At 42.9% G+C, this 144179-nt stretch overlaps 2 protein-coding genes across 4 annotated transcripts; one reads left to right on the plus strand and one right to left on the minus strand.

The window, feature by feature from the left end:
- Positions 1-14845: 14845 nt before the first annotated feature.
- On the minus strand, positions 14846-85304 carry Galnt1 (polypeptide N-acetylgalactosaminyltransferase 1). 3 transcript variants are annotated; one of them, XM_052201481.1, is made up of 13 exons: positions 85259-85304; positions 56940-56994; positions 51197-51438; positions 46957-47131; positions 40049-40215; positions 35907-36114; positions 33278-33448; positions 31428-31545; positions 28962-29142; positions 27883-28022; positions 21229-21327; positions 20247-20381; positions 14846-16953 (listed from the first exon to the last, which is right to left on the minus strand). In XM_052201481.1, exons 3-13 carry the CDS (start codon positions 51333-51335, stop codon positions 16807-16809), a joined length of 1680 nt encoding a protein of 559 aa, XP_052057441.1. In that variant the 5' UTR covers positions 51336-51438; positions 56940-56994; positions 85259-85304; the 3' UTR covers positions 14846-16806. The 3 variants fall into 3 exon arrangements, with proteins under 3 accessions (XP_052057441.1, XP_052057439.1, XP_052057440.1); XM_052201479.1 differs by lacking the exon at positions 85259-85304 and adding an exon at positions 84713-84783; XM_052201480.1 differs by lacking the exon at positions 85259-85304 and adding an exon at positions 84343-84438.
- On the plus strand, positions 56939-86165 carry LOC127698152 (translation initiation factor IF-2-like). The gene is made up of 2 exons (XM_052201482.1): positions 56939-56994; positions 84713-86165. The coding sequence occupies exons 1-2, from the start codon at positions 56981-56983 to the stop codon at positions 85458-85460; spliced, it is 762 nt and encodes a 253-aa protein (XP_052057442.1). The 5' UTR covers positions 56939-56980; the 3' UTR covers positions 85461-86165.
- The last annotated feature ends 58014 nt before the right edge of the window (positions 86166-144179 follow it).

Raw genomic sequence — 144179 nt, forward strand, 5'->3', positions numbered from 1 at the left:
CCGTGAGTGACTACAAAGCCACCAAAGCCACGGAACCTGGGCGCCAGCCAGGGCTTCCCACCCGTGGGATGGGCAGGTGCGCGTCTGCGGCCATGTGGTCACCGACCACCTGCTGTCGGCTCTATTCAGCTGGGAATTCTTTTCCTTCTGAGTGTTTCAGTCTTTACATTTTACTCTTTGGAAATTCCATACGTGTATATAACAAATCCTGGTCAAGTCCACCACCACCTGAGCCTCCACGTTCTCCTTCCTAACCTACTTATTTATCTGTTTTAACCCAGGGTCCCCCCAGGGCACTTGGTGAACAGATGGTCCTATGACCATTCTCTGCGGCACTGGAGCCAAATTTCCACCCTAGCCCAGGCTAGCCTGGAACTCACTATGTAGCCCAGGCTAGAACTCACAGTCCTTCCTTCTCAGACTCCTGAATGCCTGAATTATAGCCATGACGCAAAAGAAATGATGTAAAAGAAGTATGGCTTAAAGAAAAACTGTGACCTAAAGCTCTTGCTTTGGTCATCCTCTGAGAGTGCAAGTCAATATGAACAAGCCAGATGTGAGGGGGGAAAGGGAGGGAGAGGGAGGGGAGGTAGAGGGAAGGGAGGGAGAAGGAAGGGAGGGAGAGGGAAGGGAGGGAGAGGGAAGGGAGGGAGAGGGAAGGGAGGAAGGGTCTACTTGTAGCACCTGAGCACTTTGGAGATAATCCTCCAAGCATTTCTGAGAACAGCATAAGTCTGCTTCCTTTCTTCCTTTCCTTCTTCTTCTTTAAAAAGAAAAAAAAATCCGGGAAACATCAACACAGGCAAGCCTCAGTATCACATGTGAAAGTGGCACGTTCCTGAACATGCTAAGTTTAACAATGCCTATTACTTGTTTAAAACAAAAAACCTGCATGGGAATATAACAGGGTGGAGAATTTAGTAACATCAATGCTGAGGCAGCTCCAGTGACATTAGGTGAGGGTTAAGAAGAGAGGCGCTTATTCAGGAAGAAGGTAAGCACACTCAGGTGTAAGTCTGGTCTCGCCAGGGGAGGGTCACCGCCTTGGTATTAGTGGCATGAGACATTTTGGTGACTCTCTAGTTACATTTTTAAAGGTTGCTAAGAAACATTGTTTTTCTTTTCTCTAGATAAATGATATTATCATAGCGTGTCTCTGGAGAGTCCATGGATGGACTCATAATCTGATAATATACACCAGGAGCCTTTAGAGGTGACAGAGTTGTCCCTTCCCTGTAAATAGGGGTCCTGGTGGTGTTCCCAGAGAGCTGCAGGGTGTGGTGGGAAGGAGAAGGCCCTGTGCAGCTGGAATTTGTTTCTCAGCTGGGGAAGCTTCGATCAGAACCCAGGTAAGGGGCTCCTTCTCCTCATTCTCCCACAGACAGACAGATCTGGTCTGTCTCCACAGCCTCAGTAGTGAGACAATGAGTTATGTACCCTGTGGAGTCATCTAGTTTTAGGGTAGCAACAGAAAATTGCTCTTAGCTTTGAACATGACCTCTGCTGAAAAGGTGGCTCTGCTTGAGGTAGAAGATAGTTGGAGAGCCGTTTGGAAATCCATTTAAATCAAAATTGCTAGTGTAGGTTTTAGATGTAGATTTTCCTTCCCATTGACTAGAGCATCCTTTGGGTTCACCTTTCATAAAATGCTAACCAGTATTCAGTTTATATCCTCAAGAGTCAGTTCTTTAAGAGACACGTCAGTATCTCCAGGCTCTCTGACACACCAGATCTGGGGCAGGGCCCTGAGAGTGGGATCTCTAACATGTCCGTGGCTCATGCTCTGAGAAGTCTGAATGGTCTGAGGGTATCCTTGAGTGCTGTGGGCTCTGTCGGGAAGGAAATTCTCCCACACTGATGGAAGGACAAGCCCACTCAGACCACCTCCTAGAGGCCACTGTCCAGGTCCCCACAGAGATTCTATTCTAGTCTTAGTGACTCCAAGTGGCCCAGCTGGGGGAAGCAGAAGAGCAGAGCTGTTGAGACTGGGGACACACAGCCTCAAAATACAGCCATAGGAGACCAGACTGTGCCACCTCAAAATATAGTGCTATGGTGTATTTTGAGTGGGTTATTCTGAGAACTGCAGACACCGAGTAATTCTGAAAAGCTGCGCGTTCCTCAAGAGATTTTGACTTGTCTGAAGTCAGCTACTTCAGGAAAGCAGTGTGCCAGAAGAGAGCCAAGCCCTATCGACAGAACAAAGCAATCTTTGTCCCCAATCCCCTACCCTTCCTCCCCTTTCCCATAATTCTTCACGTGGTGCCCTCTGCACGTGCCCATATCCAGTCCTGGTCTTGGGAAGCTGCCATCATCCAGACCCTCTTTTGACCCTCTTTTTTTATTTGGTGGGGTGGGGGACTCTCAAGCTTAAATACACCAGAAATTTTTGTTATTGTGTCTTATGTCAATTTAACTTTTAGTCCAAGGAGTCTAGACGGTGGAGTCGTGCCACTTCCCCCACCACGGCTGCAGCCCTTCCTCAGCATCCACAATGTGCAAGCTGACCTGGATCGTGTGTTCTTTCAACTCAAACAGCCACCACTTGTCCCGGTAAAGCAGGGACTTCCCCTTGGTGACTGGATGGCTAATGACAGAAGGCCTCAGGTGGGCTGAGAAATGATGGTCCATGGCTGGGACTTCTGGGATCTAGGGCACTTGTGCTAAGTGCTGTACCTACCGCCGTAGGAAGCTGTGGACCACTTTGAAACATAGGGCAAACAGACCTGCAGATAGAATCTTCCATCCCCAAAGTCCCCTTTTGGGTCTTCCCCATGCATCATGTAGCACAGCCCCCACTCCCTCTGTGAGGCTGCAGCACTTCAATTGCTTTCATTAAAGAATAGCTTTGCTTCTGAAGAGCTTGGCCTTTCTTTTATATTCAATCTCGACTTAATAGTGGTAACCAACAACGGTCTAACTGGATTTACGACAATTTAGCTCAACAAACATGGTGTCATGCTTTTAATCCCAGTACCTGGGAATCAGAATGAGGCAGATCTCTGTGAGTTTGAGGTTAGCCTGGTTTACATAGCTCCAGGACAGCCAGATCTTCAGAGAGACCCTGTTGTTGAAGTTTGATCTTTTGATTGTATTGTAAAGATAAATACCGGCCCGCAAGGCCTGGTTGCTCCCAGGAACAAGATAATCCGAACATACAATGTAACCTTGTTCCTCAATTTTAAACTATTGGTTAAATAAAGATGCTGACAGCCAATTGCTGGGCAGAAGAGATGTAGGCAGGGCACCAAGGCAAGTAAAGTCATAATATTGAAGGAGAACCTACAATCACCATTTTATTAAACCAGCATAATAATCCTAATTACACTCTAAATATTTGTCCTTATACCTGCAGATAAGTGTAGTCTTCATCCCTCATCAAGGAGATTTATCTTTGCAACACCAAGAGACCATTACAGACAACCACAGCTGAAGAAAATGTAGACTTTTGGAGTTCAGTCCCAATGGACTCCATCAAGATTTTCCAGGACCTTGGCCCACGGGAGAGGCAGGATGTATCATGGCAGAACCTAATCCTCACATTAGCCTACTTAACCATTCCCTTCCTGCCCCAGCCTGAGATCCAGGTGACAGGATGTCCCAAAACTATTACCTTAACAGTGACTACTTTGTTAATAGGGACTCCACGGAGTGTCAAATGGCTGAGGTCTCTTGCATTTGCCTTGCCAGAGAGCCGCCATCTTTGGTCCCTCTCTAGGGAAATACTTAGGTCTTTTTTAACCTGATGCTTGGACTCAAGGGTCCTCATCTTCTGGAGCTGAGACAGTGGGTTTCATGCATTCTGTTTATCTTTATTTCTGGCTGAGATCCAAGTGAGCCTCACTGGCGCCTGCGAGTTAGGGAAGGAGGACCTCCTTGTCTTGGTGTGGGGTAGGCATTATGGATTCCTAAAAGCACTCAAGCATTTCAAAAACACTATTAGTGTTAACAGGAAGTCATTTTAAGAACATGTTTTCGTGTATATTTTTTTGTAAGTAAGCAAAAAGGCAATTTGACTGCCTAACTGACAACTGTTGGACTCTCTGCTGCTGCCCTGCTGCCTTAAGAAAAAGAACTCCTGGTAAACTAGCCATGGGATCCCTTCTCCCAGGCCGAGGACCATTGTGAACACTCTGCAGCTGTTCTGGGGATTCTCCACGGTGACCAGAGTGTGTGCCTGGCTCCTGAGGGTGTGACCCCAGCTGGGATAATTTCAAGCATCCCATAGTGGACTTGTCTGCAGCCATGTCCACCCAGGCCAGAAGAGCACTGCGCCTGGTGACCCAGCAGGACTGTTGTGATCTGTGGGTACAAGAGAGACAAAGCCATGCTTGGTGAAAGCACACCCCTTCATCAGCCTGAAGATCTACTGAGATTGGTGCAAACACCCCTGGCTATGTAAGCAGGCTGAATGCATCTCTTGGAGACCCAGCTGGGAGACAGTCTGTGTTGCTGCTGCTGCTGTGGGTGGTGGCACACACACACACACACACACACACACACACACACACACACACACACACACACGTCGGTTGGTCTGTCTGTCTGTCTGTCTGTCTGTCTGTCTGTCTGTGTAGTGGAGGCCAGAGGTATCCACGTCTATTATTCTTCCTTTAAGACATGGTCTATCACAGAACCCAAAGGTCACTGTTTTGCCTAGACTGGCTGGCCACTGAGCTCCCAGAGTCTGCCTTTCTCCTGTACTAAGGTTATAGACCTATGCTACAGCCCCTGGTTATTATGTAAGTGCTAGAGGTTTGAACTCAGCAAGCCATTTCCCCAGACCTTGGTGGTCAAACAACCCTTAGGTCAACTGGGATGACCTAAGACCATCAGAAAACACAGATATTTACATTATGATTCATAACTGTAGCAAATTACAGTTATGAATATATTCATAGCTGGGAATATTTTTAAGGTTGGGAATCACGGCGCCATGAGGGATGTATGAAAGCATCACACACAGCATTAGGATGGCGGAGAGCCCAGGCTTTGAAGGCGTCTCTTGAGCACTGTTTTCTTGCTTGCTTTTGGTCCCCATTAGAGAGCAGGCTGAGCTGGCAACAGTGAGAAAGAGGTCTTGGCTGTGTCAGCAGAGCAACTGAGGGCCAAGCCACCTCAGAGGTGGGCACGGGCCTTGCAGCTGTGCAGCTTGTTAAGCCCTGGAACTGGGTGCATCCTTCTTCTCAGGGCTGATGGGGGGGGGGGGGGGCAGGTGTGAGCTGAACTCTAAGGAGCCAGACACAGAGGCAAACTGTGAGCATTCCCATCTCTGCCACCTCTTTATGCAAGGAGTCCATTCTAATCACCAGGGGGGCCTCAAGTGAATGAAGGAGGCAGAAGAGAAAGAAGGGGAGGAGGAGGAAGAAGAGGAGGAGAAAGAGGAGGAGGAGAAGGAGGAGGAGGAGGAGGAGGAGGAGGAGGAGGAGGAGGAGGAGGAGGAATAAAACATCAGATAATAAAATGTGAGCTCCTGAGCTACTGGTCATTGCTAGCTCTGAAAGGATAGAAAATAATACAGCCTAACTCTAGTGACCCCCAAGAAGTTAGAAACTAGGTAAAAGGTCACATTCCAGAGCCTGCCCTTTGTTTAGACCTAGCAAAAAGGCCTTGAATAGGTGATCCTGGCCCCATAAGGTAACTGGAAATGGGCTAAGCTTATCTTGCTTCTGTTAATTGCTTACGCCATTATCCCTATGCAAGAATTCACGCAGCTACAGACATTCAAGAAAATAGGAAACTAATTGGTTCACTGAGTGCGGGCTCCGATAATTTAAATTGATTGGCTCACATTTCGCAGGCTCTCCATGCTAAGAAATGATTGGTTTGTGAGTTGCGGGCTTTGTCATAAACTTACAAAAGCTGTCGCAATTCGGCACTCGTGGTCCACAGTCCTCTAACCCTGCGCGGTGTACGGCTGTGGAACCCAGAATTCTGGAATAAAGAAACCCTCATGTTATTGCATCGAGACAGTTTCTCACGAGTGATTTGGGTGTCGCCTTCCAGGGCGAGGGGTGCTCAGGCACCCTTGGGTTTTGGGAGTCTTACAGCTCTAAAGACAGAAACAGAAGAGGACACAGGCAGCCTCTGGAAGCCAGAAAGGCTAAGAAGTGAAGACACCCCCCCAAAAAAGAAAACCCAAAACCCCAGAACTCTGCATGGCTGACACCTTACTTCTAGCCCAGGTTAGACTCCTAGCCCACAGAACTGTTGTGTGCTTGTGCTATTTAAAACTGTTGTGTTAACCTGCTATACTGGCCATAGAAAATGAAGAGATGGTAAAGGGAAGGCCATGAGCACAGAGGGGCTCCTAGCAGAGCTCGGAACACCTAACAGTCATTGTCCCCCAGCCTGGGGCACTGCCATATTAGCAAGTATTCAATGCAAGGGCTCCGGGTCAGATGGACCAGGACACTCCTCCCGACCTGCCCTGCTAACTCTTAGATCTTCTAAGAGAACTAACAGGAAGGCTCTAAAGGTGGCGACGCTGGGAACACAAGAACAATGTGGTGGGGAATCCTCTGGGGATTTTCTGTTCTGGGTTGAAGCTGCCTTGAGCGTGTGGGCCGGCTGCTAAAGAAGTGTGCCGGTGAGTACAGCTCAGGAACTAGAGGCAGCTGAAAAACCACAGTATGGGTGTGTGTGTGTGTGTGTGTGTACTCTACCCTGTCTATAAAGGTCAAGTGGGTGGGGAGCCTGGGCTTTTCCTCCTCGCCTGAGAATAACAGGTCACACTCCCATCTTCATGCAGGGAGGTGAGAGAAGTCACACAGCTATCTCAACTTCGATTTGGACGCAGCAGGAATGCAGGCCCTCCTCTGGGGGCATCTGTGGAGGCTGAGCAAGGACACATCTATACCCACAGGTACAGAGCGAGGGAGTCATGCTAACAGCTGGCTGAACGAAGATCCAGAGTCTCTACCTAAGCCTGAGTTACATGGAGTACGTCTTGGCTGTGACCAAATACCCTGCCTGCAATCACAGCTTAAGGGACAGGGGTCCATTGGGCTTTGGCTCACACATTGAAGACGCAGTAGGAGAGGTAGGCATGGCAACAGTGCTACACTCACAGGACACAGAGTGACAAAGACCCACTCTGACATAGCCCATACTCTGTGACACGGATTTGATGACATCACTCATAAAACCACTTCAGCAGGCAACTATGAGCGCCCTTAAAACAAGTGAGGAAGTAAAGAACGGGCTTAGCAAACTCCAGAAAGTAGGTGGGAGACGAAGGAGATTCAAGGAGGAGGATCGGGATATCTGAACTAAAAGCTGAAGAACGGTATTCATAAAGCTCACTGAATGGGCTCAGCGGCACACTGGAGAGGAAATGGCCAGCGAGGAAGAACTCAGAGCAACAGAAATCATCTGAACTCCACGGAGCCTCAGGAGAGTCTCGGCCACGACAGCAGAGCAGCACCGTGCAATGCAGCTATACGAGGAGATCTTATGGGCCGAAAAATTGTTCAAGGGAAAAATGGCTGACAATACCTCACATTTAGCAAAAGAGACAATCCCATAGACTGCAGGAGCTGAGCGAACCTCACTCTAAAGAAGCTAAAACCAAAACAAGACAGCACCCCAACCAAACAAAAAAACTCCATCAAGGCACATCAAAATAAAACATTTCAAAAACACACAAGTAAAAACAAATTCTCATAGGCAAAAGAAAAATGACATCTTGTCTATAAAGGAAAAACGATTCAAAGGATAGCAAACTTCCCATCTGAAACCAGAGGCCAGAGGAAATGGCCCAACATTTTTCAAGTGACAAAAGAAAGAACTGTCAATTCAGAATTCTGTGCCCAATGAAGATATGCCTTAGGAATGCAGGGTGGATAAATGTTTATTCAGACTGAAGGAAACGAAGGGAATTTGTGGCTCCTATAACTACTCTATTAGAACCACCATAAGAAGTTACTGGCACACAAAGAAAACAAGGAACGAATGGACCGTGGCATTCCCCTGCCCCCCACACCTGACTTCATATAAAAATTACCTCAAAGCCAGGCAAGTGGCACCCAACTGTAGTTCCAGGCCTGGCAAGGGTGCATGAGAACCACTCGAGCCCAGATGTTCAAAGCCAGCAGGCCAAGGCTGCAGAATCCCACCACAAAAGGCATCGCAAACAACAGCCAAAGGCCAGAATTTAAAAACCCTCTAGGAGAGCCGAAGGCGAATCATTTGACTGTGGTCACAGGTTAAGGCCTTTGTAAGCATGGCATGAAGATAGTGAAAACAAAGGCTGGGAGGTAGCTTAGCACTTTAAGAGACCTGGCTGCTCTTCCAGAGAGTCCAGGCTCGATTCCTAGCACCTTCCTGGTGGCTCAGGACTGTCTATAACTACAGTACCTGGAGCGCCCTCTTCTGGCCTCTGTAGGGCACGCAAATGGTGCAAGGTCTTACATGTAGGTAAAACATCCATATGCTATATGTATATCTATTCCATACATATTATATATAGATATATATGTACATAGTATATGCTTATTTATTTATTTATTTATTTATTTATTTATTTAACAGTCATATGAAATGGGACATTGTACCATCACATCGAAATGAAATATTCAGAGGAGGCAACTCTATTTAGGGAGAAATTCGTTTAGTGGTTTCCTAGGAGAGAAGAGAAAAACTCAGATCAGGGTGTGAGAGCTAATGGGACGGAGCTTCTTTCTGCAGTAATGAAATATTCTAAAGCTGAGAGAACAATTCATTGTATGTAATTGTGTGAACATACAAAAGAATGTTATTAAAAAAGTAAAACTCCAGGACTGGAGAGACGGCTCGGTGGTTGAGAGCACTGGCTATTCTTCCAGAGGTCTAAGTTCAGTTTCCAGCACCCACACTGAGAGGCTCACAACCACTGTAAGCCGTGCTTCCGGGCATCTGGTGCTTTCTTCTGGTCTGTGTATGCACCCACACTCACATGGACAAGTGTGTAAACGCATGCTCAGTACACACAAACAGACTGATATTTTTAAAAATAAAGCTGAAAATACAAAATGTTATCACAAATGGCAGTCTAGAACTAGAAAGGAGGAAAGAGACTTTACAAGCAGAGGAAGCTGCCTGGTGGTGGTGGCTTTAAGGCCAGCCTGGGCTACATAGAAAAACCCTGTCTTCAAAAACGTAAAAAACAAAACCCAAACCTAACCTAACGAAACCAAACCAAACAAAAACAAAAACAAGACAAAACAAAAAGAGCAAAAGAAACCACAAAACAAACCTGTCAGGCTTAAACCGAAGTTTGGTGATTAAATTTAAATTTGATGATTAAATTCACTGTAAATGACTCAAACGCAGTAAGGAAGATGACTGGCTTGTTAAATTTCAAACTCTTCTAATTTATATGAGAAATTTGCTTCTTGATATGCTCTGTGAAGGCTGAGAGTAGATGATGGGAGATGATACACCATGCAGACACTAACTGAACCAAAGGTTCGACTGTATTATCAAATAATCAGACTTCAGGGACCAGCGGGTGTTGTCCGGGAGCTAAGTATCTTGGCACATGACTATACTTGGGAGGCTGAGGCAGGAGGGCTACAGTGTGAGATCCTGTGTAAATACAAAGACTTCAGGACAGAAAAAGTTTCCAGAGACAGATAAACCATGAGGAAAGAAAAGAGGGTCAATGGCGTCACTGTGCACACAGCACAGGCTCACACGCAGCTGTACCACACGTGAGTACACCACACAACAGACCTGTAGGATCTCTGAAGCAAACCTGACAGACTTGGACACAAACCAGAAGACTCGTCATCCTTCCTTCCACAAGCCACAGAGCAGCGAGACTGAACATTAACAAGGAAAGAAGACTCCAGCACCATCCAAGAGCCTGTACTGACATTTCTGCAATGCTCTACACAACAGCTCAAGTGCATAGACTTTCTGAGTGCTATGGAACATTAGCCACGATAGAGCAAACAAACCTCAACAGATTGAAAGGAATTAAAATCACACAGACTTGCTGTGTAACCATGACGGGTTCAAAGTTGAAATCGATATAGAAAAACAAGTGGGGAAAATCTCCAAATATTTGAAACTAGGTGGCACTTTTGTAAATAATCTGTGGAATGGGGGATATATGAAGGACAACTGAAGAACCGAGGATGCGTGACACGCTGAGGAGGACCGGAAGCAACACAGCAAGACACAAGAGGAAGCCAGCACTGAGGGGAAGTCACAGCAACTAGAGCCTTGCAGGAATGAGGGACAGCAATCGTGTAAACACTCACCTTAGAGAACCAGAGCAAAGCAAGCCCAGAGCAGAAACAATAACTAGAAATCAACAGAACTGAAAGCTGAAAAACAAAAGAAAATCAGTGAAATCAAAACAGATCCATTGACAAGATCGCTAGCACTACTGCCTTTCCAGTCAGCTAACAAACGCAGCAACATCAGGACGGAAGCACAGACCATTTACCCACTCTGCAGAAATAAAAATGATTGCACGGGAGTACTACAAACCCCAAAGACAAAACTTCAGCAACTTAGGTAAAGTGGACCAGTTCCTCAGAGAGGACAACTACCAAACACATTGACCGTGAAATGGAAAAATTTAATTTCCCTGTAATTACTTAGGGAAAACACCGTCAAGAAAGTTCCAGAGGGAGACCCTGTTGGGGCAGTGGGAGGCAGAGAGATAGTTCCAGGTTCAGAATTCTATTAAATGTCTGAAGAGTTCTAAATTATTTCTGTTCAATCTGAAAATAGAAAAGGAGTGAACGTTGTCATTTTATGAAGTCAGCATTAACCAGCTTACAGACCATGAAAATAATAACACAATAAACCACAGACCAGAATCCCTTGTGAGCCACGGGGCAATCTAAAATAAAAACACTGATCTGTATGACGATAAAAACGTAACATGGAAATGGAGAGAAAACCAAGGCAGTTCTGAGACACTTAACCACATGGTAGTAATCCCAGCCCAGGAAGGTAGAGAAAAATTCTACACCAGGTTTAAATGGGGTTTATTTCAGGGATACAAGGCTGATTCGCTATCTGAAAGCCAGTCAGTGTAGTCTCCCACTGTATTAGCTTCATATAGCTGCTGTAACAAACTACAGCACCTTAAAACAGACAGCCCACTCAGCAATTAGGAGCCCTTCCTGCTCTTGCAGAGGACGTTGGTTCCCAACATTCACGTCAGGCTCACAACAGCCTGTAACGCTAACTCCAGGAGAGCCAATGATTTCTTCTGGCCTGTCTATGGGCAATCTAATTATCTTCCAGTTGTGGAGAGCATAAATCTACAATGAGCTTTCGAGAGAGAAATCAATAGGGCTGTGTTCCTTCCTGGAGGTTTTAAAGGATAATTTGTTTTCTTTCCTTTTCCCGGTTCTTAGGGCTACTTGTGCTCTTTGGCTGGTTGTCCCTTTCACCTTCAAAGACACGGCAGGCACTTGAATCATGTCTCTCTGAGAGATGCTATCACCTACTCCTTCCACGGTTAAGGATACCTGATTACACGGGAGCTGCCCAACACAAAATAACTTCCCCATTCTAAATCGCTTACTAACACCCTTACTTCAATCTGAACTCCAATCCACCGCTCCAGGGACCAGAGTGCGTCCGCAGGGATTGTCATTACTCCGGCTGCCAGGTCACACTCTTAGATCTCCACAAGATCCATCAGCATCTCTCAAGCAAGGTCCCTCTGTCCCAGATGCCCCAAAATCTCAGTCCATCTCACCAGCCCCAAGTCTCCAGATGACTCTGCTCAAATCAGACATGGGTGAAAATGTTCAAGGGCAAGATTATCTACCTAGGCACCGACTACCGAGACTGTTTTGGGTTTCTCCAGAGCGCTAGGCTGGAACATGTGTGAAGCCATTTCATGCCCTTGTGTGGGTGCTGGGAACCAGACCCATGTCTACTGGAAGAGCATCAAGTGTTCTTAACTACTGAGCCATATCCCCTCCCCCCCTTTAAACCTAGTCTTCTCCTGCCTCAACCCCAGCAGCTCTAGCAGGACAAGGAGTTCAGCGTTCTGAATGGCAGGAGACAGTTGATAAATGACAGTCGCCCTCAAACAGAAGGAACACATTGTTGGCTTGGTATTTTTGCCTCTCCTTTCTGTTTTGTGTCCTCCAGGCTGCACTTCCTGAACAGTCATAAAATAATGGAGATTACAGGCATCCTCGTTTTGTTCTTGATTCAAATAGCAAGGTCTCTAGGGGCTGAGGTTAAATATAATGCTGGCTGTGGTCTCAAGAAAAATCCAGAGTAGTCTGAGAAGGCATGTCAACGAATGCTTTTCTCATGATTTGTTTTATCAAATGTCCCCTGTACCATGGCTACTTGACTTCAAGTCCTGTGCTGTCTCTGAAGCCAGACTGATGACTTCTCTCACGATGACCTGTTCACCTATCAGTTCCAATGGCAGTTATGAAGAGACTGTGTCTCTTTCCGTCCCCACAACCCCCTCAGAACACACAGTCCAATGCTGAGGATCAGAGCTGAGAACAGAAGGGAAAGTCGTCTCTCATCTCTTCCCCAATCCCTGTTTTTCCCATGGAGGTCACAGGCAACCTCAGTTCTCCTGCCATCTACCTTGTTGGCCAGGAGCTCACTAGCTGCTGGCTGGTGAGTTCTTCGCCTCCCCAGTGTTGGAGTCACAGATGCGTGCCACCACATCTGGTATATTTTATCTTTAAAACATGGTTTCTGGGGGGTCAAACTCAGGCTCTTAGGCAGGGCAAGCACTTTCACTGCTGGAGCTATTTTCTCAGCTCAGAAGTGGCAAGTTCTTGATGCTAGTGAGGCAAGAAGTTGGGCTGGAGGCTGCCGATTGAGAGATGATCCCAGCAGCGGAACAGGGCTGGGCTGGGGGAACTCCGCCTGCTGCAACCAGCCCCTCCCTTTACCCCTCTTGACATACAGGAGGATGGAATTTGTCACCTGATGGAGAGGAAGGCTACTGCTCAACTTAGCTGTGGGCTTATTGAGGTTCCAATACATCCTTGTTAATGCAAGTTTAATATTTTCAAAAGTTAGTTTTCGGGTTTTTCCTGCCTAATCATTTTAAATGTGCATAAAGTAGTTATGACTGGCAGAAGTAAATGGAAACAACTAGCTGATAAACATGATTCAGTTCAATCATTTTTAAATGGTTGGTGAAGAGATGGCTCAGTGGTTAAGAACACTTGCTGTTTCTTCCAGAGACCCAAGTTGGTCCCCAGGACTCACGGTCAGGCAGCTCACAGTAAACGGTAACTACAGCTGTAGGTGGCTCAATGCCTTTGTCCTTGGCATTCACACACGCACGCACGCACGCAGCACGTACGCACACAGGCACACAGACACCTACACAGCTAAACTAATCTTAAAGATATGAATGCTGACCTTTTTTTCTCCCTGGAAATCACTGTGTGGACCAACTGCCTTCGAACTCACAGGGATCCAGATGCTGGGATTTAAGGTGTGTGCCAGAGGGCCACCTACCATTCATTCAACGCCATTTTACAAGTGAGCAAGTCTCCTGCGTCTAGCTGGCTATCCACACTGCTGCTGTCCTATCTGGCAAATCATCACCAACCCCCAAGCCACACGTGTCCCCTGAAGGAGCTTTACGACTTTAGGTCATACTGTTAGAACTTTAACATATGCTTATAATGTAGGATAAAGGTCCTCGAGGACACTGGCCTTCCCATCTCCTAAGTGAATGATAAATCTCAAAATGAGGTAGTGGTCCCACATTTTGTGTGTGCATGGGTATTTTGCTTACATGTATGTCTTTGCAACATATGTATGTCTGGTGCCTGCAGTGACAAGAAGAGGGCTGGAACTGTGGTTACAGACAGTTGAGAGATCATGTGTGCTGAGAATTGAACCTGGTCTTCTGGAAGTGCAGCCAATATTCATAGCCACTGAGCCAACTCTCTAGCCACCTCCAGTTTATTTAAAAAACTGTCTTAGCTATTTTTTCTTTTCCTTTCCATGTAAAGGTAGGACAATCTTTCATGTGTATATGTGCAGATGCCCATTTGTGCAGGTGCCCACAGAGGCCAGAAGAGGGCACTGGATCCCTTGGAACTGCAGTTATGGTATTGTGAGCTGCCTGTCGTGGGTGCTGGGAACTGAAGTTGTGTCCTCTGGACAAACAGCAGGTGCTCTGCTAACCAAGTTCCTCTATCTGTAGGAACTCTTTGAGTTCTACAGAAATACCATTAGACTCTACTACTGCAGCTTCCAGTTTATGTGCTCTTCTGCATTTATTAACATCGTTTCCATTGGCTTATGGTATTAGCGTAAAAGCGCCATGTCTGCAGTTGGGTTAGCATGAATACTCTTAACCACTTACCATCTCTCCAGCTCTTACTTTGTAAACCTATGATACCATTTCTGTTCCAGCAAGAAAATCTGTTTTCCAGATAAAAGAACAAGGGAATTGAGGACCTGGCTGGACAGTGAACGAAACACCATTAATCAAGAAACCCAACAAGGACTGAGAAACATTCAGACATCCTGTGACTGATGAGGGGTGAAAGGAGATTTGAATTATCTTAGCCAGGTTTGGTAGTTCATGCCTTTAATCTCAGTACTCGGATAAAGGCTGAGGCAGGAGGACTGCTGTGAGTCTGACACTAGTATGTGCTGTAGAGTAAGAGCCTGTCTTAAAAAATAAAAAACATCTTTCATTGTTACACTTCTGAATACTTCCCTGGCCAAAACCAGCCCAATCTCATTCTTCAGTTTTCTCCTCATTCCCTTTCTTCTCAGTTAATTCCAAGAGAGACGACGTCTGCTTGACCCACAAACAGCTATGATGAAAGGATCCAGTTTATCTTCAGTAAAACCAACGGAATGCACAACTACTCAGAGTACTGTATATTTTCAAAGTATTTAGGAATATTTTAATTAGAAAAATAAAGGCAATAAGATTATCTAATAGGTTCTAAAAGTACCCATGAATTAAGTCACTCACATCCCCCCACTTAAAAAGTGAGACACATTTTTATATCACAACGCTGTTAAACTTTTACAATAAGGAATAAAACCATGTTGTTAGGGTACAAAATTCTGAAATTCTGAGCATGAAAATAATTTATTAGACATCTGACTTTTCAAACATTGGGCCCATTGGAGACAGAATTAACATATCTCACAGAGGAGAAAAGTATTCCAGACAACGCCTGTTTCCTTTCAGGTTTCACGGGGAGTCTCTGCACCCTGGGGAAGCCTTACCCTAAAGCATCCATGTGTTCGATGCTGATTGGATGGGTGATGAGAAAGGGCGTGTACATAGCAGTAATGTCCCTGCTGCGCGGACTCCAGGAACATTCCTAAGCACAAGAAGCAGCACTTCCTGCAGCAAGGCTTTGATAATTAAAAAAAAAAGGAATACAATTAAATATCTCCTGACAGACAGGAAGCAGAACATATGCATTTTGGCCAATGGGTTGCTATGGAAAATGTCAATGAGATTTCTGCAAAATCAAAAAGTTAACAGCAAATTTTAATATGTGATTTCGTTACTAAAAACCAGAGTAAGGAAAATCAAATAACAAAATGGAATTGAGGGAGGAAATGAAGGACTGTAATGTGGAATCATAGCTGCACTTTTTTGGCTAACTCATTAAAAAAATGCCAATTAAACATTTTCAGTCAATTTTTATTTTTTAAAAAAAGCAGCAAATCAACATCACAACTCAAGACTGACCTAAATGTGCATCTGACAGTGAAGCACACCTGTAAGAGGAGTGGGAAAGGTTTTCAAAAAACCCTCCAAATATATCATCTCCAATTGCCAGATAAACAGCACTCCTTGTAAGCCTTTGCTAAGTGACTCGCAGGGGTCGGAGAGGTTATTGCTGTGGAAACAAACCTGCAATACAGTAGCATGAGTCTTGGTATCAAGCACAATTAGCTCAACAGAGTGAAGTTGAAAACATGGTAAGAAACTGTGGAGGAGGGAGGGTGGGGTGAGGCAGTCTGTAAGCCAATCTGACCCAAGAACAACAGAGAGAGATCTATAATTTTCCAATTGAGACCAGGCATAGTAAATCTCCATTTTTTTTAAAAGAATGGCAATTAAAACTTATAATCCAACAGCCCACAAACCAAATAATAATATTGTAAAAAGAAATAAAAACTATGTTCAGAGAGCTCCACCCGCCCACTGTCTCATTCTGAGCACCCCAAGGAAAATAGAAGCATCCATGACTATCACAGATGAAAACAACATGAACGTCACTGGAATCAGTTTTTCCCCACTGAGGTATAAAATCTATATAGAAATCTCATACTATACTATAACAAATTGTCCTTCTCATAATTCATTTTAATTTCCTTTAAACCCTGTTTGACATAATTTTTATTGTTGTAAAAATGTTTTCATGATTCTGAACCTGGTTCCAGTTCTTTTCCACTTACTTTTCTATCAATATTTAATATTCCAGCTACTGATTCTAATCAGGAAATCTCTTCTTCACAAGGCACATTCAGCAGAAAGGGCTGACGTGCATGCAAGCTGTAGAAAGTGCATCTATCCCGAGAGCACGTGCGCGCCTGTTTTGGGATCTGAAGGCTTTGCCACTGTTCTTGATGAAGACGCTTCCATCTTGTAAACATCAGTGTGCACAGTCTCACTACTTTGCAATCTCGTGTCCTGGGACAGGAAGGCTGGTTCACAGCACGTGAAAAGCTACGAGTCTGAGTTTTAATGGCTGACAAACCTTAACATCCCACAGAAGAGGAAACGCTTTCCTTCTTTGCTACTTGAGAATGTGGCAGAAATGTAGCTGAGGTAGCCCAGTCAGTCCTTCTTTCTTTGTTGTTGTAAAGTTGCTCTCAGAATATTTCTGGAAGGGTGACATTTCGAAGAAGCCACTGCTGGGACCGGCTTCCAGTGCAGTCTCTAATGCTGGGCACCTGGCTGTCCTCTTCTGTGGCTTTATCCAGGCACTGATTGCTGTTCACATGCTGCAGGGTTAATTTCTGAAAGTGGCAGAGGGAAGCACACAGCTTGACGAGAATGTGGAAAAAAGCAAACCCCAGCACCGCTCTGTTCTTGGAGACAGCGTGGCACTACTTATCCCTGGGAGGCCTAGAACCTGCTATATAGACCAGGCTGGCCTTGAACTCCCAGAAATCCACCTGCCTAGGCCTCCCAAGTGCTAGGATTAAAATTATGCACCGCTGCCACTACCACCCCTATCCCTACCACACTTTATAGTTTCCTTAAAGTAAAAAGAAAACTCCAGGCCAGGCTAGTGACTACTAACCTAGCTTCCTCTAACATATTTCCAAACGACTGTTTCCATTATTCGTCATCTCTCTGTGATAAGGCTATTTAACCCTATGATTCTAAACCGTAAGCTTTTAGAAACATGGGTCCTTATACAGACTCAATGCACAAGCATGCTAGGTGCTAAGAGGCAGTACAATCAGCTATAAGCTCAGCTCAAATGCAGACGCCATCCTTACGGTGAAGGGAGGTGCTGTGGCACACAGAAGCACAGGAACCTAGACTGGGTTGCTGGCTTAGACAATTTGGACTTTCTCACTTTTAAAATAAATATTACCACACAGCCCATACTTTAAGAGGCTCTGTGAGACCGTAACAACAGAGCTGGATTATGTGGTGCCTCACTCACAAGAGGCTGTAAATAACCAGGGTGGGAGATAGCTATCTGCCTCAATGTTTGCGGTTTAGATTTGATATTTTCAAACTGATTTTTAGGGTAATTTCTAAAGAGTAAATTCATGGTGATCACAATCCACGATGAATCTGTTCTAGACCAAAGACCAACATGGACGGATACAGGGCACACCCACTAAGTGGTGCCCAACAGGTCAAGTGACTGTAACCATAACAAACACACGTTTATCTGATTTTTTACCTACATCTTCATTTTAATGTGATCTTTTTCTCTCTCTGTAAGATCTCACTTAAAATTTTATATTCTATTTTACTCTTGAGTGTATGGGTGTTTTGCTCATATGTATGCTATATGTATGGCTGGTGCCCCTTAGAACTGAACCTCTGTGTGGGTGACAGGAAATAAGTGTAGGTCCTCTGAAAGAACAGCCAGTGCTCTTAAACTCTGAGCCAGCCGCCAGCCTCTACCCCGTCATTTTCATAATGCCTCCTATAATGGCTTTGCTAACTTAGAAGATAACAGAAACCAGTGACGGCACCCATTTCTTTACTTGTAGCTCTGCACTAGCCGGTGCTGGGTCCGATGAGACCTGGCGATGGACTGCAGACGGTGCCAGCGCACTGACCTGAGGGTCTGTCTCAGGACTTTAATTGTGGGCGCTGACTATGCTACCTTTCCTACAGCAGGTGGGTGTGGCTTCCCGCTGAAAGTGTGACCGTCTAGCCGCTAGGAAGCCAGGTCCTACATGCATATCACAGTTCAGTCTTCAGCTTCAGTTGAGACAAAACCAGTGCATACCCTACAAAGGGGTCTCCTTCCTCAGGCTCGAGGTCAGTACTACTAAAGCAGAAGGAAACCAAGCACAACAAACCCCTGATTGGGCAGTTGGTTTTCATTCAATTTCTAAAAGCACACATTTCATTTACTTAGGTTCTTCTTTTTCTTTCTTTCTTTTTTTTTTAGAGGAGGCTTTGCTGTACAACCCAGGCCTCCACGGCCTTTGAGTGCAGCTTTCTAGACCATTAACTGTCCCATGCTCAGTGTTCAAGTTCCCTCCCCACTCCCAGACTAAATGGCCTTGGAAGAAGGCAAGCCTCCCGGAGACCCGGGTGCTGGTGGAGAAGCCTGCTCTAGACAAGGCTCCTCCAGCTGCTGGCAGAGGTGCCAAGTTCCAAGGCTCCAGCGCTGTATGCTGTGTCATCACAGGACTCAGCAGAGGACCTACAGTACAATCTCCAGAGAGAACACGACTCGGGCGGGCATTGGGCAGGCAAGAGGTACACTTCACCTACCTCCTGCCTCCAGTCTCTAATGTAATGGGTCTTGATGTACACTGTATTCAGAAGAGACAGCACAAGCAGCAAAGGCAAGGAGCTTACTGTTTACTATAAATGTTATACAGTATATAATATAGATAAGATTTAAATATGCACAAAAATGCAAATTTAATTAAAACAGTAGGGTACTAAACAAAGGGTCTTGGATCAAGAATTAAGAATCCCAGGTCTGATTTATACCATCTTTCTTATTGATTTACCATTGTGAGACTAGGGACAATTAACTTCTACCCATAAAACTGCATCCTGATTGAGGCTTCTGCTGTGGACTCCTGACACACGCTCCCCTCTTCCCTGGCTGCTGCGCTGTGGAGACGGAAGCAGGGGCTCCGCTGGTCTCTCCCCTCCAGATCCCCTATGGAATCCGCTCGCTCCGGCTCCAGGCTAGCATGCGGCTTGCCACCCTTCCCTTTGCAGCTACTAATTCAGAAAGGTTCCCTAGTAAATGTAGCAACACTCTCCTTTGTCTTGGAGTCGGCTTCTGTGAGAAATCAGCCCAAGACATTAGTTTTATCTCAGGGAACAAACTTCACAACATGATCTGGAAGTTTTAAAACTTTCCTATGTACAACTAGTTCTTAAATACTCGAAACCATGTCTAGCTTCCTACATTTATAAATGAACATTCACTTTTCAAATATTCACTGTGGCAGGGTGTAGACCATTCCCAAACTCTGTGTCTTGGCTGCCTCACACTGTAAAGACAAGAAACTCAAGCAACTGCTTTCCCTGTCTTCCTTATATCCTTGGCTTCTCTATGGGTCGAATCTATAATTCCCAAAAAAAGTACAACAGTTTAATAAGCGCTTTCTAGGAAAATTTATTTTCCTGAAAAAGAGTAACGGATCTGATAGTAAACAGCCCATCCTCCTTTCCTTCAGAGCTGAAATCACAGTTATTTTAGGCATCAGTGACCCTAATCCACACCTGAAACTTTTTACCTACGGTTATATAAGAAAAGTATCATCTAGACACTGAAGTAGGTTATTACCTAACTAATATTCTGTTATATTCCAACAATCTGAAGATAAGGAACTTCTTTATTAAAAACATCTGTTGGTTCTCACAATGGCTGTGCCCCTGGTGTTACTGTAAGGAAACAGAGCTACAGGAGTGGGGCAGTTACACCCACAGTGACAACAGCACACATCTAGAAACAGAGAGAACACCTGGACCACTTGAGACAGCCACATGAGCAGTATTAGTTACTAGTAAGACATTAGCTACTAACTGTAGGTGTGCCCAGTGACATGCCACAGCATCTATTCCCACAGGCAGCTGGCTGACTCACCACTGGGTCGTACTCCCAGAGCTGGTTGCCTTTTAGGTGGTGGCATTTGAGCATGGTAACCGGGCCATTAAGTTTAGAAACGTCCAAGCAAAGGTCATCTGTTCTAATTTCTTTGTTGGCAGTGTAAGAGAAAACCTGAAAAGCAAACATGAACCTACATAAGCTTAACAGTAAAAAGAGAGCACTCAGCATTTTAGATGCCAACACTTCTACATTTTGCAGCCATGAGACAATGAAAACATCAGAATTAGCTTCAACAGACACAGAGGAGCATATGAGCATAGAGATACCTAAACTCAAACTTAAATTTTCCCTGGGCTATACTGAAATAAAGTGAACTATTTCAAGACACAATTTTTTGTACATTGTTAAAGTAATGGAACGTTTCAGAAAAGCTATACTAATTTTACACAGAGGAAAATAAAAACCACCTTAGATCTCTGTAGGCTGAGTATATTAAGTCATGTTTTGTCTTTTTCTAAAAAGAACAAAATAAATTTTGTGCTCAGCAATGTTAAGCAGTTGTCATAGAGGCCTTTAAAAAGGTTTTATTAAAAAACCATTAGAAACTGGGTGTGGCCGAACACACCGTTAGTTCCAATACTCTGGGAGGCAGAGGCAGGCAGATCTCTGTGAGTTCAAGGCCAACATGGTCTAAAGAATGAGTTCCAGGTCAGCTAGAGCTACATGGAAAAACCCTGTCTGAGGGTAGGGGGTGGTGAGAAGAAATCCTTACAAGAGGTACACAGATCTCAGGTTCAAGGCCATCCTAGTCTGTAGTGAATGTTGTAAACTAGTCAAGGCTACACAGTGAGACTTACCTAAAAAATAAAATATATATCAATCATTATATTGAAAGTAACCTTCACGTAACACTCATTATTATTTTCCCATGAAAATGTTTTCTGAATAATGTTATGGGGTTAAAAGAGCAAAACAAACCAAACTAAAAGTTGTTTTGAAAGTTTACTAACATACTCACCTGATTACCTCCCATACCATGGCAATTAAAAATTCCAACCTTTTCATTCTCTTTTCTAGCCATGTTATCTAGACATTGATTTGTTTCCACATTTCGTATCTGTGGGACAATGAGGACATCAGGAGTTAGAGTACTGAAGCTTAGCTAGAGGCGAAGTACATACAGATACACTGAAGTCAGTCCTTCATTATTTCTTTAGTGACATTATATCTTGAGTATAAATACCAGCTATCTAAGTGGACTTAGGACCCACTCAATAGGAAGGAATTCATACTTGGTACAGTAAAGACCTAGCCATTCACATGTAACTGGTAAAGTCACAGACCCTAAGGGAGAATCTACAACTGCCATTTTCCTAAGCCAGTATAGTTTCTATCTGGGTAGCTCTCAGTCCTCATTAAAGAAGCTTCTTTTTGAAGCAGATGGAGACCAGAAAGCCACAACTAGTCTAAATACCAAGGATAGATTAGGCTGTTCAGCCCCAAGTAATATAACCCCTGTAAAGGCTCAGGGAACATCATGAAATGAGCAGAAAGACTGTACTAGTCAGAGGACCAGGGTTTCTGCTTCAAGATAATATCTTCTATATATGACAGGGAAGTTGTACCAATGAAATCTCAACAATATGGCTACCTAAACATGACCTGCATAACACCAGCTGACATCCCAATGAAGATGGGGGAAATAACACAGGTCCTACTTCTAGTTAAAGAACTGTAAGAAATTAATGCAGTTTAGAGAGTGAGAATCGGGACAAGACCCTGATAGGTTATCCAATCCCAAATACTCAGTCCTAAACACGTGAATATATGAGCAATACTAAATGGACTCAAGTAGGGTACGTGTGTATGTGTGTTTATGTATTTATGTATGTACATAATACATATACATATGTGTGTATAATGATAATTAAAGAGTAAGAGGTTCATAATTTGAGGGAGTTATGGGGGACACAGGAGGAGCTGTGGGGAGAGAGAGGGGTGGAAATGATACAAATATAGTACTTAATACTATGAAGAGTTTTTAAATTTTAAGTTAAAACTGTTCTAACGTTATTTCTTTCACTCTTTGAGTAATAAAGCAATTCAAGGACATAAGATGCTGCTCTGAAAACATCTCAGGAGACTATTATTATTTTCTGGCCAAAAGAGCTTTGGAGACTGGCTAGTGGAAGCAGCCACATCATGGGGCAGTGCAAATTTCCTTTTCCCATTAGACAGGTATCCATTCCACAAAGGTCGTTTTACTTAGTCATCAGAAAAGGAGCATCTCAAGATTGGTAAGGCACTCAGACTGGTGTTTAACAGATAATAGATGCTAAGTAAATGTTAGAACTGCCCAAATCATCGACTGCTCTGCCCCACTAGCTAAACAAGGAAAGATCAGGCTGTATCTCTCTGCGGCTCCTTACAATACTCATGGATTAACTGTTAGCTATTATGATGAAATATTTATTTTGGTTCCAAATCCTACAGTACAAGTTCTGGAAGGCAGACTTGGTTGAAGACATCCTAACAATATTGCCCCAGAAATAAGATTTATCATCTGGGTGTGACATGGTACAAAAGACCACAGGCTGCATTTCTGAGACGATGTCCAGAAGACCAGATAGTAATGTCTATGTCACTTAGGACGCTAGCAGGCTAGAGGGTAAGAAGCCAACTTGCCTTGGCAACCATCTGCCACGAGTTGGACAGATATCACCTTTAATTTGCACAAGCCCCAGCCCGGCTAATAACGTCTTGGTACTGTCCACACCTGGGTCAGTCCAAAGAAAGAAAAGCTTCCCATTCATCAATCTAAAGGCGTGGCTGCTCTAAACCCTCGAGAAGCATGGCACTCAACCTAGATTGTTCTCACTGAAAGGGGACAATGTGCAGGAAAAGGGGTGAGGTAGGAGGCTCATGGTTTTACTCACCTGCATCAGCCCCCTCTGTGCTCACCTACAGCCTAAGTTTCTCTATGCCCTCTTTCCCCAAGACCACCACTAACAGCCCGTCTTACTCTCAACCAATAATCTGTATTCACCTGAAGTCATTACAAGAGGACTTCTCAAGCATCAACACAAAATCCCACCACTATCATCTGACCTGCACGTGATCCCATTTCTGCTTTCTATTCTGTCCCAAGAGATGAACTGCCTATGTTCCATCCTTTACATTAAATCTTCCTCTCTGTTCTGAATCTCTCTCCTATCAATGTAAATGCATGATGCCTACACTGGGTCTTTCTCATGGAACATACAACTTATCACCATAGCCAGTTCCTAGCAGACAGCCCAGAGGGTTAAGAACATTCTTACTGTTGTGAAACAGATCTTCAGTACTTTGCAGCCTACAAATCTGAACCACTTTAGCCACTAAACAAAGCATCTTTTCTACCTCGTTTATGGTAGCCTCTGCTTTCTTTTTCCATGCATACAACTATTGTAAGTACTTTACAGAAGTAGAATATACATAATTTTTGTCACCAACCTACTTCATTTAAGCAAAATATCTTCAAGGTTCATTTATGAGGTGATATACAACAGGATGTCCATTTTTTTTTGAAGGCTGGATAATTTGCCATTGTATATACATGCAACTTTTTGCTTACAATTCATATGTCTGGAAATCTGAATTGCCCGGGGCCATGTAGGTTTGTCAACAGTGCTGCCATGGAACAGGGATGTCCTAAGATCCTGCACACCTGGAGGTAAGGTCACGACATCACACGATGATGGCTGTCTGTGACTTGAACGCTGATCAAGAGCACTATCACGGAGTCCAATCCCAGGAACGTAGTGTTAACTTTCTGGGGAACTCTCTTAGTGTTTTCCTGAGCATGTACATCATTTTATACAATTTTATACATTTTATACCAAGGGCGCACAGAGGTCCTGACTCTCCCAAATCTCTGCCTATACTTGCTGCTATTTTTGACAGAAATTATCTTAAAGTGTGGGAGGCTGGCTTGGTCAAATTTTCTTTTTTAGGTCATTTTCATCAGCACAGGCTTCTTTCTTTTTAAAGTAGCAAACCCACTTAGATATTTATTCAATATTGGAATTTAAGTCTGAATCAATCGTGACCACCAACCCTTAGGCAACAAAGACTGCTCATCACTGTTCAGGCTTGAAGGCCAGCATCTCAGTGAGGTTCTGACAGAGCCTGTTCTATTAAAAGGATCTTCTCAGGAGACACGGAGCGTAGTACCCACAGGTGCATCTCATAAAGTTTTTGATACATTATAAACAGTACTTAGAAAAGTATACCACAACCTTGTCAGTATTCATTTTGAAATGCAGTCTTCCCTTTCTCGTTGCTATTTGTCACTGCATAAAGCTGGCTAACTGACCAGGAACGTCAGAGATTCTCCTGTCTTTGCCTCCTATCTCACCACAGAAGCACTGGGGTTATAGAGACATACACCTGTATTCAGTCTTAATTGTGTTCATGGGATCTGAACTCAGGTCCTTGTGTTTGTGACTCAAACACCATGCCCACTGAGCCACCTCCCTAGTGTCCCCTTATGGTTTTATTACCTGCCTACTTGCTTTCTTCTAGACAAGTGACTTCCTACTGTTTCTGGAATATGGCGAATATACACTTCTTAGGCACCTTTGCACGTCTTCCTCCCTTGCTCTGAAACTTTTACCTCAGGTGTGTATATGGCTTAGTTAGTAACTTTCTTCAGGTTTCTGCCCACAAATTACCTTAGGGGTACCTTCCTCAACAGCCATACATAACACAGGATGAGTTCCTGCTCCCCAGTCAGCCTCTGTCTCATCTGCTCTAGCCACTATCTATATACCCTGTAGTTTTCATTAATTTTCCCCAAGTGTAAGATCAACAAGAGTGGGATTTTCGCCTTATTTTACGCCATGTAGGCACTCAAATAGTTGTTAAATGAATAAAAATTAGTGAAGAAATCCCAACTTACAGAGATGGGGTTACATATTCTGAGTGTCAAGGAGACTGAAGTCCAAGACATGGCTGTGGCTCTTGGCACCCATGTGCACTTATGATTTACAAAAGGAAATCTGTCCTGTTGACCTCTATTACAAAATCGATGGATTTCCCATCTACTTGGGTTCGTAACTCTTTTCTATGTGAGTTTTGTAATACAAGTGCATAAAGATCTGCAGCAAACTACAGATGGCCTATGTTCCATTGCTACTGCAGACAGCACAGACCTATTTCTTGATATATGGATCCAATGGAAACTGTACGTTTTCAGAGGAGGAGGAGGGAAAGCCCAGTATCTACATTAACAAATAAAAGGGAGGAAGGAAGTAACACAAGGCCAGCTTTACCAACTGGAGGACAATGCTTCCAGGACGCTGCAACCCCTGGTGGGCTAAGGAGCTCAGCAGTGACTGCTCTAACTGCACACCCCAGGGGCTGGGGTACATACTGTCAGTTAGTGAGCACTCGGGTCTCTAGGACAACTGCTCAACCCTAGTGCCACAGTATGAAAGTGACCCAACACGATAATAAAGCAGGGCATGGAAACAGGCTGGACTTATCCTAGACGCACGCAAGTGTTCCATCCCAACAGAGACAGTCAATGCCTACGCTCCTCAAAGACCCTTCCCTTTGCCTTCTCTGACATCTTTCTGAGATTCTAACTTCTAAGAGTGTCTAAGAAGAAAATAATGCCAAATTCCAATCAAAGAAGTTTATTAGAAGGAGGAGGAAGGGAAGGAATGGCCAACTATAGTACGACAAGGTAGAAGTCCTACGTCCCCTGGAAAAGACAGACAGGCAGACAATAAAGAAGGGCCAGTAACCAGTAAACATTCAGCAAGTAGTGCGCACATACTGCTATCTATCAAAGGAGACTCCTGAAGACAGCAACTTGTAAACTCATAAACAACTATTAAAAAACAACCTTTATCCCACAGATCAGTAAAAACAAATTCCTTTAACATTCTTTCATACATTTGTTCCTACATTATTGTTGTAAGCACCTAAACTGATGCTGAATCAATCTACCCTGGCTGTTGAACATTACCACCGTGAGCAATAGGATATTGGGAAGTTAGAAGATCATTAGGAAAAGACAGTTCAAGTCTTTACTGTTCAATAGGCTAGAATATTCTATTCCTGTGACAGAGTAGTCCAATGTTTTTGCTTCAAAAATTTGGGGTGGGAGTAGTCAAATTACAAGTGGTAAAGTACTCATGTAGTAATTCAGAATCTCTAGGGTGACCATGGAAACAGAGACATGACTAGCTCTAAGAAGAAGTCAACAGACGAGAATACAAAAAAGAAAAAAAGTTCCTTCTTGGAATGAAGGGAGAAAAAGTGCTACTAAACATATATGGAAGATGGTTGTTTTTCTTCCAAGAGGTGAAATAACTCAGACTTGTAGGAGAATTCTAACTTAGAGAATGAATTTTTAAACAATGATTTTAAAAGACCCAAAGTCTAGTCTAAGAAAACTCAAACTGATTTTTGGGGGAGGGGTATCTCTATTATATAGTTCAAATCCACAGAGACCTGCCGCCACCTCTGCCTCAGTGCTCAGATGTCACTACACCTGGCTCCAATCTGAATTCTTAAACACAGAACAGAGGTCTGGCTAGATGCTAATAAATAAATAGCTGACATATTATAAACAAGATACCAGAAACTGTTTACTGTCAAGGTCACTATAACAGACAGCAGCATCTTCTTCATACTAGATCCTTTAGCAGAGGCATGCACTGGGATTAAAAAGTACAACTAATTTGCAAATTTGTCTTATTTATAAGCATTAATAAGCCAGTTATTTCAAGAAAAACAATGCTGAATTCTAAGAGACGCAACATAGGGCGTCAGGAGATACACATCTTTCCCCCATTTCCATGTTAAACTGCGAAACTAAAATTCCCAAAGGAAAATAAACATGTACCCCAAATATATGTACAGAAAAGTGTTCTAACCCTCCTCGTCAAGTTACCTTCACTCTGAAATGTCTCAGACTTTGATCTGGATTAACTCAAGGGTATTAGCTTTAAAAGGTGCAGGTTTCAAGTAAATGGCTTAGCTTGTTAAAATACGTACAATGATAACACTGTGAAATTTAATTTAAAAAAGATATTTATTTTAATTTATATGTGTTTTACCAGCATGTATATATGTATACCATGGATATGCCTAGTCCCCTCAGGAGCTAGAAAAAGACAATGGATTCCCTGTAACTGGAGTTGCACATAAATGATTCCGGATTGCCACCCCAGTCTTCTGCAAGACCAACAAGTGCTCTTAACTGCTGAGCAATCTTTCCAGTCTCAAGCATTCTTGGGACTGGAAACATAACGTGATAAAAACATTGTAAAATTTTCCTGGGAAAGTATCTCAGTGGTAAACAACTGCTTAGCACATGAAAGTTCTTGGATTCACTTCCTAGTACTAGGAGGGAGGAGAAGACAAAAATTTTAATTTATGTGTGTTTTACCAGCATGTATATATGTGTACCATGGAAATGCCTAGTACTCTCAGGGGCCAGAAGAGGACACTGGATCCTCCCCGTAACTGGAGATACAAGATTTCACCTTATGAGATAAACTATTTCTTACCCATACTTTAATAACGAAGGTACTTTAAGAACCCTAGAGAAGTTTTTGAACTTCTTAAAGACATAACGACTATACAGAATATATATGTATACGCATATACTTGGTTTTACCTCTCCCAATGAGAAGTAGTGACGAGGAATTTGAGAATCAGGGTAAATATTTTCTAGGTACCAAGAGAAAGGTTTGCATTGTAGTTTATGTCTCAGACCAAGTCTTGATGATATATCTCCATAATCTACCTTTGTAACACCTGTTGAAAGAAATAATTGACTGATTTATTAGAGCTCTGTTCGGTAACACATATCTGCTTATATGCTCATTCTCATAAAGCAGCTGAATGGGAAATGGGGGTTATTAGGTGATATGTGAACTCCAAGTGGTACGCCATGGACCCACCTCCCAGAGTAGAAAGCAATAATAAAACATGTATTTTAATTTTTTTCAAAGAAAAAACATCATGTGAGAATGCAACACATACTAATATTAAGCAACAATAAACTACATAGGGATCAAAAAACTTTAATGTACATTATGGTAAGAAAAATTTCAATTAGGATCTGTTTTGTGTAAATACTAAACAGCACAACTCTTTCCAGTTGTACTAACCCTAACCCTATATAACTCTTATATAACTCACTGAACTATGTTCACATCCATCCAAGTCTTGAAGTATTGTAACTAAACACCAAGGTAGAATAGTAACACTTTCAGACAGGCTTACTGCGGAGGAGGAGGAGAAAACAGTTAAACACAAGAACCCACTTATTCTGTAGAAAGCCCTCGAGGAAGGCTATGGGCTCTGCACTGGCTTTACGGCATGCGATGGTTTCATAAACGCCCTGCACAGCAGCAGGAGGCCTGCTTATGGAGGCTGCTCACAGCACACTTGTGAGGTGGCACTGTCTTATGGGGCAAAGGCTGTGGCTCTGCTGGGAGCACCGCCTGCAACAACAGTCCTGGGCCAGTGAGATGGCTCAGTGGATAAAGGTTCTTGCTAACAAAGCTTGGAGACCTGAGTTCAATCCCTGGCACCCATGTGGTAGAAAGAGAGAGATCAACTCCCACAAGTTAAATGTGAAGTTCTCACATGGGCTAGGGCACAAGTGCCACCCTGCTCAGATTAAAAAAAAATTACAAACATACAGAAAGAAAAGTATATTCTTGTCCATATCATTCAATATCCACTAACCTGGAGAAATGATATAGAAGAAATTCTTGAATTCATCCATCCACACTTCTGCAAGCCGCCTGTTGTTCTTGTTGATAATCTGCCCTGTCCCTCCTGGAAATGTGTAAGGTGTAGCTTTCCGAAACACATGACCAACATGGGAGCAAGTCACAATTTCCAAAGTTCCTCCACACTGCCAAATCTGAAAAGAGCAGGACATGGCTTAGTGACTACCTAGCAGAGGCTCCTGTAGTATTCACACGTATTTTTCTTTTCAATGGAAAGGGCTTTGGCTTTTATTTATAACCATGAATGGAAAAAGCTGTAGTTGTAAATTTTCCCTAAAATATCTACAAATTACAAAATCTGAATTAAAGTGCAAAGCAGACTATTTTGGGCATGTAGTGTAAAATTCAGAGCACAAGACTGGCTATGGTGGTCTATGCTGCATTTAATACCAACACTCAGGAAGTAGAAACAATGGATCTCTGGGAGTTAAGGCCAGCATGGTCTATTTAGAGAGTTGCAGGCCAGCCAATATTACGCGGTGAAACCATATCAAAAAGAAACAACAAAGTTCAGGGCTCAGAGATTCTGCTCTGGTATATAACCAATACGCTCTAGGATCAAGTGTTTTACAACATTTTGGTCAACACCAGATTAACTGCAGAACAGACAGGCTGTGAAGGAGACGCAGAGGAGTGGGATGTGTGGCGGCTCTTCTCCACATGCAGAAGCTGCTGCTCAGTACCACAAATCCAGACTGCCGACCACACCCAGCCCTCGTCAGCAAGGACACACTATTTCAGGAAATGCTCAAATGTGTTTGATGTGGCTTATGATTTAACAGCACACTACACACACCCATGATCACGGAGCACTCAAATCTTTTCTATTTCTGCCTTTCCAAACATGTGCCACTAATAACACATCATAGAACAGACACCATGATCTCTTCAACAACACAAAGACAGCGCATGTACTACTCTTATTTGTTCAATCGATGAACACATGGAACAAAGAGAAAATCAAGAACAGACTTATATTCTTGATTCAATGCAATTGTTTCAAAATATATTTTTGTACCATAAAGAAAAATATCATATTAAACTCATGATTAAAACTCGCATTTTGAAAAAGCTTCGCCTCTGTTAAATATTCAGTGTGTGTACTCTCAGGTTTTCTCAGGATTATGCTGTGAATTAGAGCTGGATGGGACAGGATTCCCCTGAAGCTGTCAAGCCTCTCCTTTACAAGCAGGCAAAGTCTTTGGTACAAGCGCTTCCTGCCTCCCCTACAGCACCCTCAGTTTTTGTCTCTTCTGTAATATGCTACGTGTTAGACGCTATTGGCAGCATACATTACCATCTAACATGCTGACAGCAGAGAGTCCAGAATGAAGGTCAACTGGGTTGAATGAACTGAAGAGTAAGTCCAGAATGCTTTACCCTTTTCTCCTTTTTGTGGTGGGTGTGTGTACATACATGTGTGTGGTGGTCCCAGGTTAATGTTGGGTGTCTTTACAAATCACTCTCTATGTTATTTTGGGGGGACTGAAACTAGGAGTTCACTGACCAGCTATGGATTCTACTGTCCCCACGCCCCAGCACTGGGATCACAGCTTGTACTGGTTCTCATGACCAACCTTTAAAAAGAATTAAGCAATTAATTTATTTGGTGTGTGTATGTCAGAGAACAACTTGTAAGCGTCAGTTCTCTCCTTCTGTCACGCTGACTCAGACTGCAGGAAGGCTTTACCCACTGAGCCACCTCAGCAGATGACACCCAGCTTTTTAAGGTGGGATCTGGGAATGGAACTCAGATCTCCTTGTGTATATGGCAAACACTTTACTGACTGAACCATCTCCATAACTGCTACCCGCCTTTTATTGAAAAATATAAAACCGATAAGGTAACCAGATTTAATAAGAGAACAATTTTCAAGTAGATAAGAAGTATATAATACAATAAAATTGTTTTTACAGTTACACATCAAAGCAGCCTGTTTAAATTACAAATTGTTTTTATTTAGTTACTTGTGCCTGAATTACTTCCTTAAAATAACAGAAATTGCGTGGTGGCGCACGCCTGTAATCCCAGCACTCTGGGAGGCAGAGGCAGGCGGATTTCTGAATTCGAGGCCAGCCTGGTCTACAGAGTGAGTTCCAGGACAGCCAGGGCCATACAGAGAAACTCTGTCTCAAAAAAAACAAAACCAAAAACAAAACAACAACAACAAAAATAACAGAAATTGAGACCTGAAGGATTATGCATAGGTTTAACAGCTAGATTATTAAAGATAACTGGATTTGTTGCTGAAATTGGTTTTTAAAATCTTCCATAATGTCAAACTTTTTATAGTCTGAAGGTTCTGGAGTCAGATTAAAATTTTATCACTAAATTTTATTTCTTATATAAACAACAAAAATAATGAACACATATTTGTGGTTAAGTAAAAGATTTTATTTTTTGTCAAAGGGAACTTACCCTAAATGAAATTTCTAGGTTTTCTCCTCCCCAAATATCCATTCCAGCATCATATGTTCCAATTTCCTGAAAGTAATCTCTGTCTATTGAAAAAAGGCCTCCGGCCATTGTAGGTGTTCTGAAATTCAATCATAATACTATGCCATTAATTTTAATAATTTAAGATTTATAATCAGTGTTTTGATAAAAGTACTATACTTCTATAATTGTTTATAACTACAGAACAGTGCTCACTCTTACCCTCTTCAGCAGTGTTTATGCCCGTGGGGTTCTGTGTCAGACTCTGTTTAAGCCCTAAGCACGCTTCCTGTCCCCACCACCTTTCTTGATTTTTGGTACTGATGGACTTCCTATCTCATAGTCCTTAAATTGAATGTATTTCTCATACTCTCCATCTGACTAGGTACTTGACTCCAAAATCTTACCAAGTAAAAAGGTAGTTGACTCTTTTATTCAACTAGAATTGGTTAGGGTTAAAATGCCAAGTTCTAACAGGTGGCAAATACTGCAAAAATGGTAGGTTAAAACAAAGAGACCTTTCCTAGATTTATAAAAATCTTAAAGGAAAGGAGAGGATGCAGTGCAGAGTACCATCAACATTCTCCTTCTAAAGGGACTGCCCTTCTGACCACCTACGCTGACGACCCACAGCATGTCGACTGCCAGAGACAAGCCCAGGTGTGCACAGGGGGGTGTGGGTGTGGAGGTAGAAGCATGGAGAATTAAGCAGAGGAATGATAATGAAGGAGGATTTAAATAAATGAGTATCCTCGGTTTCAGTTAATCACGGATTTCCATGAAGGATGAATGTGAAAGGGGGGAAAACAGACTCCAGAGGGAGAAAACACAAGTTCTTGGCTCCAGAGATAAGGCTCCTAAGGTCAGAAGTCATCGACACGCACTATTCCAGGCCCTCTCGGGCAGCAGCATTGTCTCTCCAGTGAAAGCTATAATTTACAAAGCTTTCAAATTTCTAAGAGTCCTTGATTTAACACTGAACTGTACTAAGAGCTTCCTGGTACTGGTAAGAACACAGGCTGGAAAAGAATAGAGTGGAAAAAGAAATCTCTTTGACTTCTCCAGAAGTGGATATGAATTTAAGGAAGAACAGACCAGAGAAACTCTGAACAGGAGAAAGTGGTAGTCCATTACTACAAAGTGGCAGGATGCACCTGGAGTGAGTCCTAGGGCTTCTGTCTGTGGAGTTGAGGCTCAGGCCCTGTCCTTACCAGCGTGCTTTCTATCCCTTCCTGAATAAAGCCACACGTGATCAAGTATAGTAATAAACACACACAGTGGGAATGCCATTACACCCCGGGAGTCCCAGCCGCTTCTCACGTCCATCTTGCTCCCTAGTACTGACGCACTATCTTAGACTCCTTACACTGAATGCATTTTTCAGAATCTCCATTTAGCATTGTGAGGACCAAGCTTTTCTAAGCTTATAGTCAGTAAGTACCACCCGGATGGCACATTAGTAAAATGTTACAGTGCAAGACACAACTTTGAGCTAGTATTTAACATAAGGACACAACTGATTGAGAAGTAGCTTGATTTAAACAGACTAAACTTAGAAATCTGCAATGTTTTCATACAGAAAAGAAGAATATATGTATGTTATCATCACTTATCACATGTACTAGGAGTTTACAGAATGAAAATAACTTTTAGTTACAGAATGACTGTTTAACTGTTAACTGGAGGGAGAAAAAAATCCTTCTTTTAAAAAATGTGAAATACGATTCTTGACTACATACAAAGTATACAATTGCTTTGCTTCTCAAAGAATACTCCATGATAAAGTGTCACAACTCTGCAATATACAATAAAGAAAACGTCTGACAAATTACCTGACAGGAAGAGTCCGGTCACCTTTCCTTCTGTCCATTTCTCGCTGGGGAACAGGGTACCAACGAAAATTCAGCTTCCAATTGAATCCACCATAGGTCATGTCAGAGCCTGCCATGTACTCGAAAGTATCATCACTGATCACATCAATGATAGGACACACCACTGTTCTCCTGAGGTCATAAAAGCAAATTTAAAATCTTCAACTGTACCTACTTACTATAACAACTATACAACTAAACAATGGTAAAGTTTATTCATGCTATAATCTCTACCAAGCCAGTATCAAAATCATTTGTTAGCTGAGAACCTTCGGTCTTTTTTGCATTTCTTCTTTTATACACACTCTTTACTATCTGCCACATGAAAATATTTAAGGTATTTCAAAAATTAATTTTTAGTGATACACACTTAATCCTTTTTAGGCAAAATTTTCCTTTATAGAAACTCTTATCATTTCTATTTTCAGTTTTTGTTAGTGGGGAAGTGAGTACATGATCTGCTTTCAGGACAATGGCCAGTACTGATGTTACTTAATTAATGGCAACACTCCTGTGTTCTAGTCATGTTATACACTTGTACACATATTTCTCCCTATAGCTTTAACATAGTGCTATTAACTTTGAAGTTGATTTCTTATATTTTTTTAATTGAATTACATCTAAAAAAAATAATAGCTCAGGACATAAAAACAATCACAAATGACAACAGCTCTTTGGAAGGAAAAATGTCCCAAATACAGTCTTTAGTAGATATAATTTATAGACTGTCATATCAAATCACATTTTCTTGGTGTTTAAAAAAATCTCTTCCATGAGCTGGTGAAATGGCTCAGAGGGTAAACGAATTTGATCACTGGCATTCAATGCTAGGATCTACATGTAGAAAGAGAAACCCACTTCCGAGCGTTGTCCCTTGACTTCTCCCTGAGCACCGTAACTTTTCATAGTATGGGTCTGAGGCAGCAGGATGCCCAGTAGCTAATAGTGCCAGCTTCCCAACACATTGATCTGAGTCTGATCACCGTATTCATGGTGGAAGGAGAAAACGAATGCTGGCAAGCTGTCCTCTGGCCACACACTTAAAACTTTAAAACTTAAAGCATAGGTCTTCATTTTTTTAAATTAAAATTACTGCAGCCTCATAAAAATAGTCCATTTTCCTACTTTTTCTATATCCTGCTTGAACAATGTGGTGGGAGCTGTCCCCATCTTCCACACCCAAGGTAAAGCAGTGAGCTTTCCTCTGCTGTGTGTGATGTGTTCTTCTCCTCTCCCTGCACAGACTCCCGCCCCTCAGCTTTACCCGGTGTCTGCTGTTAGGACCCACAGCGTCCCTCCCATGAGTTACTCCCAGCGTGAACCGTTATCAAAGGACTGACAGTGCCCAGAGTTCATTACAGAGACCACAAATACCAGCTGCCTGAGTGAACCGACAGCTGGTTTGCTCACTTTGTGATGTACATTTTTTCCCCTTTATGACAACTCCGTAGTGCATTTCAAAAAATCTGTTTTATCTAGCACTTTATCCGTTGGAAACTATTTAGGATATATAATCTACCACGCAGCCCCAAATATAAGTTATTTCGTTGTTTTAGTCAACTTTCTTCCATACATCACACACTGCTTTCTCTGTATAGGGAGGCCCAGGATCATGTTTCTAAAGTTTGTTATCTTTATGCAAGTATTTCCTTAAACCTTTTACTTACAGAAAAATATTTAGAGATTCTATTCTTTTGATTCTTCAGGGCGATGGTCTTTTTGTTACACTGCTGGGTGTCTTCTGACCCAACGCTGGTTTGTTCTGTGTCTGAGCACAGACAGCTGATGCCGCCATTTGATAATTAATGAACAGGACAAATGAAGGGCCCTACCCCTCCATTCTCCACGGGGCTTGGAAAAGTCTACTCTATGAAATCTCACCCTTAAAGCTGATGTCAACAGCCTCCAGGTCAAATTGCCACAGCAATGGAAACTGACTACAGGTGAAGTTTACTAACGTTACTTCTTTCCTGATCCTCAGGAACAAGACAGAATCAAACAAGTCTTTGTGGAAGTGTGTAACACGAAACTTGACTGCTACAGACGGAACAAGACTTAATCAGACAAGTCTTTGTGGAAGTGTGTAACATGAAACCTGACCACCACAGACACACTGCAGGGATGCTCACTCTATATTAATAGAGTTACAGTTAATCATTCCAAACACGCTGAGAATTACAAGATACAATGTACTCTCTTCAGCCTGTGCTACAAGATGAGAGCTACAGTCCCTGTGAAGACTTCAACAAAGCTGAGATAATTGGTCTCCTCTGAAAGCAGGACAAGCAAACGTTCCCTGAGTTCACTGTCTACCTGTTCCAGACCCATTTGGTCAAGAGAGCACAGAGTCATTATTCTATAAAATGCTACCTAATTCATCCTCATTAGGAGAGTTTGCAAATGTGTTAACTGTCAGACTTTAAGAAAGTGGTCTTATCTGCATCTTGTTTGAAGCACTCTTGACGGCATTTTAAAAGGCAATTTGAAAGGATGGTATTTTTGTGCTTATTTAAAAACAGAGAATTTGCAATGTTCCACACAATTTAAGATAAAAGGACTAAGAACCAATCCACAAGTTCCCGACAATTACCTGTCATGTTTGATCCGGGCTAACAGAGGCTCCAGCCACCCTGCTGTACACTCACAGTGAGCATCTAAGAAGGTGATCACTTGGCCTTTGGACACAGCAGCTCCTTTTAATCTAGCTCTGATCAACCCAGAGCGTTGTTCCATTCGAATTACATGAACTGGCACTTTAAGTTTTTTCACATAACTCTCTAGAGGTCTTTTCAGAAAGTCTGAAAATATAACAAAACATGAATTACATAAGTTGGCATTATCCAAATATAAAGCAATTTTGATTTGCAGCACTCTTTCAACATGTACATATTGACAGAGCACTAGGTGAGATTCCTGTCCCATCAACACCGTTTCCTAAAGGAAGCTAATGTCAAGAAGGTAAGAACTAGCTGCCTCTATCTCCACCTGAGCGCTCGCCAAGGCAGTGTCTGAGGCTCAGCTGTCGCCTTGGACGGGCACGTCACCATGCGTCATCTACCAGGCCTCACGAGTCTTCCTAATCGTGCTAAAGACTCTGCAGCAGAAGCAAAGAGACTGAGGCAGGCGTGGGGTATACACTTGGAATCCAGCATGGTGGGACACACTTGGATCCCAATATCTGGAAGGCAGGAGCAGCAGGATTTTGAGTTTGAGGTCAGTGTAGGTTACACAAGAAATTTTAAGATCTTGTCCCCCAAATTAAAATGCCAATACACCCCAACTCTCTCTCTCTCTCTCTCTCTCTCTCTCTCTCTCTCTCTCTCTCTCTCTCTCTCTCTCTCTCACACACACACACACACACACACACACACACACACACAGTATGTACATGAAAGAAAAGAAAACATTCAATCTAGAGAACAGAGAAAAGAAATACTATATGTCACAACTATTAGTTTTTAAAATTGTGAGATTTCTTCCAAGACAGAAACAGTGTGTCTCACTGATCACCATAGTTTCTAACTAGACTGAGAAGGAGACAGAAAGTAAAAATCTCATAAGATAAATGCTAGACAGAAACTGAAAGGTAAAGAAAGATCTTTGTCAGACAAGTGTGAATTACAAACTATTGATGGTGATGGGACCCCCCCACACACACACAGTATGTACATGAAAGAAAAGAAAATATTCAATCTAGAGAACAGAGAAAAGAAATACTATATGTCACAACTATTAGTTTTTAAAATTGTGAGATTTCTTCCAAGACAGAAACAGTGTGTCTCACTGATCACCATAGTTTCTAACTAGACTGAGAAGGAGACAGAAAGTAAAAATCTCATAAGATAAATGCTAGACAGAAACTGAAAGGTAAAGAAAGATCTTTGTCAGACAAGTGTGAATTACAAACTATTGATGGTGATGGGACCTGGGACCATGTCTTTCTAACTAATGTGAGTTATAGATATGTATCCTCTAACTAGGTATAACAGGGCCCCAGACCTAAGTAGCCCCCAGATGTTAGCACAACTGACTCCATGATGGAAGTACCATTCAGGTTGTAAAACTAAGCACTCAACTCACAGAAATCGTGGTGTGTGATTAAGAAGCTATTTAAATACTGAAAGCAGAGATCCAAAGTGTTCCTTATAAGATGATTCAGTTTGGTAATATACTAGTAAAATCATCAAAACTCCAAAACTCTCCAAAAATGCAGATTACTAATCAGATTACTAATCTTTTTCTGGTTAACTTACTTCCTAATATTTGTGCTAAAAATAGTGCTTCAAAATAGCACTATGATTTCATGGACGAAGTCAGAAAGTGAGAAGAATATAACCAGATTCTGAGTAAAAAGGTGTGAACAATGCCAATCTGAGAAAAATACTTTTTTGTGTTGGCAATGAGTGGGTTTTGAGTATTCCACACAATGTTACAATGATCTGTAAGACTGTGTTGTTACACATACTTTAGGAATGAATATTTAGCTCAGGATATTTAAATGAAGCTGATCAAGGTGACGTTTGTTATGGCCAGACTGGCCTGACTTTAAACCCATCCATCATCTATCATGGGACAGAGCACTGTACAAGTGCTGGCCAGGCGAAGTGGGGATACCTGTACTCCTGAGACTTGGGGGATGGGGCAGAGGTGTAAGGATCTTAAGTTTGAGGCCAGAGTGGCCTGGGCTTTACAGCAGGACTCTGTCTCAAGAAGCAAGCAAAGCTAGCAACAACCCAACAAGCAAACAGAATATAAAGGAATGAATTATACACAGGAAATGTGGAACATGTAATTGGTACAAATGTGAATCAGCATTTAGTCTACATGTCCATATGTTACCTAGAACTGGACAGAATCACCTGTGATAATTCTAGGCATGCTCATCTTAAATCGATCAATGTTGATTGTATGATTATCAATGTCTCCCAGTAAGTTTTTTTCAAAATAGTTTTAAAAATAAGCCTTAAAAACCAAAGCAATCTAATACTAAAGTTCTACATTTCTAAAAGCTATTAAAACTGTCTTGTCTATGAACAACAACAACAAGTTTTTAATGCATGATTCTGTAGCACTATAACAAAATCCCTTGGCATTTCTGACATCTTTGTGACTTTTATACAATGGACACTAAGAAATGTGTGTCATCAGTCCATACATAATTTGACAAGAATTGAGTTCTTGGAAGGTAACTGGTGAGTAGAAGGCCCTCCTCTTCCTCAGATATCCTGCCTTCTGCTGTCCTGTGAATAGACCCCTAAGCATCCCTGCCACACAGCATGACGCTGTCAGTCTTGTCACTTGCTGGTATTGCTAAAACTTGTCTTGTACATTAATGCACACACTAATATTTTGCAGTACTTTAATTGTTTATAATTTCTGACTTCAAAGGTTTCTGAGGAAAGGTAGATTTATCTCACATTTTTGTGTTTTCATTGGCAATATTCTAAGCACTCACAAAAAGTGCTCTAAGATTCAACTGGAAATACGCACTTCCATTTCTTACAACAAGGTAAAAATTAGTTCTAATGAGGCTGCTGAGATGGCAAAATTGGGAAAATGTGCTTGTCTCTAAGATGATAACCTGAGTTTGATTCCTGGGACCCACAGGGTGGAAAAGAGAACATACTCACATCCACCTGTATACCTTAGCATGTAGGCTGGATGTGCATGAGTGAGTGAGTGTGTGTGTGTGTGTGTGTGTGTGTGTGTGTGTCCCAAAACAAATAATTACACATACTAAATTAAAATGAAATAGCCACAATGGAGGCATCGTCACTCTGCTGGCTACCAGTGCCTTCCCCTTACTAATGCCATTAGATACAGGCAATCTGGGGGAAATATACTGTGTGTTTTGGGCACAGAAAGTCTACAGCAGAGCCCTGCACAGCTCTTAGATCCTTTCCTGGCTCCTTCCCCTCTTCATTTAGCAAAGAGTCCTACGGGGCCACTAAGGATGGTAGTTTTTCATTCCACAGAAATGTAGACTGAAAGCTTTCATTTCCATTGGACTTGTTCATACAGATTAGAGTTCTACCAAATACACCTTACCTTACAGTGTATTAGATGAGCTGTGGGAAAAAAATAAATCAATTAAGTAATACTGGGTTTCTGATTTTAAAGTTCTATCTTTTCTACAGCATCTACAACATAAAATCTCCGAGAGTGCAGAGTCAAAAATGGTGATCCAAGTTACTTTTCATTAGTGTGCCTTTTCCTAAGAGTGTCTCATGAAACAGATTAGGATATTCTAAATCTGTGAAAAATCCTGATATTCCCAGAAGGGTATCTAGGCAAGAGATGTGACAGATGTATGTGAGAACACAGTCAGACTATACACCACATTTTAATTGTGCTTAATTATTTTATGCACCTAACTACAGATCATTCCTGAAATTTAAAAAGGAAGGAAATAAGAAGCCTAAGAAGAATCCAGAGAACTCTAGCGTGAACTCCATCTTGCTGTCAAAAGTTCTTCCTACCACTCAGAACTAAATCTCTCCCCTCATGAACAGAATTGTAGCTTTCCACAGAGAAAATTCTGACAAAATTGTGTGGGTTTTTCCTGTTCAACATCAACATCACATTTTAAAGCATTATGAGTTTAAATGGCAAGAATTTTTAGATAAGTTGGAATTTTTAACCTACAATTATTAGGTTAAAGTTATAGCAATAGTTTGCAAGCTGTGAGTAATCAAAGGTCTGACACCACTGGCCTTACAATGCAGGGTTTACCTCTTTCACTGGCGTCATCTACAAGAACAATCTCTTCTATCATGTGCCTTGGAGAGCGGTTAATGACACTGTGGACTGTGCGAAGAAGTGTGCTCCATGCCTCGTTGTGGAAAACAATCACCACGCTCGTTGTAGGAAGGTTATCTGGATACACCTTTGTTTTACACCTAAAGACAAAGAAAATGCCTTTATAACAGAGACCTTAAGACACTACAGAAAATGAATCTGTAGAAAAGTTGACAGAACAGCAAAGGTTTGTGCTAATGGTGAGACTGTAGGTGGTTTTCCATTTAGGTTTGGATTAATGCTGCATGCATAATAAGTAACACTGATGTAGAGAAGAAAAATTATTTTAAAGATTTACCCATATTCTTAGAATAATCTCTCCTGATGCAGACTTTTGGTTTGCTTCATTTTATTTATTTTCATGTTTGTTTGTTTGTTTGTTTTTTGAAACTGGGTCTCACTATGCAGCCTTAGCTAACCTGAGACCTGATATGCAGACTAAGGTCCATAGGAACTCACAGAGATCTTCCTGCCTCTGACTCCTAAGTACTGGGATTTAAAGGTGTGCACCACACGTGGCTAGGTTAATTCATTTTAGTGAAGAATGAAATAAAAGCTATACTATCAATCTCAAATTGCACATTAAGAACCAACTGGCGGGCTCAGCAGTGAAGAGCACCGACTGCTCTTCCAAAGGGCCTGAATTCAAATCCTAACAACCACATGGTAGCTCACAACCATCCATAATGAGATCTGATGCCCTCTTCTGGTGTGTCTGAATACAGCTACAGTTTACTTACATATAATAAATCTTTGGGCCAGAGCAAGTGGGGCTAGAGAGAGCAGAGGCCCTGAGTTCAATTCCTAGCAACCACATGATGGCTCACAACCATCTACACAGCTACAACGTACTCATATACATAAAATAAATAAATAAATCTTTAAAAGAAAAAAAAAAGAACAAATTGGCTTAAAAAAAACACCAGAATCAAATAACCTTAACAAAAGTGTAACCTTCACAAACTAAAAACAATAAAATAAAACAACAGATGCATGTACTAAGTACCTACCATGTACCCTGTTCTTAATCTTGGTAGTCACTCTGTAAAGCAGACACTGGAAGCACTCGTCACAGGTGAGTGAGGCCTCTCGGTTATTATAAAAGGAGAGCCAGCTCTCTCTGCTTCCTCTGCTTTCCTGTCTTAGCACATGATTTATCCCTCTCACACCTACTCCAGCCATGGAATAAACTTTGTACCTTCAAAAACACTAAAATAAATCCCTTAGGCAGCCTTGGTGGTAGCATTATTCCTATCATCGTCATTTTTAACCGAGAGAGGACTGATGTGAACTGTATGTGTGGGTGTGCTGTGCACATCTGCAATGTGCACATGAACTAAACAAAGAAGGGTGAGCAAAAAAGCCACGTCTGTAACTGAGCAGCACCACACCCCGCTAAGACTGCCCCAGTGGTAGACTGGACTGTCACTATCAGGGTATCATTTACAAGTTGGTCCAAAGACCAAACTGGAATCAGTGGTGAACCAGCAGTGTCTGAAAAATGCCCAACACTTAAGTAAAATATGAATGTTTAGATCAAAACTGTATTATACAGATATGAATAAGCATGTAAATAACTAAATCCACACCTTGACCATTACAACATATTCAGATGCTATGCTTAGTGAATAAAAACAAAATGTCCAGCTCCAAAGCATCAGCTCGAAGCTGAAATTTCTATCAGCTCAAACTGTGTCACAGGAAAGGAGGGAACAAAATAAAAACAGTACTAAACAGAAAGCTAGACTAGGTCAGATTTCCTGAACCCTTGGCTGTGTCCACTTTTGTCCTACTTGTGCTCTGCCCTTGGGTGAGTCAATGTAGCTCACAGAGACCCACCCGGGCTGGATGGTCACCCTCACATGGGTCCTCCTCACATTCTAGGCGCCAGCAGCTTTCCTAGATGACACCTTCAAACTCACATCTCAGATTTCTAAAACCACTCTTGCCCTCCTCAGTTACAATTGGTTTCCAATATCACAAAACAAATAATGCCACCAACACACACATATTGGTTTCCAATATCACAAAACAAATAATGCCACCAACACACACACACACACACTCCTGTTAGTATTTAGACTCTAAAATCATGCTTTTTCCTCTAGAGAGGGCTTAAATGGTCTGTTCTTGTCTATCCACCTTCTCACCTACTGACAGCTAAAGCCTTTGCTTTTAACACTTTTTAAAGCGTTCTCCACCAACACACACTGTTCTCTCTCCCCTCTCTCCTCCCTACATGCCCCGCTCCATCAGAGCTGCCTTATATCAGATGCACTGCTATACAGTGCTTCACATCTCACTTGTCCCCAAGTTCATTATGGAATATGGCAAACACAGAGTACACAAAACAAATTTCTTGGGCTCAATTCCCAGAACTGCAAAACCAAAACACACCCAATATGTGAGCGGAATGAGCTAGCAGAGAGCAAACCCAATATGTGAGCACGGAACTACGACTGAGAACTCATCGTCTCCTCTGTCCCAAAAGGAAAAACTTTGGTGGTTCTAAAGGAGTCGTATTTGGTTTGTTTTGACTTGTTCACAAATATTATTCTCTCTATATTATATGATTATTTGGCTATTTATTATGTTGGTGAGGTTTATATTCGGGATGACACGTGACTTCTGTTCATTTCTACTATAAAGTATCCTATTCTATTTATTTCCTGTTGTCGTTGAGTCTCACTGTATAGCCCCAACTGGCTTGGAACTCACTATGTAGACCAGGCTGACCTTGAACTCACAGGGATCCTTCTGCCTCTGCTTTCTGAAAGTTGTCATTAAAGGCAAACACCGCCATGACAGACCTTCTATTTTACTAACAGAAGTTTGAGATTTAAAATCTTGGAACCAATACAAATTTACTACTATAAACATTTTACCTTTGTCTCCTGTTGCACGCATACATACACACACACCCACATGTACGTACATATGTGTGTGTGTGTGTGTGTGTGTATGTATGTATGTATGTATGTATGTATGTAAGTATCAATGAGTGAAACTGTTAGGCCATGAAGGATATAAATGCTGATTTTAGCATGAATGGATACATTTTCAATATGGCTATACCAAATTACTTTCCAGTAGTATATGACAGTATCAAATGATTTGACACTGAGTTGGTTTTTTAAAACATTATTAACAATATTATATCATATCCTCAGTTATTTGAATAATCCCTTCTGTAAAATGATATTTAAATCTCTCACCCCCACCGCCCTAAGACAAGGCTCCTCTGGGTAGCCTTGATTGGCTTGGAATTCATTTTGTAGACCAAGCTGGCCTTGAACTTAGAGATCTGCCTGCCTTCACTTGGCTCAAATCTCATGGTTTTTTTACTGGGTTATTTTTTCTTTTTGATATGTAGGAGCTGTACTTCTGGATTTGAGCACTTTACTAGTTATGTCACAAATAGTCTTTTTAGCAACAACTTGATTGAATATATCCCCCCCCCCTATTTAATAAGCAGAAAGTGTTTAAGGGGGCTGGTTGTCTATCAGTGGTAGAGCACTTGGCTTAGCATGATCACTTTCTTGGGTTTGATCCCTATCTAATCTATCAATTCCCCTCCCCTTTTTGTGTTTGAATCTTATGATCTGTTTAAGAAATCTTTTTCCAGGGGCTGGAGAGATGGTTCAGAAACACTGGTTGTTCTTCCAGAGGTCTTGAGTTCAATTCCCAGCAACTACATGGTGGCTCACAACCATCTATGAGATCTGGTGCCCTCTTCTGACCCGCAGGCATATATGTAGGTAGAACACTGTATACATAATAAAATAAATCTTAAAAAAACAAAACAACAACAACAACAACAAAAAAGCGGGTGCTGGAAAGATGGCTCAGCTGCTCTTTCAGAAGTCCTGAGTTCAATTCCCAGCAACCACATGGTGGCTCACAACCATCTGTAATGGGATCTGATGTCCTCTTGTGGTATGTCTGAAGACAGTGACAGTGTACTCATATACATTAAATGAGTAAATAAATTTAGAAACATCTTTTCCAAGTTTAAAGAGATATCGTATGCAATAATTTACGGCTCTGCCTTTGTATTCGTATTTATGATACACAGAATACAAACTGTTCTTTATGCTGGAAGCAAAAGTACAGTTTCTCTTTTGTCCTTAAGCACGGGAGATTCACTCAATGGCATTTGTTGCTTAAAAGATCATCCTTTCAGGGCTATCAGGGTTACACAGTGACCTCTTAGTCATCAACTAAGTGTTTTTGTATGAATGAGAGGTGAGATAAACTCCCAATTTTGTTCCTCTGATCTGTTATTCTTATAAGAATTTCACAATATCTTGATAACTACAGCTTTTAAAGAAATCTTGATAATTCCACAACAATGCCTGGCTCTTGCAGTTTTTTGTACTTCAAGTGACACAATCAACAATCAGCTAAAGGCAGTGGTGGTGCACGCCTTTAATCCCAGCACTTGGGACACAGAGTAGGCAGATTTCTGAGTTTAAGGCCAGTCTGGTCTACACAGTGAGTTCTAGGCCAGCCAGGGCTACACAGAGAAACCCTGTCGTGAAAAACAAAACAAAACAAAACAACCCCACCAATCAGCTAATCAAATTACACACACACCCCACATATATCCACACAATTATGACTATAACTACCCTAAATTAACAAACCTGAGTGAATCAACATCTTTATAGTATTGATCCTGAACACAGTATTTTCTTCATTTATTTATTTCTCTCAATAGTACTTTAGAATTTCCTTCAAGGAGTAGATTCCTCCCCAACACACACACACAAACACACACACATACTTATTATGTTCTAATATCTAAAAAGATATTTCAAAAATATCTTCTAGATTTTGCCTAAAAACAACATATATTAATATCTCTTCCATAGAAATATAGACCCCCCCTAACTACCTTACTGAACACATATGGATTATAATCCTCTACCTATAATCCATTTGAGGATAAAAGGCTGAGAAGAAGGCTGAAGCAGAGTCTATGTACCTGGGGTTTTCCTCAGCCTCCCAACCTTTCTGCCTCAGGCTGCTCAGCGCTGACCGTAGCGCACACCTGGCGGACCTCCAGGGAACTGGTGGGACACTGACAGGAAGTAAAGACGTGAGCACTCTACGTGTCCCTGATCTTCCATAGTTAAGTACAGCTATGTTGTGGGGTTTACCTGCTGCACTGCTTTCAAGTTCCTAAGCACATCAGGGCAGCAACAAATTTTATCAAATACTTTCTCATATTTAAAGAAATAGCCACACAACTTATACTGTTGTGTTTTTCAATGACTTTAAAAGGACTTAATCATGGTTCTAAGTGTGGCAGTTTGGCTTGAGTGCATAGGCTAAGGCTCTTTGTTTATTATGTCATCTAATTTTACTGATCACTGTGATTTCATGATGTACACTGGTATGTTCCTTCTTTTTCCTAGTCAAAGCTTGGCTTTGTTTCTTCCTTAGATATACATAAAATGTAATTCATTGACAAGACTGTGCAGAACTATAAGTCTGTTACTGTTTATAGATGTCTCTGTATAAAGGCCTTAGGTAATTTACGGATTTAACAGTGATACTACTTCATAATTTCTGCTCTTGTATCAGTTATTGTAGTGAGAGTTTTGGTTTCTTTAAAAACCCAACTGTGTTTATGTGAACACGGTTTTTGTTTTAATCCCAGGTGTGGGCTATGGGCCGCTTCAGGTCCTCCAAGGCAGCAGACCCTTGCCCCTCTAACCTTCTCTCTATTCTACCTGGTGTTGGGGTATTAGAGGGAATAATGATTGGGAGGTAGAGATAAAAGAACCCAAACAAACTAGACAAAAAAAGCCAACAAGTTATATTTTGTAGGACCTGGTAATTTAAATTTTCTAGGTTTTCTTTGGTTGTTTTTTGTTTTTATGTTTTTGAAACAGAGTCTCATAGAACTCACTGTGTATACCAATCTAGCCTTGAACTCAGAGATATTCCTGTCAAGGGATGCAATTAAAGGCATCGAAGTCTTTGATCTAAAATATTAAATATGCCTATAATATCTACTTATAAAGGCACATAACATCTACACTATTACAGATTTTTCTTTTACTATTTGTTTTTGTGATTGTGTGTGTGTGTGTGTGTGTATGTGTGTGTGTGTAATGTGCATGTGAGTGCAAGTGCCCTCGGAAGCTGGAAAAGGGAGTTAGATCCTCTTAAAGCTGGAAATATAAACGATTGTGAGCTGCCCACGAGAGGTGCTTGGAGTGCAACCTGGGTCCTCCACAGGAGCAGAGCATGCCCTTCGCTCCTGAGCCACTTCTTCCCCGCTCTCCTTCTACAGAATTTTTAGAATGCAATTTGGTGCTGCTGTGTCCAGGCACAGTGTTTCTAGCAGAGGTCTAAACTCTCTTGTCCTCCATAACAGAGAAAGTATTTCATCTCAGTTTATAAAGGGGTCAAAACAGTGGTGTCTCTGGAAGTGGGAGAAATAACTGGAAAAGTAAATAAAAGAACTTTATTTATTTGGTTTAGTTGATGTTACACAGCTGTGTATATACATATAAAAATTCAGTAAATTATACATGTGGGACTACATGTAGGACTGCCTCAAGTTACATGTACCTAAAATCTTTCTGCAAAAGGCTGAATATATGAATATTTTTGAAAGTGTTTAGAATCCACTACTAATTAATTGAGAGAAGTAATCACTTTCCTAGCTCCTGAGTCAGCAGAACAGTAATATCTGGGGCGTTCCTTCATCAGCACTCAACTTAGGCTCCACGGAGAACTGAACAACGTCCGTGACAGAGCTGCCAGCACTGCGGCGAAGCACTTGTTGGGGACAGACCAGCCTCCACACAGGCACACTGTGTACTTACCCCTCTAGCCTCACATCTGGTAAGGATCTGTTGAACGCAATCATCTCACTTGCCATTAGGTTGAACTGATTGATTTTAAACATCTCTTTCATCTTCTCTTGGTCCTCTTTAGGAATGACGACTGGTTTCCCCATTTCTCCAGGACCTTCATGAGGCTTCTGCACTAGCTCTAGAACTAAGAAGAAAGAAGAAGCTTAGCTGAAAACCATTTCACAACAACTAATGGATGCTGCTGAGTAACAACCTTCAAGTGAAAACTGCCCTCACCCAGCAGAGCAGCCTCCACTGGGCTGTCCTGCCTGTCCGACTGCCCGTGCTGAGGAAGTGACTGAGCTCTCAGCCGTACTCTGTTCAGCTAGTGCTAAGTAGCTTTGCAGAAGTTTGAGAGGACCCTCCAGTCTTCCTAGACTACAGCAGTCCTCCCTGACTCTCCTGGAATGGAAGCTAACATCCACGCCTACCTCCTCCTTGGCACCCCTCCCTCCCATCTGAGGGCGGCCACTCCCCCCACCTGTGCCTTGGTCTCTTTTGCCCTCATGCTGTTGTTGTTCAGGCAGGCCGCCTCCTCCGATATCCACCCCACACCCCTGTATCTTTTTTTTTTTTTCAAAGATTTATTTATTTATTATATGTAAGTACACTGTAGCTGTCTCCAGAAGAGGGCATCAGATCTCGTTAAGGATGGTTGTGAGCCACCATGTGGTTGCTGGGATATGAACTTAGGACCTTTTGAAGAGCAGTCAGTGCTCTTAACCCCTGAGCCATCTCTCCAGCCCGCCCTGTATCTTTATCACAGGAAACTACATCCACCTTTTAAAGGCAAGTAAAACAGCTTCCCTTTCCTTTCTAAAAGCATTATTCTTATAACTTTAAGTCTCTAAAAGCCAAACCTATGTTGAAGATTCAATGCTGTCTGACTGAATGGACTATGGGGAGTTGGAATGCTGCAGGTCCAGAGTCATTGGCTATCTTTGGTCACTTTTTGACTATCTGGTATCTTTGAGATGTAATCTTTGCAGAGCACTCCCACTTTGCTGTAACCTGCCTGCCAATGACTCTGCTAAGTGTGCTGGCCCTAAGCTCCGCTGGTTCTGTGACTAAGAGAAGCTCATGTCACCACTCTCACAGTGAATCATGTCAACTGGGACAACACCAATCCATGCTCTTGGGCAGGGTCATTTACATTTGACTCAGAACAAACTATCATCTCTCCACTGCCACATCTTTGTCTTCCCAGGGCTTCCAAGTCTCTCATTAGTCACTATCTCTTATGAATACTAAACTTTATGCAGCCCAGTAGACCATGACAGACTGAACATCTACAGAAGCTTGGTAGAGATATGCAGGCATTTTATGCTCAAACAAAGCATAGGTGCAGATGAAAATGCTCTACTCCACACTCTGCCCTGACCATGGCGCACTGGCCTCGGCCCGGCTAGGACAGTGAGTTACCTTTCTTGCTGCCACAGCGGCAGAAAGCTAGCATGTTTCTCCAAAGTAATGCTCTCCCACTGCTGACATCCTTCTCAATTCGACCCCAGACACCCTCACCTCACAAAACTACTTCCTCCATCTCCCCCTTAGGATCTGACTCAAATCCAGCTCTCCTCAGAGCCCATGAATCAGATCACCTTTTCCTCAGTTCTGTGTTCAGTTTTTATTCCATAAGCAAAGCATTATCACCTTGTTTCATGCTGTTATTTCCAACCCATTTCTCCATTACTTGTATTTTCGAACAAAAGTTGCTCCTTTTCTATGTTGTCTATGTCACTAGTGTTTCAAAACCATATTAACCTTAGGATCTTCAAAAGCAGCCCTTTTCTTGTGATTTCAGTCCTCTACTGCCCTACATGCTGATACTTTCCTGTTCCCCTTTTTACCAAATTCCTTCTGTCTCAATGTCCATCCACACAGATGTGCAGACATTTAACATGAACTGCCCGCTTCCTTCAAGCTGCAGCGTGCTAAAGAAGCCACACGTCTGTTTTTTAACAGTACACCCAATCACCGCCTTCCATGGTTACACTCTCTGAAAGGGCACTTACAAGGGTCATCAGAAACCTTATTCCCAAACACCATAAACAACTCATCTTGCCAAACATGGTGGAACACACCTACTATCCTAAAAGACCAAAGAAGAAGAAAATGGGGGGAAAAACCGGTGTTGTGTGTTGAAGTGTGAGGGGGGAAGGGAGGAAAGCACACTGCATCTCAGTACCACTGCACGAAACCTAGTCCTAACCTTCCAAGACCCAGAGGCTCATCCAGGCTGCTCCTCCAGTGGGGAGTCTGCCTCAGCAATCTGTTTAACCAAGGAGGCATGAGGGTCAACGTCAACTTTTCTTTCAAACTTTCATGACAGGCTCCAACCCATATCTCTTCTAGTCAGGTCTCTTCTAGCACACACCCACCAATTCACGCAAAGGTCCCAGTCCTGTTAGATGACTTGACACCTTGTCTGAAATCCTGAGGGTGTGCCACTGCCTGCAGAGGAGACACACCTGCAGCATGCCAGACCCCCTTCAGCCTGCGGTGGAGGCACACGCTCGTCTTTGACAAGTTCTTTAAAGGGAGAAATTCTTCTTAGATGGATTTATTTTATTTTATATGTATGAGTGCTTTTCATATACATTATGTGTCAAATTCACTGGAACTGGAGTTATAGATGGCTGTGAGCCACTGTGTGGATGCAGAGAACTGAACCCAGGTCCCCGCAGGAGCTCCTAACTGCTAAATCTCTCGAGCTCAAAACTTCTCTGTTCTTGTTCAGCACCTATCAGGGCTTTAAACACATTCTCCAGTTGAGTTTTCCTGTGCTACAGAGTCTCTATTTTTCTCTTGCTTTTAAGCTTCTGCATTCCAGACAGAAACCATAAGCTCCAACTCTAACTGACAATACATTAAAGTGGGGTGAAGGAAAGAAAAGACACTCTGGGAAAAGAACACCAGTTTCAGGCTGGAGAGATGGCTTAGCAATTAAGAGCACTGACTGCTCTTCCAGAGATCCTCAGTTCAATTCCAAAAAACTACATGATGGCTCACAACCATCCGTAATGGTATCTGATGCCCTTTTCTGGTGTCGGGAGACAATGTAGTCATATAAAATAAATACATCTTAAAAAAACAAACAAACAGCAATTTCTTACCAGTGAGTGGTAATACTTACCCTCTGGTCTAAAAGGAACAGGGTAAGCTCTACTACCAGTTAAGAAGGCAGTGCTTTGTTTCTCAGTAACATTATGTAGTAGAAGAACCGTAAAAGTAGTATTTTGTGAACTTATAAGTAAATTGATGGGGCTAGACTAGGTATTGCTAACATCCTGTTACAGCAACTAAGCAGAGCTGGCTATGTAAACCTACCTATAAAATTAGAATTAAACAGGCACAGTTCCTAACACAAATAAATAGCTTTTAGATCACAAATTTTGGAGAACCAAGTATCTTCTTCCTTATAAAAATTAAGAGTCAAAGAAAATTAATACTGGAAGAATAACTACCTATCATTTCTTCAAAGAATAAAATGCCAAGCCAGGCCTGGTGGTGCATACCTTTAGTCCCAGCACTTGGGGGGCAGAAGCAGGCAGATCTCTAAGTTTGGGGACAGCCTGGTCTACAGACATAGTTCTAGGACAGAGAAACTCTTATCTCAAAAACCAAAACAACAGCAAACAAACAAAAAGAACTGAGAGTACTGAACAACTCTTTCACAGGAGTCATGGAAGACCACTGGAAAACACATATTTATATTATGATTCATAACTACTAAAATTATAGTTATGAAGTAGCAATGAAGATAATTTTACAGTTGGAGGTCACCACAACAGGAGGACTGTATTCAAAGGCTGCAGCACGAGACAGCTCCGAGGGACGGCTCTGAGGTGAGTCAGGCAGGAGACTTGGCACCTGTTAGCCAAGCTCTAATGCCCCACTCTGTACCCTGGCATCGGACCAGCCCCCAGGACAAGTCTGGCAGTTCCAACTGTGAGATTCCTTGTCATTTGGTAAGAACTAAAATGAACAAGTCAATGACACTGACACTCTTAACATTCAACTGCTGTTAGAAATATAATCACCACATAGGAACTTAGGGATTACTATTCATCTTAAAATTTAAATCTATATATAAATTTAAGTTTTATATGAAATATAAAATGTTAAATATACAGCTATAAATCTAAATGTGAAGTCCATTAGAAATGACCAATATCCTTAAGAAGACAGCTGTATAAAGAGCACTCACCGTCTCCAGCAGGAAGCCCTCTCTCCTTCTTCTCTTCACATTTGTTGCATTCACTGAAGTAAAGCAGCAGGAACATATCCAAGAGTACCCAAACCAAGGAGGTGGCCAGAACCACCTTGCAATATGCAAATTTTCTCATGGCACTTTAAGTCAAATGTAAAATTTTAAAATATATATATATAAATATACAAATATCATGAAAATTATTCCAATCTGGTTTCATCAGAAATCACAGTCATATCCTATAAAGAGAAAAGGGGGGGAAAACCTCTTAAATTCAATACCTAAGAAATGGATCATATGATAAATTTTACATTATAAATATTAAGATAGAAATTAATTTCATTAACAATAAAGTCCATTATCATATAAATACCTCTTACAGAACCATACTCAATAGAAAAAAGGGTAAATGGGTATAAACAGGCCTTTAACGAAGATAAATCTAAATAACCAATAAAAATGTGTAAAACTGTGCTTATCTTCTTGTAACTGGATCTACACACTGAAACAGCAGTAAGCCTCCATCTCAGTTGCATCAAGCATGGGTCCTGACTTCCTATCTCTCCAACAGTTCTACTGAATTCTAAGACAAAAGCCACAACAATAATCAGCCCACCATCTCCAGCCAACAGTGATCCCAGTGTGAAGATCCAGTTCTCCTTGAGCTGGTAATACATAGCCTTTCAGGCTAATTCCTGTCCTCTTTTCCCCCACCAAATCCTATGCACAAACCACAAGTCACTACTCATCTAGAAAACATTCCCAGAATGCACTGCAGGAAAGGGAAGGAATTCTAGGACTCACTCCTAAACTCTGATGTCCTAAGTTTGTAGTTTCTACTTCCCACTCTTCTACATTCTGGCACTCTTACATTGTCATCAGAAAGTAACAGGGCTACTCTGAGTAAAATTGTTTCTAACAAGGCAGTTATTTACCTTGGAGAGCCCTGGAGCAGCCTGGGAATTGGGTCACTGAATAACTAACACAAAAGCCAGTGTTGCTGCTGACTAGGGACAGAAACAAATCAAGTGTATTCAATCAAGAAAACTGAGGGAACACCTTGTCCATGCCCCCCCACCCCGCCCTGCACTGAAAGTCATGTGAGCAGTGCTGCAGAAGCAGGCTGACAGGTGCTGGGCAGCTGCTTACAAGGCTGCTCTTACAAGATGAAGGCTCCAAACAATCCAGCACAGGTGAGTTCATTTATGAAACACCTAGAGTAACTCTTTACCAAGTTGCTAGACAACAGTCAGAGAGTCACCCAAAGAGATACTAAATGATACTTGTAACATAAATTACTTCTGCTCTCTGGGGACTTGGATCTCCTGCAAATGGTCTTTCATCAGAACAGCATTTTTTTGATGGCAAGGTGAGAGAAAACACGGGTGCTACAGACCTTTTCTGCCTCAAAATCATGTCTATTCATCTGATTGTGTCATATGCAGTAAGTAGTTACTATAAAAAAGCATGAGCTAGGTAGTGGTGGTGCACATCTGTAATCCCGGCACTTGGGAGGCAGAGGAAGGCAGATTTCTGAGTTCGAGGCCAGCTTGGTCTACAAAGTGAGTTCCAGGACAGCCAGGGCTACACAGAGAAACCTGTCTTGAAAAACGGAGAGAGGGGCAAGAGGGGCAAGAGGGGAAGGAAGGAAGGAAGGAAGGAAGGAAGGAAGGAAGGAAGGAAGGAAGGAAGGAAGGAAGGAAGGAAGGAAGGAAGGAAGGAAGGAAGGAAAGAAAGAAAAGAAAAGAAAAGAAAAGAAAAGAAAAGAAAAGAAAAGAAAAGAAAAGAAAAGAAAAGAAAAGAAAAGAGAAACACAAACCAAGGTTCTTACCACGGAAGCTGGGTATGTAAACTTGTATTTGAGCCATTTCACATGGAAAACTGTCTGGCAAAGAATCTGACTGCTGAAGTAGTGGTAGAAGGTGGGTGGATGGGTGGCAAAACCAAGACATTAACAAAACAGGGTCTCATATAGACCAATAGAACCTAAACCTCCTAGAGAGCCAGGAATGACCTTAAACTTTACTCCTCCTGCCTCCAACACCCCAGTGCTGGGATTGTAAGTGGGCATAATAGGTTTATGCAGAGCTAGGAATCAAACACAGAATCTCATGCGTCCTAGACAAGACCTTTATCAACTAAGTACTTCCCCAGACCTATTTTTAAGACCTAATGATCATTACACTAATATTGTCAGTTCATTGATATCAAAAAACCAGTCTTTGAGACTTCACATTGAGACATCTAAGGAGAAAACATGTCTATCTTAACAACCTGTATGCAATTTTTTAAAAGTATCTTTGAACATCCTTCATATAAAATGCTTTGGAAACTAACTGTTCCAGATTTTAGAGCTTTTTCATATTTTGTAATATTTGCACAGACTTAATTTTTTAAGCTTCACAATACTAAATCTGAAATGTTCCAAAATCTAAAAATGTTGAGTATATCATCTACATTTAATGTTTCCAATTTGAGAGCATTATAGATTTATACACATACACAATATACACAATATACACACACATACACACAAACACACACACACATATGAGAGAAACACTACTCAGAATTTAAAAAAAAAAAAATCACTGTTGTGATCACTGAACTATTTCCCTGAAATAGTTCTAGGGAATAGTTATTATCCTGGTTTAGAGGTCTGGAGAACAAAGCTCACTTGAAATACTGGTAGAGACTCTTAACAGAGCTTACCAGATCAAGAGTGTCTATGTGGGGCATGCAATGTTGAGTATATTGACTAGTATACCAGTTTTTGAAGGTGATAAACTGATTTTGGCTTCTAACGGTATCTTGAAATTTTATATTTCTACTTATAAAATTATATATGCTAAATATAAAGAACTCTTCAGGGAGGCTGGAGCAATGGCTCAGCGGTTAGGGGAACTCGCTGCTCTTCCAGAGGTCCTGAGTTCAATTTGCAGCAATGACAATGGTGGCTCACAGCCATCTATAATGGGATCTGATGCCCTCTTCTGGCATGCAGGTGTACATAGAGATACAATACTCACATGTACTCACAGACATACAAATAAATAAATCTTAAAAAACAAAAACAAAAACCTTCTTCAAACAGTGCAAGGTAAAATCTCAGGACCACCGTAAACCATGGCTATATTCTGCTATTAGTGCTGAAGTGTTTCTGTGGTCACTCAGGATGGATGGACCTCACTTAAACACTTGTTTCTGTTATCCTGAGCACTTTGGGGTGACCAGATCTCAACAGGGGTACAAGAGAACTTACTTAGGGCCGTGATTAGCACATTGCTGGCAAATAGGAAGAAAGCAGCCTTTAAATGAATACAGTACCATTCCAATCATTTACTTACGGATACTGAAATTCAATGTCATATTACAAATCATTTTTATTTAACAATCTATTTAAAACTGTGAAACCTCTCCTTTGCTCTTGAGTCATCATCACGAGAATCCCAGATCTCCAACACAGAGAAACACATGTTTTCATAAGTTTGGTGTATTTACATTAGAACACTGTTGAGAGGAGTTTTTAATTTTGACAATCTTCATGTGTAATCACTATCTTTTGTAACTACATATCTGGTCTGTTTTCTGAGAAGAGATACCACCATTTAATCCAGGCTAGCCTCCAACTGCAGACCCTCCTGCCTCATCACCCAGGTCCCCATCTATGCAGGACCACACCAAACTTTGTATTTGGTGTTCTACCATCTCTGCCATAACTGGTGATCACTTCATTTCTTTTCTCATATACCTACTGAAATCCCGCCCAATACTCTATTAGGTAATTTGTCTTCTTATTTCTGGGAAATTGTTTATATAGTGTTGTGTCAGTTATAAGCTCTACCTGTAATTTTTTTTCTACTTCATCGTTTACCTTTCATAAAGAATATCACTTATGGTTCAAAAAAGTAGCATTTCTCATATCTTAAGAAATACTTATATCTGGAAATCATTACTAGTAATGTTTTTGTATCAAACTTAAAATGTTTTACCTTTCCTGTATATGTAGGGAGCCATATGTCTCTCAAAAGGATAAATTGTCTTAGTCCTACTTAAATAACAAATCATCTTTTTCTAAAGGCATAAAATATTCACAATTGCCTCAGTCCTACTTAAATAACAAGTCATCTTTTTCTAAGGGCATGGAATATTCACCCTGTTGTAAACTAAGTTTTTGAATCTCTGTGTTCCGTTCTACTGACCTATCTCTTCATATGTAAAACTGCTATCTGAATTATAATAACTAGCTTATTCTTAATATATAGTGGTAAAATAAAAAAAGAGGTCTCATTTTAACTATTAAAAAATGTTGGCACATGCCTTTAATCCCAGCAATCAGGAGGCAGAGGCAGGAGGATCTGCATTCAAAGCCAGCCTGGTCTACAGATGGAGTTCCTGGACAGCCAGGGTTACCTACACACACTCAACCCCCACTCTCAGAAATATTACATTTTTATGTAGAAGGATGTGTCACAGTCAGAGGACAACTTGCTGGAGTCTGTTCTTTTTACCAGGTGGAACTATTCTAAGTTCAGAAAATAAAATAAGTTGTCTTTGAGGACCTGGACAGCTGGGCAGTGGTGACACACGCCTGTAATCCCAGCACTTGGGAGGCAGAGGCAGGCGGATTTCTGAATTCTGAATTCGAGGCCAACCTGGTCTACAGAGTGAGTTCCAGGACAGCCAAGGCTATACAGAGAAACCTTGTCTAGAAAACAAAACAAAACAAAACAAAACAAAAAAAGAGGACCTGGGCAAACAGTGGGGACTGAACTCAGGTCATCAGACTTAGGAGTCAGTCACCTTTCACTCTTTCTGTTTTTGAGATAGGGTATATGTAGTCCCAGTTATCCTAGGACTTGCTATGTTCTCCAAGCCAATCAGAAGATCTAGGGGTGGTCTTAGGAATCCAGATACAACTTACCAATTAAAACAAGGAAAAATTTAAGTTCATTACTAAGCCTTAGTTCATTACTAAGTACTAAACATTACTACTAATGTTTAAGTTCAAATTTCAGTTCTAACACTAACTAGTTATGTGGCCTTTAAAAGGTCAATTTATTTTATTTGCAACCTAACAACCAAAACACACATAGTCTCACTGTTTCTTTAAAAGAAAAGTACACTCATCTCACAGTTCAACTGCAATAATGTGCACTCAGTAAATAGTAAGAAGTATTTCTAATGGTGTGTTCTTAGATGAAGCAATCAGGCTCTGTCATATATGCACTGATGCGAGGGAAAAGGCATCTGCAGTAGAGAAGCTCAGGACAAACGTTACTCCAGTATCTGCAACACCAGTACTGCAAATGACTCCCCAGTCACAGGAGAAGATCCTAAGTTTAGTTCTAGGCTAAAGGTTCTTACCTGAACCTAGTCTCTGTTTAGTTTTCAAATTGACATAGTAATGAGAAATAAATATAAACGTACTTATAAAGTAGTACTAAGACTATACTTTGCTGTATTTCTCAAATTTTATTAAAATAGTAACTTAGTACAAAATCATCCTAGTGCTGAGTATGGTGACATCAATCCCAGCTTGGGAATGAGGGGGAAGTGGATTTCTGTTGAGTTTGAGGTTAGCCAGGACCAGATAGTGTAATACTGTCTAAATAAAAACTAAAACAACAAGCTCTTCTAATACATGAACATAAGGCATAAAATCCAAAGGATATACGTTTCAAAATTCATGGAGAACTATAATTTTCAAATCATTAATTCCCAATTATTATCAACTTACCCCAGAGTGGCTTTTCAAATGAATTCATATCATAAATCCACATGTCTCAAATCATCTGTTGAAAAATAAATTTGCTAAAATCAGTGTATTTCAAAGTTAGCTCTTCCCTCCTCCCGTACCTTCACTACCGTGCAGACTGCAGGCAGCTGCCCACTTGAATGCAAGGGCCGCTGATTTTTCAGCTACTTCCCCAAAGATAAATATAACATAAGGGACATAGGCACGCCAGTTATATTTTAAGAACAAGTGAGTTAATTAATAAAATGTTACTAACCAAAAACTCAAAGGAAATAGTATACATTATCTTTTCTCCTCCTAGAAAATGATGGCATCAACTCTTCAGAAGAGAAGGCAGAGACAGGCAGACAGCATCTGCAGTGGATGTCTTTTACTTCTCATTCCACACCCAACATCCTTCACCTTATCATACTCTGGTGGAATTCTTGTGATAATTCTCTACTAGGCCAACTATTCCTGACTGGCCTAGGTCAACCACAGCCACTGTATTTATCTTACAAAAGTACAAAACTAAATCATGATCAATGGAACCTGTAGGGAAATCTGTCAGAAAGCATTTGGGGAAAGTTCTCTCTTGAAGGAAAAAAGGATGCTAAAGAAAAAAAATGGTGCCTTTCTCTCTCTAGCTACTCTTGGAATCAACATACACTTCAAGTCCAGAAGCTCTCTTGAATCTTTAAGGAAAGCCTTTATCATGCTGAGGACTGCAAAGTGAAACCGTGGAAAGCAATGAGATCTGGATGCAGCATGAAGTCAGACCAACCTTGAAACTTCCCTCCATGTATATGAACCTCTCTATGTGAGAGGATGACCTTTCAGTGCCGAGATATTGTGTTCCTACAATCAACACCCTACCCTAAGCATCCTGCAAGCTACAATTATTGATTCAGATTAGAATGTATCCTGTGAAGGAAAAAAATTAGTGTAAACAGTAGAGAACTCATCTAGCAGTAGAATTTCAACATAAATTTAACAACTACAAACTAGAATCTGCTGTGACATACCCATCTTAGAAATGGTATTATAGTCATGTGCCATTTAACAGGAGTGTGTTCTGAGAAACATGTCATGAGATAAGTTCATTACTTTGTGAACGTAAAAGTGTTACTTATATAAACCTAGCAGCAAAGCCTACTACAAATCTAGGTTCTATGGTATATATCATTTATATCTGTTCTACCTTTGTCTGAAATCCTGTTATGTAGTACATGGCTATAGCTAGTCAACTGAAAATCATATATCCATATGTTCAAACTCTGTTAATTACCTACAAGATACTATGCTAACAGAAAACACTAAAACATAAAAAAATTTAGGCTCTGATTAGTATGAATGTGTTCTTACCAAAGAATGTATGTTAGGAACTTAATCCAAAATTTGAATGTTAATATTATCTGAGTCCATAAAGAACAGGGAGGGACTCCCATGATGAGATGTCTTTAAAGAAGAGAGACCTCGGCTGAAATATACATTGACTTTTTTTTTTTTTTTTTTTTTTTTTTTGAGATAGGGTTTCATTATGTAGCCTTGATTGGCCTAGAATTCACTGTAGACCAGGCTAGTCTCAACTTCATAGAGATCACCTGCCTGTGCTTCCCTAGTGCTAGGATTAAAGGCAAGCTCCAGCCCCCACCCCACCCCCTGCCTGCTATGCATACTGGCTTTCACCAAGTGATACTCCTCCACCTTGTTGTAACACAACAAACAAGTCATCAGATGCTGACTACTCAATACTGGACTCCTTAGCCTCCAAAACTAAGACAATACATGGCTTTTATTTATGGTTCATTTTCAAAAATTCTGTGGTAGGAACACAACATGGATCCCACCATAACAAGTCTAATCTTTAGATAAGATGATGGAACACACCATAATTTACAAAGTGATTTCATGTCTTTGCAAAAAGTTTCAAAGGTATGGTAAGATGGAGATTTTTAAGGAAAAAACTGGTGAGGAGAAAGGCCAATTTGTTTTATATTAGGAAAAAAGCAAAAAATATATTTACACAAACTGAGCTAAAACACAGAAGCAGAAAAACACAGAATTTGGAGCTCACAATTCAGCTGTACATAGTGAACAGGAATGCTTGGCTACACTCTAAGGAAAGTAAAAAGCAAAACTCAGGGTAAGTTATTAATCTGTTCTGTCACTTTTAGCTCTTCAACACGGATGCCTAAATGTTAAAAATAAGACTTTATGTTAGGTTTCCTCTAACCAAAACCTACGATATTAGAAAACAACTTCAAACATCATTCTGGAGAGCAGTTTCTGGGACGTAAAGGACCCAGAAGGAACTTCCCCAGACCAGAGGTCCACAATATTTTCTAGTCAACATAGTTACTCAGCTTATTGTCATATGAACTGCAAAAAATTCAAGGCCTGTATTCTGTCTAACATCATTATTACAGTATCTGGCAATTCTTGGCACAAGATAGAGAAAACATCTCAATAATTAGAATAAAAATACTAGACAACACACTTGAGAAGAAACGTAGCTGAAAATAAAATGTAAGGTCTTGATGTTTATATGCAGGACAGATATTTAATTAATGTTGGGCTTTTTGTTCAAATATCACACTGAAAACAAGTAAAAAGAGATTGTTAGAACATCTAAATGGAGAGGTAGGGACAGCAGGAACAGCTCTCTGCCAGCAATCCCTCTGGACTTTCTTAGTGATCCTCTCCTATGTTAAAATTTACAGCTCTGAACTCTGCCATGCATCTCAATGCTTTGAGTTTAGAAGGAGTGTGGCCCAGAATTAGAGGGAATATTCAACAAACAGCTTTACAAACAAGAAAAGGAAAGGGAAGAGAAGGGAGGGGAGAAGAGGGAAGAGAAGGGGAGGGGAAAGGAGGGAGAACAAAAAAACAAAACCCAAAGATGAAAAAGAAAAAAGGAACATCAATTCAAACGGTAACTAGGAATGGGATTTAAAAATCACAGAAATCATGGCAACATAGAAATTATAAAATAAAATGACAGATATTAAACCAAACATAAGTAAGTCAATATTAAGATAAAAAGACAAAATGTGTACATTAAAAAGGAAGAGTTGGCATGTGGACAAAATCACAAGGTCCTGTTAGTAAAAGCATAGTAGATGTGTACGTGTACATACAAAGTGCAAACTTACATAAGCTAATCTGCCATGAGCTCTTATGGTCTCTGGATGGAGCCAACAGGAAGAAACAGGAATGGCAGCCCTTGGAGGGACTATATACTAGGTGAGCCACAAGGCACAGAAGAGTGACTATTCCTTCTACTACTTTTTCATTCAACCATTAACTGTATTGTTGCAGTTAAAAGACTAACCAAAGACCAGGAGAAAATTTCATAAAACAGCTCAAGAATTTTAGTATTAGAACACATAAAAACTCCTCCAAATGAAGCAAGCAGGTAGAGTTGGAAACTTACCTTTGTGGTAAACACTTGGCTAGGATGGCAAGGCCCTGGGTTCGATCCCCAGCACCAACAGAGGAAGAATGAATAATGAAAGCAGGAGAAACATAATGATGAGAAGTGAAGAAAGGAATTGGCGATACCTAGTAAGGCTAAAGAAAGCCCCACCATAGTCCTTCATAATCCAACTGCAGGCTCACAGTATTGTCTATAATGGCCAAGAAAAGAGTGACAACCTGAAGGTACATCAAGAGGAAAGTGGGGTGGGGGTGGGGGCCTGAGAGACGGCTCCAGAAGACTTAGCTTGGTTCCAACTCACAACCATCTGCAAGTCCACCTTCAGAGAATCTGGACTCCTTCTGGCCTCCAAAGGTGTACACATGCACACACATGTGCAAATTAAATAAAACTATTTCTAAACGAAAATGAATAAACGACCTATATAACAAGATACTTACAGCAGATAAAACGAATAAACTAGAACTGTGTCTATGTGTTAATGTGAGTACAAGGAAGAAGAGGCGTCATTTTCAGTACAGGTACAGCTTATTCCATTAGTTAACTTTAACAAGTAAAAGCAAGACACTTTGCTTATGGGCCCCAAGCTATATTATACATATAGAATTACATACCAAATGAATATTAGTGACTATTACTAGGGAGGAAAGAAGGACTTCAAAAATATTGGGATGTTTTTAATAAAAAAGAATCTAAATTTTGGGACACTAGCATGTCCACTCAGTGAACACTTTCCTGTTCTTCCATGCCCATCAAACTGCTACGTAAGTACAAGTGGCAAATTTATCCCTTTACCTGCCTTGCAGGCTATGGTGGCTGGTAAGACAAAAATCAGAACTCATTATCTGGGGCTATGGAAGATACTGACTGTACTGGAGGACAGCCCCTGTGACCCTGATTCCTGTAGTGATCCCTGTTGCCTGAGACATGAACACAATTGAAAGAACTGAACAAAAAGGGTTTTCTTAGCAATCATGAGATAATATTAAGAAAAAAGATACAAGTTGAAAATGACAAACTGCCATTAATGTATCAATTTATTGGTAATTTTAGGTAATCGTCTAGGGTATATTTTGATTCTTTCATTTTTGTGGAATTAACAAGTTAATTCCAAATCTATTTGCAAGCAGGTCAAGAGTGGCCAATATATTCAGAAGCAAATGCTCACTGTATGAGAGTTGTAAGCCTGTGTATGCAGCTTAGTGACAACACTGTGAAAATCCTAGGTTTGATTCTTGTGGTAGTTGTGGTAGTTTGAATATACTTGGCCTAGGAAGTGGCACTATTAGGAGGTGTGGCCTTGTTAGAGTATGGCTTTGTTGGAGGAACGTGTCACTGTGGGGGTAGGCTTGGAGACCCTCCTCCTAGTTACCTGGAAACAGTCTGCTCCTGGCTTCCTTTGGATGAAGATGTAGAACTGTCAACTGCCACACTTCCTGCCATGACGATAAGGGACTGAACGTTGGAACCTATTTAAAGATATTACCCTGCCTACTATGGTTGGATCTTAAACAGCCCCATAACACCCCACACTTTAAATCTTGACAACATCCTAAAGATACATATTCTCTTTTAAATACGTAATTGGATGGATTTTTAGCTATTCTGAGAAATTACCAAATTTCTACTATATGTTGCTAGTTTAGAGCAACAAAACTGACTTTATTGTTGTATCGCATATAAAGCAAGCTAGTAAACTACAAATCTGAAAAATTCTCTAGACTCTTGACTCTTCTATGAAAACACCTATATTGACTCTAACAGATGATAACTGTTTCTTTTAGTCTGGAAGCTTTTATCGCCCAGGGTCTTCAAGAGAAATGTACTGAAATTATAAAGAAAAAGGAAGTGTCAGCTGTTTGCTGCGGCTGACATCTAAAGGAACACTATGAGTGTCTGGCTATCAAGTATGATACTTGCTGTAGGCCTTTCACAGATGCCTGTGATGGCTTGAATGAAAATGACTGCCAAAGACTCATACATGTGAACACTGGTCAGAAGTTGGTAGGATTATTTAGGAAGGATTAGGGATTCTCTTGTTTGAGGAGGTAAATCACTAGGGTGAGCATTGAGGTTTCAAAAGCCCACACTGGTCCCAGTGAGTATCCCTCCCCCACCTCCTGCTTCCAGATAAGGGTGTAAGTTCTCAGCTACAGCATCAGCACCATGTCTGCCTGATACCATAGCCCCTACAAAGATGGTCCTGGATTCTCCCTGTGAAGCTGCAAGCTCGGAATAAACTCCTTCCTCTGTGAGTTGCATTGCTCTAGATGCTTTGTCGCAACAGTAGAAAATGGGAGGCACATCTTTAACCTTTGATCCGGGCCCTGCCTCCACTGGAGGCCTCTCTGGAAGAAGGAAGGGTTCACTTTTTCCCTCTTCACCTGCTAGCACTTACTTTGCTAGCACATTACTGAAGTCTACTTCAGATTGCAGCTTAGACAGAAGTTGGTACCAAGGACTAGGGTATTGCTGTGAGAGGCCTGACCATGCTTTTCTTTGGAGGAATGTGGATTTTGGGACTTTGGAAAGCAGTAGAATGCTTTCAGTAGGGCTTAATGGACCATACTAGTAAAAGCATGGAAGACAATGATGCTGAGGGTGATTAGAACTGTGGGGCCTGGCTCAAGAGGTTGTAGAGAAGAATTTTAGTATGTGGCCTAGAGACTATTCTTGTGATATTTTGGTGAAGAAAGTAGCTGCCTTTTACCCTTGTCTGAAAAGTCTACCTGAGGCTAAAGTGAAGCTATTTAGATTAATTGCATTGACAAAGGAAATCTCAAAATAGCCTAGCATAGACTCTGTCCTGTGGTTCACTTTTCTGAAAAGCTTTTTGAACAGACGTAGCAAACTTAGAAAGGAAAAATACAAAATGTATGGTTCAAAGATTAAAGGGACACCAGGAAGTAAAATAGAGCTAAATCCTGTGTTCAAGAATATTAAAAAGAATTAAGGAAGTGGTGACCTCAGGGCAAGATCCCACCCAGCTAAACTTATTGTTTATGTGTTTGCAGTAGAACAGGGATAGCTATATCATGTTAGGCCTGGTTATTGTTTTCATTTGGACACGAGAAAATATGATTGTGTGTCAAATTAACAAGGGATGGATTGTGATGCCTATTCTTGGTTGTCAATTTAGCTATATATCTGTAATGAACTACAATCCAGAAATGGAGGGCATACCTGTGATCCAGATCTTGAGGCTGGAAGACACAGGCTTTTGATCCAGATCCTGAGGAATAGTGGTCATGCTTATAAAGAAAGATCTTGTGAAAAGGAATTAAAGAAAAGGTTATGTTCAAGCACGGTGGTACAACCCTTTAATCCCAGGAGAAAGATACAAGCAGATCTCTGAATTCAAGGCCAGCCTTGTATAGAGTTAAGTTCCAGGTAAAGAAAAGCTTAAGTTCAGGCATGGTGGCACACACCCTTAATTAATCCCAGCACTCAGGATACAGAGGTATGCAAATCTCTGAATTCAAACTTACTCTATAAAGCAAGTTCCAGAACAGCCAAGCTTAGGCAGTAAAGGAAATCACCAAAAACAGAAAGCTGATGAAGATGTAACTGAATAAGGGCCATGTTCTAGCCCCAGCAAGCAGCAGTACTCAAAGTTTTGGTAAGATGATTCTGACTTTAGAATCAAGACTGGAATTTCCCTACAAGACTAAGGAAAGTCACTGAGGACAGATGTATGTGCCTCGGATGTCTCTGCATGGAGGACAGAAAGGCCATTGTGTGAGGTGGCCATGGTTTCTCTTGAGCTAGCATCTGGACTTGTCCAGTTTAAGAGTCACCCTGGTGGCCTGGTTTTGAAGGTAAGAGGAAGGGGTTATGGAGAGCTGCTGAGGCTTGGCATTGTTGGAAGCTATTGGTGAAGGTACAGCCTCAGTGGCAGGTGAAGGTCCAGAACTGACTGGGTCATGCAAAGATGTTGAGGTTTGGCACCATGAAGAGAACCTATGACTGGCTGTCTTAGTTAGGGTTTCATTATTATGAAGAGACACCATGACCAAGGCATCTCTTATAAAGGACAGTATTTAATTGGGCCTGACTTACAGGTTCAGAGGTTCAGCAGTATCAAGGCAGACATAGTGCCAGAGAAGGAGATGGTAGTTCTGCACCTTGATCCAGAGGCAGCTAGGAGACTCTCTTCTGCAGGCAGCCAGGAGAAGACAGTCTTCTGCATTGGGTGCAGCTACAGACCTCAAAGTCCACCTGCACAGTGATACATTTTCCTCTAACAAGATCACACCTACTCCAACAAGACCATGTCTCCTAATAGTACCATTCCCTATGGGCCAAGCATTCAAACACATGCATCTAATGGGGGCCATACCTATTCTAATGACCACAAAGGCTACTGGTGGGAGTGCAGCCTAAATTCAGTGGAAGACCCCAGTGTTCTGAAGATGCCAGTACCATATGATAGCCACCAAAAATAGCAGCAGCAATGGACTGGAGTCAGCCAGAGCCTAGAGTACTACAGAGGGCAGAGCTGGAGAAATGATGCCAGCCCTTTGGAGGAGTACAGAAGATCATGTGTGGATCCTAGACAATGGAACAAGAGCTGTGAAGCTGAAGTTGTTCTAGAGATCCTAACATGTTAGAGATGCCAGAGTCGTGGGATACCTGTTAACAGGAAGTGGAACCAGCCCATGAGAAAGAAGTGTGTTGCAGTCAACAAAGCTGAAAGAAGTAGGACATCAGACATGGAGATGCAGGGTTTAGAGTTTGCCCAGCTAATTTTTTTGGTCTTGCTTTGGTCCAGTATTACCTCACTATGATGTTTTGGGATAATAATTCTAACGGCTGGCTATTCCTGGTTGTCAACTTGACTATATCTGGAATGAACTACAATCCAGAATTGGAGGGCTCACCTGTGATCCAGATCTTAAAGCTGTAAGACACAAGTTTCTGACCTGGATCTTGACATAGAGATCTTGAGGCATAGTGGCTATGAAAAGCTTAAGCCATAGCAAGTAAGTATACACCTTTAATTCCAGGAGACTAAAGCTAGGAGATCTCGGAATCCAAGGTCAGCCTGGGACAAAACAAGTCCCAGATCCAGGCATGATGGTACACACCTTTAATCTGGGCCACACCTTCTGCTGGAGACCTACATAAGGACACTGGAAGAAGGAAGATTCACTCTTTTTTGCCTGCTTGCATTTACTTGCCAGTATATCTGTTGGAATTTACTTCTTCAGAAGACCAGCTGAAACAACTAGTCTTGTGGGACTGAGCAACTTCTTGGACTTCCCATTCACAGTTGACCATCATTGGGGTAGTTGGGACTATAGACTATAAGTCATCACAACAAATTTACTTAATGTATAGAGACATTCCATAAGTTCCGTGACTCTAGAGAACCCCGATTAATATAATAATGTGTATCCTGTGATGTTGGAAGTATGTGGTCTGCTTTTGGATTTTTATCTTATAGCAGATTGTAGTAATTACAGCAATTAAGTGATTACATGAATCTCAGAAGAGACTTGAACTTTGAACTTTTAAACACTGTTGACACTATGATAGACTTTGGAAGTTGGACTGAATGAATTTTATATTATGTTATAGCTACACATTTATGGGGGCCAGGGAGTGGAATGTGGTGGTTTGAATAGTTTGGCCCCCAAAGATTCATGTGTTTCAATGTATAAGGAGTGGCAATATTAGGAGGTGTGACCTTACTGGAGTAGGTGTGGCATTGTTGGAGGAAGTGTGCTGAGAGTTGGACTTTGAGGTCTTCTCCTATGCTCAGACTCATTGTGGACTACAGTCTCCTCCAGGCTGCCTTTGGATCAAGATGCAGAACTCTAAGCTCCTTCTCCAGCACCATGTCTGCCTGCATGCTGCCATGCTTCCTGCCATGATGATAATGGACTAAACCTCTGAAACTGTAAATCAGACCCAAGACCCAATTAAATGTTTGTCTTTATAAGAGTTGCCTTGGTCACTGGTATCTCTTCATGGCAATATAACCCTAAACTAAGATAGTCATTAAAATGATATCTTTTATCAGGTTAAAGAATTCCCTTTCTTTGTCTAAGTCTGTAATAGGTTTCTACCATAGAAAACTTCATAAATTAATTTTCTGTGTCTTTAAGGCACTGGCTTTCTTTTCTTAAATTGTTCATGTGCTGGGGACATAGATGAATGGCAGAGGACTGCCCAGTATAAGGCCTGGGCTCAATCAGGTACCAAAAGCAAGGGAAATAACATTTAAACTACTTGCATGAATAACTGTATTAGTATTCTTTTAAAATGTAGAAACAAACTTCCCTGCTAAGACCTTTTTCTTAAATGTAAGTATTTCCTTATACACCTATTGAATGCAGCTTATCTAATGTTGACAACCTGATCTAATGCAGACAGCCTGATCTAATGCTGACAGCCTGATATTATGGAGGCGTTTTCTCAATTGAAGTTTCCTTCTCTCTGATCGCTATACCTTATGTCAAGCTGACATAAAAATAGCCAACACAATGACCAAGACAACTTACAAAAGGAAGCATTTAACTAGAGGTTCACTTAGTTTTAGAGGGTTAGTCTCTGATCAACATGGCAGGGAAGAGAGCAGCAGTCAACCAGGCATGGTGCTGACACAGTAGCTGAGAGCTTATATCAGTTATCTGAGTAGGAGATAGGAAGGGCTTTTGTAATTTTAAAACCCAGTGACACTTCCTTCAACGAGGTCACACTTCCTAATTCTTCCCAAATAGTTGTACTAACTGGAAACCAAGCATTCAAACACATATGCCTACAGAAGCTATTCTTATTCCAAACACCACACACATACAGACAGATATAAACGCGTCTTTTAAAAATATGTATTAGCCAGGCGGTGGTGGTGCACGCCTGTAATCCCGGCAGGCAGATTTCTGAGTCAGAGGCCAGCCTGGTCTACAGAGTGAGTTCCAGGACAGTCAGGGCTACACAGAGAAACCCTGTCTCAAAAAAAAAAAAAAAAAAAAAAAAAAAAAAAAAAAGTATTTTTTTTCGGTGCCATATCTGACACAGTATATCAGTGAGGGAAGAGCCCAGGCCATTGTGGGTGGTGTCATCCCCAGTCCCTGCAGACTGAACTGTGGGTCTAGAGCCTCCCTCAGGTTCCTTCTACCAGATATGTTGTTAGAGGAACAAGACAAGTACTTACATACTCTTCTCTGCACCCTTCACTTCAACCCTACAACAGGTTTGCTGTTTCTTCCTAGCTTATTCATTGACTGATTTTAGGTAATTTCAGCTTCACACGAGGGTCCCGTGGATATTCTCGCTTTACTCAACCCTTACAGAACATCAGCAGAACAGCAAGTAAGGCTGCTAGGCTCAGTGCTCTGGACTCATGGTTTTCTTGCCAGGATGCTCTGAAAAGTCTATTTGCTTACATGTCAGTTCAACAATGAACTTTAAAAAAAATATTTAAAATACTCAGCCCAATATCTTTAATTTGCATTTATTTATTTTTATGTGAATGGTGTTTTGCCTGCAAGATATCATTTGTGTGTCGGTGTCTAAGGAGGCTAGAAGAGCCTTTGAAATCTGTTGGGACTAGAATTACAAAAAGTTGTGAGCTGACTTTCTGTCATGTATATGGGTACTGGATATTGAATACAGGTCCTGTGGAAGAACAGCCAATGTTTTTATTCCCTAAGCCATCTCTCTGACCCAACATTTTTAATCTTAAAAAAAAAAAAAAATAAGTCTTACATTTGCCACACTGCGCAAAAAAAGAAGCATCTATAAGCTCTGAACAGTCAGATCACTAAGTATCCCAAAAGAAATGTATCAAAACTATTTGAAAGCCAAAGGAAATTGGTTCATTTAACAAACAAACTTCTAGGCACTAAACTAAACAAAAATTCATATATTTCTGGATAAAAGCAGAACACCAAGTGATAACAATGAGATTGGACTATACTATAGAAGGCTGTAAAAACAACAGGAAGAAAGTATCAAGTGCTCAAACCAGAAAATGATCTCTCTCTGGTATTTGTATTGAGCCTGTAGACTCAATGGCAGGAAGTTTAAACATCAAGTGTGAGTCTCTAGGTTCAATCTCAAGAAGCATGTGAGAACACAAATACACACACACACACACACACACACACACACACACACACACGCAACTGATAGTGTAGGGACTATGATCCTAAACTAAGCAGCTACTACTGAAACATTTCCCCCTAACATACTACTGTTTTGTTCTGTTTTTTAAATTAAACATAAGATTTTAAGAACTACAGTAAGTTCTTCTTGGTATGAAGTAGAAGGGAGGGTGGCTCACAGAGATGCTACCACTGCATGGCTCCATCCACTTCAAAGAAACCGGGGCACATCTAAATACCAACACTTGGAGATGCTGTTCACAAAGCTGAGACATTTCCTATTCAAAGATATAAAGTAAATGAAATTTTAAAATAAATGACAAAATATATAATAGGATCAAAGTACTTAATACTTATTGAAATAATGGTTAAATGAACAGAAATATCTGTCATACTCTAAAGGTAATTAGAATTTAATTAGGCCACTATTAGTCAGTTCCTTTGAAGGGTTACCCTCATCCTGCAAGGCAACTTGTCCAATTTTCTCATTACTCTTTATGAGGATTGCTTATTAACTCTTTAAAAACCATGCTTCTTTTCTCCCTGTATAACATTAGAGTATAAAGGTACTAAATTAAACTTAAAGAGAAGGAAAGAAAGGGAAGGAGAGACAGAGGGAAGGAAGGAGAAAAAGAAGGGGAGGTACTCTGAGTGCTGGAGAGGAAGGTCAGATGTTAAGCGCAGACTGCTTTTCCTGAGAACTTAGGCTGGATTTGCAGCACCTGCATGGTAGCTCACAACCATCTATAACTCCAGTTTCAGGAGATTCAACACCTTCTGGCCTCATGCAGTCACTAGGCATGCATATGGTATACATATATGTAGACAAAACACCCATATACACACACAAAAAAATGTTTTCAAAGAAACAAAAAACAATGGAGAAAAACTGAAGAAGACATTCGATGACAATTTCTGGCTGCCATATAATCCATCCCCCACTCCCCAAAAAGACTCCAAACCCAAGATGGTATTCTGTAGCCCCCATTTTTTAATGCTTTTCTCTCTTTATCTTTTAAGTTTTGCTTCTTTTTCAAAATCTAAATAATTAAACTTTACACATTAATGCTTTTTTAATGACAACAAAGTAATAAAGGTACTTTGCCAGATAAAAACATCAAAGAACAGGATCTAAAGTACTGAGATCCTTTGAAAAAAGGCAAACTTATACGAAACTTCTACTCTGATTTCCTTTTTAAGACAAAAACATCACAAACACCTTCAGAGAGAAAAGATCAGACCAAGTTGAAGGTAAACTAAGGCAGGCACACTAGCATCCTAGCACAGCACCCTGAGTAACGCCATGGACACCATAAGGACACTCCTTCCCAGCTCTAGTCTTGCCCTCCCCAGATGCCATCCCTCCTCAGTCTCCAAACCATGAGCATCCCCTCATCCCTAAGTCTGTCTTCCCACACCTCCTCACTTGTATAAAACTTTCAGATGTGCACAGAGCAAGTTGCCTTCTAAATATCTGTTGGAGGGCTAAAGAAATGGCTTTGTGATTAATGAGTGGGTATTGCTGCTAGAGGTGGGTCCTCAGCACTCTTCAGCGGCTCACAGTGGCCTGGGACCCCAGCTCCACAGGATCTGATGCTTCTGGCCTCTTCTGACATCTGCATATGCTTGGGCATATCCTTGCCCTATAACTAAAAATACATCTTTTTAGCTGCGTGTGGTGCCACACACGTTTAATCCCAGAATTCAGGAGGAAAAGATAAGGAGATTTCTGAGTTTGAGGCCAGCCCGGCCTACATAGCAAGTTCTACAATTTTTGCCAAGGACATATAGCTAGACTTTATCTCTGAAGAAGGAAAAAAAAAAAACTTTAAAGAAAGGATATATTTTAGATATTTAATTAAAAAATAATTCTATAAACTTGTTGAAAATCACAGTAAATTTTCGAAACAAAATTACATAATTTGGCAGGCACATCTTTAATTCCAACACTTGGGAGGCAGAGGCAGGCAGATTTCTGAGCTCGAGGAAAGCCTGGTCTACAGAGTGAGTTCCAGGACAGCCAGGGCTACACAGAGAAACCCTGTCTCGAAAAACCAAAAGAAAGAAAGAAATTACATAATTTGGTTATAGGTTATATAGGGTCAATTTTTTCCTGTGAAAACAAACCAATGATCACTTGTTTAAAGAGTAAGAACTAATAAAATATCAATACTAATATTTCAATGCTATGGTATACTAAAAACCCACTAAAGCAAACAGTGCAAATTAAAGCACAGTAAAGGGAATAAAATTCCAACGGTATGCTCAAATGCCTCTCTGACCCTCATATTATATATATTCCTGGCCTGAGAGTTGTCAACTCTAATTTAGGCAAAGAATAAAGAGAAAGGACTAACTTCTCCTCATTCCCCAGTACATTTGCAAAAATACAGGGCAGTTTCCTTAAAGACCAGTTTTGTTTTCGTCTCATGAAACTGTAGTCCAAAGTTGAGAAATTAAAGTGGCAGATAAGGAGTGCCACGAAGGATCCTCTGGCTGCCAGGTCAGCACGTGACCGACCGACAGTTGGTTATTTTAACGTGCTCAGGAAAGGCTTCTCTGAAGCAGCGTATGTATGAGGAGATGAAGGAGGAAAGGAGCCAAGCACAGGAAGTTTCTGGGAAGGCCTCTGAGATAGATAACCCAGCTCTCGGCTCAAATACCCACTCCTGCTGCCCAAAGATCTCATAGTTTCTTTTCAATTGTTTATCCAGTGTATTCACCTCAGACTACAGTGCTGAAAGACAAGGCCTGATGTGAAATATACTATCTATAAATTAGTACAGCAGAACAAAATTGAGTATCATCTATCATCTAGCTGGTTCAATTTATTTCTATATCAGTAGTATCCAGTTTTACCTAAGTTTATTTAGCAGAAGAAAAGACTAATTGCTGCTAAATTTAACTTAAAAAATAGGAAAACCTGAATTAACAGGGATGTATACAGCAGGTGTTCAACAGCATATATGCTAGCAGGCTACTCTTCCATGCGTCCTACAGACAACAGGGCATATGTCCACATACACAGACACCATCCTCAACTGTCAAATCAGAGATCATCACCACTGCTACAAAGGCCTACTGCTTGTCTTCATTCTGTGATTCTCAGTAAACTAAACAGACAACTCTCAATTAAGTACACAGAGCCAATAAGTTCTGAATTTTAAGAACTTACAAGGAAATAAGAAGTAAGAAACAAACCAGCACATTCATCAGCGGGACAGACAGTAACTATGGGAAATTTTAGTTGTTAGATACTGCTCGTCAAAGTCTTTCTCTACTACTGAACTACACCTCTAACCCCTATGACAAAAAGTAAACAACATGAAAACCTTGTTGGGGACTCTCAGTATGAATGTCTTTGGAATGACCTGTTTCACTATTTGTCATGGTTTGTACATGGTGGGAAACTAACAGTAAGCATGGGGACCCCAGCAAACTGGCTAGCCATTCTGGGTTCAGCTAAGAGATACCACCTCACCAGAGACATCCAACTCCATATTCTCAGGAACATACATGCACTCACATTTATGTACACAGTCATACTCAAGGGCAAGCACACCACACATATGCGAATAATTATCCTCTCAGCATCCCTACAGACTTTAAGGGGGTAAAACACTCAAAGATGTATTTTATTTTAATGTTTAATGTTAATTACATTAAAAATAATGTAATAATTATTAACATCTAATTGTATATAATACTACACATCCTCTCCTATAAAAGGTTTCTATACTAAATGAATTCTAAACTCTTTCAGGATAGACTTTATATACTCATAAATATATAGTCACACAGGGTTCCACTTTAGAAGGAGTTTTGCTTTTGGTTTAACAATCTGTTGTTATTGTCTTGAGGCCTTTTATGGCCAAGTGTCTTGAAGCATTTGTTTGGTTTTTTTTTTTTTAAAGGACTCATTTTTCATGTCACCCTGAACTCACAAATGCCTATTCATTGGCATTTAAATACTATGATTGCAAAAGTGTGCACCTACAAGAGTCCCAGCACAATGGCAATTTAAAAAAAAAAAATTAAAGTGATCTGATTTCCATTAGTTTCAGAATGGCTTTCAAGAATATTATTACATTCTTTCCCTTCCATAAATTAATCTTTCCCTCTTACACTAACCAACTGACTATATCAATCCTTTCTCAGGGTAACTTTCAGACTGTCAATTTGTGCACAAGTACACACCTTCCCTCCCTCTCACCCCAAAGATTTGTGATTAAATTATAATTATTTAAAACTCAAGGCAAAACTCAAAAAAAAAAAAAAACCCACAAAACAACATGTCACAACCTCTGAGCCACTGTGGTACAAGCCTGTAATCCCTGAATTTAGAGGCTGGGGCAGGATGATCACAAGTTCAAGGTCAGTCTATACTACAAAGCAAGACCCTTACTCATTTTCTTCCTTCTGGCTTCTCTAGCAAAAGAAACTCTCTAGTACTCTGAGCACGTATACTCAAGCTCTCAGTCTCTCTGCTCACAAACAAAAAGTTGTCCTCTGACTTCCACATATGCACTGTAGCATGTTTGCAAACACATACACAAAACAAATATTTTAAATTTTTTAATTAAATTTTGTTTTCAAAAGAAGTATCTAATATCAGGCAATAGTCCCTAGACAACAACCTGGTATCTAGTCCATTAGGAGACTCAAGAATAAACACTCAAAAACACATACAAAAAAAAAAAATCAAACAATGCTTAAGATAAGAATTATATATGACAGCTTTCTTTTACTTGCAATTCATATTTTACAGTACTAAAAAAATTACTCCATGGGAAGGGGAAATGTCAAATCCTGGCTCTTCATGGATATTTGCTTCTGACAGTCAAGTAGATATATAAAACTGGGGCTATTACACATAAACATGAGGAGACCAGGTTTTGTTGTCATTTGCTCATCTGGCAGGGCTTGGGAAGAAGGCAGACAAGCCGTGGACTTCAGTGAGAGGGGAGCAGCACACAACTGAGATCTCTGTGCCTTGTTTTGCTTCATGTATCCCGATCTGAAGTAGACGACACCAACAACTAGAAATCCAACAGGCATAAATAAAGCCCCAACAGAAATCTGCACGGGTAGAAATGACATGAACACGTCTAAGCAACTGAGGTGAGAAGGCTAGACTCTACGCACTCACAAGCTGTAAGGAGAACTAAGTCCTCCAGGCCAGCGCAGAATTCAAAGACATCAACATAGGCAGCTGTGAAAAAAATATCCTGACAAAACAACTTAAGAGAGAAAGGCTTTATTCGTGTTGTAGTTCCAGAGGGATTCACCCTAGTCTGGTGGGGAACACATGGCACAGGCAGGGAAGGCAGGAATCGATAGGCAGGCTGGTCACGCTGCTCCCAAACTCAGAAGAGGAGCAGGAAGTAGAGCTAAGCTATGAAGACTCAACACCCCCAGTGAGCCACTTCCTCCACAGAGACTCCGCCTCCTAAAAGTTCCATTACTTTCCAAATATCTCTGACTACAGACCAAAAGCTCAAATAAGCATGAGCCTATGAGGTACATTTCACATTCTAACCACAACAGGAGCCAAAGCTTTCATCCACACCAGCTTGTAACACCATGCCTTCTATACCACCTCGCCCACCCAAGTACAGAAGAAGCTCTCTTGGGCCAAGAGACGGCTAATGGTGGAACCCTTCATCTCCACTACTGAAGTGGTGCCCCTCCAAAATCCAGTGAAAACAGAAAGCTTTAAAAAAAGACTAATATATCAGAGAAACATGAAAATATCCAGGTTTTTTTGTTTGTTTTTTCGAGACAAGGTTTCTGTGTAGCCCTGGCTATCCTGGAACTCACTTTGTAGACCAGGCTGTCCTCAAACTCAGAAATCCGCCTGCCTCTGCCTCCAAAGTGCTGGGATTAAAGGTGTGCGCCAGCACCGCCTGGTGGAAATATCCAGGTTTAATCTCAATCTCAATCTCTCTCTCTCTCTCTCTTACACACACACACACACAAACACACACACATACACTCACACACACACTCACTCACACACACACACTCACACACACACATACACACAAAGATGGAGATTTCAACTGAAATAACACCAATAGATGTTAAAATTACCGATTTTAAAATAGCCTTGACAGAAACACTTCAAGAATTACAAGAACTCTCTAAACAAGTTAAAAATGAAAAAGCCTAAGTAAGTAGCAGATAAAGACCCAAACGGATATTTTAAAAGCTAAAAAAAAAAAAAAAAAAAAAAAAAAAAAAAGCTACAGGGGCAGATTCAACAGCAAAATAAAAGGACAGAGGAAGTACACAGAAAGCCTTAGTAGCAAAAAGTATCCAACCAGAACAGAAAGACTAAAGAACTCACAAATCACAAGATTCAACTGTAACAAAAGAGCTATTGCTCATGATGTCTATCTTACAAGTAAGAGGAAAAGAAAAACATAAAGGTAAAAAGCTTTATGGAAAAACTAATGGTGAAAACTTCCTAAATTTGGCAAAAGGCATAAACCTAAAGATTCAGGATGCTGAGTGAGGAAAAACCCAAAGAAATCCATACCAAAGGTATCACAAGCATCAGAATGTAAACCCAAAAGAAATTGTTCTAAAAATAATGAGAAAAGAGGCCATAACTAAAAAGGAAAAGTGACTTTAATGAGAGCAAATTTCTTACCTGAAACCACAAGAACCAAAAGGAAACAAGTGTTTTTCAAAGACTGGAAGAAAAAGTTATTAGTATAAAAAACCTCTACCTATAGAAAGCTGAAAGGGAACTGAAATCCTCATACAAAGAAAGAGAAAGAGAAAAAGATTTTTCCACAGACCTATGTTGAAACAATGACAAAAACTCTTAGCCAAGCACAAGGCAAGAGGATGGTCACAGTCAGCTTGGTATGCAAGGTGAGTCAGTCCTAGGCCGCCCTGAGCTACTCAGTCAGACTCAGTTTCCTTGCTCCTATCCTATCCCACCCAGGTTTTTTTGTTTGTTGTTTGTTTGTTTGTTTGTTTTAAAAAGAAAAATAGAGAAAAAGTAAAGAATTATATTCAAAAACAGTATAGATCAAGGTGAGAAAAAAAGTTTAAATGTTCAAGTAATCCATAAATCTGAGAAAGAAAAATCAGGAAGCAAAAGTCATGTGCTAAGTGTATGCCCTAATATAGTAATAATATTATATATAAATGGCCTAAATACATCAATGAAAATGCAACCTGGCCGAATAGATTTTAAAACATGATGTAACTATATGCTATTTACAGGAGACCTACTTGAAATATTTAATCAGTACAGGCAAGTTGAAAGCAAAAATATAAAAGATATATACTATAAATAAAATACAGGAGTTATGGTAATATGTAACAAACAATATACAAAAAACAGAAAAGTAAATCTATCAAGAAGCCACAACACCTAAATTTATTTGTGTGAGTATGTGATATATGTGGTGTGTGGGGGGGGGTGAGTGTGTGTGTATTAAACAAACTCAATTCAAGGAACTGAGGTGTGTAACTCAGTGGTAGAATGCTTGCTTAGCAAGTGCAAAACCTGGGTTCACCTTTCAAGAAAGAAAAAGAAGAGAGGGAGGGCATTAATTCAACAATTCCTTCGGTTAACAGGAAATAAATAGGAACTAATCATACTTGACCCAACTATAGCAGAATCCATGGAATTTCAAGATAGTTTATACTCTGGATCACTGGATTGTAAGACAAACGTCAACAAATATAAGAGAATTTAAATCACATAGGAAGTGCTCTAACAACACTGGAATTAAACTATAAACCCCAAACCAGGATAAAACAACAACAACAACAACAACAACAAAAAAGTCTAACCACTTAACAAAGTATACTTTACAATAACTCATGAGTTGAAATGAAAGTCTCTCATAAGAAATAAAAATATACACTGAACCGAAAGAACATAAAGTACAACACTGGTGTTCTGACTAAAAATGGATTCCACAAATTCATATATTTGAATGCTTAGCCACCAAGGAATGGCACTATTTGAAAGGATTAAAAGGATTAGGAGGCGTGGTCTTGTTGGAGGAAGTGCATTACTAGGGGCAGGCTTTGAGGTTCCAAAGCCTGTGCCAAGCCTAAAGTCTCATCCTCTGTCTACAGATTAGGATGTAGTTCTTAGCTACTGCTCCAGCATCTATCTATAGTTAGCTTCCATGCTGCCTACCATGATGACAATGAACTAAACCTCTGAAAGGGTAAAGCAAGCTCCCAATTACATTTCTTTTTTCCATAAAGTTCCCTTGGTCACGGTATCTCTTCCCAGCAACAGAACAGTAATTAAGACAAACATATTAAAAACAATAAGACAGGAGCTGGAGTGATGGCTCAGCGGTTAAGAGCGCTGACTGCTCTTCCAGAGGCCCTGAGCCCAATTCCCAGCAACCACCTCAAAACCATCGGTAATAGAATCAGATGCCTTTTCTGGTATGTCTGAAGACAGCTACAGTGTACTCATAAACATAAATAAGTGTTAAAAAACAAAACCAAACAAAGACAGACAAGTTGAATATGGTGATACATGCCTATAATCCAAACACTTGGGTGGAGGCAGAAGGATCAGAAATTTAAGGCTGTCCTTCATTACCAGAAACCAGGCTGGGCTTCCTAACGACCCCCGACTCCCCACCTCCACAGAAGAAAAGAACTGCACACCAGCAAACCCCAAGCCTATGAGTAGCTGGCCAACACACAAAGGACTCAATGGGATTCTTATAGACTTTTTGTCTCAGGTCGCTTTGTTTGGGCATTTTTTTATCTTATTGGTCATTTGCTTATATATTATGTTTTCTAATTTTGTAGTTTTTATGGTTTTGTGTGTGTTTCTTGTACTTTTTCTGCCTTTTACTTATTAATTTGTGTGTGTTGTTTATAAAATAAAAGGTTAAAAAAATTACATACCATGACTAATGAAAGTTTATTCAGGAATGAAAGCTGATCAAAAAAAAAAAAATTTAAGACTCCAGAAAACCAAACAACCCTATTAAAAAATGGGGTACAGAGTTAAACAAAGAATTCTCACCTGAAGAACTTCGGATGGCGGAGAAGCATCTTAAAAAATGCTCAACTTCATTAGTCATTAGGGAAATGCAAATCAAAACAACCCTAAGATTTCACCTTACACCAGTCAGAATGGCTAAGATTAAAAATTCGGGAGACAGCAGGTGTTGGAGAGGGTGTGGAGAAAGAAGAACACTCCTCCACTGCTGGTGGGGTTGAAAATTGGTACAACCACTCTGGAAAGCAGTCTGGCGGTTCCTCAGAAAACTGGGCACCTCACTTCCAGAAGATCCTGCTATACCACTCCTGGGCATATACCCAGAGGATTCCCCACCATGTAATAAGGATACATGCTCTACTATGTTCATAGCAGCCCTATTTATAATTGCCAGATGCTGGAAAGAACCCAGGTATCCCTCAACAGAAGAGTGGATGCAAAAAAATGTGGTATATCTACACAATGGAGTACTATTCAGCCATTAGAAACAATGAATTCATGAAATTCTTAGGCAAATGGATGGAGCTAGAGAACATCATACTAAGTGAGGTAACCCAGACTCAAAAGGTGAATCATGGTATGCACTAATAAGTTGATATTAACCTAGAAAACTGGAATACCCAAAACATAATCCACACATCAAATGAGGTACAAGAAGAAAGAAGAGTGGCCCCTTGTTCTGGAAAGACTCAGTGAAGCAGTATTCAGCAAAACCAGAACGGGGAAGTGGGAAGGGGTGGGTGGGAGGTCAGGGGGAGAGAAGGGGGCTTACGGGACTTTCGGGGAGTGGGGGGGCTAGAAAAGGGGAAATCATTTGAAATGTAAATAAAAAATATCGAATAAAAATTTTAAAAAAAAAATCAGTCAATCAATAAACTTCATCCCACACCAAAATGGCTCTAAAAGGTAGCTGGGTGACTGGGTGTAACTAGCATGTGTAAGAATTCCAAGAATTTCCAAGAGGAAAGGAGAGGAGAGGAAAAAAGAAAACGGGAGAGGAAGTAAGAGAAAGGATATGAAGGAAGGAAAAGGAAGGAAGGTCGTATATAAGCTGAGCTGATGCATAAAACTGTTGGCCAAGTTAAGCGATCACTCATCAAAACTCTCAGAAACAGAACAGAGGGAAATTCTCAGCTTGACAAAGCGCCTATGGAAAACAAACCCAGAAGAGAAAGAAGCAACTCTTGCAAAGTTGTCTTTTCTCACTACTCCTTTTCAACATAGCAACAAAAACTTAAGTCAGTGCAAGAAAGGGACATTTAAAAACAAGGCACTTACCATTGCTAAAGTACAAGTGTATTTACATAAATCCAACAAAAACACCTAACAAAAGTTAAGACATAAATGCAGTAACAGTATTTGACAAACTTGACAATGCTGACTAAACAAAGATCTCAACAGACGGACAGACAGTAACTGTAGTAAAGGTGATAGCTTGTTGCAAACTGACTGAAGTCTATTAGAACCTATCAAAATTTCACAAGATGCTTTTGTAAATAAAAACTGTTCTACAATTTATATGAAAAAGCAAGAAATTACGAGTAAATATTATTTTGAAAATGAATATACTGGGAGCTGAGGGTCAGTTTCAGTAACCAAACTGTGGTAATTTATGCAGACACACAAATTAATATAACAAACACTTCCAAAATACACACACACACACACACACACACTGCTTTTGACAGCACACAAAAGCAATTCAACAGAAGAAAGGGAATCTTTTCAACAAATGGTATTGAAACAATTAAATAGCCATAGATGATAAAAAACCATGACCTAAGTCTCATGCTTTACCCAAAAAATAATGATAATGCTTAAAGCATGTCACTTCCAGAAAGATACACGCAGGAGGAATTCTTCAGGATCTAGATCTTGTAAAGAGTTATTGGGCTTAACACCAAAAATATGGTCCACAAAAGAGAGAAGCCAGATTTCAAGAAAATTAAAAACTTTTGCTCCACAAAAACCTGATGAATGGAATGACAATACAACCTACAGATAAATCACACCTTCTGACAAGAGTAGTGTCTAGAATATATAAAGTGCTCTCAAAGCACAGTCGTTAAAAATACAATCCAGTTTGAAAACAAGCAAAAATCATTTCCCTAAAGAAAATATATAGATTACAAGATGCTGAAGGGGTGTAGCTTCTTGCCTATCTCAAGTGATGTGCAGGGTTTTATCTCAATGACCATCTAAAAACAAACAAACTGTTTAACACAGTCATTAGGGAAAAGCACATTAAAACAACAGTGAGCTATTGTGTACCTACCAGAATGGGTAGTGCACAAAACAGTGATAACATATAATGTACAAACAAGCTGATCATTTGTACTTCACTGTAATAAATGCAAAGTGTTACAGCCACCTTAGTACACAGCTGCCACACAACTCAACCAATCCAATAACTGCACAGCACAGACTTATGTTTAGATAAGAACCTGCATGAGGGGCTGAAGAGATGGCTCAGTAGTTAAGAGCACCAACTGCTCTTCCGAAGGTCCTGAGTTCAATTCCCAGCAACCACATGGTGGCTCACAACCATCTGTAACAAGATCTGACACCCTCTCCTGGAGTCTCTGAAGACAGCTACAGTGTACTTACATGGGCTAGGCCTATACTCCCAGGGCCTGGGAAGTAGAGGCAGTAGGATCAGGATCCAGGCCAGGCAGAGCTAAATAGCACCCCACAATCAGCCTAATCTACCTAAGACCTTGTTTCAGAAAAACAAAAGAGAACAGAACAAAATACAAGAACCTGAACATGAAAGTTTATTAGTTTTCATTTGTAATATCAAAAGCTGGAAGTAACCAAATGCCCAATGGTTTAAATGGTTAAAATCATAAAAATATACCACATTTGGTATACTTTTCTAGAGTTCCAAATGTGACCACTTCAGATCTCACTGTTAGCTCTTTATCAATTCTCAACACTGGACTAAGACTGTTCATTCACACTATGAAATGCTAGTCAATAATAAAATGAAACTACTATTGATATAGTCAACAACTTAGGTAAATATGCTTAGTGGAAACAGTCAATTCACAAGTACTTACTATAGTCATCAATTCCATTTATGAAATTTTCTTGAGATGACAAAATAATGGAAACAGAACAGATTAGGATCCCAGAGTTCATGGAGGAGTGGGGGCAGGATAAAAGGGTGATTTAAAAGCAATATAAAGGACTGAAGGTGACTCAGCTTTTAAGAGATTTGCTGTCCTTGTAGAGAACTTGGTTTGATTCCCTGCACTCACGAGGAGACTCACACCATCTATTACTCTTTTAGAAGGAATCTGATACCCTCTTCTGGTCTCTGCAAGCAATGCATACACTTGCAGTAGCATGCATGTAGTAGCACACATGCAGCAGCACAGGCAGGCAAACATTCATAGACATAAAATAAAAATAAACCTTTTTAAAAAAAAAAAAAACAGCAATCTTTTGAGGTGGAAATCCTCTGAAATGTCACTGTACCAGACAGTGTATTGTAGTTTAATGCTGCTATAGTTTACAAGATAACACCAATGGGAGTAACTGGATAAAGGATACAAGGGACCTTCCTGAATTGCTTCTTAGTTTACATGTGGACCTACACACAATGCGGAGTAATCACACAATGAAAGTTAAATTTATCTAGGCAGTAGCAGAGCATGCCTTAAAACCCAGCATTCAGGAAAGAGGGAAAGACTTCTGTGAGGCCAGACTGAGTTCTAGGACAGCCAGGGCTAGAAAGAGAAAATCGCTCAAATGAATAACAACAACAAAAAAAGTTTAAGGGGTTGGAGAGATGTCATTGCAATTAAAAGTACTGGCTGCTCCTCAGAGGACCTATGTCTGTTTCTTAGCATCCACATGACATCTCATGATTATTTGTAACTCTAGGCCCAGAGAATCCATGCCTTCTGGCCTCTGTGGACACCAGGTACCCAAGTAAAGACTTACATGAAGGCAAAACGCCCACATATATAAAAAATAATAAACTAAAATTTAAAAGAAAGTTTAATTTAAAAGGGGGTATGGGGCACACTTTACTCAGTCTTTGTCAATCCTTCCTCCTGGACATAAAGGCCACACAGACACAGATATCAAATGCTATGCCTACCCTCAAGCACCAAACACTTAAGTGGAGATAAGCACAGCATATCTCTAATAACACTGAAGGGTTTCATATGGGACAGGTGTGTGATCCAATCTCTGAACAAGCAGCAGCACTTTAAAGAAAGTAATCTTGGAAAGAAATCATATATAAAGGTACAAAGCCAGAAATAAGCATGATACCTTTAGAGAAAGTTACATGTGGTTGTGAGCAACAAAGACGGGGTGATCCAGCCTGGAGTAGTTGGGGAGGGTACCCAGAAGCCTTCCTACTAACCTAGGGACCAAAAGCAAAGGTTCCCCTCCAGCTATCATCCCTTATACCACCCAATCTCCTCACCATCCTCTCTCTACAACACTCCTGCAAGCTACGGTGACTAAATCTGGACTCTTCTGTACCTTTAATGCTGCCCTGTTCTCTACTTTGGGGTCTGTCATACATTAATCACCCAATAAACATGACCTGACTAAGTAAGCACGCAGTAAGTATCTACTTAGTCCTATTCTCTACAGCAGCTACATTCCCTTCTTCTATTTCACCCAGGTATGAGAAGTACATGTAGTACATAAAGGAGTGTAAAAACAATGACATTATGCCTGCTGTGGTGTTATTTTCCATAGAGCGGAAGTCTACTCGGAAGGAAGATTGGATGATTCTACCTCATCTGTGGAAGTTATCCATGAACAAACAGCAAAAGCCTGATAGAGTGGCCCATGCCTCTAGTCCAGTGACTCTCAACCTGTGGATTGCAACCTCCTTAGAACTGTAAAATGACCCAGGGGTTCATTCAGTGCCAAGGGTTCTGACACCTGACAGTGCCTTCTCCAAAGGCACTGTATGCACTAAGGGCACAGACATAAATACAAACAAATCTTTTAAACAAACACACACACACATATACACAGTGCTACCATGATTACAATTTACATTTATTAATAGGACTTCTTTTACTCAAGTGATGGGCAGACATCCTAGCTGTATGATCTCTGCACTTGGTGGGCTGAAGCAAGCGCGTCATCACCACGTTGGAGATGAGTGTGCCACGATGCGAAGGGGCCACACAGTGAGACCTTGGCTCAACCCCATGCCCCACCCATAAGGAATCCAGGCCTGTTGGTTCCTGCTATAATCCCAGCCTTTGGAAGGGTGAGGTTTGAAGGCTGCTGTGAGCTGAGGCCAGCCTACACCAGAGTGGGAAACGCTGCCTCAACACAAAAACAAAAACAGAGAGTAAGAAGAGAAAGAAGGTCAGCAACTCATGCCAGGGGCAAAACTACCAGGTAGCTAGGATTTCCAGAAGAAAAACTACAAATATATTCATTATGCTCATTCATTTGCTCAAAACACATCTACCAAAAATCGACTACTTATCAAGGACTGTGAAGTCTATGAGAACACCTGAGTAGGAGAGAAAGCTATGACAATCTCTGCTCTCATTAAATTTAAGTTCTATCAAGGAAGTCAGACACTTAAAGTTTGCACAAATAAAGAGCATTTCCAAGGTTGGACAGTCTGCTGCTTAAAACGAATGGAGCTGGAGAGATGATCCCAGGTGAAGAACACTGACAGCTCTTCCAGAGGACCCAAATTCAACTCCCAGCACCAACATGGCAGTTCACAACTATCTGTAACTCCAATTCCAAGAGGTCTGAAGCCCTCTTCTGGCACCAACACAATGCAGAGACAAATGTGCAGGCAAACCCATGCACACTTAAAAAATAATAATAAAATAAAACATGTACTAAACAAGCCAAGGAACATTCTCTAAATCCAGTTATCACTGACTTTTGAGTAAAGGCTTCTCAGATTTCAAACCACACACAACCTGGAATCAAGTTTAAACACACACTGATTCAGTCGATGTGGATGGGTAACTGAAAGATTTCTCTGAAACTCCCCAGATAATGCAGATATTCCTAGTCCATGAACTACATTTGAAAGAAATAACAAGGCTCTGGGGTACCACGGAAAGATCTTTAAGCTATCTTGTAAAATGCAAGCTCCCTAAAGACAAGTCCACTCTGTCTCTTTCATTCACCACTGTATTCCCAAGACTTAACACTGAACACACAGCACTCAATAAACATTTACCAGACGAATAAATGGGCAAGACGAGCACAATTCAACTCTAACACGTCTGGCTCTTGAATGTTTGATATGTGGCTACTGAGTGAAGAGCTCAACTTTTTAAAATTTAAATTTAAACAATCACATGTGGTTAAGGGCTACCACACTGGACGATGCAGGGCTAGCTAGACACAACATCGGAGCGAAGAGAGCACTTAAGACAACCAGAGTCAAGCTCTGAATCTCAACCCTGCAGCTTAGGTGTGACCTGAAAACTTTGTTAACTTCTTTGGGGCCTCATCTTCATCTATGAAAATTAGGACAAGCTCTCCTACTTTCTAGAGTTCGTGATACGATCATAACGAATCGTACTACTTACTATTAAACACAAAGTGGGGTGTAGGTGACATAATCTGTCCTCCAGAAACAATTCAAGAGCACAACGACTGTTCTGCCTTTTGCCCACAGGTACAGAAATGCCAAGGGAGTTTGGTTCAGTGGCTCTGAAATCAGGCCAAGGTCATAAATTTGTGGGGGGCTGGATGGGGTCCTCCCTGCAAGGCTAAGTAAGAGGCAGTGACGGTGCAAGTCATGCCGATTCCTGGTCAGTTTCTCCGAGCATTGTGCAGTCTGTGCTCCTTCATTCATTCCCACCGCCTGAAGCCCGCTACTTCCCAGGTACAGACCTCGGCCCCGGCCTGTGCGCCCTCCCCCGTCGCTCCAGAGCGGCTGGGGTCAGCCCGGCACCGCGGCGGCAAGTCCCACACGGCCGAAGCCAGGAGCCATGTTTAAGCTCTACCTCGGTCAATAAAACAAACTTCCGTCTTCTCAAGAAAAACGGTTTCTAACTCAATGTCAAACTAGGACGCCAACTCGCAGCTCTGCGCCGCTGCCCGGCAGAGGGAGACGCCGCGCGCCGGGCGGCCCCGGAGTCCCCGCCGCCGGACCCCGCGCCCCGGCCGCGCGGCCACAAAGGGCCGAGGACGCGGGTGCGCCCGGGCCTCCGACTCGCCCCGCTCCGCTCCGGCGTCAACGGCCGGCCCGCCGTGCACTCACCTCGGCCCGCGCGGCGGCAGGCGCTCCTCAGGCCGGCGCGGGCGGTGGCGGCGCGCTCCCGCGGGCCGCAGCGCGGGCGCTCCTCTCGGGCCGCCGTCCGCCGCGCCGCCTCCTCGGCCTCTGCCAGCGGCGCCCCCGCGGGCAGGCGGGCCCGGCACGAGCTCCGCCTCCGCCGCGCCCGCCCCCCAGCCTCCGTGCCGGGCCTCGCGGGCTCCGCGCGCTAGTTCCCGCCGCGCCTCATGCAGCCACGGTCGGCGCTCGCCCGGCGTCTCCGTCAGCGAGGCGCGCGCGCAAGACCGCCCGGGCGCAGTCCTCGCAGGACGAGCTCGGCCGCGGCGGCCGGTGCGGCTGCGCGGGGGAGGCCGGGGCCGCGCTCACCGGATGCCCGACCCCTCCCCCGCGGCGGGCGCCCCTCGGCGGCCGCCGGCTGCGCCCCGGGCCCCCGCCGCGGTTGGTTCCGCCGCGCCGTCGCTTCCTGTCCCACCCGCCCCGAGGACCGGGATCCGGTTGTCCCCGCAGGGGCCTCCGGCCAGAGAGGGTGCCCACCTGTGTGCGGACAAAGACGGCGGCAGCAAGTAAAGCCTCGGGGAGCCGGTGGCGAGCGGCTGAAAACGAAGGCGCCGTCGCCGCGCTCAGGCCCGGGGCGCCGCACAAGGCCACGCCTGATGCGGAGCCACCTGTGGCGGGCCGGGTGGTTCGGTCGAGCCCGGCACCGGCGACTGGATGCACGGCCGAGGGTGGGCGGTGAGGGGAGGCCACCGGCCCGCACCGCCGGAAGAGGCCGCCGGACCTCGGGGACCAGAAAAAAAAAAAAAAAAACCACGGCCAACCCCCTGCCCGTGCCTTCCACCCCTTTCCCTGGTGAAGTAGACCTCACTCATTCTCAGAATCCGCTTGGCCTCCCTGCCCGGTGCGAGACGGAAAGAACCGTGGGCCTCAGCCATCATCCCGCTGCAACCAACCAGCTGCCTTTGCCTTTTTCTCAGTAGCTCATTGAGAGGCATGTACCTTACGGCTTGCCAACCATGAGCTGGAACTCGTCTCTTACAGGCGTTAAGGACTCCATTTTCATCTTTTAGATCTATATTGTCAATAGATTGGGAGTAGAACCTTGTGCGGGGCCTTGAGTTAGGGTCCGGCTTCTCAGAAAGTGACATTAGAAATGATAAATCATCTCTACTTGTCTACAAGTTCCGAGTACTCTATTGGAAAGCAAATCCACAAAAGTGTCTGCATGACCTAAGGTGCCATTTTTAAAATACTAATGTTATATTTTGAAACCAAGTCAATTGGCCTGTTAATGGTCCACAAGGAAACTATTTTGAATAAAATGCAGACTTTAAAAGAATAATGTGTCTAAAATTGAGAAGATACTCTAGCTTGGAAGGCTAGAAATTCAAGCCATGTATCCTATATAGCGTTTGTATTTAGATTATGTTAAAGTGCTCCTCAAACTCAGTAAAGAAGGCTAGTAATTAGAAAGAAAGAAAGAAAGAAAGAAAGAGAAAGAAAGAAAGAAAGAAAGAAAGAAAGAAAGAAAGAAAGAAAGAAAGAAAGAAAGAAAGAAGCCGGGCGGTGGTAATCCCAGTACTTGGAAGGCAGAGGCAGGTGGATTTCTGAGTTCCAGGCCAGCCTGGTCTACAGAGTGAGTTCCAGGACAGCCAGGGAGATACAGAAAAACCCTGTCTCGAAAAAACCAAAATCAAAGAAAGAAAAAAGACTAATAATTTACAAGTGAATGGAAGAATAACATTTTATAAGAAAATATTTAGATGATTACTAGTGATGCTTAGCATCATTAGTCACTTAGGGAAATGCAAATTAAAACCACAGTAGACAAACTCTTCACACCCACCACAATGGCTGCAATTAAAAAAATACAAACCCAGACAGGAATGGTTGGTGAGGAGGAGGACAAATTACAACCTTTGAGTGTTATGGAACTATAAAACAGTGGAGTCACTTGGAAGAGTTTGCTGGGTTCTTAGAAAGTTATCCTCAGGACCCTACAATCCCACTTACAGATATTTCCCTTAGAAAGTTGAAAAGTGGTTCTTCTAGCTTGTTCATAAATATTCACAGTGTCATTATTTATAAAGGCCCAAAAAGACAGTTGTTATCCAGACGCCCAAGAGTTTCAGAAAGGATCAACAAAATGTAAATGAAAAGAAGCAAGGTACTCATAAAGTCTACCCTGAGGTATGTCAAAAGCAGTAAGCCAAAACTGGGTGTCATGGTTCAGTTCTGTAATAGCAGCAGCAGGGTATTCAGGCAGGAAGAAAGATCAAGAGTTTAGACCAACCTGGGTACATGGCTAGTTTGAGATCAGTATGGGCCGAAGGAGACCCTGTGTCAAAGCAATACTGACAAGCTAAGTGAAAGAGACCATGCAAATGAGCACACAATTCAACTTCAATATCTAGAAAAATCACAGTCAGTGATCGGCGGTTAGTTAGTTAGTTAGTTGGTTGCTTGAGGCTTGGGATCGGACCCCGATGTGGGGGCTGACCACAAACTGCGGATCCTTTTGAAGTGTTAGAAATCTAAGACAGAATGAGATGACTGTACACATCTGTGAATGAACTCAAAAGAACTGTGAATGTGCAAGGGAGACAAGTGACTGTTCACCTGTCAAACTGCCTCAATAAAACAAGTTTTCAAGATTTCTTGTATTCCTCTAAAAGCCTAAAATAACAATACCTTTTGTATCTCTTTACCAAAATTGTTTGCGATTTTTAAAGTCCTGAAGTCAAAAAAGAAAACTGTGTGCTGTTTGCACTGTGTAATGTAGTAAAGGGTACTTTTCCTCCACGGGTTGTCTAACGAGGTACACTCACTCCCTCACCACCTCAGTATCTACCACTGCTAGTCATTCAACAGTGTGTCTTGGACTTTATCTTTTTAGCAGTGTAGAAAAAGAGCATATTTAAGGGCAAGAAGGAAGTAGATATTTCGCCACAGTCAATATTTATCAAGGAGTAGGTAAAAAGATGCATATCAGGTTATCTGAAATAACTGGCAGGAAATCCAAAGTCACTCAAGTCAGAAATTTTTTTTCCTGCGTTGTTACTTCCTGTTTACACTGGGCCCCAGGGCTCAGATTCACACACACACACACACACACACACACACACACACACACACACCAATCACACTATGGTGAGCCTCAGGAGGAGGACTGCCTTTGGACTGGTTAACAGTACAGGTCAGGTTTTGTTTACTTAGTTTGATGGAGTTTTAAATGAATCTCTGTGATTTCTACCACTGTAAATTAGTCCTGGTCATTTGTTCTCAAGTAGCCAAAAAGTGAGAAAATGGCTCCTGTGGTGTGTCCTGTGGAGAAGTGGGATGGGATGATTAATGTTGACAGGATTCAGAATCTAGAAGATAGACACACCCTTCTAGGTCTGTGAGAGTCCCTCCAGGGAGGATTGACAGGACACACCTTGACTGTGCTTAGCGCTGTTCTGTACGCTGACTTCCCAGATGACTAGACAGAAGTAATGAAGCATCAACGATCATCTCTCTACTTCCTGGCTTTGGAGGCAGCGTGACCAGCCTCCTGCAACCATGCCTCCTCCACCACAAAGGACTGGCCTATCTCACTGTAGACCAAATATAAATCCACCCTCCCTTAAAACCCACTGTAAATTATCAGGCCTTTTATCAGATAAACTAGAAAATGTACAAGGATGCTGCCTGCCACACAGTAGACAGCCCAAGTTTGACCAGAGCAGTATGAGGAAAGGGAGAGGTCACTGCTTGCACAGATTGTGTGTCAAGCACCAGTATGGAATGACACAGAGCATGAGTAAACAGGGCCGCAATTGGTCATGCTCTTGCATGCCTTTAAACCCAGCTAACCCAGGCTGAGGCAGGAGGGTAGCAAATTTAAAGCCAACCTAGCAAATTATCAAGACCAAATATGAGAAACAGAAGGGCTTAAGGTGTACCTACGGGGAAATAAGTAGACTACCTGCAAAGCCAACTGACCAAAGTACATAAGAGGAACAAAACACACGGTATCATTTGACCTTTTTTAAATTCCCTAGTTTCGTCTTTGGCAATCAATGGCCCGGTAGCCCCAAACCTGTGTAAGCTGAAATTAGTGTTGTGCACTGTCCTCACCTAGCTCCACTACATCTGGTATAACTGTAGTTGTAACAGCAGAATGAGCAGACCAATATAGGGTGTGTGTGTGTGAGTGAGTGTGCACGTGTATGTGTGCACGCGCTTGACTCTGTCATTTTACTGCAAATGGATTCCTGTGACTACTCCCAGAATCAAGACCCAGAACTATTTAATCACTACAAGATCTCCCTTGGGATAGCCTTTTATCGACACCCCCTCTACTATCTCCAATCCCTAGCAGCCACTAATCTGTTCTCTAACTATAACTTTGTCATTCTAAGAAGGAGGATGAAAGCAGATAGAATGTAACCTTTGGAGATTGTTTTATTCATTCTGAATAAAACAGTTGCAAATGTTTGGGTCATGGCTTTGTACCATCTACTCTGTGTCTACCTAGGTTGTAAATCCTGGCTCCCCAGTTAGTCTTCTCTGACACTCTGCCCACCCAGGAGGGATTGGGAGGAGGTGCCAGGTGAAAGGTGTGGGAATCTGGGCTCTCATTCAGCCTCTGTTGACTGGCTAGTAGAAGTGAGGTCACATTTTTTTGTTTTTCCTTCAGCGTTTGCCTGGAATAGGCAGTTATTGTCGGAAAGAAATCTTCTGTGTAGCTACATGGCCCTTTTCCTGGTCCTCTGGCAGGCAAAAGCAGCCATTTCTTAGATTTTCTTTTCTAAAGAAATCTGTCTGCTTTTCCTGTACTAGTTCAAGAAATATAAGGCAAAAATAAGCTTTCAGACAGTTGGTTCTAACTCAGGTTCTAACTCAAGGAATAAAGTCAGACAAGTCATTAAAATGATTTTTTTTAAAGAAAGCAATAATTGAGATAGAAGGAAAATGTCAGTTGCATACAAAAAGCATTAATCTTGGTGAAGCCAGTCCAGCCTGCAGATTTATTTCCTTTTCTCTCCTTCCTATTGAAAGGGCTTAAGCAAAACCCACGTGTTTTTCTCATCCGAAGTCACAGCACCAAATGAAGGGGCAGAAAAAGAGAGGATGAGGGTTAAGGGAATGTGGCACGGCAGTGTGGGGGAAGGGGGTGCCCAGGCAGGCCCTTGTCCAGGCACTTCTTCCCCAAGGGACCACACACACACAGGCATGGTATAGAATAGAGTTTATTCAGGGTAGGGGATGGTAGTTAGTGGTACAGAAAGGCAGCGAGACAGACAGAGAGAGAGAGAGAGAGAGAGAGAGAGAGAGAGAGTAGAGAAGTGGAGTGGAGGCCGGCCATGACCACGTGGAGGGGGGGGAGGAGAGCCCAAGGGGCAGAGAGGTGAGAGTATGTGGGAGAGCGGAGAGCAAAGAGGGAGAGGAGGGGCAAGTAGCCCCTCTTATATGGGCCAGATCTATGAGGCTGGGCATACCTCATAGGTGTGGGGTGGAGCTTAGACAGAATACCAGCACCTATAATGGGGTTTAACCAAGGGCCTTGCATAGGAACCATTTACCCAGAGAGCCCAGTCATCTTGGAACACCCTCCTAAACCAAAATATGAATAAACAGCCGTGTCCTTTCAACATGCTGGAAGAGGGGGAAGGAGGAAGAAGAAGGGGAAGTGGGGAGGAAGAAGAGGGGGAGGAAGAGAGGTAAGAGGAGGAGGGAGTAAGGAGGGGGAGGGGGAGGAGGAGACAAATAGAAAGGTTCATCCATTGCCTTCTTGGGAAAAGACACTTTTCTAAGTTTCATCCCAAAATGTACCCTTCTCTTGTATCTATGACATCGTTGAGCACAGATGGAACGAAGGGTTTATAGAATTGTTGAGGAAGGTTTGTGGTTGTGATGCTTTCTCTCCTTTCAGGGAATACACTTTCATGTTACACCTAGAGTGCCTGGCCCGCTGAGATTATTTTATAAGTGCATCGTCACAAACATATGTTTCTGACTTTGTTCAGTTTAGCCTTTTTCCTTATGAAAAGGAATCTTGAATGGATGTTAGAACTTCATTTGAAGAGGAGAAAAGCTTTGGCTATAAACCCTTAAGACCACATGAAGTGAATACTTTTAATGGTCTGTATTCAAAATAAATTTAATTTTTTTCCCCTTCTGACTTCAACAATTCCAAAGAGAAATAATGAGCATGCCTGTGGTCAGACATTTTCAGATTAAGCTGTACTAATAAGAATGTTAACATGTAGAAAATAGAATTTTAAAATTCAAGACTTGGATAGGCATATCCAAGTCTTCTCACTGTGTGCCTTCTCACTTTGGGACTTGGGCTAAGGGAGTGGTCATTGCTCAGAGAACATAGTGTTCCCTTGCCGAGAGCCATCGCTCCAGAGAGTGAACAAGGCACATTTTTTAATGCCTCTGTTCAGTTCTTGTCCATGTCCCTTCCTCTCCATCTCCTATTGTTCAGCATAACACACATGTCCAAGTCGGGAATGGCTGTGTGCATGCCACACCACACAACAAATACCTTAGACGTGATACATATTCCAGAAAGGGAGCGATGAGCTGTGAGCCACAGTGGACCACGCTACCGAACACAAGTCTCTCTCGATGCTTAGTTGTCAAAGGAACTGAACTCACGCACTACCCTCCGTGCGCCGCCTCAAACCGCTGGAGTTATACCATTTCTTATGCTGGCTTACTCGACAACCTGAAGTCATACAGCGTTTAAATAGTATCTCAGGTTTTCATGATTAAAAATGAGGATAGGCTAGGCATGTTGGCACACACACCTTTAGTCTTAGCAATTCGGAGACAAAGGTGGGTGGGGCTCCAGGCCATCCATGGCTACACAGAGTGACCCCATCTCAAAAAAAAAAAAAAAAAGTGGTGTTTTAGGGCTGGTTAGCTCATTCTGCTCTGTGCCTGGCATGCACAGAGGCTCTGACTTTCACCCCTGATACTATACAACAGCACATAGAATACATGGGATGAACCACACCTACAATTCCAGTGTTGAGGAAGCATAGACAGTGTTGGATCCAAAGGAAACTCCAAAGGACAGTCCAAATATCCAGAAACAAACTCAAAGAATCATCACAAGACGATTTCTGGCTGTTAGATAAAAGCCACCGTTCCTCAGGAATTTGTAAAGCCATTCTGACTACAGAAAGGATCTGTTTCCCTTACCTCCTGCAAAAGGGACAAGGCTCTCCAGTTAACACATGCCATGGCTCCATCAGCACATCAAGGTTCCTGAGAGTATTCCAGCTCCCTCAGTCCCTACTCACAATTTCAAAGCCCCAACACCAGTCACCTGACCCTTCCCTCCCCGCAGCTACATATCTTTTTTGTTGTTGTTTTGGTTTTGGTTTGTTTTTTATTTTATTTATTTACTAACTTTACTTATTCACTTCACATCCTGCTCACTGCCCCTCTCCCGGTAGCCCTTTCCCATAATCCTTTCCTCATCCCCCCTCCCCTTCTCCTCTGAATAGGTAGGGCCCACCCTGGTAATGGGGTCTACCCTGGTAATACACACACACACACACACACACACACACACACAGCTCTTCAAGTCTCTTCGAGGCTAGGTGCTTCCTCTTTCACTAAGGCCAGACAAGAATTAATATATACTCAAGATAAAACTGTAAAGGTATGCTGTTGGGGTTGCCAAATGAAAAACAAATTACTTCTGGTGGTCCAGAAGATGTGTTGTTCATCTGCCCAAGTCACCACATCTGGTACAGCAGCTGTAATTGGAGTGACTATCGGATTGAGTCTTCAATAGTTAACTGTCATTTTCCATGAGCCATCTGTCTTCTGTACTGGCCAGATAGGAGAGTTAGAGGGAGATGTGCTGAAAACCACCACATCTCCAAGTCCCCACATCTTTCAAGTCCTCAGTGGTGGCACGGTTTCTGTGGTTCCTTCAGAGGTGTAGTACTGGTTTTGATTCACTAATTTCCTTGGCAGAGACAACTGTAAAACTTCCGTTTAGCCTTTCGGACCACCATTGCCCTTACTCCACAGGTCAGAGAACCAATGTGAGAATTCTGACAACTTCTAAGTATATCTACCCCAATTATACATTCCTAGTAGCAAATGGTCTTCGTTAGGGTTACTATTGCTGTGGTGCAAAACTGTGATGGAAAGCAACCTGGGGAAGAAACTATTTAGCTTACACGTCTACATCACTGTTCATCATTAAAGGAAATCAGGGCAGGAACTCAAATAGGGAAGGAACCTGGAAGCAGGAACCAATACAGAGGCCATGGAGGATTCCTGCATGCTGGCTTGCTGCCAATGAAAAGCTCACCAATATCTCTCTCTCTCTCTCTCTCTCTCTCTCTCACACACACACACACACACACACACATACATGCACGCACACACTGTACAACATAGAACATATAAATAAATATATGATTTATTATAACAGCTTAAAGGCTATGGTCCAGCTAGTCCAACAATGGGTGTCTACTAACAGAAGGTCCAACAATCCAGAAATTGTTCAGTCCACAAAACCAGATGTCTCAGCTGACCATCAGAATATGCCAGAATCCTAAAGAATCAGGTCCTAATGTCGGCAAAGGAATGGATTTGCCAGCAAAAGCCAGCCAGCAAAGGAAGAGACAGCTTTCTTCTCCAGTGGCCTTCATCTACGCTGCCAGAAGAAGATGTGACCCAAATTAAAGGTGGATCTTCCCATCTCAGAAGATCTGGATTAAAGGTGTATTTTCCTACCTCAGAAGATCCAGATTAAAAGTGGTTCTTCCTATTTCAAATGATTTAATGAGGAAAAATGTCCCTCAGACATATAGCCAGCCATTTGATATGGTCAAGTTGACAGTCAAAAAGGTCGGTCACGCCTCTGCTGAGAGAGCAGTCATGGGGCAGTGCCTTTACTGCTCTTCCTCACAGACACAAAGGAAATCTTCCAAACCCGAGCTCAAATAGTTTACCACACGACATATTCCATGACACTGAGAACTGAACTACACTTGTGTGTTTTATGGAAGCTGTGCCACCGAGTTTTAATTTAAGGGAGTTTGTCACTTTTTTTTTCTTGACAAGAAAATAATCATTTCCATCTTCTCATAGGTTAATATCTATTTTTATTTTCTTTCTTATTCTTTTGTGTTCCTTGAGACCTGTTGCCTCAGTCTCTCAGGTGTCAGAATTACAAATGTGAGCTGCTGTGCACAGCTGTCAGCTTCTTAACTCCTGAGTCCAGCTCTCTTATCAAATGCACACATCTGGAAGCCTTCTCGCTACTTTTCGATTTGAACAAATTGCTCCACTTCTGGTACCCAGCAATAGCCTGAAGCTATTCTTCTGCTGCTGTTCTGAGAAACAATTCTTTCTTAGGATCTCTGTTTTCACCTGCTTAAATTTTCATTTCCCTGGAGCATGGACTCACATGGTTTTAATTAAATATTGAGCCCATTCTCTCAGACTTGCAGACTGATAACTTGGTTGGACTTGGATGTCCCAAACCAGCTTCTACTAGCTCTTTCAAGTCATTTATTTCATTTTATTCTACATAAAGCTGTAAAATCCAAAGGCCAGTGTGATTCTCACCCCTCTGCAAACAGGATGTTTCTATTTCCATATAGTGCTTTGATGGTTTCCCTTTAAGACAGAATGAGGAAATTTTATAACAGCTTGCGAGTGCACAGCTCTTTCTTTTAACGTAGTTACAGAAAAAGCAGGCATCCTCATGTTCAAGCGCATGGTGCGTAGTGCTTAAAATGTGAAGAGCATACAGAAGGAGCACAACTGCTGTCTTGTGGGTGCTGGGAATTGAACCCCAGACCTCTGGAAGAACAGCCAGTGTCCTTGACCTCTGAGCCATCTCTCCAGCCTCCAAGCCCCCTTTCTTCTTTTTCCTCTCTTTCTTTTGTAATTTTAAAGTGACTTTTCCTAATCCTTCTTCACTACTCTCACTTTAAAATAATTTTGAAAACGTTCTTCAAAGCGCATCACAGCAGGCTGCGCACTTAGTGACCCATCACAGAAGTTGACATTGGAAACCCTCCTTTCCTGCTTTTCATTGGCAAGCAGTGTATTTACTGCTGGTTTGGCTTCCTGAGCCTGGCCCATCCATTCTGCCGTCGGATCCTAACTTGTGTGGGCAGTTTTGCTTGTCCTTCTGGCTCTCTCACAAGTGGCCTCAGAGTAGACTCCCGCCATCACAGTCAATGAGGACGCACAACAGAATCTTTTCAAGCGTGCGAGAATAAATGCTTTATGCCACGGAAACTCTGTATCCCAGAGGGTTCCAAACTAAACGAGTCAAGTGTGAACAGTGCTTCCCAATGCCATGCCCGTCGTCACCCCTCTCGCCCCAACCCTGTCTGCAACAGAAGAAAACAACCCACCAAGGAATAGTCTGCAGATGCTAGTGTATTGATTTTTGGTTTGACATTTTCATACATGCAGATAATGTATGCTAGTCACATTCACCCCATTACTCTCTCCTGTTCACCTCTGTTTATCTTCTCCCTCTCAACTCTCACCCTCCCACATTTCCATGGTCTGTTTGTTTGTTGTTTGTTTTAGTAACCCAGTGGGTTTCACTGGGGATGCTCCCTGGAGTGTGGGCGGAAGGTTTGTCTATAAGACCATGTGCACCTCACCAGTGACTACGCCACTGAAGAAAACATCTTCCCTCTTCTATCACCTGCATATAACTGCATATAAACCTCAGGGAGAGCTGGAGCCTGAGACCCTTCCCCTTCCTCAGGGAAGGCTAAAAACCTAGATCTTGTACAAGAGAAATTACTTTTTTTAAGTATGGAAAAAGAACATACTTAAAAAAAAAAAGAACCTTTGTATTGATTCTTTGTGACTTTCACACCATGCACCAATTCCTGCTCACCTCCCAGCCCCTAAATACCTGCTCTCTGCCTTTGCAGCCTCTCCCACACACGAAAAAAGCAAGCAAGCAAACAAACAAACAAAAATCTCACCTTGAAAGCTACAGTGTTCCAGTATGTCACATAGTATCATCTTCTGCCCAAACAGCTTTTTTTTGAAAATGTTTACTGCAGTGAGTCTGGCTCTAGGCCTCTGGTTTCTGCTACACTGTCAATATTGTATCCTCACTAGGACTCCTCTTGCATATCGTCTTGTGGAGATCCTGCAGCTTTGGTTCTGGAGGACCAGCCTCTTCATGTGTTTCTGTAGTTCACAGGTGGGGTAGATTTTGGAGTGGGCAAATTCAAAGCCCTGGATCTGGGCCTGTGTGGTAGTTGAGTCAGTCAGTCTGACAGCTCTCTGGTGCTCAAACAACCAGGGCAAACTCTCCAGGACTGCCCAGGCGAGGAGCAGGGCCAGCTCTCCCACTCTCGTGCCCTTGGGCCTGGCTCTCCTGGGCCCACACCACCAGGGTCAGCTCTCCTGTGCTGCCCAGGTGAGGTGCAGGGATAGCTCTCCCTAGCGCTGCAGCTGGCAAGGGGTGGAGCTTACCTGCTCTCGTGCCCTTGGGGCCAGTTCTTCATACTGCACCAGCGAGGGGCAGGACCAAGTCTCCTGATCTCATAGCCTTGGAACTTCCAAGGCCAGCTCTCCTGTGCTGCCCAGGTGAGGTGCAGGGCTGCTCTCCAGAGTGCTGTAGCCAGTTTCAGGTGGGCCCAGCTCTCCTGCTCTCACACCTTAAGAACAAACTTCATTTAAGCTGTGAGATCTGTTAACACTGTCCTCCTCAGTCTGTAATATGATTTATAAGTGTTGAAGATGTGTGTTGGATGTACAGCTCTCTTGGTCTTGTTCTTCTAACTAAGGTAGAACTGCTCTGTCTCCACCCAGTTCCAGAAAAGTCATCGAGAATTTCTGAAAATAGATTGTGATTTCATAGTTATGAAGCTAAAGCTTCACCTTGCAAAAGAACAAGATGCAATAGCCAAACAGTTGCTTCCTCAGAACCCAACCTCAGAGGGCTCTACCAGGGCTAGAAGGCCTTACAGTGTTTGTGTTTCTTTGAATATATGCTAGTAACTTGGACAGCTAACTGTTGCTGACTTGGGTAGTTAAAGCAGAATATTGAATTTTTCAATGTATTTTCTCAGACAAATGATCTCAAAGAAATCCTCAAGTTGAGAAGTTGAATTCTTAATAGTCGATGCTTGTGAGTATATACTGTACACCACCTGTGACGGTTTGTGTTTGCTTGGCCCAGGGAGTGATAGTTAGATTAGGTGAGTCACTGTGGGTGTGGGCTTTAGTACCCTCCTCCTAGCTGCTTAGAAGCCAGTCTTCTCCTAGCAGCCTTCAGATAAAGAGGTAGAATTCTCAGCTCCTGTACCATGCCTGCTTTGATGCTGCTGCCTTGGTGACTGAACCTCTGAATTTGTAAGCCAGCACCAATTAAATGCTGTCCTACTAAGAGTTGCCTTGGTCATGGTAACTATATGTGCCAGAGTATGGTGTCTTAGGATTTTACTGTGTGAACAGTCACACTCTTGTGTATGCACACACACACACACACACACACACACATTAATTTCTCACTACAGAGAGGAGAGTTGCACAACCAGAAGGCAATGCTGGAGTGTTGCTTCTGATGCCTGATTGGCAAGAAAGTCATTTTCTCCTAGACGTGAGAAAATGAAATTAATGTTAGGATCAGAGACACTAGGAAGACTGTAGCCCTCAAGCCCTATCCTTCCTCTGGAGATCCATTGTCTCCCCACCACTGACATCCCAACCAAGTGATCATCCACTCAGATTTTAATTTTTAATTTTTCAGTCGATGATAGGAAAGTGAGTGACCCCAGGGGTCACTTGACTCCTCCCCTTAGAGACCGTTTTCTTAATCAATGGGGTTAGAGTCTTTAGTTTCACTTAGTGCCAGTTTTGTTGATAGTGGAGTTTAGGAATTGCTACACAAACCATATGAAAGTTAAGCAAAAATAGTTTATTGAATGCACACCTTAGTACTGATCGATCAGAACCACAAGAAGGAATAACCTAATTGAACTACCCATCTGTCCTGAAAGCAGGCTTTTTATATAAAAGTCAGGTTCAAGAGTTTAAAAGCCAGCAGTGAAGTGGTACAACAGTTTTGGCTAATTAGACAAAGTGTTATCAGCTATCCTTTGGGCTTATTGGTCCTAGGAGAAATTAAGGGGTGGGGAGGTGCAGGTAGTGAAGGTGGAGGACTGGGGAGTCCCAGTACATTGAGATAACAGAGTACAAGTGATTCAACCACAATCTTTTGGCTTAGGAGCAGCATTCTTCAGTGTCAGCTATGGATAATTACTTCTGGGAAGTGGAATCTGAGAACCTGAATTTAATTTCACCTTATAAAGCAAAATGGAGGCTGAATACCAAATGGCTGCAGTTATGTTAAAAGGAGCAGGCGTTAGCAGTTGACACTAAAACGGTGATACTGGGAGCAGGCCTTAACAGTTGACACCACCACAGGAGCAGGCCTTAACAGTTGACACCACCACAGGAGCAGGCCTTAACAGTTGACACCACCACAGGAGCAGGCCTTAACAGTTGACACCACCACAGGAGCAGGCCTTAACAGTTGACACCACCACAGGAGCAGGCCTTAACAGTTGACACCACCACAGGAGCAGGCCTTAACAGTTGACACCACCACAGGAGCAGGCCTTAACAGTTGACAGCACCACAGGAGCAGGCCTTAACAGTTGACACCACCACAGGAGCAGGCCTTAACAGTTGACACCACCGTCCAGCGGTACTGCCCATTTCTATGTGGTTCTTCTCCTGTGCTTTCATTTTCAGCTTACTCCACTTCCTGCTAGTGGCGCTTGACTAGATGCAAATGTAGATTTTGTTTCCTCAGATGAAGTATGGGATGCGAGGCATACCCAAGCTGTGTGAATGCATGACTCATGTTGAACCCAGAGTGTTTTATTCTCTGTTCTATTTCTAGCTCTAGGCCTGGAAACTTCTAGCCTCTATACAATCTAATCTTCCAAGCTGACTGATTCAGTCTGGCTTCTCTCAGCTTCTGACTGAATTTTCTGCTTGCTTCAAACTAATTCTGGTATCTGTTCCTCTGGCTCCCTCTCATTCTCTGGCTCATTCTATTTTCACCTGTAACCTGTCTCTGTAAAACTGTCCCAGTAAAACTGCCTCCCCCCCCCTCTCTCTCTCTCTCTCTCTCTCTCTCTCTCTCTCTCTCTCTCGCTGCTGCTGCTGCTGCTGCTGCTGCTGCTGCTGCTGCCACTGCTCTCTTAAGTTGCCTCTTTCTCGTATCCTATCTCTGACTCATTCTGTCAAATCTTTCTCTGATTCATTACTTTGTCTACCCCTCAGTTAGACATCATTTTCAACATTGTTTCTTCCTTCTACAAACTAACTTTACCTTCATGGTTTGGGATTAAAGGTGCATACTAAGCACATGTCTGTGTCCCAGCCAGAGGGATTAAAGGTATGTGACATGTCTGTATAACAACCAGATCACACAGACTAGGCCTTTGAATGTAATCCTTCACCAGAGCAGCCATTTGCTAGACTGAAATTCCTCTACAAATAGATTTTTTTGCATTTTAGACCCTACAACAAACTTTTCCTTAACTGAATTTACTCTGAGAATTTTATTTGGGGCCCAGTAGATAAAGTGTTAGACAAACAATTATGAAGGACAGAGTTAGGGTCCCTAGGACATTCCTAGAAGCCAGGTAGGTGTAGCAGCTGCCCATAATGCTAGCACTCCACTTGGGATTGCTAGAACTCTGTAGACCAGGCTGACTTTGAACTCAGAAATCTGCCTGCCTCTGCCTCCCAGAGTGCTCTGATTACAGGCATGCGCCACCACCGCCTGGCTAAAATTTTTATTTTATTTAAAGGATTTTATTTAAAGCAAAAGGATTCCCAGGGCAAGCAGACCAGAATAGATGAACTGCAGATTCAGTGAGCAACTGTGCCTCAGTCAATAAACTTCAGTGCAAGGTAAGAGACTCCAGCATTAGCTATAGACCTCCACATGACCACACATTTATGAACATGCACATACATGTGCACATGTACAATACACACATGAAGAAAGAACTGTATCTGTTCATGTTTCTATTATTCACTGTAGGGTCATTATTTTTCTTATTCTTCTTTTATTTTTTTCTCTACTAAAAAAAAAATCTGCTTTTTGTCACCTATCATTTTCTTTTCTCCAGCACATTAGTGAGTATGTGTTCCATGGTGTTTAGGCTGGAGAATTTCTCTTGTTTTTAAAATATTTATTTATTTTGTTATTTTTTTAAGATTATTTATTATATGTAAGTACACTGTAGCTGTCTTCAGACACTGCAGAAGAGGGCATCAGATCTCATTATGGATGGTTGTGAGCCATCATGTGGCTGCTGGTATTTGAATTCAGGACCTTCAGAAGAGCAGTTGGTGTTCTTAACCTCTGAGCCATCTCTCCAGCCCCCTAAATTTTTTTTTTTTTTTTGGTTTTTTGGATTTGTTGTTTTTTTTTTTTTCAAGACAGGGTTTCTCTGTATAGCCCTGGCTGTCCTGGAACTCACTCTGTAGACCAGGCTGACCTCGAACTCAGAAATCCGCCTGCCTCTGCCTCCCAAGTGCTCGGACTAAAGGTGTGCACTACCACCACCTGGCAAAGATTTATTTATATTTATTTATTATCATATATATGTATACTGTAACTGTCTTCAGACATGCCCTGAAGAGGGTATGCAATCTCATTACAGATGGTTGTGAGTCACCATGTGGTGGTTGGGATTTGAACTCAGAACCTCTGGAAGAGCAGTCAGTTAACCGTTGAGCCATCTCTCCAGCCCCCTAATTTTTTTTTTCAATTTTGGAATAATTATATATTTAAAATTAAGTTACAAAGTAAGTTACAGGGCTGCAGAGATAGTTTATACAAGCAAATCCAAATGCCCAGCACTCATGTGAAAAAACCATGAATTATGTCTATGTAGAAACCCCACCATCTCAGAGATGGAGACAGGTGGATCGGGCTAGACAAAATTGTGAGCTTGAGAGTCAGTGACGGGGCCTGTCTCAAGGAAACGAGGCACGCATGGGCTCGCCCACCCTCACACATTTATAAGCACGCAAGTTACAAGAATATTGCTAGGAGTCCTCTTGGGATTTCCCCCAGCTTTTCTGGGTCCTACCCATTATTTATTATATAATAAGCACAGTAAGAGGAGACGTGACTGTTGACGTGCACATGCACACATACTGTTCTCTGTCACTGCGTCTCATATGCAGACTCCAGCAAGCACCTCTGATTTCAAGACTCAGCTGTGTTGTCACCACAAAAAAAAATTCAAGAAGCTGGTTATAGTAGCATGTGAATCCCCACTGTCCCATACTCTTACCAACTACTAATTTGCCTTACAAAATATATTTCTGAGCAAATCATATAAATGAAACCACGCCGTATGCTACACACTGAATTGCATTCCAGAATCCAGATGTTGAAACCCTAGCCCCCAATTTGACTTTGCGTAGTAATTAAAGTTACATGGTGAAACTTCAGGAAGGCTCTCACTCCATGGGGAGACAGAGTAAGAAGGTAGCTATCTGCAAGACAGGAAGAGCCCTTGCTAGAAATCATCTCTGCTAAACCTTGATGTGGGCCGTACAGTTTCCAGATTGTGAGGAAAATAAACGTTTGTTATTTAAGCTGCTCAGTGTGTGACATCATTTGTGGCTTCCTTCATATCCTAATGCACTGCCCATGACCTTTGGGGATGGCTCCCTGCCTCCCGATTCAGCCTAATGTTCAGGAAATCTACTCAAACTGTGGAGGAGATGTTAATAATTTGTTCCTTCTTGTTGCTTGCAAGTCATCCAACCAGCTTTTTTAAAGAGCTTCAGTTTGGTTAGGGCATTCTGGAGATGGGTTTGGTAGGCCAAAGAGGTTTCTTTTTTTCTTTCAAAATTCTTTTTAAGATTTTTCCTGCTTCCTGAATTCAAGCCGGCATGTGCCTGGCTGCTGGGGCGACGGCTCAGTGGGTGGACGTGCTTGATATGCAAGCGTGAGGAGCACAAGGACCTGAGTCTGCATCCCTCTTAAAACTCAGGGCTGGCTGTGTGCCGCTGTGACTCCAGCATTTCATGTGTGGGGTAATAGGAGAACCTGGAGGGCTTGCTTGATACCTAGCTAATCTCTCAAAACACAAACTCCAGGTTCAATGAGAGACTGTGTCTCAAAATATAAAATGGAGACCGACAGAAGAAGACTCCAAACAGGGATCTCTGTCCTCCACACATGCACACGTGGAAACATACATCCACAACATGTGTGTATACAGACAATATAGGCCATCACACACATGGAGGGTTTACTAAATTATTTTGATAAATAATCATTATCCGTCACCAGTTATGGCTTCTCGTTTTTTTCCTTATGAAACTCTGATTAGACAGACATATGTAAAATGTTCCCATTTGTCCTCAATGATTCGTAACTACGATAATCTTCCTCTCTTTGTATCATCTTTGTATTCTGGCCTGGGTTGTATCCAGATATGTATAAATATCCTCATATTTATGTTCCAGTTTATTATTTCAAGTGATTTAATGCATTCACTGGGTATATATATTATGCCCAGTGAATATGTGTGTGTGTGTGTGTGTGTGTGTGTTATCAGTTTTCAACCTGCGAGTTTCGACTCCTTTGGTGGGGGGGTCACATATCATATATCCTGAATATCAGATATTTACATTATGATTAATTACAATTATGAAATAGCAACAAAATAATTTTATGGTGGGGGGGCACTGCAACATGGAAGGGTCGCAACATTTAGAAGGTTGAGAACAACTGTTTTACATCAATTATTAATTGTTTAAAAGATCTGTTTATTATTATATGTAAATACACTGTAGCTGCCTTCAGACACACCAGAAGAGGTCATCAGATCTCATTAAAGATGGTTCTAAGCCATCATGTGGTTGCTGGGATTTGAACTCAAGACCTTTGGAAGAGCAGTCAGTGCTCTTAACAGCTGAGGCATCTCTCCAACCCCAATTATTACTTTTATAACAACTATTTATTATGGTATAATTACATACCAGAAAGTTAACCCTTTTTAAAGCCCACTGTTACTTAGTAAATCCACAGGTTATATATTTATGACCACTATCCATGCGTAGAACACTGTTACAAGTTCAGAAAGAAACTTTGTGCCCATCATGTGTCCATCCGTTCCTCTGACCCACCAACCCTTGGAAATTATCATCCTATCTCTATAAGTTTGTCTTTTCTGGACATCTCATGTAGATAGACATCTCTAGAATTTAGCCTTTTGTGTCTGGTGTGATGCACTCAAGCTTTCTCCACACCAAATCAGTATTCCAGTCCATATTAAGGCCGAATGCTGTCCTACTATATATACCATAGTCTATACGACCTTTCCGTTTACCAGTTGATAGACACGGGGGACGCTTTTAGTTTTCAGCTGTTATGAATTATGCTGCTGTGAACATTCGTGTACAAGTTTTTGTGTGAACATATGTTTTCAATTCCCTTGGTTATTTTATATATAGGAGCAGGATTGTTGGATAATATGGTAACTCTATGTTTAATCACTTGGGGGGCTGCCAAAGAGTTTTCCAAACTGGCTGCATGATTTAACATTCCCACCAGCAGTGTGTGAGGGATCCAGTTCTCCTGCATCCTTGCCAGTACTTATCATTTCCATCATTCGTACTACAGCCACATCACAGTGGGTGTGGGGTGGGTGTACCTCCTTGTGGTTTTGATCACAAGTTTTCCTAGTGACTAATGATGCTGAGTACCTCCCGTGAGGTGATTGGCTACTTGAACACTTCTTTAGATAAAGCTCTAGTCAGATCCTTTATTTTTTAAAAGTTTCATTTTATTTTTAAACTGTGGGGAATGGATATATGCACATATGTTCAGTGCCCATGGAGTCCAGGAGAGGGTGTTAGGTCCTCTGTAGCCAGAGTTAAAGATGCTGTAAGCTGGAGGTCAAAGTTGGGTTTTCTGCAACAGTGGAGCCTACTCTTAGCCACTGAACTATCCCTCTAATTCTCTTTTACCTTCTTTTAAGTTGAGTCATGTGATAGTTACTTTCCCTTGTCAACTTGGTGGATTAAGAGTCACCTTGGAAACATACTTACACACTTCTGGGCACATCTGTGAGGCTGACTCCAGAAAGGATTAAGTAAGGAGAGAAGACCCACCCAGGATGTGGGCAAGCACATTCCAAAGGCTGCTGTCCTAGACTGAGGAAAAGGAGAAAGCCAACTGAGGCTCCTTTTCATCTCTCCCTGTGACCTCACTGCAGTGTGACCAGCCCTCCCAGGCTCCTGTCATCATGCCTGAGTTCCCACTGTGATGGCTTGTGTTTCCCTGAATTGTTGGCCAAAGTAAACCATCCCTTTTCTGTTTCTCCACTGGACTACAGCAAGGTGACCACAGTAGCAATGATTGCATTGTTGAGTTATAGGAGATTTTGTATGTAGTCTGCATACATATCCCTTTATCAAGTTTATGTTTTGCATTAATTACCTTTTATCTTTATGTCATGACCAGGCACATGACAGAAACAACCTAACAGAAGGAGAATTGACTTGGGTTCATGGTTTTAGTGGGCCTTCCAGACTGTCACAATGAAGGAGGCAAGGTGGCAGGACCCACGATGCTGTGGTGGTGGGTGTGTGGTTCTGCTCATTCACATGCATTCACCAGAATGCAGACAGCTCTGGTAAGAACCAGAAGTGGGTATCACCTTCAAAGATGGTGTAAGACTTGGGGAGTCTTAACATACCAGAGTCCCCCTGAGTGAGCAACGTAGAGACTGGAATCGATGCAAAAAGCAAGAGGAATTTTATTTACTCCAGAATGCTGGGGTCGCCCCGCACATGGGGAGAGAATGACCACAAGCAGCCCACACAGTGGCCCTTTAAACTAATTGGTTGTTAGGGAATGAGGCAGGTGGCCAACAGTCTCAGAATAACTCTGGGCCTCCCCTAGCTGCAGGGACCTCCCCGTGGTCTGAGGAATGTAATTTAGCCTCTCCCTTCTGGGAGGGGCCAGTGTTCCATGACCTTTCCTAAGTTCCTGAGCTGACCCTTTCGATGGTGAATTTAGTGAACTATTTCTGCCAGACAGGCCCTACTTTTTCAGGGCTTCTCAGTCCAATAGAACATCACCACATGCTGGGACTGGGTATTTAAATCAGGATATCCTGTGAGGATAGCTCAGATTTGAAACATAAAGATTTAATATTTATTTTTACCTTTTGGTGCATGTGTGTCCTGTTTGGGCATGTATTGTGTGTTCACATGTGAATGAGTACCCATGTGAATTGTATGGGTGTTTGTACATATGTATAAACCAAAGATTGATTTAGGGCATCTTCTTTAATTGTTTTATATTGTGGTAGAGTCACTCACTTGAACTCAGAGCTCATCAATTCAGGTTGTCTAGTTTGTTCTAAGGATTGATTCCCTGTCTCTACCTCTGGGGATGGTAGGTGGCTCACTATCTCTGTCTGGCATTTATGTGGATACTGGGGATCTAAATCTCAGACCTCAGGCTTTCGTGACAAGTGCTTTGTCCATTGAACAATCTCCACAGGCCCCAAAACTTCCAGTTTTGATGAAACCTATTTTACCCACTGTTGAGGGCACAAGGTCCTTGTATGCACAGATGAACACTAGAGAAACCAGCAGTGTTATTTGTACACCCAGGCTTGTCTCTTCAATGGAAGGGATGTATACCTGTTTTCCACCCAGAAGGCTGGAAGGGAATGGAGTTAACAGCCTGGAGATCCATGCTAGCTGTGGGGCCAGATCATACCCGGAGCCCCCAAACTATTACCTTTATCCCAGATTCTTCCTCTGTATCCCTTTACCTTGGACATTGGTTTCTCTGTCAATAAGCCCATGTGACTGTGGGCTGTTACAGAACTACTCTTTGAAAAGAATACCCTGTTTATAATTGAATCGTGTTTAATTAACAAATGGAGTTGGGATGTAACCCCGCAGGAGAATTTGTGCTCATGTCCAAATCACTGTATTTAATCCTTGGCCCCTGCTTGCCAAAGCAATAAATACAAATGGGTTATTTGTAGATCAAATGCAGTCTAATTTCATCGATCCCTGTTTCTTTTTTCTTTTTTCTTTTTCTTTTTCCCGAGACAGGGTTTCTCTGTATAGCCCTGGCTGTCCTGGAACTTACTCTGTAGACCAGGCTGGCCTAGAGCTCAAAAATAGAAATCAGACTACTTCTGACTCCCAAGTGCTGGAACTAAAGACTGCGCCACCACTGCCTGGCTGATCCCTGTTTCTTTATACTACATACTGCATACCACACACACACACACACACACACACACACACACACACACATGCTTTGACTATTCATCTCTTCGTGAATTTTTTTTAGTTTATCATGGTCACTAAGATTTTGATAGGGCTTATTTTGAATGTGTTCACCAGTTAGGAGATCTTTGCCATTTTAACAACAGCCTCCTAGTCTAAGAACACAGTCATTCCATTTATTTAGATTTCCTTTCATTTCTTTCAGCAGTCTCAATTTTCAGTGTATGGCTTTTGCACTTCTTTTAAAAGCCTATTTCTAGGGCTGGGTGTGGTGGTACATGACTTTAATCCCAACATTCACAGCCAGGCAGATCTTTGAGTTCAAGGCCACCCAGGGCTATGAAGAAAGACTGCCTCAAAATATAAATAAATGTGTGTGTTTAGGGTTGAGAATGTAGCTTGCCTATCAAGCATGAGGTCCTGGAATAAATACCTGCACCACAAAAGAAAATACATTTCTAAGCATTTAATTCTTTTGATCTTATGCATGCAAGTTTGTCAAATTTTTATTTTTAACTTACGATTGCCCATGTAGAACATAATTTGATACCAAACTATGCAACGTTGTTATAGTTACTAGACCATTATTAGTCTATTATCTTATTATTTCCCCTCCCCCCACTATGTGTGTGTGTGTGTGTGTGTGTGTTTCTGGGGACTGAAATCTAGAGTATAGTGCTAGACTAGTGTTTTGCCCTGAGTTATATACAGTCCTGTTTTTAAGTTTTTATTTTTGAAACATGGTCTCACTAGGTTATCCAAGCCATCCTTCAGTTCATCCTGTAATTAAGACTAATTTTGAACTTGAGATGTTCCTCCTTCAGCCTCTTGGTGCTCTAGGGAGACAGACCTGCATTACCAACCAGGTTTGGGTCAGATAATCTCCTTCTTGCTAACATTTGGTTCATTTCCTTCCGTTCACCTGTCGTGTTAGTATATGAGGGCCCCGCCCTTATGTTGTTTTTCTTTCTTTCCACCTTCTTCTCTTTGTCAATCTAGCTATAGTTTTATCAGTTTTTTTCCTTAAATCTTTTTGGATAGATCAGTAAAACTTCTAGTAGGTACATTAATTTTAAAAGGATGTCGAAGTCAAAATATGTTTTTAGGTGACAATTTTGGAACAGAATGGAAGAATATTAACATAAAGTAGAGAGGTAGCAACATGCAGGGAGTTCCTCACCTCCACCGGACAGAATCAGAGTAAATGTAACTTCACTGTTATTAATGAGATTCAAGGCTCAGAGAAGCCTGACTTGAGCCCTTTCACCTGGTTCTTGAACTATTGTTACATTTCAACATATAAAAATAGATTTAGTTTACTTCTAGGGTTCCTTTTTGGCCCTTTTAGAATTATACATTATGCCCCATCCCACAGGCAGAGTCAATAGTAAATAATAAAGTTTAATATTGCTTTGACTATACAGTGCTGCTGAGTATTCTTACTGGCGCTTTCTCTGCAGTCACGGTTTATTTCCTTTTTATTTCTGTATACAGAGTAAACAACCCCTTTCCTTCTTGACAAGTGCTCCAAGTGGTGTGGCGTCTATGTGACTTGAATCTGCTATTGTCTAGCTCTTACTCCGATTACATCATTGTTTGCCTTAATACTTGCGAGTTCCCTGAAACCTTGTGGAACTTCTTTCAGCCCTGATTTCAAGGCATCTTCCTTCATAAAAAGATTTGGCTTGCTTCTGTGGGTGCCTGAGGCTACTTTCAATTTTCAGGCTGGGGTTTTCAAAACCTCCTGGGTAGTTTGAATTCAGGCCAAAACCCATATGTGTAATCCTGTTGAGGATTACACACAGGCTGGGGCTCTATTCCATGGCAGATTTAAGACAGACAAGTTTCCTGGTTGTTGTTTTTTTCTTTGGGGTGAATTCATTTACAATCTATCATTCCATCAAAGATGTGTTCCTTGGGGTCCTCAGCTTTATGCAAGGTATATCATTTTTCCCTCTGAACTTGAGACAGGCTTTCAGTTTTAGCTTTGTTTGTGATACCCTGCAGTGCAGTCCAGTGAAAACGCAAGCTCGGCAAGGTTGACCAGATGTCTCAAAGTTAGAGCCACCCCTGAGGCTAACTTTCTTAACTAGATCTCAATTTATATTTTATTTTTGTCACAGGAACCCTCTTTACTGCCTCACAAGCTCTTTGGTGCATTTTCCAATTGTGTGTTTTGAATGTTATTCAGGGTTTCAGTTGTTCTTTGGAGGAGAGGTATTTAAAGTCATAGTCTATGCATGTTCATGGAGTAATTAGATGATACGATTGCTTAAGTCATCTGTTTAATTTATTCTTTTTGTGTTTGTGTCACCAGTCACTATCACCTTTTTGGTTTGGTTTGTTTGAAATAGTATCTCTCGCCCCACAGTTGTGGTACATGCCTTTAATACCAACCCTTGGGAGCCAGAGGCAGGAAGATCTCTGTGAATTAGAGGTCAGCCTGATCTGTAGACTGAGCTCTAGAACAGTCAAGGCTCTACAAAGAAAGCCTGCTTTAAAAAAAAAAATAAAACAGAAAGGAAGGAATGAAAGAAGGAAGAGAAGAAGGGAGGAGGGAGAGGGAGGGAAGGAGGGAGAGAGAGAAAGGGAGGGAGGGAGGGAGGGAGAGAGAGAGAGAGAGACAGACAGACAGACAGACAGACAGACAGAAAGGGAGAGAGAGAGACAAAGACAGAGACAGACAGAGAGAGACTCAATGTGTAGCCCTGGCTGGCCTGCAACTTGCATTGTAGACCAGGGTAGCCTTGAACTCACATCATCCTCCTGCCTCTGCTCGGAGTACTAAGGTTAAAGGTGTACACTACATGCCTGACCCTCACATCTTTTAAAACTAATTATCTGCTTAGCATTTCTGGAAATGCTTCTATTTTTTCCAAAACTTTCTTTGTTTTTTTTTTTTTTTTAATTAACTAACAATTTTTTAAGAAATGATTTCACTATGTATCCCAGGCTGGTCTCAAACTCATGATCCCCTGCTTCAACCTCCCTAATGCTGTGGAGACAGGGATTGAGCAACCATGCCTAATCAGCAACTTTTGTGATGTAGATTTAAAAATAGAGTTACCAAGTCACATTTCAAGTATCTTCTTTCAGAGAGCTAGAAAGGACGTCTCTTTGGAAGGAAGTGCTCGGGGCATCAGCACACCTACGCCTCACCTTCCAGGTTGGTATGGCTTTTGAGCATGCTGGATACCAGCCACAGGTCAGGAAGAGAGTATAACCAGGGCAGAAAGAAACAGGAAGAGCCAAAGTGCCAGGCCAAGCAACCGGAATGGGGTGTTGAACTAAAGAGTAGCAAGTGTATAGTCAGATAGGGAGAGGGGGAAGGGGGAAAGCCTGCAGAAGCCTCTGTTTGGGCATGAAGTCAGAGCGCCACAGTGTAACGCAGCCGAAGCAGCAGCTCCATACCTCCCTAAGCCTTGCCAGAGCCGCGCGGTGTGAGCTCTCATCCTGGGGCAGGAGACTGTGTGCTCCCTGCGGAACTGTGCTTCTGTGAGCTGACGTGCTCAGTCCAGTGTGGTCAGCCTGAGCGCTGTGGCTGTGCCTCATTGATTCATTTTCAGGCTGCCTTCAAGACAAGGTTTCTCTTTGTAGCCCTAGCTATCCTAGAACTCACTCTGTAGACCAGGCTGCCCCTGAACTCAGAGAGATCCACCTGCCTCTGCCTTCCGGATGGGGGCGGACTAAAGGTGTGCCCCTCCACCACCGGACCCCGGTTGTCTTCGTAATACTAACTCATCTCCTGATTTTTTTCTTTCGATTCATTTATTTTGTCTTCGTAATACTAACTCATCTCCTGATTCTTTTTCTTTCAATTCATTTATTTTATTTTATGTCTGTTAGGTCTCAAACCCAGGACAAATGGCTAACCAAGAAGCCTACTTAACATATTAAAGTGGACATGGCCACTAGGTTCTCCCAGCATCCCTCAGGGCCTACCTGTTACAGGGCGTGGTTGGCACACCCCGCCCACTATCTTAAGCTTTTCCAGCCAGGAGCTGGCCTGCCCTTTCCTATATAATCTAGACAGCTTGGTTCCCTGGCCCTTCTGATCACCTACCCTTTCCCTTTACTCTTTCCTGGATCTATCTCTCTTTCCCCCTACCTCCCTCTCTCCTCACATAGCCTAGCTTAGCATCATGTTCACTCCGGACCATCCCAGATGTTTCTGCCTCTGGCTACACTGCCTCTTAGGTACAATAAACCTCCTCTGCCGCCATGACTGCCAGGCGACACTAGAAACGCGTCACATCCTCCTTTTTATTTCTTTTTTCATTTACCTGGTGCCAGAACCATGGGGTTGGCATATACCGGTTCTCTGCTGAGGGCCTCCGCCTCTTCGATCCGAGGTGCTAGGCTGACTCCCTAAGGTGTATACAGATTATTTGTTTCTGCTGGCTTCGGCCATCCATCAAATTTGATCCCAAATTTTATTTGTTTTTGTTTTTTGAGATATGGTTTCTCTGTATAGCCCTGGCTGTCCTGGAACTCACTCTGTACACTAGGCTGGCCTTGAACTCAGAAATCCACCTGTGTCTGCCTCCCAAGTGCTGGGATTAAAGGCGTGCACCACCACAGCCTGGCTCCCAAATTTTAGAGTCCAACTTCCCAGCTACTTTTCTCTACGTGCTCTAACCAGTCCTTTCCTTGTCTATAACATGAGTGTCTCTTCAACTTCTAGAGCCTTCTATACCCTCCCAAGACACCTGCCTGGCCACTCCTCCCGCAGCTCTGGCCTGCTACAAAAGCCACACTGCTGTGTGCTAGGAGACTCCTCCTTCTCCCTACTAGGGCCCAAGTCAGCTGGGAAAGGACACGTCTTTCCTCCATGATTTAGAACATTTTTCTCTTTGATAACTTTCCCATTCTGCTCAGGGACTCCCCAGGTGGAAATTCTTGTCACAGTGACCCTTTATCCACATCAGCTCAGTTTTCTTTCGGAGTCCCCCAGGGGCCTGTAGTCCCGCCTGACCGCAGACAGCCCCACTGCACTATCTGGGCTCCGCCTCTGCGGAGGAAGACCTGAAGCTTCTGGTCTTCGCTCCCTCTCAGGCTTGTTCAGATTCCCTCCAGCAGTTTCCCTTTCAACCCTGACTCTCTCCTCCTCCGACTACAAACAGCTTGGCCTCTGTACAGATCAACGGCCAAAATAGGAACACTGATTTCCAAGATCTCACAAGTTGTAACAACTTCCTGAAAAACAAATCTCTTGTATCTAAACTTGTTCTGCTCTAAGCTCTCTGCTTCCCTCTCTTAAACATCTATAAACTCTGTTTCGGGATTTGTAAGTTCATTGAATATGGTTAAAAGAAATCTACAAAATCTGTAACAAAATTTGGCTTGAAACTTACAACTAAAGGCCTATAATTAAACATCTACACATGGGTAATCTTAATTTGCGACAGCATATTATATGTGATTTAACTCTTATTTAGGGTGTGTGTGTGTGTGTAACTTGAATTCAACTCTCATTTAAAAAATAGAACTATTAAGAAAATAGATGTTTTAAATAAAAGCCATTTGACTAGCCTCCGTCTTGATTGACAGCCTCATCAGTATAGAAGCAACCTTGTGACTGGGAGCCATCTTTACTAAGGTTAGAGACAACATGTAATGTAGTAAAATAACTAAGGCAGTGCTTATAAAACTTCTTAGTCCGCTGAGCCCTGCTCACCACTGTCTCCTGTCTAGACTAAGGCAACCTTAGCAGGTCTCCAAAACCGGATTGGTATGGATAATTTTTGTATGATGATAAAATTCTGAGGTTATATAAATTTTTTAAATTAAAAAACTAAGATTGCAAAGGTCTACTTTTGTTGAAGATTAACTAAAGCTGACTTAGAAACTTACACCTATCTACTATGTCTTTGCCGATACTTTAACACCAGGCTTCTAAAAAATTAGATAAGTAACAACATGCGTTTCTTCCTCATCCCCCCCCCCCCCCCACCCGAGGGTTTCTCTGTATAGCCCTGGCTGTCCTGGAACTCACTCTGTAGACCAGGCTGGCCTTAAACTCAGAAATCGGCCTGCCTCTGCCTCCCAAGTGATGGGATTAAAGGCATGCACCACCACTGCCTGGCACAACATGTGTTTCAAATAAGGTATATTTTTAAAATTTATAAATTCCTAAGGTCTACTCAGGTTCACAGCAATATTTGTCTAGTTTTTGGTCCTTGTTCACTTTGATGATCTTTAGCTATTTGGATAAACTGTCGTACAAAAGCCTGTGATAGTCTATAATAGTCAGGAAAAAAAGGAACAGGAAAGTTCCCAGTCTCTGTACTGACTGTATTTACGGTTTATATATATTAATGAGCACCACATGCCTGGTGCCTGAGAGGTAGTAAGATGGGGGCAGATCGCTGGAACTGGAGTTCCAGAAGCTCTATGTCTGATATCTGAGGACTGAGCCAGGGTCCTTCTCTGCAAGATCAACAAGTGCTCTTAACTGCCGCTCCACCCTCTCCCAGTTCCTAACTAATTGGATAGGGGTCTCTTTTAAAAACTGGAGTGTCTAACACATTCGTGATTTGAATCAAAAGCTTCTGGTTCTATCTTCTTTAGTGTTTTCTGATGTGCTTTAGACAGAAAATGTCCTCCCCTCCCCCACCCCTGACCCCCACTGTGGGGTCAAGCACCTTAACACTCTATAGGAAGCTGCGGCACTCTTTGGGAAGCTTGTGGAACCTTTGGGAGGTAGGGCCTGCCTAGAGGCAGTGAGTCACACAGACAGAAGGCCTTGCGGTTATAGCCTGGCCACAGCTTCCGATTCAGTTCCTGCTCTCTGTTCTGGGGAGTGTGTGAGAAGGGGAGAGGTCACAGCTGCAGGTCTTCACCATCTCCACCGGTGAAGCCGCCATAGAGGACTGCTCTTCACACTGAGCCACATACGTCCTTTTTACCCTAAGGCACCTCCTGTCATGTCCTGTAGCAGCAACGAGAAAAGTAACTATGTCCACGTCATCTGTCAACTTCATGGTTACTGCACTATCAGTGATATAGATGTTTCTTTTAAAGGTTTTTGATCATGCATATGTATATATTTGTGGGGGGGGGGCAGGTTTTGTGCTTGAGAGCATTCTATGTAGATCAGAGGCATCTCTCCTCCCAGAACTGGAGTTATAGGTAGTTGTGTGAGCCCGATGTGGGTACTGACAACACAAGCAGTCATAAGCCAGCTCTCCAAGCTCTAGTGATAAAAATGTTTAGTCAGGTCAAGGCATGCTTCTTCAGATGTCTATTGAAGTAGATGTTGATGTTTGCTATTCCGTGTCACTTGAGTATGACGGTTTAACTACTCGCTAATACTGCCTCTTAGTCAGAGTTTTATACCTGCAACAAAACACCCTGACCAAAAAGCAAGTTGGGGAAGAAAGGGTTTATTTGGCTTATTCTTCCAGATCACAGTCCATCATTGGAGAAAGTGAGGACAGGAACTTAAACAGGGCTGGAACCTGGAGGCTGGGGTTGATGCAGAGGCCACGGAGGTGTGCTGCTTATTGGCTGGCTTCCCTGGCTTGCTCAGCCTGCCTTCTTATAGAACCCAGGACTGCCAGCCCAGGGATGGTACCACCCACCACAGACTGGACCCTCCTCCCATATTGATCACTAATTGAGAGAATACCCTACAGCTGAATCTCATGGAGCCATTTCCTCAACTAAGGCTCTTTCTCTGTGATGACTCCAGCTTGTGTCAAGTTGAGACACAAAACCACCTCACCACACAACACTCCCTACTTGTATGCAGAGTTATCACGCATGTACTGTCATGTACATCTATGCATGTCACGTGCTGTTCCCAGAACAGGTCTGCAGAGCTGCCACATGTGTTCTCGTCACAGCCTTGTTGTGGGTGTGCATTTTTCAAATCTACCCATCTGTATTAGCCAGGGTTCTCTAGAGTCAAAGAACTGTGGAGTGCCTCTACATATTAAGGGAATTCATCATGAGGACTTAACAGTCTGCAGTCCAACTAACCCAACAATTGGCAGTTGTGAATGAGAAGTCCAAGAATATAGCGGTCTTTCAGTTCCGTGAAGCTAGGCTTCTCAGCTGGCCTCTGTACAAGCTAAAACTCTGAAGAAGTAGGTTCCAACAGATAAGCTGGCACGTAAGGGCAAGCAGGCAAAGAAGTGTGAGCCTTCCTTCTTCCAATGTCTTTTTTTTTTTAAAGATTGTATTTATTTGATATATATTATGAATACACTGTAGCTATCTTCAAACACACTAGAAGAGGGCATCAGATCCTGTTACAGATGGTAGTGACCCACCATGTAGAGGCTGGGAATTGAACTCAGGACCTCTGGAAGAGCAGTCAGTGTTCTTAACCTCTGAGCCATCTCTCCAGCCCCTCCAATGTCTTTATGTAGGCGTCCAGCAGAAGGTATGGCCCAGATTAAAGATGTGTATGTACCACTACACCTCGATTTGGAACTTGCTCTGTCCCAGGCTGGCCTTGAATTCAGAGATCTGCTTGCCTCTGTCTTCCAGGACTACAGGCATGTACTACCTTGCTTGGGCCTAAGCTTTTCATGGCTACTATGCCTCAAGAGCTAGATCAAAAGCATGCGCCATCCTATGTCAAGATCCAGGTCAGAAGCCCATGTCTTCCAGCCTCAAGATCTGGATCACAGGTGTGCCTCCATTTCTGGATTGTAGTTCATTCCAGATGTAGTGAAGTTGACAGCCAGGAATAGCCATCACCCCATCTAACAACCATCTCCTAAGAATTACACCTAGACAAGTTAACCAGACCATTTCTAGGTGCATCCTTTTAGGGAATAGCGGTCACTGCTGCCTTTTAAAATCATTCAATAACCTCCTTTAAGAACCCAGTTCAAAAAATAGCCAAGTGCGACCAAACTCGTTAGTTGTGGATTTAAGGCATCTTCTGAAAAGCCAAATTCACTGTTCTTGTTACTTTTCCTGTTTCCTTCTACTTTTCAACAACTTCTCTTGCTGCATTCTTTTGAATTCGGTAAATTGAACGTCCCACTTAAAGAAAAAGCAATAGGGGTTTGGAGAGATGGCTTAGTATTTAAGGCTGTGTTCTGCTTTTAGGGAGGACCTCACCCTCAGCTTGAGATGCTCACCCTTGCCTGTAGTTCCAGCTTCAGGGGATCCCGTGCCTCTGTCTCCCCAGCACTGTACTCCTGTGGCCCATCCCCCAACACACACATATACAGTTTTAAAGAGAAAATAACTCTTAAGAAGACAGAAGCCAGTAGCAAACTGTCCAGCATTCACAATGCTTACCAAGCACTTGTTTTTCTTCCTCTTTCTATTTAACTTTCCTGAAGTTGCCCTGCCTTCTATGCTCTAACACACTCTTAAGTAGGCAGCCGAGGTCTGGAACACAGGAGATTGTACAACCTAGAACACACAAAAGCTGGGTAGGCCATCCCATAATAATTAGGCCCTGGATCTTTCTTGGAAGACGCTGGAAGACCAAACTCCCACGTTAGCCTGCCTGGGATTACAGTTGTGCACAGCCTGCTCAGCCTGCTTTGTGGAAATAGCCTGGTCCCTCCCATCACCAGACAGGACACGCCCATACTTCTTCTCACCCCTTTCTCTGAACCAGTTGGAAGAAAAAAGTGGGGGTGTGAACCACTCGGGAAAATCATATGCCATTTTCCCTTTCATTTCATTGGTCAGAGCCCAAGCATGTGACTCCATCTGTCTGACATTTGGGAAATAATCATCTTCATTTGGGCAACCCAGGGCCTACCCTGGAAGGCCAGCTCACTCTGGTTTCCCCAGGACTTCTCGTCTTTAGCCTAGGAAGTCCTGAGTGAACAGAGATTGTTGCCCTCCCATCCAGAGCTTATAGGTCTAAGAGAAAAAAGAAAGAGATGTTATCTTAGTCAGTGTTCTATTGATGTGAAGAGACCCCGCGACTACGGCAATCAGTCCCAAGCATTGAGTTGGGGCTTGCTTACTGTTTCAGAAGTTCAGTCTGTTGCTTTTATGGTAAGGGTGCACGGCAGCTTACAGGCAGAGATGGTTCTGGAGAAGTAGCTCAGAGTTCTTCATCTCCTTCCACCACGTGGATCCCTGAGGTCAAACAAAGGTCATCCATCAGTAAGTGCCTTTATCCTTGGAGCCTTCTTGCCAGCCTGGCTGTGAGGGCAGGAAGAAGATGACCCTGGGCCTGTCTTGGGCCCTTGAAATCTCAAAGCAGATCTCTGTGACACACTTCCTCCAACAAGGTCACACCTCTTAATTCTGTCAAACTGTGCCACTTCCTGGTGACCCAGCATTCAAATCTATGAGTCTATGGGGCCATTCTCATTCAAATCACCATAGACTGCTATCTATGTGTTGTGCAAGCTATCCTGGAACTCACTCTGTAAACCAAGGTGGCCTCAAACTCAGAAATCCGCCTGCCTCTGCCTCCCAAGTGCTGGGATTAAAGGTGTGTGCCACCACCGCCCAGCTTGAAGCTGCTGGTTTTTTTGCTTCTGAAGGGCTACTCTTTCTCACAGTAAACAGACAACATCTCCCTTGAAAGGGAAGGCCAGAGGAGCGTGGAGTTAGAGAGCCTGCAGAGGAGCAAAGGTAGTAGGGAGTTGGCATTGACCTTCTTACCCGGAGATATCACATCTATTATTTCCACTTGGCTCTGAACATTTTTTCTAAAGAAACATGCTTATTAGATGTATTTATTTTGTGTGTGAGTGTGTTTGTCTATGTACAGGTATACATGTGCCACGATGTATGTGTGGAGGAGAGAACAACTTTCTGGAGTGCGTTCTAGTCTCTCCTTCCACTTTGTGGGTTCTTGGACTCAAACTCAGGTTGTCAGGCATGGCAGCCAGTGTTTTTACCTGTTGAACTGTCTTGCTAACCCTTGGCTATTTGTTACATTTTATTCATTACTCATGTGTGTGAGGCAGCATACCACACATATGGAGGTAAGAAGACAACGTAGGGGTGTCAATTCCCTCCTTCCACCGTGTGGGTCCATGAGATTAAACTCAGGCCATCCATCGGTAAGTACCTTTATCCTCAGAGCCATATTGCCAGCCTGGCTGTGAACATTATTTAAGTTGTCCTTTTTAAGGAGGATGGCACGTAAAAGAAAGATCTTTGAAATTCACAAGGAGAGTCTGAAATTGCTCACAAAAACTTATTCAAATGCTCACCGTTCCTACTCATCAGGAAAATGCTAATAAAACCCACAAGGAGATCTGATTCCACACTCATTAGAATGACTCACATTTAAAAGACTGATAATATCAAATATTGGCAAGGATGTGGCCAAACTGGCACTCTTGCAAACTGCTGCTGAGTTTACAAAATGGCAGAGAGCTTTGTAAGACAGCTTGGCATCTTAAAAACTTAAACACAACTCCCGCAGATGATTTGGCCATGGAATTTGCCCAAGAAAAAAGGAGAGCTTGTGTTGAAAAACTTTGTTATACATTCTGTTTGTAGCTACTTTATTTGTATTAACCATAAGCCTAATGTTGCCAACAGGAGCACACACAAACCGTGGTGCAGTCATATGTGAGGATATCCCTCAGTGACATCAAAGAACAAGCCCCCAAACCCAAAACTCGGACAGATCTCAAAATCGTCATGTTAGGTGCAAGAATTTAGGGCAAATAAACCAGGAGGAAAGGATTTGTTTGGTTGGTTTGGGGCTATTGAGATTGTCCTGAGTATTCCAGGCTAGCTGCACATTGTAGCAGAGGATGATCGTGAACGTCTGATCCCCCTCCCTCCACCTCAAGTGCTAGTTTTACAAGTGCGTTCTACCAGGCTTAGTTTATACGGTCTGAGGGCTGAACTCAGGGCTTCAAGCACTGAAGTTATGGAGCACGCCCTACCTTTAGAGTTGTGTACCCTGTCTCCCCCGCCCTCCAGGAAGAAGGCATGTGATGTGTAATCCCAGCTGTATTAAATCCTAGAAACCAGAACCATCCATAGAGACCAGGCAATGTCTGGACAAGGAAGGAAGGAAGGAAGGATCACATGAGGATATCTCCAGAGATGATGGGGCTGTCCATTATCTGTATTTTATCATATTGAATTTTATACTTTAAATGCCTGAAGCCTATACTTTAACAAACTCATTTTATGACGGTGCACAGTTTTTGCCAAAATGAAGGGCGGATAGAGTTAGCGGAGGTGAGAGTTGGGGATGAGAGGCGACTGGCAGCTTCCTCATTGGAAGGAGTCAGCTGAGGATGCCTGACCATGCTTTGAATTCCCACCTGGATGCCAGGAACATGGGCATATTTAGGTTGTGAGAATGAGCTGAGCTCATCACTGTATCACTGTGCTTTGTACACTGTAATTATGAAGCCCTCCCCAGCGTCTGCCTCCTTCCCCAGTGGCCATCTTCCACATCTGCTTACGTCACAAAGTTTTCCTTGGTTCTTTCTCCTGTACACCTTCCACAAGGATTTTACTTTTTGTTATTTTTAAAAAACAAAACTAGCTATAAGCAGTCAGGATAGCCCGATGGATGGTTTAACCTCAGCACTTAGGAGACTGAGACAGGGGGATTGCTACCAGTTTGATTTTGAGTTCCAGGCTAACCTGAACTACATCATCAAACTATATCTCACAAAGACAAAGACAAAATCACCCCTTTTCCTGTGAGGTTTCAAAACCAAACAACAACCCAAAACCTCAATTGGCAGAGCTTCTAAAAATTAAGTTTTCTTACAGTTGTGCCTGTAGTTTTGTGCTCTCTCTCTCTCTCTCTCTCTCTCTCTCTCTCTCTCTCTCTCTCTCTCTCTCTCTCTCTCTCGTTTTTTGAAATAGGGTTTCTCTGTGTAGCCCTGACTGTCCTGGAACTCACTCTGTAGACCACGTTAGCCTTGAACTTGGAAATCCACCTGCCTCTGCCTGTCAAGTGCTGGTATTAAAGGTGTGGCTCACCAACGCCCAGCTGCCCATGTTTTCTTATATGAATAACTGATAACATTTAAGGCCATATTTTCAGGGTTTTTGTCTTGTTTTGAAACGGGGTGTGGTGGTTTGAATTCGAATGACTTCCATGGGCTCATATATTTGAATGCTCAGACACCAGGGAGTGACACTACTTGAGAAGGTTTAGGAGGTTTGGTCTTGTTAGAGGACAGTTGTTGTCTCCAAGATCATGCCATGGCACACTGACTTGAATGCAGGCATACATTACACACACACACACACACACACACACACACACACCCTCACAATACATTTAAAGTAAAAATTAAAACCTCCCCTGAATGGATTGCCTAGCCTGCAAACAAAACTATTGTCTGTGTCTACAGGGTCTGAAGAGACAAAGACCAGAAATAACCTGCCAGAGTCTCACACTCTAACAATCAAGCCACAACTGTTCAGATAGAGACAAACCCATGATTCCCATCTTAGCTGGACTTCTGTTGCTGTGATAAAATATCCTGGCAAAAGAAACAGGAGGGATACAGGGTTTATGTGACTCATAGCTCCAGATGACATTTTATCATTGCGGGGAGGTCAAGGCAACACACTCTTTTGTTTTTCCGAGATAGGGTTTCTCTGTGTAGCCCTGGTTGTCCTGGAACTCACTCTGTAGACCAGGCTGGCCTCGAACTCAGAAATCTGCCTGCCTCTGCCTCCCAAGTGCTAGGATTAAAGGCGTGTGACACCACTGCCCAGTGCAACAAACACTTGAAGCAGCTGGTCATGTCCACAACCAAGTGCAGAGAGAATGTAACCCTGCGGCCGGGCAGTGGTCGTGCACACCTGTAATCTCAGCACGGGGGAGGCAGAGGCAGGTGGATTTCTGAGTTTGAGGCCAGCCTGGTCTACAGAGTGAACGCATGCCTACACGCATGCCCACCCCTGCCTAGCTGGTTCACTTCTATCCATTCTGTGCAGCACCCACCTAAAGAAATGGTGCCACTTAGAATCAGGGTGAGTTTTCCCAGAGATTCTAGATTGTGTCAGACTGACAATTAAATCTAAGCATCATGCGTCTCACTCAGACATCTGGTGCCCAATCCTAATGACTCAGTGTGGCTTACACAAAACGGCCGGAGTAAAGCAAAACAATTTAGGACAGCAGAAAAAAAGAGGAGGGGAGGTGTTCATTACTTAAAAGAGGAGGGGAGGTGTTCACTACTTAAAAGAGGAGGGGGAGGTGTTCCTGCACCCCTAGATGCTGTTCCCAAGAGACTTCTTCTCTACTATACTGCAAGGGCCTTTATACCGTCTCATTGTATAACACCCTTTCTAACAGTATGAAACCATATTGTCTCTTAACGTTAAAATCTTCCCAGTTTAAAAAAAAATTCACAGACCATGTCTCAGGGAAGGAAACACTTCATCATTAGTTAAAAGTTCTCACTCCTGCCTTTTATGTTAAAATCCAGAATGTCAGATGCCGCCATACCTTCTGGTAGGATAAATAAATACATAAACAAACAAATAAAATTTCCTCCCCCAAAGTCTCTATGTGGCATAGTAAGAAATACATATTTGATTTCTACTCCATGGGGGTATAAGGCTTCTAGGCTTCTAAGTTTGAAGCTTGGTAATTCCCACGTGGTGGGGACATCTTTGGCATTGGATCTTAGTTTAAGTTCTTGAGGCAGGAGCCAAGACCTTGGGAGTCTGTAGTTATTGGTGTTGTCCCTGGATTGGATCTTTGATCACCTCCGACTCCAGGAGTACCTCTGAGGGCTTTGGTATGCTCTGGAATCATCTGTGTGGTTATTTGAGGTGTGATGACCACACCCTAGCTTCATGCGGCTCCTTCCTCTGGGTTTGGATCCTGAATTTTGTATGAAATGCAGAAAGTGAGCTGATGAGCAGCCCTGCCTGTCTGCCTCTTGATGAACATCACCGTGTGACCAGCCATGTGACCGGCCACGTGACTGGCCGTGTGATCAGACATGTGATCAGCCACGTGACTGGCCATGTGATCGGACATGTGACCAGCCACGTGACTGGCCAAGTGATCAGACATGTGACCAGCCATGTGATCAGCCATCTCAAGGTCCTGTTGTTGCGACTTTCCCACCCTTATAGGTTTTAACCTCAGCCCTGGAGCCCAAATAAGCTCTTTCTCCCTTAAGTTGCTTTCCTTGGTGTTTCCAGCACCAATGCAGGAAAAGAAGGCAGGACAGAATCTGAGTGGCTTGAGTGTCTTTTGATGTGATAATGAGATAACCAATAGGTGACACCCCTAAACAGCATCAGGAAGGAGCTGATTGCTAGAGGAACAGATCCCAGCCCCTACTTCCTTCTGAAGGGGACTGGAGATTGACTGTAATCACCAGTGACTAGTTATTTAATCAATCACACTTACATAATAGAAGCTCCACAGACACAGTAAATAATAGATTCAGGAAACCTTTGGGGTTGGTGAATAGATTTTTGCATAGAGACCGTGGTGTACCCTTATCTCCATGGAAACAGGAGTGGCTTTCCAGACCTTGCCCTGTCTGTATTCAGTCTGTATCCTTTACAATAAACCCGAAAAATTAGGTATATATTCCCCTGGTTTTTGTGAGCTGTTATAGCAAACTAACGTGATAAGGGGTTATTGAAATGCTCAAATTATAGCTGTTTGGTCTGAAGTATTGGTGACAATCTAGGACAGGCGATTGGTACCCGAAGGGATGCAGCATTGTGAGACTGAGTCCTTACCCTGTGGATCTAACAGCAGTTCCAGGGAGGGAGTGTGAGTCTTTCACAGAATTACAGAGTGTCAAGTTATCTAGAAGAGCTGGAAAAGTGATTTCTGTTGTGGGAAAAGTCCACACCATTTCATAGACACCTTGCAAAATTACTACATATATTCCTTAGGCTGTGAGTCTCCTGCCCCATCACTTAAACATATTAAAAAAGTCTTGCTGGGCTTGGAGACACATGCCTTTAATTCCAGAACTAGGGAGATAGAGACAGGGGGATCTCCGTGAGTTCAAGGCCAGCCGGGTCTACACAGTGAGTTCCAGGATGGCCAGAGCTGCATATAGAGAGACCCTGTCTCAACAAAATAAAACAAACAAATGGAGTTTCTGGTCATTCTCAAGCCGTGCTATTCCAGACCAGAATGTGTGTGAGTCTGAGGTAAGATTCCCGGAGCATTATCTCATCAAGAAGGAAGCATGAACGGCTGGAGAGATGGCTAGGGGTTAAGAGCACCTGCTGCTCTTGCAGAGGACTCAGGGTTGGGTCCCAGCATCCATGTAGAGCCTCACAACTGTCTGTGACTTCAATCCTAGTGGATCTGACAGCTTTTGCTGACTCTGAGAGCACTGCATATACGTGGTACCCAGACATTTATGTAGGCAAAACACGTATACACTTAAAATAAAAATGAATACATCTTTTTTAAAAAAAAAAAAGGGTATCCTGGACTTTAGGCAACATGTGTATCTATTTTGTAGATTCAAACACAGATGTGATTATACTCTTTCAGTTCAGTTTCTTCTAGGCCATTTGTATGTGTGTGTGTGTCTGTGTGTGTGTGTGTGCGTGTGCGTGTGCGTGTGCGTGTGTGTGTGTGTGTGTGTGTGTGTGTGTGTGTGCATGCTCGTGTGAGCATGCATGTGTGTTGTGTATCTGTGGTAGGAGCTGAACTCAAGGCCTCATGCATGCTAGGCAAGCACTCTGTCTCTGGTATACCGCCAGCCCTCTGATCTTTAGGTTCTTGTTACTATTTTGGCTGGGGCTTTATCTCTAGTCCCTCCCTCAAAATCATACATTGCATTTTATTTCCTCCTTCTGGAAAGTAGGTTATTACTTCTAACAGATCGAGGAACCGTACCTCCTCTCAGTTGGCATTGGAATAATATAAAATTGCTCTTTTAACCAAGAAAATGCAAATTTAGAACTACCAGTCTCCCCTTTGAATAAGAGAGGGAGAGCTGGCAGTGGTGGCACACGCCTTTCATCTCCAACACTTTGGAGGCAGAGACAGGCAGATCCTTGGAGGAAGAGGAGAAGGAGGAGGAAGAGGAGAAGGAGGAGGAAGAGAAGAAGGAGGAGGAAGAGGAGAAGGAGGAGGAAGAGGAGAAGGAGGAGGAAGAGGAGAAGGAGGAGGAAGAGGAGAAGGAGGAGGAAGAGGAGAAGGAGGAGGATGAGGATGAGTATTGGCTTTTGATGAAGGGATGTGCTTACGCAGCCTCAGAACCTGTTTGCTCAGGTTCGGGTGGTGCACCCCCCTGCTCTGACTATTTCCCATGCTCCTCAGTTATGAGGCTCATTTCATAGCTGGCCTTGGAGGGCTGAGATCAAAAGTCTGTGGAGACGGACTCCTGCTCTCCTCCCGTTCCCTCCTGGATTTCACTCATCTTTTGCCTATAGAGAGATGCGGGGCCCTGTCTGCTGCCTTTGTCTCACAGAACGAAGCACTTATTCCCATGCATATTCTGCTAGCTTCATGGCAGATTATGGATAACTTCACACAGATATAAATATAACAGAGGGGACGGCTGCTAGCTTTAACTTGGCTCCAAATATCTAACGGCAGAGCCTCCAGCTGCGTGCGCACTAGTTTGGGAGAATGGTAGCCACACACAGGCAGATGCGAGGGCATAAGGGGACGGAGAACTAACTGGTCACTGTCATCCTTGAGGCCTTTATGTGCTTTGTCTCAGATTACTTTAGCCATAACACCTTTGTGACTTTGTATTACCTATGTTTCTGTTAACTTTAGCCCCAAACTCCCTGAGCAGTGCACATACTCTACCTCTGCTATTGGCATGCTAATTGCCTTGAGCTCTCCCCATAGTGAATGCCTAGGAAGCCAGGTGAGGTCTGGACCCTCAAGAGCTGAAGGCCTGGGTGCGAATGTCCGAACAGAAGTTGAAAAGGTAAGCGTGAGTCTCAGAATGAGTCTCAACAGGCGTTTCGGATCGAACTGGTGCCTGGATGCTTCAGACTGCTAATTCTCCCTGGGAAGCCACCGCATCAGCAACTACGGAAGGCAGAGCAGTTTCAAGTGTTTTACACACCCCCTCCTCTCATTCAAACCCCTCTGGCTGCTCCTATTTCAAAAGGGACTTCTTCACGAAGTTGGCCTTTGTCCCTCACTTTCTCTTCTTGTCTTAGTGACTATTCCATTGCTGTGCTGAAACGGCACACCTGAGGCTGTTTATAAACGAAGGCTCTTTTGGGGCTGGGAATTCCACAGGGTTAAGAGTTCATTATTGTCATGGTAGGGAGCACGGCCACAGGGAGGGGCATGGCTAGAACAGTGGCTGCGAGTTCACACCCTGCTCTGAAATCCTGAAGCAGAGAGAACACCAGGAATGACAGAGGCGATCAAGTCTCAAAGCTTAACCCTTAGTGACACACCTCCATGGACAAGGCCACACCCCCTAATCCTTCCCAAACAGTTCCACCAACTGGAATCATGAATTCAAACACATGAGCCTATGGGCGTTATTGTCATTCAAACCACCACACCTTTTCATGGTAAAAATTTAGAAAGCCTGAACAGCCCGGTCTAAAGGCTTCTCTTTGCTTAAACCCAACAAAGTGAAAGGCACAGGCTGACTTCAGATTCACCAGGCTTTTGGAGGCCGATTGAAATGATGTATTTGCACGCTGACAAGGAACATCTGAGGAGAGAAGAACACCTCTGGGAGGGGAGGTGCCCCTCCTTGTCCTCAGGCAGACGTGACCATAGGACACCAGGAAGAAAGACTGCGGTCACTCAGGGAGTTCCTGAGGCAAGGAACCAAGCAAAACATCTGTTCCACTTACATAACTAGAATGAGACATTTTATCGGAGCCTGTTGTACATTTAAGAATAAACTTTTAGGCAAGTTGGGCAAGTGGTTCACTCCTGTAATCCCAGCACTTGAGAAGCTGACTTGAGCAGCTGAGACTGGATAGCTATGAGTTCAAATGCTGTCAGGATTACACAATGACTTCAAGACCTATGCTACATGATAAGACCTTGTTTTTAAAAATTAAAATTAAGCTGGTCGATAGTGGTGTATACCTTTAATCCACTCAAGGAGACAGAAGCAGGCAGATCTCTGTAAGTTCAGGGCCAACCTGATCTACAGATTGAGTTCTAGGATAGCCAGGGCTACACAGAAGAAACCCTGTCATGGAAAAAAAAATTAAAATAAATGAAAAAAACAAAACGTTGAGCTGGGTATGGTGGTACATGCCTTTAATCCCAGTACTCAGAGATGCAAGCCAGTTGGTTGCCTCACATGTGGAGGCTTTGGAGGAGAGTGGGGTGAGGGTAGGGGCCCAAGATCAAGAGTATGGGAGTATACTCTTCTTATGTTTTCACTGTTTCTTTAAATTTGTCTTCACTGAACATGCACTACTTCTATAATTAGGAAAAATGTCTTTTAAAAATTAAAATGTTTTTATAAGATGTGTGAGCCAGAAATTTAAAAGGAAAAGAAAAAATAGCTCAAATAGCACTCTTTCAAAAGCCTATAATAATATTTTTAATTGCCTAATTTGAGTGCTTGAAACAAGATTTTAAAATAAGCCGCATATTCAGTCATTTTGAAATGGTTAATTTTCTCTTATTCTTTTATATCATGTGCAAAAAACGGGGGTCATTGTGGGTCTTCACTGAGTAGTTAAAGTACTGGAAATGGACCAATTTTTATCCGATATATGCTGGTCTCTTCCAGGTTATTCGTGTGTAATGTGGTCCTGAGGAGATTTTCCTAACTGCCAACTCTCTCAGTGGAGCTCCATGCTGCTAGTAACAATGGCTGCCTCCCCCTGTCTCTCCTCGGTGGGTTCTGAGCATTCATCAGTTTGAGGTGTGCCTGTGGTTGGGAGAAGCATTAATCCTGGAGACTCTGAAGTGATGTCTGGCATCCTGGGAACCTGCCTGGGGCAATGCATCTTATCATCTTCCTGTCTTGCTTCTAAGCAAACCACGTACCTGCCCATCAGATAGTACCAAGGAACCAGTCACATCGTGGGAGCCACAGAGCCTAACTCTCTCAGGAGCAGTTCTCCTGATAACTATCCCCTGCTGCCACAAACTCAGGCCTACAGACAGAGGCAGGATGCCATTGTAGCACTGCCACAGAGAGCAGACAGTGCAGACAGAGTGGAGGGGCAGCACAGCTTCCATGTTCTGCCGCCATGTTCTAACCGCCATTTATTCATTTAACAGTGAGGGGACCTCTCTAGTTCCCAGGCAGCAGTCTAAGTGCTGAGGATAGTGTAGCGCTCTGGGCAGAACTGTGTGTCCCCAAATCGGGTTGTTAGATTCCTAACTCCCAGTACCTCTAATTGCCACTGTGTCTCGAGACATCAAGTTTAAAGAAGGACAAGTGCTTCTCCCCATTGAGCCATCCTACCAGCTCTACCTCACACATTTCCATTCATAGTATTTTCATTTTCCTTCAATTTGAAATAGTTTCAGTTTTCTCCTAAGAGTTTCTTTCTGATACTATTGTATCAAAATCTGGTCTCATGCAGGCCAGAAGGGCATTCTTTGATACAATTGTTTAGAACTGTTTTATTTATTACTATTTTGAGTTTTCTTCCCTGACTTGTACTTCTATTGTTCATTTGTAATTCAATTTCAATGAGGGCAGAGATAAATTTTTATAGGATTTAAATTATTGTTGTTGTTGTTGTTGTTGTTATTATTGTTATTGTTATTATTATTATTATCATTTTATCTTTGTTTGATGGTTCTGGGAATATCTCAATATGTATTGTGTGTCAAATCCAGACACACAATGCCTGTTGTTAGGTTGGGAATGATGGAGGCAAGGAGGAAATAAAAGAAAGAAGACAGTCATCTCTGGGCAGATTGTCCTTTTATCAGAATAACCGAAGTCTCTCCACAGTAGAGACTATGCATATGGTGTGGGGGCACTCGGGGACTTTGGGGATGGAAGACTCTATGCTCTGGTCAGTTCCGCTACAGTCTCAAAGTGGAGAATACCCCTGGAAGAGGCTCATCGATCCTCTTAGACGCTTCTAAAATGTAAGAGCCCACAGGTGTTATCAGTGAAGCCACTCCTGTCCAGCGCTTTGCAGACCACCCTAGGATTTTAGTCGTTAACCATTCAGTGTTCGGTTCTAAATGTTTGCCCAACTTTTCATTGATTTGTGTTATCAATGCGGAATGAGAATTAAAATCTCCAAATGCTGCTGGATTTATTTGCTCTTTCAGTTGCGTCCATTTTTGTTTTATACATTTTAAAGCTATTTCCTTGTGTATGTACACTTAAGAGGTTTATCTATAGCTATTAATCTCTCTTTTTCTGCATGTGTGCACATGTGTGTGTGTGTGTGTGTGTGCCACAAGTGTGCACACACTAGATAAGAAGACTGTCAAATGTTATATAGGAGTAGAAGGAGGAATTGGGGAGGAAAAGGAGGAGTCGGGGTAGCAGCCAGCAGGCAGTAGTCAAAGCAGACCTCAGAGTAAGGAAAATTATTGGGTATGACACACACACACCCTAAAACTCACAATTCTGGAGCGCTGGGATTGTAGGTCTGCACCAACAAGGCCAGCGTTTTGTTTAACACTAATTCATCAGATCCAGCTTTGATTAGTGGTTGCACGACACACCTTCCCTGACCTTTCACTCTCTGTAATTATATGTACAGTGAGATCAGAGACTCTTGTGGAGAACACACAGTCGTATCTCACTTTAGAAACACAAACCTGTTCTCAGTATTGCTGACTTTCGTTGGTGTGTTAGGACTGTTTATATCTCACGTAGTGTGAATTTTTAGAGTTCATCTTCTTTATGATCGTCGCAGTTTGCTGAATCTGTTCATTTGTGTCTTCAGTAAATTCCAGAAGTTCCCAGCCATTATTTTCAAATGCTTTATAACATCTCTTTTCTTCCTCTGGTTTTCTGATGATTCAAATTTTAGATTTTTTTCTCATAGTTCCCAGCGACTCTGCTCAGTCAGTTTCCCTTTACTGCTCAAATTGCCTAGTTTCTCTTCAAAATCCCTGACCCCTTTCATTTTTATTTTGCCATAGAGATCTGCCAGTGAAGTTTTATTTTGGTTATTTTATAAGTAAGTTCTAAAGTTCTCATTTAATAGACACATACATACACACACACATACAGAGAGAGAGAGAGAGAGAGAGAGAGAGAGAGAGAGAGAGAGAGAGAAATCTCTCTGCTTAGACTTTCTCTTTCTAGTTGTTCCAAGACCATTCTTGCTTGTTTATCAAGATTATTGTTGTTTAGTCATCAAAGCCTTGTTGCAACAGTGTCTTTGAAATTTTCATAATACAATTCAAGCTGCTGTCCTATGATGCTATTTGTTCCTGAGAGTTGTTAAGATTAACTCAGGCCTTTTTTTTTTCTTTTTTTTCTTTTCTCTTCTTTTTCTTCCTTTTCTTTTCTTTCTTTCTGTTTTCCCTCCTAAGACAGAATCTGTCTATGTAGACCAGGCTGGCCTTGAACCCACAGAGATCTGCCTGCCTCTGCCTCTCAAGTGCTGGCGTTAATGGCCTGTGTCACCATGCCCCACACTTCTTTGTGAATATGTATTTTATTTTGGTGCATGATTTTTTTTCTCTGCCTGTCTGTATGTGCACCAGGTGTGTGCAGTGCTTGAGAGGGGGTAGAGCAGGCTACCTTTGATCCCTCGGAAGTGGAGTTACAGATGGCTGTGAAGCCATGTGGGTCTGGGAACTGAGCCTGGATCCTCTGCACTCCTAACTGCCAAGCTGTCTCTCTGGCTCTCCCTCCGTCATCAGACTAGAAAGCCTGGACTTCAGTTCCCTCCCTTGGGCACATTCTGACTGTATCTTGCCTCTAAAGCTCAGAAATGGAAAGGCACTCAGAGAAAAGACGTTACATGTCTTCTCTGTGCTTTGGTCAGAGAGAAGGAAGGGCCCTTACCCTCGGAGTGAGCATTAGACCTGTCTGGCCGCTGTCATGAACATTTTGGTCACCTCCATGGGACATATTGTTAGGTGGGGCATAGGAGAGTAACTGAAGGGTGGACTCCCATGGGCTCTCGGGCCTTTAAGTTTGTCTTATCATCAGGCTAGAAAGAGGAAACCCCTTGAAGCTGCTCCTGGCTATCCCCAGTGGCTCTACTGTGCTCCAGGCTACTTCTGATTACAGGTGAGGGTGGATGGGGCTGGGGGTGGGGTGGGGCTCGTGAGCCAGTCTCTCTTGATGTTCTGGTTTTCTCCTTCACACTTCTTGCTATCATTCCTCCAGCCAAGCCCTCAGGCATCATTTCCATGACTTTAGTTGCAGTCAGTAACAACTGAATTAAGTCAGAACAGAAAATAGCTTTTTGACATACAGCGATGATTCTCACTGTGGGGGTTGGGACTCCTTTGGGATTGAGTGACCTGTTCACAGGGGCTGCCTAAAAAAAGATATTTACGATTTGACTCATGAGAGTAGCAAACTTATGGTTATAAAGAAGCAATGAAAATAATTTTTATTACATTATTTATCTACTTCACATTCCCCTCCCGTCCCCCAGTCCCTCCCCGTACCTTCCCATCCCTTCTTCCCTTCTCAGAAAAGGGAAAATAATCTTATGGTTGGGGGTCACCACAACATGAGGAACTGTGTCAAAGAGTCCTAGCACTACGGCCGAGAACCACTGTTGCAGAGTCATTTCTATAGGACGCTCGAGTCTTCTCTAAACTTTATTAATTTGAAGCTCATCTATCAAAACTGCGTGCCTGTTGACCTGGGAGCAGAGGCCAAGGCAGAAGGATCTCAAGCTTGAGACTAGTGAAGGGTACAAAAGAGGAAGGCCAGGCCTTCCTCAACTCCCAGAATTCCTGAGATTCAACATGAAACAAAGTCAAAACTACCCAAGTCATGTCTTGGACTTTAGGGCCATAGGATGGGAAACTATGAAGGAGGGGCAGCAAGGGAAGCTCTGAAAGGTGGCTCTAGGGGGGTCCAGGAGAATCTAGTGAGATAGTGAGATATGGTGTGAACTTGGAACTTACTTATTTTGAAAGCATATATCCATCTGTATTTGAGACCGAAGACACAAAAAAGGTTTAGGTGTGTGTGTTTGCCTGTGTGTCTGTGTGTGTGTGTGTGTGTGTGTGTGTGTGTGTGTATCAGTCTGTCTCCAAATGCACAAGGCATTTCCACATCCAGGCTCTTGACTCCAGTCAAGTTGACTTCTGGGACTGGGAATCTTTGGACCACGTACTTGTCAACTTCCAGGCTGGGGTTTAACTGAATGTGAGTACCGCAGCCTTTTCCTCCTACACATACAAAACTGCCTGTTAAGAAAACTCTATCCAGTGCTGGAGACATGACACTGAGGTTAAGAGCCCTTGCTGCTCTTCCAGATGACCTGAGGCAGTTCCCAGCTCCCACAGCAGAAGACTCACAACCTGAGACTCCAGCTCCGAGGGATCTGACACCCTCTGTTGGCCTCCTCGAGCACTGCACACATGGCACCCTTAGTCTCAGCACTCTGGAGACAGAGGCAGGAGGATCTCTGAGTTGGAGGCCAGCCCGGTCTAAAAGCAAATTCCAGGACAGCCAGAGCTACCTGGCTACAGAAACCCTGCCTTGAAAAACAACTATGCAAAACGCTGAGTGGTGGTGGCACACACCTGTAATCCCAGCACTCTAGGAGGCAGAGGCAGGTGGATTTCTGAGTTTGAGGCCAGCCTGGTCTACAGAGTGAGTTCCAGGACAGCCAGGGCTACACAGAGAAACCCTGTCTCAAAAAAACCAAATCAAAAAAAAAAAAAAAAAAAAAAAAAACCAACCAAGCAAAATAACAACAAAAGGTCCAGTCTAGCCTGATGTGTCGCACTCAGCTGGCACTCTGGCTCAAGCCCAGGAAGGCTAGGGTGCTGTTGCTTCCTTTACTATGACAAATCACCCAACAGAAGCAACTTAAGGAATGAAGGATTTATCTGGACTCACACAGTTGGGGGGGTGCATTCCACCAAGGTGGGAAAGTCATGCCAGCAGGAACTGGAGGCAGCTGGTCACGCGGTGTCCACAGCCGGGCAGCAGAGAGAGGTGAGCTGGGCTGGTTTCTCTCCTTGTTACTCAGCCTGGGATCCCAGCTGTGGAGTGATGCTGTCCACGGCTAGGGCTCCCTTCTCGGTTGATCTTATTCAGAAAGTCCCTCCTATGCTTGTCCAGAGGTTTGTCGCCTAGCGTCTCAGTTAGGGTTTTATTGCCACAAAGAGACACCGTGACCGAAGCAACTCTCATAAAAGAAAGCATTTAATTGGGGCTGGCTTATCTTTCAGAGGTTTAGTCCTTTATTATCAAGGTGGAGAGAACGGTGGAGTGCAGACAGATGTGGTGCTGAGAGGGAGCTGACATTTCTACATCTGGATCCTCAGGCAGCAGGAAGAGAGGGTGAAGCTGGGCCTGGCTTGGACAGCAGAGACCTCAAAGCCCGCACCCAGTGACGCACTTCCTCCAAGAAGACCACGCCTACTCCGACCAGGCCACACCTCCAATAATGCCACTCCTCGTGAATCTATGGGAGCCGTTTGCATTCAAACTACCACACCCTGTAATTCTAGATCTTGTCCAATCTGACAAGTCAACATTAACCATCAGAGCTAGAAAGTATGGTGGGTGGGGAGGCCTGTGAATGACCAGTCCTTCTCCCTAACTAGCCAGTCTTCATTGCCCTGTCCTCTCCAGGTGACTGCCTCTGGCCCCTCCTGGGCTGACTCAGGTAGACAGGGAGATCAGGAACAGAATTCTCACTACACCTGTTCTGTCATCGGCTCTTCCGGTCCCTGCATGAGACCGGTGGTCAGGGCTGAATCTCACTGGCGTAGAGCACTCCAGTTTATCCCCAGGATCTCACCAATCCCTGTTTTCCCTCCTGGACAACACTGTCTGCACAGCTCTCTCGCTTTGTTGTCTACCCTGACAAGTTCTACTGGGGCCATCTTGCTGCACTCTGGGCAGAGCCACAGCAAGATGTGGTGTTCCGTGAGTGGAGTTTTCATAAGCATGCTTGGCTGTGTGGCCCTGACATTTGCCCTGGGGCAGGTTACTCATCTGCTCCTGGGTGGACACGGTCTTCTTCAGCTATTCCTTTGTCTCTGTTCAGATGCTGTCCATGCCTCTTGGCCTCTCAAGAAGTAAACAAGAGAGCTAGTAGAAAAAAATGGTATTGCTATATGTGGAATTAACTCAATTGATGGCCCTTTAAAAATACTGTAAAGTCAGGTGTGGTGGCACATGCCTTTAGTCTGGAGACAGAGACAGGTGGGTCTCTGTGAGTTTAGGGCTATCCTAGTCCAGGACAGCCAGAGCTACATAGTTAGACTGTCTCAAAACATTAAGTAGATAGAAGATAGATAGATAGATAGAAGATAGATAGATAGATAGATAGATAGATAGATAGATAGATAGAAACTTTAAAAGTCAGGTGCTGTGTGGTGTGTCTGTAATCCTACCTTCTAGCTACAGGGAAGGACAATGCAAAAGAAACCTTGAAGCCCAGGGATTTGAGACCAGTCTGCTAAATACCATGAAATCTGATCTCAAAACATAACTAGTTAGCAATAAACAAAGCAAGACAAAACACTTAAAGAGGCTTGAAATCTGGGGCTGAAGTTCTGCTCAAGCTGGTGGACACAGGTGGGGAAGGACAGGCCACCTAGGGCAACATAGAGTGGAGATGTGACCTTGCTAAAAGCCTCATCTTCAAGCTTTTCACAGGAAGCCTGACATGAATTAGGTGTCAGTCACTATAGCATTGGAATGAGTCACAGTGAGGGTGGACGGGGCAGGAGGACAGAGGAGGGTGGGGCCAGGGAGAAGAGAAGGATACTTGTCTCTTGGAAGGGAACGCCAGGTTGGGGTTCAGACAGATGTGAGCAAGAGCACCAAGTTGGGGTTCAGACAGATGTGAACAAAGAACTACGAGTTGTGTGTACAAACGTGCCATGCTGAACCCCGCCATCTCGCGTGCTAACAACAGAGTTAATTTAAAAGGGAAAAATAGTAGGGGACGTGAAGTCTGCCGGGTGCCGGCCAGCCTCAGCAGGCATGCAGACGGTGAGAAGCATGACCCCCACTTTAGCCATCCACACCCTTAGCCTTACTGGGGAGAAAAGGGGAAAAAAAGCCACCATTTTGGTGGACAAAGTACCTGCAAGAGACAGCCACACAGGTCTCTTCCACACCCACCAGAAAACGAAAGAAGAAATAAGAGAGAAAGGAAGGCTGGGGCAGTGGGAGGGAAAGTTCTTCCAGGTTTCCTTGTTGGATTTTTTTTTTTTTTCGGAGGTTCTATAATTAGCCGTTGCATAGGCAAGGACAGGAATAACCAGTGAGGTTGTCCCCCTCCACCCCTGTGCCTTCATTCATTCTCCTGCCAGCTGTGGGGCTGTGGCTTGCTGGGCACACTGCCAGGGGCTGAACTGCAAACACAGGGAATTCGTAGATTCTCCCTAAGTCACTTACAAGCTGGTGTCAGCCAAGTCTGGAGGGAGAAGGCCAGGCTCGCTCTCATTTTCGAGATAGAGTGAACGAGAAGAAAAGGATTGGGTAAAAAGTCCACTTTCCATTGCTATAGCAAAATACCCGAAGCTAGGCACTATATAAAGGAAGAGGGTTGTTAGCTTACAGTTCTGGAGATCGGGCAACCCTTCCTATTCTGCCCATGGTGAAGCTGGCATGATGGACTCCGCCATGGCGTAAACACATTCAAGAAAGAGACCCCATGGAGAGACCAGAAGACAGAGAATCAAGCTGTTTATTACACCCTTTTATGAACACTTAGTTGGGTTCTTGATACAGACTTTCACTCCTTTCTTCACACAACCACCCTGAAGACCAGGCTTCCACCACAGGAACACTTAGGGGACAAACTCATCCAAACCATGGCTGCATACTTCTAATCCTCTCAACTAGCATATGGCCACAAAAGAACGACTGAAGTTGACAGGGGGAAAGGACAAGAGGCCCAACGGTACTGACCTGACGGTACTGACGATAGTGGCGACCTGGGGGAGGGGGTACAAGCTCTACAGGAACCCAAAGAAAACAGTTGGCTCTGGCTCAAACCTATCCCACCTCCACCCCCCACCCCCGAGTGGTTTCCAGCAAGTTACTCAGCTCCTTGGTGCTTCAATTTCTTCACTGATGGAAGAGAAATACTGTTGTCTGTCTCAGGTGGTTACCATGGGGATTAAGAAGGATTAGGTGTCTAAAAGTCAATGCTCTCTGTTACTGCTGTCCATCTGGGGAGCTCCGAGGGTCCCTGGCCATCAGGCTGGGTGTCAAAGGGCTTTGTAGGGACAACGTGGGTCACTGGCCCTTTGTTCTTTGACTACACAATTTGAAGTTTCAATGCCTCCAGAGTATGTGGTACCCAGGGCCTGTTACACGGATAACATGGCCATTTTTAATTTTGTCTCTAACAGAAAATCTGGTTAAGGAAAAGCAAAATTTCAGGCAGTGGTTGCACACATCTTTAATCCCAGCACGTGGAAAGCAGAGGCCGGCGATCTCTAATGTCAAGGCCGGCCTGGTCTGCATATCAAATTCCAGGACAGCCAGGGCTACACAGAGAGACCTTCACTTGAAAAACAAAAACAAAACAAACAACAACAATAAACAAACCAAGAGTTAAACAGGAGAGAGAGAGGGGGGGGTTGAACAGAAGAACCTTATGCCCTCAGGAAACTTCTATACACTCCTACAGGGAAGGGAGAAACGAGAAGCATGATCAGTTTCTTTCAGAAAAACGAAAAATGTGTTTGTGTTTGACGCTCATCTCGGTACCAAGGAGCCCATGACTCTCCTCGCTTCTGGTTGAACTTCAGGAGACTGAATTCTAGCGTGGGCAGAGCTTGAGTTTAGGAACCTCAAAGCCCCGCCTCCATAATGACGTACTTCCTCTAGCAAGGCCACACCTCTTCCAATAAGGCTGCTCCTCTGCTGATGGGCTGTGCTTCTGCCTTGCGAGTATTCGGTCACCATTGCTCACCAGTATAGAGTGAAGCTTGTTGAGGCAGTGTAGGTTTGCGATCAATCACTCCGTTGCCTTGAGTGCTAAGGAGAAAAAAAAGCCTTCTCCCAGACAATGCCAGTGTTCCAGTTCTCTTTATTTGGAGTAATAGGGTTATATAAACCTTTGGGAGTGGGTGGGGTTTTGGGGGTGAATGTACATTATTGGTTGGTACCAAGGTGCCGGGAATGCTTCATTTGCAATAAGAGGAATTCCAGGTGCTTGCTGGACATGTCCTTATAGGGAGAGGAAGTTAAACCTGTAATCTGACCACCAGGCTTCAGTGACTACCTCAAAGGTGGTGGAGATGGTGGTCACATTGTGGCATGCAGACCCGGAAGAGGAGGAAGTGACCCTTACTCCTGCCAGTCTCAGGATGAGATTTTGGGGGTTTGGACATGTCTTGACCTCACTGAGGCCCAATTCCCACATCACACTTGTCCCACATACCTCCCCTAATAGCACCACTCTCTATTGCCAAGCATTTAAACAGACGAGCCTGTGGGGGACATTCCTAGTCAAACTACCACAGTCTCATAAATGAAGGTGATGGAGCCACTGAGAAAGGCACATGACTTCAAGCTACGGCCTACACACACACACACACACACACACACACAGATGAGCAGGCTTGTGTACACGTGCACACACAGTGCACACTCACACAAAAGCAAACGTTTAGTTGGCTATGGTATCACACACGTGAAACCCCAGTAATCAAGAGGGTGAGGCAGGCTAATCTTGTGTTTAAGGCCAGTCTGGACTCAACAGTGAGACCTCCTGGAGTAGAAATTTCTGGTTTCTTTGGAGACTCAGTCGTGTCACGTGATGTTTTTCTGGAAGCCATCTTATGAGATTATGTTTTGTTGAAGTGGACCCATGAGAGGATGTTTGACTGAGAACGGACCTGTGGTATTTTCCTGGAAGCTGTCTTAAGAAAAGGATGTGATGTTTTGCTGGAGAGAATGCTTGAGAGGACGCATGATGTTTGGAAAGGGTGTAAGTATAACCCAGGAGACAGGGAATGACACTCTGACATTGGTTCACTGTGCTGATCTTTGTTGGATTTCGCTGACGCTGGCCTTAAGGCCGATGCTCTGACATTGGTTCGCCTTGCTTTCTTCACTGATCTTTGCTAGTCATGACATTATAAAACGAAACGCACCAAAGAACTTCTTGTGATACTCCAGAGGCTTCTTTCTGTGAACTCAGCATAGCCTTGTGGTGGATAGCCTTGGGCTTGTATTTTGATGCTAGTTCCACTCCTGGGAGGGGCTGACAAAGAGTTGCCTTGTGAACCTTCTCCTCACCTTAACTTTTCAAATAAAGGCTTGAGCCAATGATTGGTTAGGAGGAAGGGGGAGGAGCTGAGGGTTTGGGGGAGAAGAAAAGGGTCACTGGGAAGGGGGAGGAGCTACAGGGGATCAGGAAGGGGGAGGAGCTATAGAGGATCTACAGAGAGGCTGGAGAGAAGCTCGTGGCCTGAAGAAACTGAAAGTTATGTGGGATAATATAGATGGGAATAGAGTAGTGTAGTGGGAGATCTGCCCAAGCTAGGCTTGTAGCTTGTATTGTTACTGATTGCGTTGAGATTTCTTTTACCAGGTAATTGGCTTGGAAAAATATAGCAACAAAGCCTCATGGTTTCTTCTGGATTGAGCCTCTGCTACTGATTTGTGTTTGCTGGCACTATTGAACTGGACTGCTGGTATCCTGTTAATGAAGACTGGAACTGCACTAAAGAACTACTTCTAAACAGGTTTATGTTCTCCTTGTCCTATTAACCATCTTCCTCCCCTACCTTTGGTCAGTAGGCTGGCTATAAGGGAGGTTGAAGCATTTAAGTAGGCTTTTAAAAATCTAAGCCTACAGACTCTCATGTCAAACACAAACCAAAACAATTCAGAACAAAACAAAATAAAGCAGCAGGCATTTGTTGAGAATCTGATCTTATTTGCAAATCTGAGAATTCAGTACAGTGGATCATAACTCAGTATCTAGTTTAGAAATTTGCATGTGTTAGCTCTTGCTGCATAACAATCTCTAGACACACTGACATTATAAAACTAAACATTCGTTGATTCGTTCACAGTTCCGAGCTTGGCCAGCCTGGCCGGCACAGTCTACCTGGGGAATTCATGATCTTTCCGCTCTTAGATCTGGTGGCTGGTCAGCCGCACAAGACATCTCATCTTAGGTTGGGCAGCTGAGATCACTACTCCTTTTGCTTCTCTCCTTCCCCAGCTAACTCAGGCTCCTTCTGTGGTGGCCCCAGAGTTTCCAAACATTCCACTGGCCAAGTCATAGTCAGTAGCAAGCTCAGATTCAAACAGTTAAGACAGAAAATGACTCTCCCTTAAAAAAAAAACTGTTACTGTATCTGTATATATGTGTGCCACAGTGTTTGGGTTAGAAGTCAGAGTCCATCCTCTGTTTCTACCGTGGGTTCTAGAGATCAAACTCCTGCCACCAGGCTTCCTGCTCCTTTATCCACTAATCATCCAGTGGCCCTGGAGACTGGTCCCTGGCGGGTGGAGGCCACGGTATTGTGCATGTAGGTATGGGAGAAACTGATGGGGTCTCATAGCACACTTTCCTTCATAGGTCTCCTTAGGACACTGAGGGTGATGCATGAGCCAGCGTCAGATTTGTGTCAGGAAAAGCACACAGGGGAAGTCAGCTTTGAATGGAGCAGGGATGATGGAACTGCGGAGAGAATAGGAGCCAATGGCGGGAGGGGACATCCCACCTGAGGGACTTGAGAGATGGGGAGATGCACTGACGTGTATAGCAGTGGTTGGTCGCTTTGTGGCTTTGCTCCTAGCAAAGGGCTCATGGTGGGGAAGGGAGTATTGAGAAGAGTAGAACACTGCTCTGCAAACTGGGTACAGCCTGAAGAGGAGAGAGGCTCTGTCGCCTTCCGCTGAAGTACACAGAGGCTACAGATGCTCCTGCCTTGGGCATGAGCAGTGCAACTCCAGCCAGCCACAGAGATGGGCGGGCTCTTGGCTCCCCTTTCCTTTAGGCGCACGTTGAATCCAAGCACACTAGTATGTAACTGCTAGTGTTGTAGCATTGAATCAGCAAGTGTGTGGAAAGGGCTCAGCACAGTTCTTGGATTCTCATAGTAAGCATACAAATATTTTAGCGACGAGTCAGTAAGCAAGAGAAGAGCTTATGTGTCCTGAGGCAATGACGTTACTGTCTTGAAATTATTAATTTTTGAACAAGTCTAGCATTGGCATCGGCACTAAAACCTACGAATTGTGTTAACTGGTCCTGGCCTTCAATGGTGAAAGCCATGACAGACATAGAGCAAGACACTGATTCTAGAATGGACCTGAGTGGACCCGCGACTCCAGCACCCCAGTATGGTAACACCTAAGCACACATCGCCATGACAGAGCAGGCCGCATAGGAACCTAGCATTTGGAAACCTGCAATTTTCTTCCTTTGCAATTAAATTGTTTTAGTAAATTTAAAAGTAGAAATGTCAACCTTAATGTCAACCCTAAACTTTCTCTCATTCCTCCTGTGTGGCTATCATCCCATGACGCAATGGTGTGAGGGTGGGGAGATGGAAAAATGTAGGAAAGTAGAGGTGGGGCCAGAAAAGTAGTCAGTGCAGAGAGACGGCGGGAGAGGTTGGTGGGAAGAGCAGCAGGAGGAGGTCTTAGAGGAGAAACATGTGGGTGACCCTGACCTGCCAGTTTATGGTTTATTTTAGTACATGTGTGCTTATGTGTATATGCATGCCTGTGTATATGATGTGGGGGGAATATATGTTCCATAACATGTATGTGGATACTGATGGACCCTTGGGTGTCCGTCATCAGCCTCCCTCTTGTTTCAGACAAGGCCTCTGTTGCGTATTGCTGCTGTTGCTAGGCTCCTCAGCTCTGTGAGCTCCCAGGGTTTCTGCTCTTTTACCTTCATTGTAGGAGTAGTGGGATTACAGACATGCAGTACTATGTGCGCTCTGGGGATCTGAACTCAGGTCCTCATGCTTACACAGCAAGTGTTTCAGCCACTGAGACATCTCCTAGCCTTGAAACATACACTCCCGCACACGCATGTGTGTGTGTGTGTGTGTGTGTGTTGCAACGCAGATGTGGAGGCCAGAAAACTACTTGCAGGAGTTGTTTCTCCTACCATGTAGTGCTGGGGATTGAAGACACCATTAGACTTGATGGGAAAGTGTCTTACTGAACCATTGTGGTGGTTTGAATATGCTTGGCCCATAGGGAATTGCATTTTTAGGAGGTGTGGCCTTGTTGGAGGAAGCATGTCACTACTGTCACTACAGACGTGGTCAATGGGACCCTCCTCCTAACCACAGTCTTCTAGCAGCCTTCAGATGAAGATATAGAACTTTCAGCTTCTCCTGCACCACGCCTTCCTGCGCCACGCCTTCCTGAATGCTGCCATGTTCCAGCCTTGATGATAATGCACTGAACCTCTGAACTTCCAAATCAGCCCCAATTGAATGTTGTCCTTCTCATCTGCCTTATGGTCATGGTGTCTGTTCACAGTAGTAAAACCCTCTCAGCCCTCTGTCTGCCCCCCTCCCCAACACACACACACACACACACACACACACACTTGGCATCTTTCCCATTACAACAGCATTCTTTTCCATCACTGTGATTCCACATGTATTATGGATTAGCTCACACTTAGGTTCTATGTAAAACTGACTTCTGAGTGCCAAGTAGCTAACATGCAGTATTACTTTTGGAAGTAATTACTTTTGGAATACAACTTTTCTGGAAGCTGAGCCTGTGCCCACTTAAAATTAGTATAAATCTCACTGTCGAAGTTCCAACGAGTTACATAGGAAAGATGCTCAGAATATTTCCTTAGATGAAACAGGTCTCTAGACCACAAGCAATGACGATGTCCAGGGACATTTAGGTACAGAGAGGCTGTGTGCAGAGTTCTTAGTTTCAATTTCGCCTAAGTCCATGAAATCATGTTTGGATCAATGCTATTTCTATAACATTGCTAGAACTAGTTTTGCGATCTACTTGGCGGCAGTCAGAGAGCCCCCAGATAGATATTGCCTTGCTGGTTTGACCACTGGGGTCCTCTGTAAATTGAACACCCCAGCCCTTCCTGCAGAAAGGTTTCAGGGACCTTAGGATAAGTCCTCTTTTCTGGTGTGATGTCTGTTTGTTAGTCATGGATGTGTCTTGGCTAATGTACTGTGACAATAATTACTGTATGTTTTTGCCTTCCTTCTTTCCTGGCCTGCAGTTAGCTGTCTTCATTTTCCTTGGCAATTGTCTTTCAGAAATCTGTGGTTTTAGCTTAGACTTAGAGAGCTGGGGCTATAGGCAAAGGGAGGGATTTCCTTGGCAAGGCTGTCTCTGGGGGCTAAAGAAAGTCAGCCCTACTGAGGTGGCTGACTCAGCGGGGTGCAAACAGAAAATAGCTTTCTTTTCTTCCCTTTCTTTACTTTCAGAGTCCTTTAGTTGAATTTCCATCCTTGACCCTGTGACAGCTCAGGACAACCTTTACTCTCTGGCTTGTCAGCCTCCAAGGCATTTAGTTGAAAATGTCAGCTTCCTCTTTTCTCTGGCTCCCCTCCCTTATTTCCCTGTGTGTTCCAGAAGCAAAGAGAAGTCACTCTGCCCCTTTAGCGAACTCTCCTCTTGAATTTCACACGTCTTCTGTTACCTGAATGTGGAGCTGAGGTAGAAGGGCCCCTGTGAGCCTTCTCTTGGTTTGTTCTGTGGGATGCTCTTTAGGATGTGAAAGTGAGAAGCTGGGTATTGTGGCACGAGTGGGATGCTGGGGCTGGATGAGTGCACTGCGTCCAAAGCCAACCTGGGCTATCGAGAGTTCTAGACCAGCCTTGACTAGAGAGTAAGGCTTTGCCTCCAAAACCAAACCGAACAAACAAAAGGGAAGGGGAAGAAGAAGGAAGTGGTGGTAGTCTGAAACTAGAAGGATCTACCTTGAGCTGCTGGCAGCCTTTAGAAAGAGCAGACTCAGGGGGAAAGTCTAGCAGCTAGAGGCCACAGTCAGGTTTGGCTTTACACACAGATAGATGTCTTCTTGAGCATGGCATTGCAAACAAGTTGATTTTCTCTGGGCTTTGTGCCCTGATTGTTGGCATTTAGTCTACGCTCTGACCCACAGTTACCTGGTAACAGCCGGGTGTGCCTGACTCACTATAAATGGGGCTACTTGTCCCTTTCCTCCCTCTCTCGCTCCCTTCTCTTCTCCTCTTGCCTCCTCCCCCCCCCCTTTCTGCTCCCCTCTTTCTCTCCAGGTATTCATGGCTGGCCTCTGCTCCTGTACTCCTCTCTCCCTCTCTCTTCCTCTCCCTCTATCTCCCTCTCCCTCTCCCTCTCCCTCTCCCTCTCCCTCTCCCTCTCCCTCTCCCTCTCCCTCTTTCTGCCTTTCTCTCAACTCCCCTCCCCATGCTCTGAGTAAAGTCTATGCTATACCTTCAGTGTGGCTGCTCCCTCAGGGGGAAGGGTTGCCTCAACATGGGCCGGCAGAGACATCCCTTCCCTCACACCATACCACACCTCCACCAAACATATTTCTTCCTTCTCTGTCTTTTTATACAACACAACACTGTTCATGTCCATGTGTGCTCTGGACCTTGCATGTGAATTTAGGTCACAAGCTGCTTTGGCCCAGAGTTACTTTTCTAAGGCAGAGATGGCACTGAGATTGCCAAGGAACCCAGGACAAGAAGAGGTCATTTAGGTTAGAAGGCGGAAGACTGAAGCTGGTAGTTCCCACCCTGCCCACCTCCAGGGCCCTTATCCTGGCACTGTGTAACCTAGGCAGAACATTCCAGCAAGGAGAGCCCATGCCCTTCACCGTCTAAGGAGCTGTCAGTGCCAGGTACTAACATTTAATTTAGCTAATTTGTAGCCAAAGATGATTTTAACTCCTAGTGTTGAGATTACCGGAATGTACCGCCACACCCACTTTTATGTGGTGTTAGGGATTAGAGCCAGGGCTTTGTGCAAAACTGTCAAACTGTGCTTTTAGGAACAGGGCCTCAGCCTGTGGTCCTGGCTATCCCAGGGACTCAGCACAATCTTCTTTGTTTTAGCCTTCCAAGAGCTGAGGTTACAGGTGTGGTCTTTTATGTCCAGCCATGACTCTAGTTCAGACTCAGTCTTCTTCCCACCATCCGTCTTTAGAAGCTGGGTGGGCATGGGATGGTGCCTCTAGAGTCAGTTTGTCTTCATTAGTGGGGTGTCAGTAAGAAAACACCCCTAGTTTTAGCAACACGGGGGTCCAGTACACACCTGTAGCCTCAGCACTTAGGGTGCTGTGCTGTCTGATTTTATGTCACCGTGACACAGGCCAGAGCCATCTGAGAGGTGGGACCCCCAATGGAGAAAATGCCTTCATAAGACTAAGCTGTAAGTCCAGATAAAATGAAAATATTCATCATATTGACGTTGGATGGGGTCAACCAACAGAAGGAAAAGAGCCCAAGAGAAGGAACAGGAATCAGAGACACACTCAAGAGTCCCTTAAAAACACTAAATGCACAGAGGACCTGGTGCAGACGGGGCAGGCCCTGCCTGTGCTTGCTGCCTCAGGCTCTGTGAGGTCGTATTGTTGTTGTTTGATTTGACAGCCCTGTTCTCCTGGTGTCCTCCATCGCCTCTGGCTCCCACACTCCTTTCACCTCCTCTTCCAAGGGGTTCCCTGAACTCTGGTTTGATGGAGACATCCCATATAGAACTGTGTGCTCTAAGGTCTTTCTCCCCTTCTCCCGTGATGTCTGGCTCTGGGTCTTTGCATTTGTTCCCATCTGCTGTAGGAGGGAGCGTCTCTGATGACGGCTGAGCAAGGCACTGACCTGAGTCTAGCAGAATATTAGTAGGAGTCATTGTATTGCTCCGTTTTCCTTTGTAGACCATTAGTTTTTGGCTTTCCCATAAGTCTCTGGGCTATCTGGTCTCTGGTTCTTTATTATCTAAGTGGGTGTGGGCTCCATCTCGTGGAGTGGGCCTAAGTCAAATTAGGCATTGGTTGGTTAATCCCACAAGCTTTGTGCCACCGTTTGCCTAGCATATTTTGCAAGCAGCGCGGAAAAGGTTTTGTGGTCGAGTTGGTATTTATGTTGCTCTTTTGGGAGGTAGCATGCAGAGAACCTTTCTGTGCCAGAGACGTCAGCTAGCATGCAGTGGCGAAGGCGCCACGTAGGTACCAGCTTGGCCTCCCCATGGGCAATGAGTTGTGCGGGGTTTGTCTTCGGCAGTGGGGCCTTGCTGTCAGTTTGTGAGGAGCAGCCTATTGTCTTGGGAACAGTTTGGGCTGTTTGGGATCCCATGAGACCCATTTGGCCAACATCTCAATGGGATGTAACCCAGTCCTGTTACTGGAAGCCTCATTTGATGACGAGACTTTTGGTTGGGACTCCACCTTCTCCCTATTAGGAAACTTCCTTTGGATTGCCTTTATTGTATTTTAGGACGTTTCCACTGCACTAGGTTTCCATACTGCCCCTATTCTTGATGTCCTCCCTGTCCCACTCTGAATCTCTCTCCCCCTCCCCACCTGATCCTCCTGTTTCTATCCCCACCCCACCACTGCCCCCAGCCCACTCACAAAATCTATTTCCTCTTGGGAGAACCACGTGACACACCCTCAAGGCCCTTCCTCTATACCCAGCCTCTTTGGGTGTCCAAATTGTAGTGCAGTTATCAGTCACTTAATGGCTAATCTCCATATAGTGAATACATCCCACATTTATCTTTCTGGGTCTAGGCTATGTCACTCAGGATGCTGTTTTTGTAATTTGGCGGGTCTCAACCTTCTTAATGCTGTGGCCCTTTGATGTAGCTCCTCATGTGCTGACGCCAACCATAAAATTCTTTTACACGGCATTTCATAACTAATTTTTCTACTGTTATGAATCATAATGTAAATATATGTGTTTTCTGATGGTCTTAGGTGACCCCTGCTGCAGGGTCATGTGACCCACAGGTTGAGAACTACTGTTCTAGTTGCATCCGTTTGCCTGCAGATTTCATGATACCGTTGTTCTGAACAGCTGTTTATACTCCATCCTGTAAACGTACCACATTTTCTCTATCCATTCTCTTGTCTTCTAGGTTGTTTCTAGTTTCTAGCTATTCTGAATAGAGCAACGATAAACATGGTTGAGACGGTGTCACTGTAATAGGACAAAGATGTGCAAACAGTCTTACAGTGAGTGCTTTCATGGTAATGGAAAAAGAAAGTT

Source organism: Apodemus sylvaticus, chromosome 13, assembly GCF_947179515.1.
Source record: "Apodemus sylvaticus chromosome 13, mApoSyl1.1, whole genome shotgun sequence".
NCBI lineage: Eukaryota > Metazoa > Chordata > Mammalia > Rodentia > Muridae > Apodemus > Apodemus sylvaticus.

Bases quoted from the DNA above. Each gene is read 5' to 3' on its own strand.
- Galnt1 (XM_052201481.1), bottom strand. From the start codon at position 51,335: ATGAGAAAATTTGCATATTGCAAGGTGGTTCTGGCCACCTCCTTGGTT. The intron at 33,449-35,906 runs GTAATTGTCGGG...TTATGACCTCAG, and splicing joins GCCCGGATCAAACATGACAG to GAGAACAGTGGTGTGTCCTA. The intron at 21,328-27,882 runs GTAAAACCAAGT...ATTGTCCCACAG, and splicing joins ACTACTTCTCATTGGGAGAG to ATACGAAATGTGGAAACAAA.